The sequence below is a fragment of the Simochromis diagramma genome, unplaced genomic scaffold (assembly GCF_900408965.1).
Source record: "Simochromis diagramma unplaced genomic scaffold, fSimDia1.1 OVJJ01000487.1, whole genome shotgun sequence".
In the NCBI taxonomy this organism is placed as follows: Eukaryota; Metazoa; Chordata; class Actinopteri; order Cichliformes; family Cichlidae; genus Simochromis; species Simochromis diagramma.
The window spans coordinates 2,465,360-2,601,243 of record NW_024387305.1 but is presented as its reverse complement, the minus strand read 5'-3'; the positions used below and the strand labels follow the sequence as shown (position 1 = coordinate 2,601,243).

At 38.1% G+C, this 135,884-nt stretch overlaps 8 protein-coding genes, 1 long non-coding RNA gene and 1 pseudogene across 15 annotated transcripts; all 10 read right to left on the bottom strand.

The window, feature by feature from the left end:
- Positions 1-9,518: 9,518 nt before the first annotated feature.
- Positions 9,519-19,471, bottom strand: LOC120716978 (polymeric immunoglobulin receptor-like). The gene is made up of 7 exons (XM_040004738.1): positions 19,146-19,471; positions 18,429-18,749; positions 18,006-18,302; positions 15,739-15,768; positions 15,293-15,388; positions 15,112-15,188; positions 9,519-10,462 (listed from the first exon to the last, which is right to left on the bottom strand). Exons 1-7 carry the CDS (start codon positions 19,438-19,440, stop codon positions 10,310-10,312), a joined length of 1,269 nt encoding a protein of 422 aa, XP_039860672.1. The 5' UTR covers positions 19,441-19,471; the 3' UTR covers positions 9,519-10,309.
- Positions 19,472-23,550: 4,079 nt separating this feature from the next.
- On the bottom strand, positions 23,551-29,091 carry LOC120716781 (annotated as a pseudogene).
- Positions 29,092-39,257: 10,166 nt separating this feature from the next.
- On the bottom strand, positions 39,258-42,667 carry LOC120716979 (polymeric immunoglobulin receptor-like). The gene is made up of 6 exons (XM_040004740.1): positions 42,305-42,667; positions 41,771-42,097; positions 40,441-40,761; positions 40,020-40,316; positions 39,754-39,785; positions 39,258-39,611 (listed from the first exon to the last, which is right to left on the bottom strand). Exons 1-6 carry the CDS (start codon positions 42,465-42,467, stop codon positions 39,597-39,599), a joined length of 1,155 nt encoding a protein of 384 aa, XP_039860674.1. The 5' UTR covers positions 42,468-42,667; the 3' UTR covers positions 39,258-39,596.
- Positions 42,668-43,898: 1,231 nt separating this feature from the next.
- LOC120716977 (polymeric immunoglobulin receptor-like) lies at positions 43,899-48,258 on the bottom strand. Of its 2 annotated transcripts, XM_040004737.1 has the most exons (8): positions 47,900-48,257; positions 47,369-47,695; positions 46,505-46,825; positions 46,084-46,380; positions 45,218-45,277; positions 44,823-44,912; positions 44,655-44,728; positions 43,904-44,080 (listed from the first exon to the last, which is right to left on the bottom strand). In XM_040004737.1, exons 1-8 carry the CDS (start codon positions 47,934-47,936, stop codon positions 44,048-44,050), a joined length of 1,239 nt encoding a protein of 412 aa, XP_039860671.1. In that variant the 5' UTR covers positions 47,937-48,257; the 3' UTR covers positions 43,904-44,047. The 2 variants fall into 2 exon arrangements, with proteins under 2 accessions (XP_039860670.1, XP_039860671.1); XM_040004736.1 differs by having other exon boundaries at positions 43,899-44,728; positions 47,900-48,258.
- A 1,223-nt stretch (positions 48,259-49,481) lies between these two features.
- On the bottom strand, positions 49,482-84,139 carry LOC120716889 (polymeric immunoglobulin receptor-like). Of its 5 annotated transcripts, XM_040004586.1 has the most exons (12): positions 62,018-62,269; positions 61,491-61,820; positions 60,860-61,180; positions 60,443-60,763; positions 60,208-60,312; positions 60,013-60,114; positions 59,300-59,347; positions 57,494-57,787; positions 54,953-54,988; positions 54,779-54,859; positions 54,610-54,686; positions 49,482-51,964 (listed from the first exon to the last, which is right to left on the bottom strand). In XM_040004586.1, exons 1-12 carry the CDS (start codon positions 62,133-62,135, stop codon positions 51,857-51,859), a joined length of 1,941 nt encoding a protein of 646 aa, XP_039860520.1. In that variant the 5' UTR covers positions 62,136-62,269; the 3' UTR covers positions 49,482-51,856. The 5 variants fall into 5 exon arrangements, with proteins under 5 accessions (XP_039860520.1, XP_039860518.1, XP_039860519.1 ...); XM_040004584.1 differs by lacking the exon at positions 62,018-62,269 and adding an exon at positions 83,937-84,139 and having other exon boundaries at positions 60,013-60,312; XM_040004585.1 differs by lacking the exon at positions 62,018-62,269 and adding an exon at positions 71,514-74,870 and having other exon boundaries at positions 60,013-60,312.
- On the bottom strand, positions 65,741-67,509 carry LOC120716897. Its single transcript, XR_005692052.1, has 3 exons — positions 67,359-67,509; positions 67,191-67,264; positions 65,741-66,616 (listed from the first exon to the last, which is right to left on the bottom strand). It is a non-coding gene; the product is annotated as an uncharacterized LOC120716897 (long non-coding RNA).
- A 12,913-nt stretch (positions 84,140-97,052) lies between the features above and the next one.
- Positions 97,053-106,816, bottom strand: LOC120716891 (polymeric immunoglobulin receptor-like). The gene is made up of 11 exons (XM_040004587.1): positions 106,748-106,816; positions 106,465-106,557; positions 102,834-102,884; positions 102,288-102,614; positions 101,560-101,880; positions 101,154-101,474; positions 100,732-101,031; positions 100,179-100,331; positions 99,820-99,921; positions 99,651-99,727; positions 97,053-98,275 (listed from the first exon to the last, which is right to left on the bottom strand). The coding sequence occupies exons 1-11, from the start codon at positions 106,782-106,784 to the stop codon at positions 98,114-98,116; spliced, it is 1,944 nt and encodes a 647-aa protein (XP_039860521.1). The 5' UTR covers positions 106,785-106,816; the 3' UTR covers positions 97,053-98,113.
- Positions 106,817-111,308: 4,492 nt separating this feature from the next.
- LOC120716894 (polymeric immunoglobulin receptor-like) lies at positions 111,309-119,100 on the bottom strand. Its single transcript, XM_040004592.1, has 7 exons — positions 117,200-119,100; positions 116,738-117,064; positions 115,255-115,575; positions 114,837-115,133; positions 112,338-112,433; positions 112,176-112,243; positions 111,309-111,656 (listed from the first exon to the last, which is right to left on the bottom strand). Exons 1-7 carry the CDS (start codon positions 117,234-117,236, stop codon positions 111,504-111,506), a joined length of 1,299 nt encoding a protein of 432 aa, XP_039860526.1. The 5' UTR covers positions 117,237-119,100; the 3' UTR covers positions 111,309-111,503.
- A 122-nt stretch (positions 119,101-119,222) lies between these two features.
- On the bottom strand, positions 119,223-125,543 carry LOC120716892 (polymeric immunoglobulin receptor-like). Of its 2 annotated transcripts, XM_040004588.1 has the most exons (8): positions 125,036-125,541; positions 124,523-124,849; positions 123,040-123,360; positions 122,635-122,934; positions 121,869-121,967; positions 121,441-121,542; positions 121,288-121,364; positions 119,223-119,757 (listed from the first exon to the last, which is right to left on the bottom strand). In XM_040004588.1, exons 1-8 carry the CDS (start codon positions 125,070-125,072, stop codon positions 119,614-119,616), a joined length of 1,407 nt encoding a protein of 468 aa, XP_039860522.1. In that variant the 5' UTR covers positions 125,073-125,541; the 3' UTR covers positions 119,223-119,613. The 2 variants fall into 2 exon arrangements, with proteins under 2 accessions (XP_039860522.1, XP_039860523.1); XM_040004589.1 differs by lacking the exon at positions 121,869-121,967 and having other exon boundaries at positions 125,036-125,543.
- A 5,563-nt stretch (positions 125,544-131,106) lies between these two features.
- On the bottom strand, positions 131,107-134,465 carry LOC120716780 (complement C3-like; the record flags this gene model as incomplete). The annotated part of the gene is made up of 10 exons (XM_040004390.1): positions 131,107-131,228; positions 132,299-132,401; positions 132,498-132,587; positions 132,679-132,769; positions 132,884-132,932; positions 133,051-133,132; positions 133,256-133,318; positions 133,605-133,760; positions 133,872-133,949; positions 134,370-134,465. Coding segments are annotated over 10 exons (930 nt in total), but the record flags the coding sequence as incomplete, so codon positions are not given.
- Between the last annotated feature and the right edge of the window lie 1,419 nt (positions 134,466-135,884).

The window sequence follows — 135,884 nt, the reverse complement described above, 5'->3', positions numbered from 1 at the left end:
GCTTTCCTATATGTATATAACTATGTGACAAGGTGATACTACTATTACTAAGGGATGAAAGGCTGACACTTAGCCTTGTACGCTCTAACTGGAAACTCAAAAACCAGCTTTATGTTTAGAATCTATCATTCTCGTGGCTTTTACTTAAATGTTCTATCTGAATAGTTATTTTTTTATCTGATTTTGTGTGGACGTCAAGTAAATGCATCACTTTGTAAAACTCTGGATACTGTGGCTCCTCTACACATCTTCAAAGCTTCAAAACAGAAGACTCTCTGGTGTTTAATGCCTAAAATGTTAGCAAAAAGTTTAGCACTATGGCTAGTGTGAAATATCTGCTACGTAATTTTTTATATTTTACAGTTACATGCTGTGACATGCTTTCTGCTACAGTCATTTCACAATTTCACAGAAAGATTCTAAATCATCTTTTGTCCAATTGAAAAATTTAATTTTCTTTCTTTTCTTTTTTCCCCCCGCCTGTCCCGTTTGGAGCTCCTCTCTGCCTATGCTCCAGGAAAAACCACGAGGTCTAGCTCAAAACTAATGCTGTCCATCCCACGGACTAATCTCAAATCCCGTGGTGATAGATCCTTCTCTGTGGCAGGTCCCAGACTTTGGAATAGTCTGGGATCTGCACAAACACTTGAGCAATTTAAATCATTACTAAAGACACATTTCTATGCCCTGGCTTTTAACACACTATGACCCAAGCATTTTGGTCTTATTTGAATTAGTTTAGTTATTGTTTTAATTATTTTATTGTCCTATTATTGTTTTTTATTGTTATTATTGTATTACATTGTTGCTTTTTAATGGCATTTTTATATTGTTAAGCACTTTGTGCAGCATCGGCTGTTTGAAAAGTGCTATATAAATAAATTTGACCTTGACCTTGGATCTTTTGCCATCAGAATTATTGTCTAAAGGCCAAGAAAGATGCCCAAAGGATTCACTTTACCAAGTGGACCATCCCGGCCTTGCTATATTGGCCCATTTGATTGACCTTTGTTTTTATTGTTTATTTTATTTTATTTTCAGTTGTTACATAGGGCAGAGGTCCCCAACCTTTTTTGCGCCACGGACCGGTTTATGCTCGACAATATTTTCACGGACCGGCCTTTAAGGTGTCGTGGATAAATACAACAAAATAAAACTAGTACCGGTACCGAAAAAAAGAAGATTTATTCATAACACACGTGAAAAGACCCAGGAAAACCGAGTTAACGATAAAAACGATAACAAAATAACCCTGAAAACCGATAAAAACCCTCAAAACCATACACACCTGAGCCTCAACTCTCGCGGTCCGGTACCAAACGACTCACGGACCGGTACCAGTCCGAGGCCCAGGGGTTGGGGACCGCTGACATAGGGGACAGACATGGGGGAAAGGGAAGGGAGAAAGAAAGAGAGGGAGGGAAAGAAAAACAGCGGGGAAGAGGAACGGTGATAAAGAGCACAAAACAAAAAAGAGGTGGGGGGACAAAAAATATGTGTGTGTATATATATATATATATATATATATATATATATATATATATATATATATATATATATATATATATATATATATATATATCAATCACCTGCTGAGAGAGAAAAAAAAGAAGAGAAAACAAGCAAAAAAGAGAGCAATTTAATAAACAACATCATCATGACAATCTATTTGAATATAACAGTAAATACTTAATATTGAATATTATTGTGCAGCCTGTAAGATCGACAGCGCACAGTGTGCTTTGAGGTAGGAGCCAAAAAGGGTGTAATTTGTATCTGCGAGCACCCGTGTGTACACCTGTGAGCATGAGTGCGCTTGTATTCAAAAGGTTCCTTCATGTAACGATCCGCTAGAGGGTGTGGGGAGCCATAGCCCCGTCCTCCAGAGCATGAAGCAGGTATGGAGGAGATCCAGACATCCAGAGACCCTCAGAGCACAAGAGACCAAGAAAGACCAATGGAGGGGCAACCGTGCTACTCTCCCGGAAAGAGCTGAGGAGAGCCCCAGATGAGGGGTCACCCAGCAGCCGTGGAGCAGAAGCCAGAGGGGGTTGCAGTGTCGTGCACATGAGCTCCAATGGCAGCCTGGTGTGCCAGAGTGGACCGAGCCCCAGGCCCAGAGGCCAAGGGCACCCCACCACCCGAAGGGGCCTGACCGAGCCACAGGCGCCAGGCCCTGACAAGCAGCCACCGGGAGTGAACCAGTGCATACCTGAGCACGCAGCCCCGGATACCAGGAACCACTAATGCACCGATGTCTGAGGGCGTCAGCCACTGGCAGGGGGAGTGGTCAAGGGAAATAGGCCTCCATACCATGGAGGGCCTGAGATGTCCCTAGAGAGGTGGTGTCTAATACCCAACCTGACATATTGACACAGACAAACGGGCACACACAGATACAAACATCCATCTGCCCCGCCATGCAACATATGCAAGTACTCAGCACTCACCCAACGTGGAGACAGACATAAGTAGACACTGTACACACAATCACCCTCCCCAAACGTACTCTATATCCCCGGTCTAGGTACCCTTGCCCCTAGAGGAGGAAACTGCACCCAGACCCAGGAGGTGTCACCCTTTTCCCTGGGGTGGAGACAAGCAGACCGCTCCCGACTCCGCAGCAGCAGGGAGGCCCCACATTTCAGATCCCAATCGGACGTCCAACTCCGATATCTGAGACCATAAGTTTTGGTCTAAGTTGATAAATCCGCTTCCCATTTTGCAATAGGAAGTGATATTGATTCATCTGTTTTAGAAAGCATTCTGTATATTTTGGAAAATAATACAATAAATAATTAAATTTTCTTTCTAAACAACAAATTATGTGGTATATTCGCTCCCTAATACATCTGTAACTTTGGTATACGCCGACCTGTATTTCGTGTTGCACTAACTCACCAGCAGGGGGCTCACTGTGACACTTAAAGTGTGACCTTGAAGGAAGTTGATTATTTTGGCTCTTCTGAAGAAGATTAAAGAATATTAAAGCTCATGATATTGGTCTGCTAACAAACAAACAAACAAACAGAGAAACAAACAAAGAAACAAACAAACAAAGAAACGAACAAAGACTGTTTGACTGTTAAACTAATCATTATTTGCCCACATATCTTGCTTAATTTTGCTTTGCTTATTTATACACTTTATATAATTTATACACTTTACACTCACTCACTTACACTGTTGATAATTTGCATTTATGATTTTCCTGAATTTTATCATAGCAGAGTAGATTTTGAAAGCTTGGACCACAGTTGCAAACTCTATTCATCTTCTATTGGTTTCATGTAAATTTTCATCACAGTAGATTTCTTCTGTTGTGGTCATGTCTTCATAGATGTTACAGGAACTTTGTTGTTTGTAGCTCAACACAGTGGTTTGCTTTCCATAGGTCTGAAGAAGAATAAACACAAAAAACAGAACAGTAAAACATATGTGTTGCAGAGAGATGGGTTGTTAAGTTTTTTTAGTTGCAATATATATATATATATATATATATATATATATATATATATATATATATATATATCACTGATCCACACTACCAGGCTATACAGCAATGACATTGGAATGTCGTTTGGACTGGAGAAGTGTAGTCGGATGGTAACAAAGAGAGGGAAGGTAGTCAGAACTGAGGGGATTGAACTACCAGAAGGCAACATTGCAGACATAGAGGACAGTTACAAGTACCTGGGGATCCCGCAGGCAAATGGGAACCATGAAGAGGCCGCTAGAAAGGCTGCAACCACCAAGTACCTGCAGAGGGTCAGGCAAGTCCTGAGGAGTCAGCTGAATGGTAAGAACAGATCCGGGCCATCAACACGTACGCCCTGCCCGTGATCAGGTACCCTGCTGGGGTAATAGGCTGGCCAAAGGAGGAGATAGAAGCCACTGACATAAAGACAAGAAAGCTCCTTACCATGCATGGAGGGTTTCACCCCAAGTCCAGCACCCTGAGGCTGTACGCTAAGCGGAAGGAAGGGGGCCGGGGACTGGTGAGTGTCAGCACCACAGTCCAGGATGAGACAACGAACATCCAAGAATACATTGGGAAGATGGCCCCAACTGACCGAGTGCTCAGTGAATACCTCAGGCAGCAGAAACCCAAGAAAGAGGAGGGAGACGAGGAACCATCATGGAAGGACAGGCCCCTGCACGGTATGTACCACCGGCAGATAGAGGAGGTGGCTGATATCCAGAAATCCTACCAGTGGCTGGACAAAGCTGGACTGAAAGACAGCACAGAGGCACTAATCATGGCAGCACAAGAACAAGCTCTGAGTACAAGATCCATAGAGGCTGGGGTCTATCACACCAGGCAAGACCCCAGGTGCAGGCTGTGTAAAGATGCCCCAGAGACAATCCAGCACATAACAGCAGGGTGCAAGATGCTAGCAGGCAAGGCATACATGGAACGCCATAACCAAGTGGCCGGCATAGTGTACAGGAACATCTGTGCCGAGTATAACCTGGAAGTCCCGAGGTCAAAATGGGAGATGCCCCCAAGGGTGGTGGAGAATGACCGAGCTAAGATCCTGTGGGACTTCCAGATACAGACGGACAAAATGGTGGTGGCTAACCAACCGGACATAGTGGTGGTAGACAAACAGAAGAAGACGGCCGTAGTGATCGATGTAGCGGTTCCGAATGACAGCAATATCAGGAAGAAGGAACACGAGAAGCTGGAGAAATACCAAGGGCTCAGAGAAGAGCTCGAGAGGATGTGGAGGGTGAAGGTAACGGTGGTCCCCGTGGTAATCGGAGCACTAGGTGCGGTGACTCCCAAGCTAGGCGAGTGGCTCCAGCAGATCCCGGGAATAACATCGGAGATCTCTGTCCAGAAGAGCGCAGTCCTGGGAACAGCTAAGATACTGCGCAGGACCCTCAAGCTCCCAGGCCTCTGGTAGAGGACCCGAGCTTGAAGGATACACCGCCCGCAGGGGCGTGCTGGGTGTTTTTTTCTGTCCAGAATTATTGAACAATAATAATTCATAACAGTGTCATGAAAACTTTTACTGATTAACCTCACAATTAAGGGTAATAAATAGAACAGTACATAAATTCTTTATTCAAGGTTTTTCTAAATACACCCTGTGGGACAATTTCCACAATGAAAGAATACACTATGATACACTGATTCTTCAACACGTCCACTTTGATAGAGAAGTGAAAACAGGCCAAGCGAGCACTTCTCTTTTCACTCTTCTGCTCCAAGTCATCAGATCACACATTTCAAGCTATTTATATCACTAAGTGTTTGATGTGTGAAACATCTGCATAGTTCTCAATCATTTGCATAATAAGCACCCAATACTTTGACAACTCTTCAGACCAACAGTTTCCTCTGTTGTTGATTTGTTTTCTGTTACAAATATGATTTAACCGGTGCCGTAATTAGTGTATAAATTCTTGAATGTAACTATCTATCTATCTTGTCTATCTATCTACATGGTAGTTTGTGTTATAGACACGTCACTCTGTTAAGACGTTGCACTCTCCGCAGCACCCATCACATCATCTGAGCTCCTTGCATTGGATGTAATTCTACTCATGGTGGCATCAGTTTCTGAAAACACACAGCGTTAGATGTGTTTATGCTGTTTTTGTTTTCACATTTGAGCGTAAGGGTTTGTGTCTGTATTTGACTGTAAAAGATACCTTCAACCCTGCAACATCTGTACTTATAAACAATAACTAGGACACATGTCAGTAGCAGCACAGGGAGTAGCATGTAGACAACATAGAGTGCTGCATCTGAAAAACAGAAACCACAACATAACACAGTAAAAGCAAACACTTTCCCAAAAAAAAAACCTGCCCTGGACTTATCATAACTGAACTATGGGCTAACATGAAAGTGTTATTACTTCTTATGTGTACCTTAACTTAATCACTGGAAACAACATACTGGCTAGACGTACATTCATTTACTGCAACCGTGAAGCCATTACCAGAATCACAGCCAAAACCAAGTGTACAGCATGAAAACACCATAACTTATAGTATGGAAATGTACTTGTCACAACACTCAGAAAAAGTTAACACTATCAGACACTTATATATACATACATATATATGTATATAATAACTTTGACAGGGATGCAAAGAACTCTTGGTGCTCTGAGCAACTTTATTTTATGACATTATTTTTTACAAATTTGCAGGTGCCCATCATCTATAGCTTGTTAGTTCAAAAAGTTGAAAAACTATCATTTTTTAAACTGTTTTTGTTTTCCCTTTTTTCCCCTAAAGGTGAACACTTACAACACAGTTTAACCTGAAGTGTGAGGCAACAAGGTTTTGGTGATGAAGTATGAACAGTGTGAACACTGTGCTGATAGTTTGGTTATTATTTGTTCACACAACGGAGCTTGAACAAGCACACCGCATCACACAAATCTACTCTTTGTATTATCATATTGTATACAAAAGTGTTCAGCATACCTGACTGCTCAATCTTGATGTAATTTCCAACTCTCCACAGTGAGTCTGACCCACACCAGTATATCCCAGTATCAGCTGCTTTCAGCTCTGTGATCCTCACCTAGAAAGAGTTGATGGGAGCATCATCTTGCAATGTGAGCGCTTCACCGAAGCACTTCAACCTTACGGTACCATCTAAATGCAAAACTTGCTGCAGCGAGCACAGAAACTGTGGGAGCTGTTAGTGCTAGCAGTTTGAGTACCAACAAATGTGTCAGCAGCCCAAACTTGATAAAATGACTGGCTTCAGGACCAAAATGGATTGCTCTGGACCAGTGGTAGACGATAGCGCGTTAGAAAATGGGCTACAGTTAGCGTCAGATGATTCAACTTTCCAACTGCTATGCTGAAAGCTTATTTCAAGTAAAATTCATTTTCAATTTATGAAACCGAAAAGCAAGCAAAATTAGATGCATTACAGCCCTGCTAATATGGAGGCGCTACACCAGGAGCAAACAAGACTGGGGCAACAGAAAGAGCCACTCATACAGAATGTTTCCATACAGTGGAATTCAACACTGGATATGGTTTCTCATCTACTAATGAATCAAGAGGCTGTTTTTGCTCCTTTAGACAAATAAAATTCACCTAGCAAGCTAGCCCTTTTAACTCCATCAGAGCTGGTAAAACTCCAACAGCTGGCGATTGTCCTTGATCCATGCAGGTAAATAAAACTATTTTTTAACTTATTGCTACTGTTTCTTCAAAAAGCTCTATAGTTGACAGTTATTGTTTAGATTAATAATTACTTTCTTGAACTGCTTCAGACCATGGAGGTCCATGATGACTCAAATTACATGGTGAAGTTTAAGACTGCCTTCACAAAGGACCTACGTGTAGCTACACTCAACCATCAGTGGCTCCAGATAACTACTGTGCTTGACCCACGCTTTAAGGATTTAAAGTGTCTTGCAAGTGGAGAGCAAGAAGAGGTTTGGACCAGCCTTGAGGCCCTGCTGCAGGAACAGTGTAAAGATGCCACCACAAAGGAGCCAGCAAAGACAAAGAGCCTCATTCTCTTCATTGTCTTCAGACTCTGATTCAGATGAGGAAGTCCTGTGTAACAGGGCCCTGAGTTTGTACAGAGCAGAATCCACCATCAGCGAGACAGACTGCCCGCTGCAGTGGTGGTCCAGTCGAACAGGGATCCACCATCAGCTGTCTGTCCTGGCCTGCAAGTATTTGATTCGTCCTTCCACTTCTGTCCCATGTGAGAGACTGTTCTCACTTGCACGTCACATAGTAACAAAAAAGAGAGCTGCCTTGAGCTCTGAAAATGTGAACATGCTAGTTTGCCTAAGTAACTGAGTAGCTGAAAGAGACAGACAGTAAAAAAGCATGGAGGTATTGTCACTCCAATGGGGTTTTTACATTTTGCACTAAAATCTTCGATGTACTGTACAAAATAATTTTGACTAAGGTTACTCACAGTTTAAAGGTGAAGCTGGCCAAATAATCTTTTCTGTTTCTGCCTTATTTTTTTAAGAAGAAAAACTGCAATTTACGTTGAAAGTTTTATTATTATTATTTAAAGATAATACCATTTTGAAAATGTACTTAAACTACTTAAGATAACACTTTATTTTTAAGTCTGCCCAATTTTGGCCAGGGATATTATTTTTCTTCTTCTCTGTTTTGCATTGAAATGCAGTTTAAATCCTTTTCCCCCATAAACTGGAAGTGCTTGAGTTTACAATATTCATGTCCATTATTTGATTCTGTCACCCACTAAAACCCTTTTAAATAAAAAAAAGACATTTGTGCTTTGGGGCAAATTTTCTTGTGCGATTGAATGACTGCAATTAATCAAGATGAATTACTTACAAAGCCTCATTAATTTCTTTAATTGAGTCCCATCCCTAATATATCCGTTCGTTAAGTCTGACGTCACTAGCCGAGTCTGGGCCTAAACTCCACTGCAGGTCCATATATCAAACGATCACTATGGCATTACTGAGAGTTGAAAAACTGTCTAAGGTCTTTCATCTTTAATAAAATGATCAGCGTTCTGCTCTACCAGGTGTAACAATTGAGTTTAACATCCAGGCATCCATGAAAACAGAATTTATGACATTTAACGGAGTTAGAAGTTAGCAGGAAGTTAGCTCGCTAGCTTCTATCTAAATACAATATAGCATGTCCTGACTGCGGGGTTTTGGAAACAAATTAAAACGTACACCTCTGTTATCACCTCCAACATAAATGAAGACAGAAAACTAAACAGCAGTGACGTTTGTAGGGTTACTGAAGTTTGGCTAGCTGGTATATAATGATGTGCTACGTGACCGCTAGCGACACAGCTATGTTAGCATAATGTAAACAAGCTAACTTTTTTTCCACTGGATAAAAGTTAACGTGAGTGTTCTCGGTGGTCAGGAACAAATGTAATCGCATGGCAGGATGCTGTAAAAGGACCAAACTTCAGCCAGGAGAACACCTGAGATAATCCATCCACGATACGAGGTTAGTCATTTATATACTGCTGCATGGGCTGGGCTGTAGTTACATCCTAAGGTTTTAAAAACTGAGCTTAAATAAATGATTAGCGGTAATAAAAGCCAAGGGAGGTCAACAGGGATCACTGACTGTTTTAGGAGCTTTTTGAGATCAAATAGAAGAAAATACAAAACATTAAACATGTTAACAACACAAAAGCCATATTAAACGCAGACTACTTTAGGCCCGGAAGTAGGATTCGTCATGTCATCACTTAACGACCGGATTGGGAGCCGTGTTTTTTTTTTTTTTTCTTTCTCTCACCCTCTCTCTCGCACTTTTTTCCGCTACACTCGAGCCTTGTGCTTTGCGCTCGAGTGCATTCATACAAGCACTTTTTTCTATGTTTGTTTTTTAGGTAAGTGCACCAGAGAGCAACTTAGGGTTAATATCTTGCCTAAGAATATTTGGCATGCAGACTAGGGCAACCAGGGATTGAGGCACACCAAACATTCGATTACTAGATGACCTGATCTACTTTCTGAGCTACAGACTACACAGTATTTTATTTTAAAATGAATTTTCTTTTAAATAAAATAAGTCAATCTGATGAATTTTCAAAGCATTCCTTTAATTTTTAAACATCCCAAAACTTGTTCACAGTTTTGTTCATTTAATAAGAGAAACAAAGGTACTAAGTGTGGACAGTGACTGTTTTTTCTTTTGTTAACAACCGGTGACAGGTCGTTAAGAAAATAAGCATACATCTGGAAAGTCAAAAATGGTTATCCTGGAAAATACAAACTTTAAACAATTTATGTTGTACATGTTCTTATTAAAATATTTATAACTTATTTGACACACTCCATCCTCTGTTATATTATAGGTATACAAAACAGTCACAGTATAAACAACAGTCTAAAACAGTAAATTAAAAAGCAGGTTTTGCAATTAACATACATGAAGTCCATTTCAGTCCATTTCAAATTAATAATGAGTGATACAATCTGAAGTCTTGTCCAATATATTTATGCACCATAACTACTGTATTCACAGTTACACTAACACATCACAGCATCACTGATGAAAAACACATCTGATCAGTTGCTTTGTAAAAGTACATTTTTGAACTCTTAAGTAAACAACATTACCATACGTATACTCCAGTCAGTAAAAAGCACTGATTTTGGGAAAAAAACAAACCAACCAACCAACCAACCAACCAAAAACTGACATATTGTGACCATAATTTTTTTTAGCGCTTTACACTCATGTTGATCTTTTACATTTAGGGGTTTCCACAGTTTATATAAAAAGAGCAAATGTTTTTATGAACACTTTAAGCAACTAATGAAAGGAAAGATATGGATCACAGATACAAACTCTTTTATCTTCTGTTGGCTTTTTGAAAATTTTCATTACAGTAGATGTCTTCTGTTGCATTTGCGGTCATGATTTCATAGACGCCTTCCTCTCCACCTCCATCTTTGCAGACTTTTTGCTGTACGTATGTCATCACAACTTCTTGATTTTTATAAATCTAAAGATGAATCAACACACAATAAACAGAACAATTAATGATACATGTTGCAGAAATCTGGGTTGCTATGGAAACATTTTTGAAAAAAATGTTGTCTACACTGGCTCTGTAGCCAAAATAGCCTCATGCTTCCACCGGTGAAACAAGCTGCAGTGTACATATGTGCCTGTCCAGACTCATAACACACTATGAAACTTTAAGAAAATACAACTACATGGGATAAATGCAATTTGTTTAGAAGACTGGGAGAACAAAACAACAATATTAAAAATAGAGTTGTTGCAAAGAAACAGATTCTAAAACATGAATACTTACATTATCAGCACCACATGAATTCTATATCTTTGGTTGTTTAAGTCCAGCCAATAGATGAATTTAGTCACCCCACAAGCTGCACAGATCTGGGTTATGATGGACATATGTTGGAAAAGTGTTTTTTCTACGCTAACACTATAGGCCAGGGGTGTCAAACTCAAATACACAGTGGGCCAAAATTCAAAACTGGAACAAAGTCGCGGGCTAACATTAATGTTATTGAAAAAAAAAAATCTTCCTCTAGATATAGAATGAATCTTTTATTATGGACTCAAACAAGTTTTGCTGAAAAACTGAATATGGAACAAGCAAAGCTTAATACTAAACAATATATATATATTAGCTGTATAATACCAGTAGGCCAGCTCTAATAGTAATTTGGTATGGCTTCGCGGGCCATACCAAATTAAGGATAATGAATGTAATGGCACATAATATAGTACGTTTTTTAAGAGCCACTCTGAAGTGCCCCAGTGTAATACACTTATTTATCACCAGTCAAAGCCACATTAAAAACAGGCCAAGGAAGCACTTCTCTTTTGTTGTGTGAATTAGCTGCATATTTCTCAGTTACTTGGTTAATTAGCACCCAGCCATGAAAGCTTGGAGAAATGTTGATTTATACAATCACCTAAGCTGTGACAAATTGCAACAGTTTGTTCTGCTGCGGAGTTACAGGATATAACATATTTTTTTCTGCTAGTCATTTGTGTTAGATGGTGGCATAAGTGGAGATATCAACTGAATTTCAGGAGCGGGACCACACCTCATTCACGCCCTTTCTGACCTCGGGCTATATATGCCCCCTTTCACCAATACCTGCTGTTCTCATTTTCATGCGAGTACCCCACATCGTCAGAGAACATCATGAACATTCTAAGAGCTTGAATCCTATAAACCCATTTTGCTGGTCATCATGGATTTCCTGTTGCTCAGCCTGTCAGACCAAGACCTCAGTCCTTGTCCATCTGATATTCCCCAGGCAGCCCGGGAATTGCAATCTAAACATCCTAGTGGAGCTACCACAGAGAGCTTAATTACCAGCCATCAGATCCGCCATATCCATTCCTCAGAACTCCACTCGATTCCACAATACAGCAGCTCTGGTCACTCTCCATCTCCACAAAACTAGGACCTCCAAACCACTACTAGAGGAAGATCTATCTCCAGCAAAAGTTCACGGTGTTGCTCCACTCCAGATCGTTCTGAGATGCGTCTCCATCTGCCGCATCTCGCCACCACTTCGCACGCTCCCTCCTCAGCTGCTCCTCCTACTCAGCATGGCACTCAGCTTGGGTTGCCAGTTCTGTGGTCTCCGATCCCTCCTTCGCAACTCGCCTCAGCAAACCCTCTTGTGAACCCTCTTGGCACTGGGTTGCCAGGTTCTCAGCCACTCATACCTCGTTTGCTAAACTCTGCAGCAAACCTCGGCACCAGGTTGCCAGGTTTTCAGCCACCCATCCCTCTTCTGCTAAACTCCGCAGCAAACCTCGGCACCGGGTTGCCAGGTTCTCTCACCTCAGCTCCTTTATACAACACTTCAGCTAACATTCTTACAACCAGGCATCCAACCATACATCCCTCTAACCCAGCAGTTTTTCCTACTTCCGTCAGTGAAGCTTCAAGCAGCCCATGGCCAAACCTTTTAGCCCCTTTTCTTCAAACTAACACTGGTCAGTTTTCGCTGGTCTCAGCAATTCCTCCTCCCAAGCCGACATCACAAGTGCCTTTAAGGTCCTGCCAATTCACCCTGATTTCTGGTGCTTGTTCGGAGTCAAGTGGAGGGATGCTTGCTTTCTCACTGTCAGGCTATTCTTTGGTTGCAAAAGCAGCCCTCAACTCACTCTCCAAAGCTCTATGTTGGATCTTCTCCAACAATCATAAACTGCCACTTTTGGTCCATCTTCTTGATGATTTCCTAGTCATTCCCCCTCCCATGTCACCGCCAACTCGGGGGTTATCCACTCTGTGATCAGTCTTCTCTGTACTCGATGTTCCACTGTCGGAAGAGCAAACAGAGGGACTTTCAACATCCCTGGGGTTCCTCAGTATTACCCTCGACACCAAGCATTTCCAGGCCTCCCTGCCTATCGAAAAACTCATTTGCTTCACTCTTCTCCTCCAAAATTTTCTCCTCATTTCCACATTCCACACGACAACTACACTCTCTTTTGGAACACTTCTTTATCTCTCACTTGCTTTCACTTGCAGTATCTAAACCATCACTCCTTGTTTCCATCATGCTGGATAGCTCTTCCAAAGCCAAACTGCGACTCTGGCAACTTCTGCTTGCTAACTGGAACGACATTACTTTCTTTTACGATGATCAGCTGTCCCACCCTGACAACATTCAGCTCTACATAGATGCCGCCCTTTCTGCCGGTTTTGGGGGTTATTGCGGCGTAAGGTGGTTCCCTTCAGCTTGGCCTCTTGAGTTTCGCCAATATATCCAGGAGCGGTTCCTGCCTTCGTCAGCCATTTTCGAAATTTACCCGGTGGTCATTGCCGCCATACTGTGGGACCACGAGTTGTCAATAAGATCAATCCCCATTCACTCAGACAACCTTGCCATAGTTGACATAATCAACAAAGGCCAAAGCAATTCCCCTTCCATCATGCACTTCATTCGGCTCACGTGGCTATCAGTCACCGACCAGTTCGTAATTAGAGCATAAAACATCCCAGGGCATTTCAATTTCATTGCTGAGTCCCTGTCTTGTCTCTCCCTCCAGACATTCAGAGCCTTGGCCCCTCATGCAGAGTCAGCTTTGACACCAGTTCCTCCATTTTCAGCTACGACATTCGAAATCTAAACCGTAGCATCTAAGAACTCACCAGCCTTTTCTAAGAAGCGATAATAAACAGTGTTGCAGCAAGCACTTTGTCCACCTATTAGACTGCTTGGAACATGTTCCGTTCATTCCACAGTCACTTCAATCTTCCCGTCTTGTCATTTGTCACTATGTCCGGCTTCATATCTTATGCTTTCCGATTTCCGAGCATCAAAATTCCCACAATGAAGATGTATCTCGGCGGCATAAATTTCTTCGCCAAAATGCTCACAGTTTCCCCATGCTCAACCATTACGTCATCCCAGATACCATTACACATAAAAGGTCTCCGACGTCATACTCATTCTGCAACCCCACACCCCTAACTTCAGATCTTCTATATCGCTGCATCTCTACGCTCTGGCTGAAGTACGGTGGCTACTTCCTGGCACGCACACTCAAAGCCACTTTCCTGCTTGCCTTCTTCGGCTTCTTGCCCTTTTCCAAATTTACCTGCTCATCGTCGAAATTTCAACCAGATCTTCACTCGTATTTAAGCAACTTCCACCCAGTTTCTGAAGACTGTCTCATCTTCTTCCTCGAACGAAGCAAAACCACCCATCGGGCAGCCCCATTCCAATAGACTACTTCAAAATAAACTCACCTTTAAGCCCCTTTGAATCGCTAACCCAGTACCTCTACCTCAGCAAATCTCAGCACGCCTTACCTTCAGATCCACTGTTCATCACTGAATCCGGCCACATCCAAACAAGATCATGGTTTCTTTCACACTTTCGCCAAGTTCTCTTGTCATCTGGGATTCCTCTCAGTCTCTTCTCTGGGCATTACTTTTGCTTCGGCGCTGCAATTTCTGCTTCCTGCAAGGGAATTCCTGACTACTTAATCCTCCTCCTGGGCCGATGGTCGTCACAAGCCTACCAGTTATGAATTTCAGGAGCGGGACCACACCTCATTCATGCCCCTTCTGGCCTCAAGCTATATATGCCCCCTTCACCAATACCTGCTTTTGTCATTTTCATGCCCCCCCCCCTTTCCTTCTCTTCTTCTTTTCCTTCTTTCACGTCTCGTTAGTACATGGGGATCTTCCTGGCCCGGGAGCCGCTGCCACTCCCCTTCGAGCCCTTCCCCAAACCGCAGCACCAGTTCATAGTCCCTCATCCTTCATCGCTCATCATTACTGACGATGTGGTCTTAGCTAGTGAATATGCATTTAAAGAGGTAATGCAATTAAAAAAGGTTGCATTCACAATTTTTAAAAAAGAAACTCCATTCAAAGAAATGATTCAATTTCCAATTGCATTCTTAGTCATCTCACTGCCCTTGAGTTATTCCACCATTGTAGCCACACTACAGCCTGTGTGAGGCTGTTCATAGCTGTAGCAGGACCTTTATCTGCATTCCGATGTCAAATTGCTATCATTGTCTCAGCATCAAAAATAAAAATGTACACATAATTACAAATTCCAATTGTGCCAAATTCTTTTATATTTTTATATTTTATGCATACAACTCTGTTAATGCTTTACACTTTAGTTTTCTTACTCCACTTTCTGCAGCCCCCATCACTTCCTCTATGTTTTTTTCCTTGGGTGTATTTCTGCTCATGGTGTCATCGGCTTCTGAAAATACATAGTATACATAGTGGTTGTACTTCATTTGCATCTATATTTGCATCTATATTTGAGTGCAAGCATGTCCATGTGTACATGACTGTAAAAGATACCATTAACTCTTGAGCATCTGTTCTTATAAACCGTAACTAGGAGACACATCAGTAGCAGGACAGGAGGTACAGTGTAAACCACATAGAGTGCTGCATCTGAAAAACAGAAACCAAAAGAGAAGACAATAAAAGTAAACACTTTCCAAAACACTTTTATTTTCATGCACATAAGTGGAGAAATGTGGCCTTCCAAGATGTTTTCATGTTCACTTTTCTTTTCGTTAATAGTTATGTTTATTTTAACTTAACACAAACTCACAGATGTTTTAAGATTTCAGTGTGACATAGACTTACTTCATGTGCTGTAACCATGAAACCATAACCATAAACAAAACCAATTGTTAACCTTAAATGTGAAAAGGTACCTTGTTCTCACAACAGTTCTCAGCTGGTGTGCACACTAACAGAAACACATATGCAGTTTATATTTTCTATAATTGCTTTACCTGGGATTTTTCTGGTGTGCTGCAAAAAGACTGTAAGAGAAGAAGATTCTTAGTGTTGTTACCACATTCATTTCAAGTCAGACTTTGTTTTTTCTATTTTTTTTTTTACACAATGTCTAGTAAAAGAAAACATTTCATCAGATATGACTTACTGATTAAAAAGTGAAAATATGGAACTCAACCCTTAAGTTTTTAACTTTTCTTTTGCTTCCAAAACTTTCACTTTAAATTAGTAAAAAAAAAAATGTTTTAAAAAAGAATGTATTACATTTGTTTTGTTTAAATTATTTTCTGTCTTTAATATGTTGTTAGTTAAAACAAGGCATAGCATTGTCTGTCCACACCATCACATGCCTCAAACAAAACCTGTTACCCTAAGGGTGCAGGAATTACTGTAACGTTCTCTATATCTTCTCCATAACTTAATCCTATGATCCGACTCCCGAAATCAGAATCCGCAGTCATTGCTGAACATAGTGTTCCTCCACATGTTCAAGAATGAGTGCACATTTTGCTGCCATCAGTGCAAACAGCACTATGAGACGAGAGAGTGGCTGTGTGCAGCCTGTTCCATATTGTCTGGGTAAGGAGGTGTCGGCCATATTGCCCTGCAAACGTTGAATGCAAATCAGTAAAAGACTGCCTACAGTTTCTAAATGTTGACAACATGAGGTAGTATGCTCTTTTTGGGATCTCTCTGACATAATATGAAACTTGGTCTTCAATTTTGAGATGGTCCTAGGGCTTACTCCAGATAATGCTGCAACTTGGTAAATAGAGTGATTCTTCTATAGCCCTTTTCTAAACACATATTCACACTCCAGTACATGCATCGGCGAGCAATTTGGGGTTCAGTATCTTGCCCAAGGATATTTGGCATGCAGCCATAGATCAGCCAAAGATCGAACCTGAGCTACAGCCAGGAGGTAGAGCAGGTTGGTTTTGCAGAACACCAGCTTGAAGTTGCCCTGTGGCACAGGCCCTATCCAGATCAGACAAACATGGTACTAATGACTGCTGTTGCAGGGTCTATGCTCACAGGTGCTGCCAATCAGGCAAGAAGTAATCAGTGACGTGGTTATCAGCACTTGGGGTAACAGACAAGAGTCAAAACAAAACGTGAGTCAGTAGCAGAATAAGCTGATTGGTATTGGCAGAGAAGATTTGGCAATTTTTCCATTGACACAAACCACATACTCAAGCCTGCTGCTCAACTCACATTTGCATTTTTCTTACAAATGTGGCCCAATATGGGAAATAAACAGGCTTTCCTACAGTATAAGATTTATTGCCAAGAAACATTGTTAAAACAAAGAGATAATTGACCAAACACAAATGTTCTTACTGTTTGTGTTTAGATTTCATGTTTAAAATGTCCTTTTAAGAAGTTATTTTCCTGATATTGTAGCAGAGACTAGTGTTGATGCCAAGATTACATGTCATCATGCAGTGATGTCTACACAATGATATTACCCTTAAAAGTTTACCCAAAATGGACTTTTTTTTTCTCAGAAGTTTTCTTTATTTAATGTTTTACCTGAAGCAGGTAAAACACTCAAGGTACAAATACTTGACATATACTTTGTATGACATAGACATTAAATTGGTAGAATTTTATTATTGATATTTTCTTATATTGAAATTATGTATATTGATATATATTCCATATTCCCGTGATATTAATGCTCAGGTCGTCATTAAAAAGCATGTTCTAAAAATAAATTCTGGCTTGAGTTTGTGGCACAGAGAGTTTAAAAAAATCAATTTCTACTCAAAAAATATTAATTTGGCTGTTATGAGAGTTTAAAATTGGAAAAAGACAAATTAAAAAGTATGAAAAATGCAACCCTGTTATTTACATCAGCGGCTTTTTAGTCTGAAAACTTTTATAGTATGAAGACAAAATTTTTAAGGACTTAATTAAATATGCAAAGTGCTCAGATTTCAACAAAATCTTAATGGGATAAGCCATATATGGGTTTGTTATGACTAAGTTTTATTACAAATGCAAATATTGACTGTACAGTGTACGTTAGAATATGACTGCCAGAGAGACAAAAATGTATTGTGGTCTCAGACCACCTGTGGTAAGTGAGGCTCTCGGTAGTTCTATTTCTTGTGCCGCTATTTTTTGTGCTGAGTGTGAACATCATATTGAGAGTTTTAGTTTTACTTATTCACTCTTCAGACAACTGAACCAACATAAAACGAACACATGGCTTAAAAGCTGTACATTGTATTATCTTACACAAAAGTGTCCAGCATACCTGACAGCTCAATCTTGGTGTAGTTTCCAACTCTCCACTGTGAGTCTGACCCACACCAGTATGTCCCAGCATCAGCTGCTTCCAGTTCTGTGATCCTCACTGTGAAAGAGCTGGAAGCAGCATCATCTTGCAGTGTGAACCTGCTTCGACTCGTCACCATGTCTGTGCATTTGTTGCGGTGGTCTCCCTTACATAGGAACTTCCTGTTATCCCAGTGTTGTGGAGGATAAGGACACTGCAGAGTTAGTGGATATCCTGCAGTACCATTCATTTTAGTTGAGTTGACACAGCACCACTCTGTCAGATTGAAAGAGAAACATTATTTTCGAATAATCAAATATTTAAGTTTCTTAGAGACTATTTGACAGCAAATAATGTCTTCTTGGTGCTGGTGTAAAGAGCTATTACTGTGATTTTTTTTACCTTCAACTTCCAGCTCAACAGCAGAGAAAACATCCAGCTCAGAGTTTCTTTGAACACCACAGAGGTATGACCCTGAATCATTATGAGTCAAACTGTTAATGGTCACTGTGAATGTTCCTAACATTTTGTCATCATCAAGTCTGAATCGCCCATTTTGTTTGGTGTCAGAGGTGATCAGTGCCTGCTGCAGACATGTGGAGGGCCGGTTTCCTCTGCAGATGTACTTCAGGCTGTTCTGATACTGAGACTCATACGGACAACTGACAGACTCAGAGTATCCCTCATAACTTTGAACTTTGGTCACAGTGTCACAGCATCTGTCTGTCAAGAAGGTAAACAATAAACAACACCAGAAGATATGTTACAGCCACAAAACTATTACATATAAGACTTAAGTGTTTTTTCCAAGTTAAAGTGCAGTTTTACAGAAGGTCAATTTTGCAGCAAAAAATACAGATAGCCCTGCACTCACATACCACTGTTTAAAGAATAAATTTATTGTCACACATAATGTAGACAGTTACGACATGTAGTGAAATGCCGGACCATTAAAGTACACTACACTGTTGTGTCTGTATATCCGTATATTTAAAGAAATGCAAACTTCTATTAACCTGAAACTGAAGTCCTTACCTTTAACTTTATTTGTTATGGTATCTTCTCACTATCAATCTATAATTGACTTTTGCAAAGCCACTTTTTTTTTTTTTTTTTTACCTTGTACTAATTTCAGCTTGACTTCAGTGTAGATGTCTTTTCCAGTTATCGTCACCCCACACCAGTATTTTCCAGCATCCGTAGATTGAAGATCAAAGATAGTTGTTGTGAAGATTCGTGCACTGTTGTCATCATAAATTGAGTATTTGGTTTTTCTTGCTTGTGATGTTGTAATGAGAACATCACTGCTGCCACAGTCGTCCTTACATAGGTACTTCTCATGAGATACATAACTCTGATCATAGGAGCAAGAGACATTAACCTCTCTCCCCACATATCCAGTCACATGGATCATCCCCACTGCACTGGTCACACATCTCAGAGAAACTAAGAAGACAAAATATAATGTGAAAAGATCATGTTTTACTTTGTCAGGTCAGCTTTCTTACTAGCAAATTTAGTGCTGTATAAAGAAATTATAAGACGAATGCAGGACGTTACTTACTGTTGCTTAATACTAAAACATACATTTATTTGTTAGTATACAGCTGACTTTAATCTTTATCTGTTTACTTATTCAAATTACTTACTGCAGAAGATGAACAGCAGATTTTGAATGCTCCACATCTTTGCTCATCGAAATAGAAACGTAACAGGAAATATTGTCAGTACTGAAAAGCTTGTGCAGACACTAGGGTCATTTCATGTCATAGCAATATGAGGGGAGGGGTGGAGCTAGACTATCAGGACATCAACATTCTTAGATGGAAGTTCATATAACGGTATTTTAATAGTTTGTAAAATAGCTGACATGTGACATCTAGTGGTGAAAGAAGTGTTATGCGGTGTATAAATGAAAAGCCTTGAATCAAAAGAGTTAAATAATAGTATTTAACTATATTTAGTAGGGGTGGGGGAAAATTTTATACAGTATAATATTGTGATATTTTCTGTGGTGATATTATATTGATACAGGGACACCAAATACCGATATATATATATATATATATATATATATATATATATATATATATATATATATATATATATTTTTTTTTTTTTTTTAATTAAAAATTCTCTTGGAATAATGAAAACAAGAGGGCTTATCTCATGCACCTCCTGAAATAATGTTTGGCGAGCAAACAGATTATGTCAGCTCAACCAAAAAGGCATCCAACACACTTGTATTTCCAAACTTACCTCCTAATTCAAAGCAGGCTATTGCTCTGTCACACTAAAATAAAACTAGGCCCTGGATCTCCTTTCATCTGAACGACAAAAAAACTAAAACAAAAACATGTCTGCCTTGTGATTGTACTATTTTTTTTTCCTATTTTGTAATCAATTTCAAGTTGTGGTGGCGAAATAGTTGCCCAGAGTTTGAGAGTGTTGCACACTCAGTGTCCACTTTTTAATACAAGGTGATTGGACAGATCTTCTGACAGAGGCACACAACTAACTTGGACTCATTGCATTGACTTTTAGAGAGATTTTCATTCTAAAAAAAATGAAACAAATACTATAAATCCAGGCATATTGCCAATGTGTTTCCAGCAGATAAAAATTTGTCTTTGTCAGTGTGCACAATTTGAGAAGACTTGACTAACTTGGCTTCCAGCTGGTTGTATTCTGGTCATATTCCCATAGCATAGGGAGGCTTCTCAGGATATCACAAAATGTTAAAAATTAGAATAATATATCATGAGTGAAGTATTGTGATAATATCATTTCGTGGGGTGACACACTTTTTCACTCCTTAATCCACCAGGAGAGTTTTGCATAACTCTTACAAAGAAGCATCAGCTCTCATGGGATCAGGAGGAGACACTGATGAGGGCAGCAATTTGGAACACTCATTAAACTCCATCAGCGGGGATTCTAATCTCCCTTCAGTTCACCTGGAAAATGCCTGATCTCTTGTCAGTAAGAGGGATGAACTGCTGTGCTTCAACAGAATAAACAGGATTTTTTCCAGATCTGCAACCCTGTGTTTCACCTGGCTGGGTGAACACGTCCTTGGTTCATAAATGCTCGACTACTGTGAGCAGGCTGCAATTTGGAGGTTTCAGAAAAAGTGAGGGGAGGTGGAATCTGCTTGTGTCTTCAAGGTTGGCTACAGCACAGTGTTAAAAAAGTTCATGCAATCTTTACTTAGAGAGAATTTTTATTAATTGCAAATCTTTTTATTCACAATGGGAGTTTCCTTCATTTATTGTACTTGGTGTTTAAATTCCATCTGAGGCCTGTGCTAGTGAGGTGTTGCAAAACCTTGTTGAACCCATAACTAAAATGGGGCACAAATGCACACTCTAACTTGAGCTACAGCCCCCCCCCCCCAAATAAATAAATACTTAAAATAAGATAAATCAATCAGACGTGTTCCTTTGATTTTTTTGAGCATTCCTTTAATTATTTTGTTGAAAAGAGAAACAAAGGCACTAAGTGTGGACAGCAACCGTTTTTTTGTTAACATCATGTGACAGGTCTTTAATAAAGTAAGCATACATCTGGAAAGTCAAAAATGGTTATCCTGAAAAATAGAAACTTTAAACAATTTGCTTTCTAAACAACAATTTATGTTGTACATGTTCTTATTAATATATTTATAACTTCTCTGCCACACTCCATCCTCTGTCATATCATAGGTATACAAAACATTGACATTATGAAAAACAGTATAAAATAGTAAATTAAAAAGCAAGTTTTGCAATTAACATACACGAAGACCAGTCCATTTCAAATTAATGAGTGATACAATCTGATGTCTTGTCCAATATATCTATGCACCATAATTACTGTATTCAGAGTTACACTAACACATCACCTGCAGGGGTCAGTGCCACACTCTAAGAACTGACACTGACAGTATAACTTTTGAAGGGGGACAAAAATCTGGTCTCCTCAGAAGAAAATCAAAGCTCATGTCATCATGCTTCAATAGAAAAGACTGGGCTGGTTTGAATAACCGACCGAGTCAGCAGTTTTGCGGATATTTCTGTGTATTTTCTTTTGAAATGTTTTATTTTCTTTTCGAATATCTCGAATATATTGCCATGAGTTTGCTGATTACGGTAAAAACGTATGTTCTAATGAAAAACACATCTGATCAGTATGTTTATTTGCACATCTTAAGTAAACAGCATTACCATACAAACAAACAAACCAACCAACCAACCAACCAAAAACTGACATATTGTGACCAGAAATAGATTTTTTTTCACGTTACACTCATGTTGATCATTTACATTTAGGGGTTTCCACAGTTTATATAAAAAGAGCAAATATTTTTATGAACACTTTAATCAATATTAATGAAAGAAAAGATATGGATCACAGATACAAACTCTTTTATCTTCTGTTGGCTTTATGGAAGTTTCCATTACAGTAGATGTCTTCTGTTGCATTTGCGGTCATGATTTCATAGACGCCTTCCTCTCCACCTCCATCTTTGCAGACCTTTTTGCTGTACGTATGTCATCACAACTTCTTGATTTTTATGAATCTAAAGATGAATCAACACACAATAAACAGAACAATTAATGATACATGTTGCAGAAATCTGGGTTGCTATGGAAACATTTTGAAAAAAATGTTGTCTACACTAGCTCTGTAGCCAAAATAACCTCATGCTTTCACCAGTGAGACAAGTTGCAGTGTACATATGTGCCTGTCCAGACTCCAGACATATGAAAACTGAAGAAAATACAACTACAAGTTATAAATGTCATTTGTTTAGAAGACTGAGAGAACAAAACAACAATATTAAAAATAGAGATGTTGCAAAGAAACAGATTCTAAAACATGAATACTTACATTATCAGCACCACATGAATTCTATATCTTTGGTTGTTTAAGTCCAGCCAATACATGAGCTTAGTCACCCCACAAGCTGCACAGATCTGGGTTATGATGGACATATGTTGGAAAAGTGTTTTTTCTACGCTAACACTATAGGCAGAGTAGCTGCTTTCTGTTGTGTATCTCTGACAGTGAGACTCATTGCAGTATGCATTCATGTCCAGATTTATAATAACCATAATATAGAAACCATTCTGAAGGAATTACAATTAAGGATAATGAATGTAACGGCACATAATATAGTACGTTTTTTAAGAGCCACTCTTAAGTGCCCCAGTGTAATACACTTATTTATCACCAGTCAAAGCCACATTAAAAACAGGCCAAGGGAGCACTTCTCTTTTGTTGTGTGAATTAGCTGCATGGTTCTCAATCACTAGGTTAATTAGCACCCAGCCATGAAAGCTCAGAGAAACCTTGATTTATACAATCAACTAAGCTGTGACAAATTGCAACAGTTTGTTCTGCTGCTGAGTTACAGCATATAACATATTTTTTTCTGTTAGTCATTTGTGTTAGATGGTGGCATAATATGCGCATAATATAAAAGACGTAAAGCAAATAAAAAAAATTGAGAAAAAAAAAGAAACTCCATTCAAAGAAATGATTCAATTTCCAATTGCATTCTTAGTCATCTCACTGCCCTTGAGTTATTCCACCATTGTAGCCACACTACAGCCTGTGTGAGGCTGTTCATAGCTGTAGCAGGACCTTTATCTGCGTTCCCACATCAAGTTGCTATCATTGTCTCAGCATCAAAAATAAAAATGTACACATAATTACAAATTCCAATTGTGCCAAATTCTTTTATATTTTTATATTTTATGCATACAACTCTGTTAATGCTTTACACTTTAGTTTTCTTACTCCACTTTCTGCAGCCCCCATCACTTCCTCTATGTTTTTTTCCTTGGGTGTATTTCTGCTCATGGTGTCATCGGCTTCTGAAAATACATAGTATACATAGTGGTTGTACTTCATTTGCATCTATATTTGCATCTATATTTGAGTGCAAGCATGTCCATGTGTACATGACTGTAAAAGATACCATTAACTCTTGAGCATCTGTTCTTATAAATCGTAACTAGGAGACACATCAGTAGCAGGACAGGAGGTACAGTGTAAACCACATAGAGTGCTGCATCTGAAAAACAGAAACCAAAAGAGAAGACAATAAAAAGAAACACTTTCCAAAACACTTACCATATTTTTCAGGCTGTAAGGCGCACTTAAAATCCTTTAATTTTCTCAAAAATCGCTTAATAATCTGGTGCGCTTTATGTATGAATTTTAGTTGTGCTTACTGACCTTGAACCAATTTTACGTGGTACACAGCGCTCAAAAATCTGTCAAAAAATGTTGTAGTACGACTTTCGTAAGCTACGAAGCCGCACCACTTGATGGATTGTCTGAACTTTACGGACACCGTAGTTAGGAGCTTCGCAGAGTAATCCGGGACTAAACTCCACTTCAGGTCCAAAAGTCAAACGAACACTGCGGCATCACTGAGAGTCAAAATCTGTCTAAATTCTTTCTTCTGTAATAAAGAAGAAGTAAAGCAGTGTTGCTGCTTTACCGAGAAAGTACAAAAAATGAGTTGAGCAAAGTTTGACTTATCTGACTGTTATAATCCGGTGCGCCTTATGGTCCGAAAAATACGATAATAACTTAAGAGCAGAAATGTGGCCCTTCACTATGCTTTCATGTTCACTTTTCTTTTCGTTAATAGTTATGTGTATTTTAACATAACACAAACCCACAGATGTTTTAACATATCGGTGTGACATAGACTTACTTCATGTGCTGTAACCATGAAACCATAACCATAAACAAAACCAAATGTTAACCTTAAATGTGAAAAGGTACTTGTTCTCACAACATTTCTCAGCTGGCATGCACACTAACAGAAACACATATGCAGTTTATATTTTCTATAATAGCTTTACCTGGGATTTTTCTGGTGTGCTGCAAAAAGACTGTAAGAGAAGAAGATTCTTAGTGTTGTTACCACATTCATTTCAAGTCAGACTTTGTTTTTTCTATTTTTTTAACAGAATGGCTAGTAAAAGATGACATTTCATCAGATACGACTTACTGATTAAAATAATTTCAACAAAACAAATGTTATATATTCTTTTGTATAAAAAGAATGCTTTACTGTCTTTAATATGTGGCTAGTCAAAACAAGTTATAGCATGTGGATTATATTCTCCTCCAATGATGACAGAAGTCTCCACACACCATCACACTGCCTCCATCAAAACTTTTTACCCTAAGGGTGCAGCAATTACTATAATGTTCTCTATATCTTCTCCATAGCTTAACCATATGATCCGAGTCCTGAAAGCGGAATCCGCACTGATTGATGAAGAAGATGTTCCTCCACATGTTAAGGTTCAAGTGCACATTTTGCTGCCACCAGCGCAAACAACACTATGAGACGAGATACTGGCTGTGTGCAGTCTGTTCCATATTGTCTGGGTAAGGAGGCGTTGGCCTTTTCTACTCACCCATTCACACCAGCACTATTTTCTATGATTAAATGCTTTCTATTTAATACCAGCACACATTCACACTCCAATGCATGCATCGGAGAGCAATTTGGGGTTCAGTATCTTGTCCAAGGATATTTGGCATGCAGCCAAGGATCGAACCTGATTTAAGAGAGATTAGATTGCGTTTCTGTCATGTAGTGATTGTGCTTAACTGTATGAAGCTTATTAGACATTATGAAACTGTCATGGTCCTGGGTCTTTTGAGGCAGCGTTTTGTGTTTCTACTTCTTATTATTATGTATTCTGTTTGAGACTTTCTTTTTTTGGTTTTGGTTTCTGTTCTTCCTTGGTTTAGTGTCCAGTCATCCCTGCTTGTGTGTTCCCTCTGCTCTGTCAGTTTCATGTCTCTGAGTTCTGTCAGTGTATGTTTCCTGTTTTACTTTGAAGGCCCTTATTTGGTGTCAGTGTATTTAGTTTGCGTCCTTCCTGTCTCATCATGTCAATTAGGTTCAGCTGTGTCTCCCTCCTTTGTGCAGTTTCCTTGTTTCCCCACGTGTATTTATAGTGTGTGTCCTCTTGTGCTTGTTTCTGGTCCATCTGTGTTGTTTCCCTGAGTTACTCTGTGTCCCTCCATGCTGTTCTCCCTCCTTGTCGTTCTTCGTGTTACCTCTGCTCTCCATACCCTCGTATTGAGGTTTGTTGTTTAGTTCTTAGCTTTCCCAGTTTAGATTATTTCTTAGTTCTCTTTCTCGCGCCCTTGCTTTTGGTTGTATGTCAGTCTCCTTAAATAAAGCTCACTCACATCTCAGCCAGTGCCTGCACTTTGGGTCCTTCATTCATACCTCAACACAGCTTGCCCCACAAACCGTGACAGAAACAGCAAATTTTGCCAAAGTGCTTAACTTTGAGAAGCTTCCTAACAGTCTGCAGTCTATGAACTAACCTCAGCTAACAATGTTAGCTTGGTGGCGAGTACCCTTCATTAATAGTAATAAAAATCACACAGCATAGCACATCGACGGTACTGAAGTTTTGCCCATCCCATTCTTCTTATGTAGTGGTGTTGGAAATGCATTCCCGCCCATGCACTGCTGGCTCTGGGTCCATTGTGTAACTTACACCACCAACATTAACAGGATGCTTAATTTAGAGCCTCTTATTGGGTATTTTGTTTGGGTTTCCAGCAATCCGAATCAGAGAAACTGTATTAATCCCCAATGGAAATTGAGCTTAAATTTTTAAAAAGAAAAGAGGCGTGGGTCGTACTCAAACCCAGGCCGCCTGTTCTCAGCCATGCAATGTATGACTACATGCTTAGCCAACTGAGTTAAACCTACCCCCGACTGCATTTAGTCACCAAATTTGGAGAAGGCATAGAGAGGGGCTAGCCTAACATATGACACAGGAAATGACTGCCGTGTATTCTATTTATTTCAACAAAGTAACTGTATTCTGATTACCATCAATTTAAATGGTAACTGTAATAGAATACAGTTAGATCGTCTTGATGCATTCTCAATCATCCAGGAAAGTAAATCTCCAAAAGTTGATTCTGTTCATCTGGATGTAGCGTTTTCACTTAAATATGCAAAGTGTTCAGATTTGAACGACATTTACATGAAATAAGCCATTTATGGGGTTGTTACAACTAAGTTTTATTACAAATGCGAGGATTGATTGTATAGTGGAAGTTAGAATATGACTGCTTAGAAGGACAAAAATATTTTTGTAGCCTCAGACCACCTGTGGTAAGTGAGGCTCTCAGTAGTTCTAATTTTTGTGCCGCTATTTTTTGTGGTGAATGTAAACATCATATTGACAGTTTTAGTTTTACTGCACTCTTCAGACAACTGAACTGACCTAAAACATGAACCAACATAAAACGAACACATGGCTTAAAAGCTGTACATTGTATTATCTCATACAAAAGTGTCCAGCATACCTGACAGCTCAATCTTGGTGTAGTTTCCAACTCTCCACTGTGAGTCTGACCCACACCAGTATGTCCCAGCATCAGCTGCTTCCAGTTCTGTGATCCTCACTGTGAAAGAGCTGGAAGCAGCATCATCTTGCAGTGTGAACCTGCTTCGACCCGTCACCATGTCTGTGCATTTGTTGCGGTGGTCTCTCTTACATAGGAACTTCCTGTTATCCCAGTGTTGTGGAGGATAAGGACACTGCAGAGTTAGTGGATTTCCTGCAGTACCATTTATTTTAGTTGATTTGTCACAGCACCACTCTGTCAGATTGAAAGAGAAACATTATTTTCGAATAATCAAATATTTAAATTTCTTAGAGACTATTTGACAGCAAATAATGTCTTCTTGGTGCTGGTGTAAAGAGCTATTACTGTGATTTTTTTTACCTTCAACTTCCAGCTCAACAGCAGAGAAAACATCCAGCTCAGAGTTTCTTTGAACACCACAGAGGTATGACCCTGAATCATTTTGAGTCAAACTGTTAATGGTCACTGTGAATGTTCCTAACATTTTGTCATCATCAAGTCTGAATCGTGCCATTTTGTTTGGTGTCAGAGGTGATCAGTGCCTGCTGCAGACATGTGGAGGGCCGGTTTCCTCTGCAGATGTACTTCAGGCTGTTCTGATACTGAGACTCATACGGACAACTGACAGACTCAGAGTATCCCTCATAACTTTGAACTTTGGTCACAGTGTCACAGCATCTGTCTGTCAAGAAGGTAAACAATAAACAACACCAGAAGATATGTTACAGCCACAAAACTATTACATATAAGACTTTAAGTGTTTTTTCCAAGTTAAAGTGCAGTTTTACAGAAGGTCAATTTTGCAGCAAAAATTCCAGATAGTCCTGCACTCACATACCACTGTTTAAAGAAATTAAAATTTTATTTGTCACACACATAATTGTAGACAGTACGACATGTAGTGAAATGCCGGACCATTAAAGTACACTACACTGTTGTGTCTGTATATCCGTATATTTAAAGAAATACAAACTTTTATTAGCCTGAAACTGAAGTCCTTACCTTTAATTTTATTTGTTATGGTATCTTCTCACTATCAATCTATAATTGACTTTTGCAAAGCCACTTTTTTTTTTTTTTTTACCTTGTACTAATTTCAGCTTGACTTCAGTGTAGATGTCTGTTCCAGTTATCGTCACCCCACACCAGTATTTTCCAGCATCCGTAGATTGAAGATCAAAGATAGTTGTTGTGAAGATTCGTGCACTGTTGTCATCATAAATTGAGTATTTGGTTTTTCTTGCTTGTGATGTTGTAATGAGAACATCACTGCTGCCACAGCCGTCCTTACATAGGTACTTCTCATGAGACACATAACTCTGATCATAGGAGCAAGAGACATTAACCTCTCTCCCCACATATCCAGTCACATGGATCATCCCCACTGCACTGGTCACACATCTCAGAGAAACTAAGAAGACAAAATATAATGTGAAAAGATCATGTTTTACTTTGTCAGGTCAGCTTTCTTACTAACTAATTTAGTGCTGTTTAAAGAAATGAGACCAATACAGAGCTTCACTTACTGTTGCTTAATACTAAAACATACATTTATTTGTTAGTATACAGCTGACTTTAATCTTTATCTGTTTACTTATTCAAATTACTTACTGCAGAAGATGAACAGCAGATTTTGAATGCTCCACATCTTTGCTCATCGAAATAGAAACGTAACAGGAAATATTGTCAGTACTGAAAAGCTTGTGCAGACACTAGGGTCATTTCATGTTATAGCAATATGAGGGGAGGGGTGGAGCTAGACTATCAGGACATCAACATTCTTAGATGGAAGTTCATATAACGGTATTTTAATAATTTGTAAAATAGCTGACATATGACATCTAGTGGTGAAAGAAGTGCTATAAATGAAAAGTCTTGAATCAAAAGAGTTAAATAATAGTATTTAATAGGGGTGCAACGATATTCGTATCGATATTGAACCGTTCGATACAGTGCTTTCGGTTCGGTACGCATATGTATCGAACAATACAACATTTGTAATTTATTTTATCAATTTTCCTTCTGACGATGCTGTCTGTGTTGAGCGCTCAGTGAATCTGTGTTCGACTACTCCGCCTAGGCTGCACTGTCGAGCGCAGATCCACTGAGCGCTCAACACAGACAGCATAGTCAGAAGGAAGAGAGCAGGGCAAGCTAGCGAGACAGAAGTTAAGCTCTCCTTGCAACATGGCAAATTAAACCTCATTCAGATCTGGCGTTTGGAATTATTTTGGTTTTCATGTGACGTATGACCCTGAAGGTAAGCGAGTCATGGACTAAAGTAAAACAGTATGTTGGATGTGCCATGCAATGCTCAATTACATTGGTGTGAACTAGTGTGTTAGCACAGTTAGCTCGTTAACGTGTTTGCCGTCTAGCCCCATGCACGGAGCGATCGGCGGTAGCTCGTTAACGGAGATTTGCCGTGTTGTGGCGTTAAGGTCATTTCAACGAGATTAACAGCAGTGAAAATGAGTCTTTGTCAGTGTGCACAATTTGAGGAGACTTGACTAACTTGCTTGCCAGCTGGGTGTATTCTGGTCATCAGAATACAGGGAGAATACAGAACAGGGAGGCTGCTCAGCATATCAGAAAATGTTAAAAATTGGAATAATATATCATGAGTGGAGTATTGTGATAATATCATATCATAGGATGGCACACTTTTTCACTCTTTCATCCACTGGTGAGACCGCATTTCCTCTCCAGCTTATGAGTTATCTGTTTTAAGGTGCACATTTGAGAGTTATACCAGGGAGTCAAGTACTTCTGATTTGAGGCTCTTTTTCACAGCAACTACAGTATCTAGAGTGAAGAGGTAAAAATCTTCCACACTACTCACCTTGCAGAAGACAAAGGGGAGAACCACTTTTCTGCTCTACATAAGACATTTATCACCTGGTCATCCGTTCTCCCCCTCTCTCCCCCTCTCTTTCTGGGTGTTAGATCTTCTGAGATGACATCTGCCCTCACACCCATCCAACATTCAATTATTGACATTTAATCACCTGATGTCCAGAAATATTGTGCAAAAATATGTATGAAAAAAGTTGAGTGTTTATTGGTATCTACCATCATGCAAAATTTGAATGTGATATGTTAAAAAACAAGACATACGGACAAACAAGCAAACATAAAAACAAAAAAGGATTACATATTCACACCCTTTGGTGAACAAAAAAATAAGAGTCAATTATATTCAAATGTTGCAGCACTGAGGAAAATCTGCAATCTTTTTTGTCACAATTAGATACGTTTTATTGATTGACTTTCTATTAAAGTAACATGCTGACAGTTAAGAATTAGTGTAAACACTGTGCTAGGTAATTTTATATATTTTAGGGTCTATGTTTTCAACTAAAGTCATTTTTCAAATTTAATAGAGATATCTATAATGTTTGTCTATACTTATTTATTAAAAAGGGGAACATCCTTTGTCTTTTATCTACATCTTTTTTTTTGTCATCCGGAAGTCAATAAATGTTCATCCCAGAAAATTACTCTTACTAATATACCTACAATTTCTTTGGTATACTCCATCCTCCGTCATTTACGTCATCATTTCATAAAGTTAGTAAATTTAATAACAAGCTTTATAATTAACATATAAGAAACCAACACAATACCAATTATTGGGTGATGCAATCTGAAGTCTACATTTATTTCAAATATTGCACTATAAACACTGTATTCAGTGTTGCACTAACACCAGCAGGAGGCTCACTGTGACACAATATCCAGTAAAAAGGAAGGAAGTTGTTTTAGAGGAAAGGGCTGGATGGGTTTGAATAACTGCATATAACTGCTCAACAAAGAAAACACAGACCAATGAACAGTACATGCTGCAGGGACCTTGATTACTGATGGACACATTTTTGATTTCCCTCCACTATATATCACTGCAGGCAAAGTAGGGTTATTGACTTACAGTTGCAAACCTCTGCCAGTGAGTCAAGTTGGAGTTTCATTCCTCAGTGTTAAAAAGAAAAATGTGCAGATATTTAATAAAAATAGGAGATATAATGAGCATCCAGCTGTGCCACATGCTGAACAAAATTTGCATATTAAACACAACTAACAGCAAATCAAGTTTTCTTGTATCCCATATATTCATAATTAAATGTTTTGTAGGCCCACTACCCTATTAAGACTTAGGACTTCAGTTTTCTTCCACTTCTTGCTGCACCCATCACCTACTCTGAGGTGTTTGACTTGGGGTTAATTTGCTCACAGTGACCTCAGTTGCAGAAAACATACAAAAATACATGTGGTTATTTTAACTTACACATTGTAGTGTAAAGGTCTGTGAGTATATATGATACCTTTAACCCTGGAACATTATAAGTTGTTTATAGAACTTATAAAGAATAAATAACTAACACTCATCAGTAGCAGCACAGAGGGTATTGTGTAAACCACACACAGTGTTGAATCTGAAAAATAGAAACCAAAACAGAAAAAAGTGGACACTTCCTCAAAAAAATGACCATAACAAACTTTCAAGGACATAACAGCAAAACATGTTTTGACATATTGGCTTAAATTTACTTTTACTTAAAGTAACCATAAAGCCATTACTATAACCAAAGCCAAATATTTATTCTAACTTCTATTTTGGAAATATACTTGTTCTCACAACACTTTTGTTACTTTTTGTTTCTCTTACCAACTTTTTTTTAAAACAAAAATGTTTATAGCAGTGGGTTTTCTCTAATAGAATACTCTGTCTCTTGTTGTGGGCTGTGTGGGCCAGAATTCAGGGGATTTTTGCAGGAAAGTAGGGCCAAGACAGCAGGGTCTTTCTCACAATAACCCAACCAGACTATTTGCAGAAGATGATATTACAGATATTCTTAGTCAACTCTCTGCAGTATTATTGTGAACTGGGCAAGCACAGCACACAGTTCCAGCCTGTTCACATTGCTGTTTTCTTAGAGCAACTAGATCTAGCAGCCAAGATGATCTAAATGTGGAGGACATTTTGTTTTTTGCCATTGCTCTAGTGGAAACGGTAACACCTCATAACACGACCCCTGAATAAGGCTCAAGTACCCTGTACTTACGTGCATTTTGCGGGCAACAAGTCAGGTTTTTGCAGGAAACAGTGAAACATTTATGATGTAAAACCAGCCATTAAGACGCAAGTACCCTATACTTGCATGCAGTTTGCAGACAACAAGATTAAAGACTAAAGTGTATTAGAAAACAAAGGCTAGCATAAATACATCTGACCACCACCATGCCAGAGTATATTTAGATGTTGTTTGTGCAGACCAGAGCGAAGCCCAGCACAGAGATGGGGAATTGAAACAAGGGTGAAGGTTGGTTTGACCACAGATGTGAAGAAGTGAAATCAGGGTGAAGGTTGGATTGAGTGCAGAGATGGGGACACATAAATAGGGTAAAAGTCATTATAAAGAAATAGGAGAGGCAGGTTCCTAATCCAGATGTGACCTCGTCTGACCAGTGGAAAGAGGAGTGAGAAGAGGTTGTGACCAGCCTGTCCACGAACGAGGGAACGCCAAGTCTAAACCAAGGCCTCTCTCCAGCAGTTTTGATGAATTATATTGAAGCACAATTCAATATATAATCCGGTGTAATGATAAATTAGGCTCATTCTCTTTCAGGAAGCTGGGTACAGCTAACTGCTTACAAACTATGTTTTTTTGACTGAGGGAAAACTGCTTGAGGCAAATAAATACTTAAAGATTGAATTAAGGCAACATCCCACTTTTGTCTCAGAAGAAAAGAATCCTCAACAAGAGACCCAAATTGTACTTTAAATAATTTTAAGTATCGTAGCTAAGTAAGTACTGCTTAAGTAATTTTCTGCATAATAGACATTTGACTATTCAACTGACTTTTTATATTACCTATAAAATTAATACAGTGATAATAACTTTTCTCCATTTCTTATTGAAAATTATACAATGATATGTACAATCAAACTTTGGAGAGCATAGGCATCATCTGAGCATATAAAATGGAGACAAGCTGAGTTATTTTCACTAAACTTGAATTAAAAAAGAACATGAAACACTACATTACCATACAAAACAATGCTTACACTCAGAACCACCATAGACTTCAGTTTTTTTTTCTTTTCAATTTGAAAAATGTCTTTTAGTTTGCAAATGTCCAAAAACTTCCTCAGACTGTCAGCGTACATTCGTCGTATTGGTTTATATTAGCTTTTAGCTGAGATTCTGAGGTTTCTGTGAATAACACACATGTCGATATTTGCATAAAAGACTTGATGGAGGGTTAAACTGCAGTTCATTATTGGTAGATTTCATAACGTCTACCAATAACAAAAATTATTTTCAAGCTGATAAAGTTTGTATTGAAAACAAAACAAGTAAATTACTGCTATGCATCATACAATATACAGTGGGGCAAAAAAGTATTTAGTCAGCCACCGATTGTGCAAGTTCCCCCACCTAAAATGATGACAGAGGTCAGTAATTTGCACCAGAGGTACACTTCAACTGTGAGAGACAGAATGTGAAAAAAAAATCCATGAATCCACATGGTAGGATTTGTAAAGAATTTATTCGTAAATCAAGGTGGAAAATAAGTATTTGGTCAATAACAAAAATACAACTCAATACTTTGTAACATAACCTTTGTTGGCAATAACAGAGGTCAAACGTTTACTATAGGTCTTTACCAGGTTTGCACACACAGTAGCTGGTATTTTGGCCCATTCCTCCATGCAGATCTTCTCGAGAGCAGTGATGTTTTGGGGCTGTCGCCGAGCAACACGGACTTTCAACTCCCGCCACAGATTTTCTATGGGGTTGAGGTCTGGAGACTGGCTAGGCCACTCCAGGACTTTCAAATGCTTCTTACGGAGCCACTCCTTTGTTGCCCGGGCGGTGTGTTTTGGATCATTGTCATGTTGGAAGACCCAGCCTTGTTTCATCTTCAAAGTTCTCACTGATGGAAGGAGGTTTTGGCTCAAAATCTCACGATACATGGCCCCATTCATTCTGTCCTTAACACGGATCAGTCGTCCTGTCCCCTTGGCAGAAAAACAGCCCCATAGCATGATGTTTCCACCCCCATGCTTCACAGTAGGTATGGTGTTCTTGGGATGCAACTCAGTATTCTTCTTCCTCCAAACACGACGAGTTGAGTTTATACCAAAAAGTTCTACTTTGGTTTCATCTGACCACATGACATTCTCCCAATCCTCTGCTGTATCATCCATGTGCTCTCTGGCAAACTTCAGACGGGCCTGGACATGCACTGGCTTCAGCAGCGGAACACGTCTGGCACTGCGGGATTTGATTCCCTGCCGTTGTAGTGTGTTACTGATGGTGACCTTTGTTACTTTGGTCCCAGCTCTCTGCAGGTCATTCACCAGGTCCCCCCGTGTGGTTCTGGGATCTTTGCTCACCGTTCTCATGATCATTTTGACCCCACGGGATGAGATCTTGCGTGGAGCCCCAGATCGAGGGAGATTATCAGTGGTCTTGTATGTCTTCCATTTTCTGATGATTGCTCCCACAGTTGATTTTTTCACACCAAGCTGCTTGCCTATTGTAGATTCACTCTTCCCAGTCTGGTGCAGGTCTACAATACTTTTCCTGGTGTCCTTCGAAAGCTCTTTGGTCTTGGCCATGGCGGAGTTTGGAGTCTGACTGTTTGAGGCTGTGGACAGGTGTCTTTTATACAGATGATGAGTTCAAACAGGTGCCATTCATACAGGTAACGAGTGGGGGACAGACTAGCTTCTTACAGAAGACGTTACAGGTCTGTGAGAGCCAGAGATTTTCCTTGTTTGAGGTGACCAAATACTTATTTTCCACCCTAATTTACGAATAAATTCTTTACAAATCCTACCATGTGGATTCATGGATTTTTTTTTCACATTCTGTCTCTCACAGTTGAAGTGTACCTCTGGTGCAAATTACTGACCCCTGTCATCATTTTAAGTGGGGGAACTTGCATAATCGGTGGCTGACTAAATACTTTTTTGCCCCACTGTATATATATATATATATATATAAAGGTTGTCACATATACACACGTAAAAATAAACACATAACATTTATTTAAATAAAGTAAGCAATATGCTTACAATATATTTTACGACGTTCAGCTGTTACTTGTGATACTAAATGTTTAGAATTCTGCTTCACGGTGCTGAATGCCCAGAAGACAGTGGAGATTATTGTGGACTTCAGGAAGCACACAGCCCCACTCCCCCCCATCATCCTGACTGACACCCCCATCACCTCTGTGGACTCATTCCGCTTCCTGGGTACCACCATCACCCAGGACCTGAAGTGGGAGCCCACCATCACCTCCGTCATCAAGAAAGCCCAGCAGAGAATGTACTTCCTGAGGCAGCTGAAGAAATTCAACCTGCCAACACGGACGATGATGCAATTCTACACTGCAATCATCGAGTCCATCCTCACCTCCTCCATCACTGTGTGGTACGCTGGAGCCACTATCAGGGACAAACAGAGACTGCAGCGTGTTGTGCGCTCTGCTGAGAAGGTGATTGGCTGCAGACTCCCATCTCTGCAGGACCTGTACACCTCCAGGACACTGCGGCGTGCAGCTCGGATCTCAGCTGACCCTTCTCACCCTGGACACAGTCTGTTTGACCTGCTCCCCTCAGGCAGGAGGCTCCGGTCCATTCGCACCAGAACCTCTCGCCATAAGAACAGTTTCTTCCCCTCTGCTGTTGGACACATGAACAATAACCACATGACTGTCCCCGCCACTAACACATGACCCTACGCTGTGTCACTGCATCATTTCATGTTTGGCACCGATCACCACCTGCACTCATGTATATATCTTTCTACGTAGCACTCATAAGTCTTATTCTCATGTATATATCTCATGTATATCTCATGCACATATCTTTCTTTCTACATAGCACTTTTAATTCTTATTGTTTGCACTGAAGCACTGCAGCAATTTCCTAATGTTGTAAACCTCAACATCTGGCAATAAACCCCATTCTGATTCTGATTCTGATTCTGATTACTTAAGGTAAAACAACATAAATGTGTTGAGAAAGGTGTTGTTTTAATAACATTTTCTTATAAATACAAAATCTGTTAACACATGTAATGTTGATTTTTGTATTAGGTATAATGTATTCAGGTGACTATAGAAAGACTAATAAAACAATTATAATTGCTGCACACATTTCCCAGGGTGTTTTCAGATTTTCAATAAAAACACTTAATGTTTGGTAGCTCCAGTTTCCACATCCTTTATCCAATATATCCACCATCCCTCTTCTGCATTTCTGCACCTTTTCTGCTCTTCTGTTCAAGCAATGTCAGCCTTGCCTGTCTACCTCTATCCATTAGACTCCTCAGCCTGAATTGTCCCTTTGACCTACTCATTTCCAATCCTTTCTATTGTGCTCGCTTTATCTTTTTGTCAGTGCCACGTCTCCAAGTCTTACATCACAGCATGCCTCACTGTGTTGTGAACCTTAATATTCATTATAGCTGCTGTTCTTCTGTCACAAATCACACTTGACACATGTGTGCAGCCACTCCATCCTGCCTATACTGTAACTTCACCTCTCTTTTGGACTTTCTTGCTTTGTATGGTTCACTCCATGTTCTTAAACTGATCTACTATCACTACCCCTACACTTTGCATCTTTACTGTCATATATATCTCCAGCTCCTTCATGCACATGTATTTTTCTCCTCAGAGTATACCTACACCTCTCTAGGCTTTCTTCCATCCACCTGGCCCCTACTCTCACTACAGATCACAATGTCCAGCCATAGCTGTCTTTTTAGCCACTGCCTACATTGCATGCCTAACTCCAATGCAGGCAATTGTCGACAGTATTGGCTGAATTTGGATGCAGGCAATCCTTTCTTAATGTCCTTTGCTATAAAATACCTGGATTTTAGGCAAGGCTAAATCACTCCAGAATATGGACTGTTACATCTGTACCAGAATTTTGAATGTCTGACTTTTAAAGCCCTAACTAATAAATTATTCAAACACAATAATGGTACCGCTAGGCCTGTTAGATGGTTTGACTTTGAGGCATTTAATCAGTGGACTGAAATAATAACCAAATGTACCTGATACCTGATTTTAACACCTGAGAATTGCATGAGAATATTGATTTTAGAGACATAAGTGTTACTAATCCAGAACTGGCACTGGGCAGAGTAAGAGATTTCTTAGCCAATGTAATAGACAGGGCTGTGTCTGGGTCTCAACCGGGCAGTGTTTTGAACGTCGTTTTGAGAAGCCCATCCCTGGCTTCTGATGTACAGGCTGTTTTAAATGCTGAAGATGAGTACAATACAGATCTGTTTCTTGATGAAATAGCTCAAATGATGCAGAATGATGAATCTATCAGTGATGATGAATTAGAGTTTATTGTCAGTCACGTAGAACAGTAGCGGCTGTGCTCGTTTAAGACTGGCCCACATACCATATGATGAGATACTGTTAAAGAAAGGTAAACATTTGTATACAACAAACAATACCCACAACAAGTTTGAATGTGGTCGTGATAGGGCACTGAAACTCTATAACACCCATCTCATATGGCTCATTCAAAACAATAGGTTTTGCTAGCTTTGTTCTAAAATTAGATATCTTGTTGCCTGGATAAACATGTCCCAAAGCATTCAAGAAGAGGGTCACATAAAAGCCGGCGATGTTGTTCTTTTTATTCACCCTTTCTTCCTCTGTCTCTGCCCAGCGGGGAATGAAAGTATGCAGAGACGGGTCATCTGGGCTAATCACACACCGATGATGTCTTTTTATGGAATCCACGAATTGAAGCAGGGGGGCCATCCTAACCATTTCACTAGCACCAGCTTTTTCTGCCCCACTTTTTTTTCACACTCTGTTTTTATCAATAATCACACATTGTAGCTCAGGCTCATAAAATGTTCCTTTCAATACCTCTCCTGCAAGGTCCGCTAGTCTGTACACTGGTGGCTGTCTCCCTATGCGTTCCTTCACGGTAAAGATCTCATCGGTGTAGGTCTGCTCATACCCTTTTCGAAACACGACTCTCAGTTTTGATATTCGTACAGTGTCATGAAAATTAAATTTAAAGCATGTTTTCTTCTGAGGCTTCGTCTTGTACAGCGTGTTAAAGACCAATTTCTCATTATTGTTATTCACCTCTGCTGGTGCCATTTGGATAGACCTATAATAAGACTTGTTATATGCTTGTGTGAGATCAAGGATGACATCTACGTATCTCCGGGACTTGGCAGATGTTAAGTACTTCCACATTCTACCCTCGAAGCGTCGGGTAAATCTCTCCATAACGCTAGATTTAACCCTGCTAGCTGTTGAGAAATGCTTGATATTATATTGCTTCATCAGCTGTTTAAAGGTTGTATTATAAAAGCCTTTACCGGTTTGTAATTTCATAGGGATCCTTCCCGCAGTAAGCATATCCTACAGCTGCCCTGTCTTGTTTGTGAGACATCTAACCCATGCATACTTTGAGAATACATCTATACATGTTAGCAGGTATCTCACATTATCATTATCTGCTGAATATTCAGGCATATCAACCAGGTCGGCTTGAAACTGTCTGTCGATCTCATTCACCAATAATCTATTTCTGGGAAAGTGTATCCTCACAGTTTTATGAAGAGTGTAAGTGTCATCTCCTTCTAAATAACGTGTCACCTGCAATAGTGGTGGCGTTACACCTGTTGCCTCTCCCGCTGCTATATGTAGCTTATTTACACCACCCAGCCCTGCAGAATGGGCTGGATCATGATATATTTTATTCAAGGTGTTTTTCATGATCTGTTTGAGGCACAAATGACTAAGATGTTGATGTTAAGACATCTTTTTATTTAATTCACATTCACAATGAATACTGAACAGCATACATTAAATCTTACGCTTCCCTATGAGTAATTCATGATCATGCGGACCAGTCTCAGTTTAACAGTATCATCATAATCCAGTATGTGGTCGAGCACATCGTCGATGGCTAGTTCTATGTTTAATGATGGTTTAAGGTCATGAAGAACAGACATCACAATGCATGTGGGATCATTCTTAGCCTTCCAGATGTTGTGTGACCAGAGGAAGAGTCGGATGGCAGGGATGAGCCGTGGCGTTCATAGTCTCTTCATTATCTTGTCATAGTGGTCTGCGTAGAAAAACTCAACTGTGTGTCCTCTGTAAAAAATGAAAACCACAAGGTCTTAATTAACACACACGCACACACACACACACATGCTAACCTACCATTTATTTATTTAGTGGTCAGACGGTCTTATGATTTTAGGTCTGAAAAAAGTGCATATATGTTACTACTCACCCCTATATCACAGGTCACACATCTCACAGTAACTATAAAGACAATGTGAAAATATTATGTTTTATTTGAAGCAATGTTAGAGCTGTAAAAAGAAATTAGATGACTGGTACAGTCTGTGCTTAGTGTAAAATATGGTATTGCTAATTTTTTTTTTCTGATCTCACTGCACACAACTAAACAACAAGCCACAGCCTTTGTTTCTACAGTGGGGACCAAAAGAAGGAACTCAATTAATTTCATTTGCATCAAAAAAATGTTCATCTTACCCACTGACAGCTCAATCTTGGTGTAATTTCCAACTCTCCACTGTGGGTCTGACCCACACCAGTATGTCCCAGCATCATGTACATCTAAGTATGTGATCCTCACTGTGAAGGAGCTGGAGGCAGCATCATCTTGCAGTTTGACCCTTTGATCCATCGAGATGTCTGTGCATTTGTTGCGTTGGTCTCCCTTACAGAGGAACTTCCTGTTATTTCGGTGTTGTGGAGGATAAGGACACTGCAACAATAGTAGATTTCCTGCAATACCATTTATGTGTTTTGCTTTGACACAGCACCACTCTGTTAGATCAAAAAAGAAATGGTATTATTTAATCATGAAGTATTCAAATTTCACAAAAACTATTTGACAGCAAACAATGTCTTCTTGGCACTGGTGTAAAGAGCTATTACTATGAACTCTCACCTTCAACTTCCAGCTCAACAGCAGAGAAAACATCCACGTCAGAGTTTCTTTGGACACCACAGAGGTACGATCCTGAATCATTTTGAGTCAAACTGCTAATGGTCACTGTGAATGTTCCTAACATTTTGTCATCATCAAGTCTGAATCGTCCATTTTGTTTGGTGTCAGAGGTGATCAGTGCCTGCTGCAGACATGTGGAGGGCCGGTTTCCTCTGCAGATGTACTTCAGGCTGTTCTGGTACTGAGACTCATATGGACAACTGACAGACTCAGAGTATCCCTCATAACTTTGAACTTTGGTCACAGTGTCACAGCAGCTGTCTGTCAAGAAGGTAAACAATAAACAACACCAGAAGAAGTGTTACACCCATAAATGGCTATATATAAGGAATAAAATTTTCATATTTCAAATCATTGTTTTAATGTTTTTTGGTTTTGTTGAGGTTTACTTCTTCTTGACCTCATCGATCTGTTTGATATCTCAGCTGGAGAAGAAGGGTCAGATGAGGCTGGAGTATTTTTCATCAAAGCTTTATTAACAATGCACACTGGGAGATCCCCCTACATGCAGCCACAGCAAGCACCAAGTGGATCTGAGGAGCACCCCTCATACACACCGTTATAGAGTAAGTGGAGGGGCTGCCCTGTGCCACCCCTCTTCAGTAGTTTTCCACTAATTCTATTGTTCAGTCAGCTTTTACTCCTCATTTTTGACAGGCAGACCCCCACTGTCAATAAATTCCTTATTCTACACAGTTACACACCAGAACATATAGCTAAACCAACTAGTTGACAACAAAAGTCAACTATAGTCCTCTAAACAGGGGTTGACAAAGTCATCCCAACAAAACACAGTTATGAATCATTTCCCGTTCTTCTAATCTACAGTCACACCGTATTATGTAAGTAAACCTAAGCACATTCTATTCTAATCATTTTTTTATTCTACTCACAAATGCTTCACATAGATTTATAAAGTTGTGACTTTTTTCTATCCTGCAGTGCTTGTATGACGGTTTAAATATATTTACTATTTGCATTTATTATTTTATCTCCACATCAGTTTTTTAAGTGTTGTGTTAAGTGCTAAGTGTTAAGTGCTACTGGTCTGTAGATGTTTATCTATCAGGCTAAATCAGTGGGATGAATGAATGTGATCTTAATTAAAGATTCAACTAAACCCAACCAGTGACTGTTGAGTTAAACTACAGTTAAACAGTATGTTGATGCTACAGAAGAATTAGCTGGTAATGGCAGTACGTTTAACTTTCTTTATATAATTTTTAATCACTTTAAATGTACAATTCATCCTGTCCATGTCTTTATTTACCTGGTACTAATTTCAGCTCGACTTCAGTGTAGATATCTTTTCCATTTCTGGTCACTCCACACCAGTATTTCCCAGCATCCGTGGATTGAAGATCAGCGATGGTCGTTGTGAAGATTCGTGCTGTTTTGTCATCATGGATCCTGTATTTGTTTTTCACGGAGTTTGATGTTGTAATAAGAACATCACTGTCACCACAGTCGTTCTTACACAGGTACTTTTCATAAGATTCATAACCCTCATCATAAGAGCAGGAAACGTTAACCTCTCTCCCCACATATCCAGTCACATGGATCACCCCTGCTTCACAGGTCACACATCTCAGAGTAACTGTAAAGACATTTTGAAAATATTATGTTTTATTTGAAGCAACGTTAGAGCTGTAAAAAAAAATCAGATGACCAGGACAGCCATCTAACTTTTCATAACTGGTCCTGCATACTGCTCCTTAACAGTAAAACAGATAAATATACTGTTTAATCTACATCTGCCTTTGACCTTTATATGTTTATTTATTTATTCTTTTAAAATACTTACTGCAGAGGATGAAAAGCAGGTTTTGGAGGCTCCACATCTTTGCTTTGGCTGATTGAAATTTAAGATTTGAAAATGTTAAGCAGACACTGTGGTCTTTTACAGCAATGAGAAGGGACGTGCAGAGCTGAACTATCAGTACAGAGGGGATGGCGCTTTCTTCCATGGCCCTTCCTCTAAATGTATTTCAGTAATTTATAAAATAGCTGACATAGGCCATCTAGTGGTGAAAGAAGTATTCAGAAGTTAGAAGTGTTAAGAACAGCACTGCCAAAAAAAAAAAAAAGTTATAACATCTAGGAAATTGTACTTACAGATTTGAAAGTCCAAGCTTTCACTGCAGAAAAGTAAACCTCAGAGGTTTTGTCTTTTAACCTGTTGACATTACCCATATGGAAAAGAAATAGTAAAAACATATATGATTTACTCATGAAAGTGGCCACTTTCATGAGTAAATCATATATAAATCATATAAGGATTACATGATTTACTCATGAAAGTGGCCACTTTCTCATTACTTTCATATATTTTTTTTAGTAAGTATACAAAACATACAAGTTTCATTATATAATTTTTCAAGAGATCTTATATCTGTTTTCACTCTTGTATGCTTTTCATACAAGTTTCATACAAGACAGATAAAAACTTTATAAGATTTACATATATCTTTTCCATATGGGTAAGCATGCTTTAATATAAAAGCATCATTAATCTCCTGATTTTGTTTCAGTTCCAAAGCATGAATTCAAAATGGGGAGAATTTATAGAGGCCAATGCCGACATGTAGGGAAAAAAATAATCTGCACCTCGGGACCTGCACAGATTCTTCTATGCATGGATAGGATAGACTGTCTGTGAGATCGAGGAGCTTCTTCCAAATTCTCCTCTCAGACAACTCAACTGGAGTCTAAAGTTCAGTTCACTGACTCCTTTGGCATTGGCTGCCTTCACTCTGCTGCTCTTGCAAACTGCCAACACATAGTGATAGACCTTAACAGATCCCAGTCCTCATAATAATAATAATAATAATAATAATAATAATGGATTGGATTTATATAGCGCTTTTCAAGGCACCCAAAGCGCTTTACAATGCCACTATTCATTCACTCTCACATTCATACACTGGTGGAGGCAAGCTACAGTTGTAGCCACAGCTGCTCTGGGGCAGACTGACAGAAGCAAGGCTGCCATATCGAGCCATCGGCCCCTCTGGTCAACACCAGTAGGCGGTAGGGTAAAGTGTCTTGCCCAAGGACACAACGACCAGGACAGAGAGCCCGGGGATCGAACCGGCAAACTTCTGGTTACAGATACGCTTCCCAACCTATCTATTTAAAAAAGTAAATGAAAGTACAGATGTAATCGGAAAAGCAGTTTCGGTGATTATAGTTTATTTAGTTAAAATAAATGAAGATGAATAGAAATCAATGTACTATTAAATGTATTATTATGTGTCGCCAAACTGTATTTTATTTTACTTTGCTTATTTAGTTAGTTCACACTCATGTTGATAATTTACATTTGGAGAATTCTACATTTTTATTTTAAAAAGAGTAGAAAGTTTTATGAACACTCTAAGGAATACTAATAAAATGAAATATATGGAACCACAGTTGTGAACTCAATTCATGTTTTTCTATTATGGAAACTTTCATTATAGTGGATTTCTTCTGTTGTGGGCATGTTTGCGTAGACCTCTTCATCTCTACCTGGATCTTCATGGTGGCTACAGGCGCGTTGCTTTTTCTAGGTCAAGACGCTTTCTTGATTTTCATAAATCTAAAAAAGAATCAGCACACAGTAAGCAGAACAATGAACGACACACGTTGCAGAGACCTGGGCTGTTAGAAACATTTTGAAAAAAATGTCTATACACTGGCATTTCAGCCAAAGTAGCCTTATGCTTCCTCCAGCAAGTCAGGTTGCAGTATTAATTTATGTCCATAATCAAAATTTAGTAAACATTTTTTTAAGGAATTATAGTTAAGGGTAATAAATGTAACAGCACACAAATTCTATAATCAGTGTTCTGGAAGTGCAGCCTGTTGGTCAATAGCCACTCTTTCATGCCACAATGTAACAATGCACCATGATACACTTCCTAAAAGTGTACAGTTAATGTCACACTATGATATAGAAGTGAAAACAGGTCAAGGGAGCACTTCTCTTTTAACTCTTGTGTTCAAAACAATTAGACTACATCTTCCTATTTAATTAAATTGCCAAATAAATTTTACATATTAAAGGTTGTTTGGACTATGAGTAAAATCAGTCATTTCTTTTACTGTAATTATTTATAGTGGAGTGTGTTATAGACGCACAACTCTATTAAGATTCTTTCTCTAAGACTTACTCTGCTTCCTGTTGCACCCATCACTTCCTTTGAGCTCTTTGTCTTGGGTGTATGTTTGCTCGTGGTGTCACCAGCTTCAGAAAATACACAGCATTAGATGTGGTTATGCTAGTTTTTCATGCACATCTGAGTTTAAGGGTCTCTGTGTGTATATGAATGTAACAATACCTTTGAGACATCTGTACTTATAAACAATTACTAGAACACACATTAGCAGCAGCGCAACGGGTACTGTGTAAACCACATAGAGTGCTGCATCTGAAAAATAGAAACCAAAACAGAACACAGTAAAACTGCAGTTTCAATAACAATCTTTCATGGACCTAACAGCAGACCCGTGGACTTACGTAATGGTTTCATGATCTTTGGTTTATACGTTATGTGTGTAACTTAACTGTGGTTACTGGTGCACACACCCACAGATGTTTTAACATATTGGCTTGACCAAAACCAAATGTTAACCATAATTCATGGTGTAAAATGTATTTCTTGTCACAACACCTATCAGCTGAAGTACACAGTAACAAACACACACGTGTTTCCTGTATCTGTAAAAGTTTTACCTGGGATTCTTGTTCCCACTGTGGTGCCTGGAGTTACAGTGCTGGTGTGCTGCAGAAAGACTGTAGGAGAAAAAAAAAACTCTTAGTGCTCTCAGCAACTATATTTCAGAGACAGATTATAGTCAAAAAAGTCAAAAACACTGGGTCATTTGACCAAATGTTTGTACCAAAACACTTTTTCACGTTTTCTCCATTGAATTACCAGGAAACAGATAAATCAACCAAGAAACCAGTGCTTATTTCTGTTACTGTATTTCATGGAGTTTCATAGACATTAAATTGGTCATGTTTGTCAATCTGTTTTTAAAACCAAAGGTGATTGTGCTTTTGAGGTTGTAGCGCACAAACTGTGAAACAGACGTCCCCAGTTAGTCAGCTTGGCTGACTCAATCTTCAATCCACCCTATCTTCAGCCTGACGAAACATTTTTTAACTCTGTGTTTTTAAAAGTGCTACATAAATGAAGTTATTGTTATATATTCCATGGTATCAGTTTTCACAGTATTAATACTCAGGTGATAGTTACACTTTCAAGGTTTGCTTGATTCCTATTTTATATTTGTAGTTAATACATGCGAGCACATAGCACATAAGCTTGTATAACTTAACAAATTCTTACATACAGCAAAACAAAACAAACCCCAAAACAGATTTCAGATAAATGTTCATCTGATAAGTAACGAGTAGGTGAGGTTGTCAGTAGTTCTATTTCTGTGGTGCTATTTGTTGTGCTCACTGTGAGCTTCATGCAGACAGTTTTCTTTTTTCATTTGTTCACACCTCAGACAGCTGAACTGAGCCCAAACAAGCACACAGCTTACACATCTATTAGTTGCATTATATATACAAAATTGTTCATAGCATACCTGACAGCTCAATCTTGGTGTAGTTTCCAACTCTCCACTGTGAGTCTGTCCCACACCAGTATGTCCCAGCATCATCTGCTTCCAGTGCTGTGATCTTCATCATGAAAGAACTGGAAGTAGCATTATCTTGCAGTGTGAACCTCCTTTGACTCACCGCCATCTTTGTGCAATTGTTGCGGTGTTCTCCCTTACAGAGGAACTGGCTGTTATGCCGATATTGTCGAGGATAAAGACACTGCAAAGTTAGTGGATATCCTGCAGTACCATTTATTGTAGTTGATTTGACACAGCACCACTCTGTCAGATTGAAAGAGAAAAGGTATTTTAGAATCACCAGATATTCAGCTTGTTTGGAGCTTATTGAGGAGAAATCATTGATATATTCAGGCTGCTGTAATTAAGTATAACTATGACCTCTCACCTTTGACTTCCAGCTCAACAGCAGAGAAAACATCCACGTCAGAGTTTCTTTGGACACCACAGAGGTATGACCCTGAATCATTTTGAGTCAAGCTGTTAATGGTCACTGTGAATGTTCCTGACACTTTGTCATCATCAAGTCTGAATCGCCCATTTTGTTTGGTGTCAGAGGTGATCAGTGCCTGCTGCAGACATGTGGAGGGCTGGTTTCCTCTGCAGATGTACTTTAGACTGTTCTGGTACTGAGACTCATACGGACAACTGACAGACTCAGAGTATCCCTCATAACTTTGAACTTTGGTCACAGTGTCACAGCAGCTGTCTGTCAAGAAGGTAAACAACACCAAAGGCGTTACAGCCAAAAAATGGTTATATATAAAGAACAAGAGTTTTATATTCAACTCATTGTTTTAAAGTCTTTCACTTGCTTCACATACATGCTTATATGAGGGTTTAAATATATTTACTGTTTGCATTTATTATTTTATCTCCTCATTAGTCACTGATTTAATGTCTTTTGCTTGTTTCACATACATTTATAAAGTTGTGACTTTTTTCCACCATGCAGTACTTATATGAGCGTTTACTGTTTGCATTTATTATTTTATCTACTCGGGAGTGTTTTATGTCTTTTTGTTACTGGTCTGTACATGTTTATCCATCGGGCTTAAGCACTGAGATGTCAGCATAGGATCTTAAGATTGATTGTACTAAACTGAACCAATGAGTATTGAGTTAAACTACAGTTTAACAGTATGTTGATTTTACAGCAGAATTAGCTGGTAATGGCAGTACGTTTAACTTTCTTTATATAATTTTTAATCACTTTAAATGTACAATTCATCCTGTCCATGTCTTTATTTACCTGGTACTAATTTCAGCTCGACTTCAGTGTAGATATCTTTTCCATTTCTGGTCACTCCACACCAGTATTTCCCAGCATCCACAGAATGAAGATCAGAGATGGTCGTTGTGAAGATTCGTGATGTTTTGTCATCATGGATCCTGTGTTTGTTTTTCGAGGAGTTTGATGTTGTAATAAGAACATCACTGTCACCACAGTCGTTCTTACACAGGTACTTTTCATAAGATTCATAACCCTCATCATAAGAGCAGGAAACGTTAACCTCTCTCCCCACATATCCAGTCACATGGATCACCCCTGCTTCACAGGTCACACATTTCAGAGCAACTGTAAAGATAATGTGAAAATGTGTTTTATTTGAAGCAACGTTAGAGCTGTAAAAAGAAATCAGATGACCAGGACAGCCATCTAAGTTTTCATAACTGGTCCTGCATACTGCTCCTTAATACTAAAAGAGATAAATCTACTGTTTAATCTACATCTGCCTTTGACCTTTATATGTTTAATTATTTATTCTTTTAAAATACTTACTGCAGATGATGAAAAGCAGGTTTTGGAGGCTCCACATCTTTGCTTTGGCTGATTGAAATTTAAGATTTGAAAATGTTAAGCAGACACTGTGGTCTTTTACAGCAATGAGAAGGGACGTGCAGAGCTGAACTATCAGTACAGAGGGGATGGCGCTTTCTTCGATGTCTCTTCCTCTAAGTGTATTTCAGTAATTTGTAAAATAGCTGACATAGGCCATCTAGTGGTGAAAGAAGTATTCAGAAGTTAGAAGTGTTAAGAACAGCACTGCCAATACAAGAGTTAAGAGATTTAGGAAATTTTACTTATAAAGCTTGCATTGTAGAAAACCAACTCGGAGGTTTTGTGTTTCATCCTGTTAACATTAAGCATTCATTAATATAAAAGCATCATTAATCCCCTGATTTTGTTTCAGTCCCAAAGCTTGAACCTAATTCAAAATGGGGAGAATTTATAGTCTTATGATGACAAGTTAAAAAAAATCATCTTCATTTTGGGGCTTGCACAGATACTTCTAATAAAGACTAACGGACCAGTTATTCCATTATTAATTAGCTCAGAATTAGAGTTAAACAGTTACTTGTACCACTGTTTATAGACATGCAAACTGAAGTCCTTGCCTTTAACTATGTAATTAAGGTAATGCAATGTAATTCGGTTTCTGATATTTGTTTGCTTTGCATTGTCTACAGAAAACACACACACAAACACAAACACACACACACACACACACACACACACACACACACACACACACACACACACACACACACACACACACACACGTATGACAACCTAATTCTTGGAGTCTGCCACTCTCATCTGAACATTTATAAGTGTTCTGACCTGACACATTGAAGCGATTGCTGTCAGCTCAGATTTCATGAAACCTTAAAAAACATTTACTTTGTACTACTTTCAGCTCGACTTCAGTTTACATATCATCAAATGTTCTGGTCACTGGACACCAGTATTTCCCAACATCCATAGATTGGAGATCATAGTTAAGGGAGCAGGTCTTTTGAGGGACTGAACGCTGGCATGTTTTTGCTGCCACTGCTCTCTTTCGATACTTATTGCTTAGTAGTTACACAGGTTTGTGTTATTCCCAGAACCTATATTTTCTGCCAGGTAAGTTGTTTCCTCGCCTTACTCGGTTGGGTGCTGTGCTTTTGGCCATATTTACTGTCAGCTGTTAGTTTCAGCTGTCACCTTCACCACACATGCATTCACAGCTCACTAGCTACAAAACCAACAAGGCTCTCTGGCATTAGAGCACACCTTTCAAAATTCAAATTCAAATTCAAATTTTATTTGTCACGTACACAGTCATACACAGTACGATATGTAGTACGATATGTTCCCTGGCCTTAATTGCTGATTAGAGTCAGCTGTACAAAAGGGTGGCAACTAAGGCAGGAAGACAGCAGGACAAACCCACACAAGGTCAGTTTCACAGGATAACCTGCAAAGGCCGTAACAATGATAATTGTCATTAGATATAGGCAAAGGCAGCTCTGGCCCTTTTTAAAAACACCTTCATCGTTATTATCTTGGGTGTCTGTAGTACTCATCCACCTCGAAATCTGTGCCCTTGATGATGACAAGGAAGGAAGCAGGAACCTGCTGCTTTTTTATTTTTATGTTACACATTTCTTTACAGTACGCTAGTTGTTTTTGTACATTTTTAATTAATAACAAACACAGATAATAAATTTTCTCAGACTGTTATCCTGAGAAATCATGAGGCAATTTTATATAATATACTGCAATTTTTATTAAATATATACTAAGCTGCTTGCAAATAAAATGCATTTAGTAGATTTGAAAAATGTGGTATATCAAAAAGTTTTGAAAGAGCCAATTGAGCCAATAAGCTTACACAGAGAAGCTTATTTTACAGAACAACAAAATAAGACAGCCAAAAGCCTGGAGAGCTTTATATTAATTAATAAACAGTTCAGCATCATTGCTCAAACAGAACAGGTGCATTGTGTCATTACCATGATTTTCTTATGTAGGACTGATGTTAACATGAAAAAGACACAGTGGTACAAATTAGTAAACAGCCCAATAACACGGGTTTTTTGCCATCTTGGTGTTTAGAAAGCAGATAGACAAAGGGACTAGTTATGCAAACAAGCACTCATTTGTTAACAACCTGTGACTGACAGGTCATTAGGATATATGCATATCGTAGGTAATCTATTCCTACTCTAATAATCAGTGTTAAACGAATACATCACCAGCAGGGGGCTCACTGTGATACACTAACCAGTAATATTGCACGTAAAGGAAGACAATTTATACGATATGAAAGTTTTGTCAAATGTTCAAGTTGAAAGTTTTGTGGATGTTTCTGTGTATCATGAACATTTTACTTTTCACTGCTGTATTTTTGACTCCAAATGTCTAAAACTGACATTTTCAGCAAAGTGGGGACTTCTTTAAATAGTTCAAAACAATAAACCAAACAAAAACTAATATATAAAATTGAATAAATGTAATGTTTTATTACTGTATGTAAACAAATTTGATTGTGTTGCACTTTTGTATTTGTTCACTTAAAAATCATGTGAAATTTTACATTATTGGGTTTTCACATTAAAAAAACAGCAGATATTTTTATGAACACTAAGCAATTAAAAGCAAAGCTAGTAACTACAGATGCAAGTGCTACTTCCAGTTAGGTCCATTTATAATTGTTCTTATACCTCTTTGCCAGAACATATTCTAATTATAGTTATACAGTGGACATGGACATAATGTGTAGACTCTCAGCTTTCATTTGAGGGTATCCACAGTCAAATTGAATAAAGAGTTTTGGAGTTTCAGCTTCTTAACATGTGCCAACCGCTTTATAAAGGGACCAGAAGTAACTGGACAACTCAAAGGCCGTTTCATGGGCACGTGTGGGCACTTCCTGTATTATGTCATTATTAATTAAGCAGATAAAGGGCCTGGAGTTGATTTGATGTGTCATGCTTGCATTTGGAATATTTTGCTGTGAACAGACAACATGCATCCAAAGGAGTTCTCCATGCAGGTGAAAAAAGCCATCCTTAAGCTGAGAAAACAGAAAAACCCATCTGAGAAATTGCTTCAATGTTTGAAATGATAATATCTACAGTTTGGTACATCCTGAGAAAGAAAGAAAGAAAGAAAGAAAGCACTGGTAAACTCAGCAACGCAAGAAGACTTGGATGTTCATGGAAGACAACTTTGGTAGATGATCGCAGAATCATTTCATGGTGAAGAGAAACCCCTTCAAAACAGCCAACCAAGTGACAGCACTCTTCAGGACGTAGGTGTATCGATATCCAAGTCTACGCTGGCGTGGAATGGCTTATGATTCAAAGCATTCCACATCTTCTGTAAAACACGGCAGAGGCAGTGTGCTTGGGCGTGCATGACTGCCAGTGTCACTGGGACACTAGTGTTTATTAATGATGTGACACAGGACAGAAGCAGCCAATGGAATTCTGAGGTGTTCAGACATACTGTCTGCTCAAATCAGGCCAAATGCAGTCAAATTGATTGGGCAGATGGACTTGTACAGATGGACAATGACCCAAAACATACAGACAAAGCAACCCAGGAGTTTATTAAACCAAAGATGTGGAATATTTTTGAATGGCCGAGTGGGTGACCTGATCTTAACCCAAGTGGGCGTGCATTTCATTTGTTGAAGATTTAAAAGAAGGAAACATAGTAACCGGTGATGTCCATGAGTTCAAGACTTGGGGCTGTAATTGCCAGCAAAGGGTTTCAATCATGTATTAGAAATTAACATTTTATTTTCACCTATTTAATTTGTCCAATTACTTTTGAGTCTCTTCAGCTGCATCTGAGTTGTTTCATTTGAAGGACCAAAATGAGAAAATAGTTGTCTCTGTCCAAATATTTATGGACTGAACTGTATCTTCTGTTGGGTTTATGGAAATTTTCATTGCAGTAGATTTATTCACTTGCGGTCAAGTTTTCGTAGTGTACTTCTACATCTACTTCTTCATAGACGTTACTGGTGCTTTGGTCATTGGAGGTCACCACACCTTGATTTTTATAAATCTAAAAAAGAATCAAGACACATTAAACAGAACAAATGAATGACACGTGTTGCAGAGAAATGAGTTGTGGACACATTTAGAAATGTTCTACAATTACACTAAAGCCAGTAGAAGTATTTCCTTATGGTTGTACACCTTAACAGTGAGTCAAGTTGTAGTGTACACGTAGGGGTGGGTTTTGATTATAATTTTTCCGATTAAAATCGATTCTAGCTTGAATAACGCGATATTGATTCATTAAAATCCTGAGTGTTTTTTAACAATTTTTAAGTATAAATTTATTTTGCCCTGAACACCAGAATCTCAGGTTAAACAGCAGGTAAACCGATTCTGCACAAAGACACAAGGACCCGCCGATGCATCAGAGTCAGTGAGATGTCGGCTTTCTCACCTGACGGCATGTACACGTACACGCTGAAAGCTGACATCTCACTGTTTCCGATGCGTTGGGTCCGCGCTTTATTTTTTTTTTGTGCTACATTCAGAAGCTGCAGGTTTTTGTCTCTCTCCAACCAAAATTGAGTGAACCAGCAGCAAAAGAAGATGCAAACTAGGCTTCACATTTTGCTTCACATAAACATCGTCATGAATTCCCTCTTACTTTGTCTCCACCACGATAAAATCACACTTCATGCACAGCTCTCTCTCTCTCTCTCTCTCTCTCTCTCTCTCTCAGTGTACTTCAAGAAAAGTTTCCCATCTCAAATCTTTTTTTTTTTTGCATTATTTGCTTGCTTATTACCCACCAGTCTACCGTAATGTGCTCTCGGCCACTGTTTTTTAAATTAATTAATTTATTTTTAACTTAAATGACTTCTGACAAAAAAACCTTATTTCTGGTGTTCAATACTGAAGACATGTAAAAATGTCAGAATTTTAAAAATTCTGCAAAATTAAAAAATGCTTGGCTCTAATAAAGCCTCTATAACTTTGCTCTGCTCCACTTTAGCAGCATCAGATAATATTCATATGTTGATTCATGTTTTTGTTCGTTTTTTTTCTACTGCTAATTATTTTTAAGGTTATCTGCTATAAAAAGCCAGGCCAGGAAAATCTCCTTCATGTTTTTTTGTGCTTTATCCTCAGTTACTTTGACACAAAGGCATCTGCTGTTATGCTTACACCTTTGATAAAGTCTCACAAGTCAACTTTCTTTTTATAAATATAAAAATATGCATACACTGCACTGCCATCAAAATACTGATTCTAGATATGGATTCTAACACATGAAAAAAGGAATTTTTAACACAGCTTTTCCAAACGGCCTAGTTTTAATTTGGATGCTTAATTTATTTACTTTGCACACAGATTTAAAATTATTTCACAAAAACCAAAAACTATAAGCATCAAAAACGATTAGCCTTCTTGATTTAGGTCCATTGTGTATCCTTTTTGCTAGACAACAGACTGCAGTCATTTTTTTATAGTTTTCAACAAATCCCACACATATCTCCTGGGCAATCCTGGCCCATTCGTCTTTGTTGCATCTTTTAAGTTCCTCCAGGTTTGATGGTCTTCTGGCATGGACCTTGGTCTTCAGTTCACCCCACACACTTGAAATAGGATTAAAGTCAGGGCTTTCAGCAAGTCAGTCAGAGATGTTCACTTTGGTCTTCTGGAGGTCATTCTTCACCAAGAGTGAGGTATCTTTTGAGTCACTGTAGTGACACAGACCTAGATGTGCTACTAACTGCTTGAGGTTGTCTTTCATAATATTCACATATCTTTATATCTTTACGATTCCTTCCACTTTCACAAGTTTCCCAGTTCCAGATGCACTGGAGCATCCCTACAGCATAATCACAAAGTTTTCTTTCCAGAGTCTTTGAGATCGTTTCTTTCCTACCTCTCCCAGGCTTGTTCCAAAACGTGTCACTTTCATTGAATTTACTGATTTCACTCCAGTTCTTGACATTTTGAAATCCTGTAATAACTTTCTACATCTAAAAGTCTTTTTCTCAAGTCTAAACAGATTTGCTGAAGTTTTTGAACTGTTTGTAAACTGGAACATAACCCAGACTTTTAACCACATCCTTGCATAGCAGCAGTTCTATGGCTGAATGAAAAAAGGTCAGTTTTTAATAGGGCTTATTATACTGACTATGATAGTCACAATTGTTGTCTTGTGTGGAAAAATACACCACCCAGTGGACACTAGAGGGACAGAAAATAATAAACAGAGAAGCAATTCAATGGTCACATGTATCTGTGGGCTGAAGTCAGGAAAGTTTCTGTTAGGCTGCCACTATAGTTGTCTTATAAACACCAGAAACACTGCATTGATTCTGGTATTATTTCCCCCAAATGTTTCTGTGAAAGTGTGCAAATTAGTTTGTTTAGAAATGCTGTGTTAAATTCACTTGTTCTGTTAAAAAAACAAACAAACAAACAAAAAAAAAACAGCCCCACCCTATGGGTTTCACAGGGTGGGGCTAATAATTGTGTCCTCATCTGTAAATGAATGTAGACATAACAAATCCAAATGGGAGATCCAATTAAATTCCAGTTGTCCCACATTCCAAACTAATCTTGCATATTAAACCCAACAAACAGTAAAAAGTCAGTTTTTTTTAATCCTAAATATTCATAATTGAGTGTGGGACAAACATACTTCTCTATTAAGACTTTACACTTTAGTTTTCTTACTTCACTTTGTGCTGCACCAATCACCTTCTTTGAACTCTTTTTCCTAGATGCATTTCTCCGCAGGGAGAGAACAGCTTCTGAAAACACACAGCATTAAATATGGTTATGCTGTATTTGCATGCACATTTGAGTGTAAGGGTCTCTCTGTGCATATGAATGTAAAAGATACCTTCAATCCTGGAATGTCTGTACTTATAAACAAGAACTAGGATACATATCAAAAGCAGTACAGGGGGTATCACATAGAGTGCTGAAAAACAAACAAACAAAAAACTATTGTTCTCATAACACAGAAGTACACATTGACAGTCATACATATATAATATATCTTTAATTTATTTACCTGGGTTCTTTTTTCCCAGAGTGCTCTGTGGAAAGACTGCAAGTGAAAATAACTATAAGTGCTCTTAGCAACGTTATATTAACACAGACTGTAATACAATGACAGGAGATGATAAACTAAAAATTTATCGCATGCCGCTCACTCTTTCCTTCCTGTCTCATTATGTAGAAAGAAGTTCATTATTATCTTTAGTATGTAGCAGGTCAAATCTACTTGTAACATATGAAATATACATTGTAAAAAAAAATTGTAATATAAAAGTATTTTACTGTGTATTTTACAGTTTTGTACTGTTTTTCTAGAATATGATTAAATTTACATAAATAGACTGTGATTTTACATTTCAAATGTAAATTAACGTAAAATCACTGTAAATGTAATAAAACATCATTTTCTTGTTTTTTAAATGTATTTGTCTGTACATATGCATATTTAGATTGTTAAAATACATTCACAAATGTATCATAATTTCACAAATATTTGTCCTTTATTTGAAAGATTGAACTGTTTAATTCAAATGTAATGCTATGGAAAAATATATAAAATGATTCTTATAAACTTTTTTTTACATCAAATGATTATTATTATCATTGTTATTTAGGGCGATCGTGGCTCAAGAGTTGGCAGTTTGCCTTGTAATCAGAAGGTTGCCGGTTCAACAGTCTCGCTCGTTTCATCCTTGGGCAAGACACTTCACCTACTGGTGATGGCCAGAGGGGCTGATGGCGCGATATGGCAGCCTCGCCTCTGTCAGTCTGTCCCAGGGCAGCTGTGGCTACAACTGTAGCTTGCCTCCACCAGTGTGTGAATGTGAGAGTGAATGAATAGTGGAATTGTAAAGCGCTTTGAGGGTCTCGAAAAGCACTATATAACTGCAATCCATTATTATTTAAACCAACTGTTAACTGTATATTTCTGTACATTTAAGTATTATTATTCATATTGCCACATTCATTGATCTTGTTTATAGGTAATTTCATTGTTTAATCACATTAAAATGTTCCTAATTTAATGTTTAAAAGCACTTGATAAAGGCAAAATCCCATGTAAAATTAGGGCAACAAACTATATTGTCATTGCTGAGAGTTATTTTCTGTTATTTTCTGGTATTATTTTGGCGCCCCAGCTGCTGGAATATTACTGTTTATTTTAGGATTTTTTTTTTTTTACAGTGTAGAGTGGGGAAAATAATTATTTGATCCCCTGAAACATCCAAATGAACAGAATCAACCTTTTGGGATCTGGATACAATTGTGTCATATTCTGAGGTAGGCTTAGGTAGCCTGGGGACCCTTATTGATACATGCCCTTGTTGGGATAAAAGCAATGACTGCAAAAGAAGTCTGCAACATTTTTATCTCACATTTAAAACAAAACCCCAAACCTTGCAAATCCTGTTGCTGTAAATACTCTAGTTTTTATTACTTTTGATCCTACCTTTCTTTACTCATCATTAAACAGAAACTATCAATTATTGAGCCAACCAAGCCCATACAATGAAAGCAGTTCGTCAAAGAAACTTATTGTACAGAACAACAAAATAAGACCTCTGCACTAATTAATTGACTAACAGTTCAGCATAACTGCTTAAAAACACAGCTACATACAGGTGAATGGTGTCATCGCCATGATTTTCTTAAAGAGAGTAGTACAAAACTAAGTCCAATCACACAGGGTTTTTTTTTTTTTTTTTTTTTTGCCATGTAGGTGTTTTTAAACCAGATACACAAAGGAACTAATTATGCAAACAAGGACTCTGAGAACTCATTTATTAACAACCTGTGACTGACAGTTTGTTAGGAAATAAACACACTGTGGATAATTCTCTATTCCTACTCTTATAATCAGTGTTACACTAATACATCACCAGCAGGGGGCTCACTGTGTACTAATACTGCGTAGTGTGTAGTGTAGTAATACTGCAGGCAAGGGAAGGAAATTGATTTTCTTGGCTTATCTGAAGGATATCCGCCAAGATATCTGCTGGGCTGTTTTCAAAAGATTTCTGTGTATCATGGACATTTTACTTTTCACTGCTCTATTTTTCAATCCAAATGTCTTAAACTGACACCCTAACAAAGTGGGAAATAATTATTTGTTCCTCTCCAGTTGTTTAATTGTAGATTAATTTTAATGGACAGAGACAGAGTATTAACCAAAAATTCTAAAAAGACTAAGTCAAAGGTTTGGAAATTTAACTAAAGATCTGAATAAACATAATACAAAATCTTAAATTTTATCTATCTGTCTGTCTGTCTATCTATATACATACATACATACATACATACATACATACATGTATATATATATATATAGTTGTGATTTACCAGCAGTACTAAGTAAGGCTCAGTTATTGTTTTGTGTATTTATTTATTTTATTTTTTGGGTGGGGAGCACTGGACTAACAGTTTTTATTTGATCACACCTCGGACAACTGTATGATCACCTACTCTCTGTTTCCATAATGGAGCTCTAACAAACACATATCCTACAAACACATTTATTGTATTATCATAGTGTGTACAAAAGTGTTTAACATACCTGACAACTGAATCTTGGTGTAGTTTCCAACTCTCCACTGTGAGTCTGACCCACACCAGTATGTCCCAGCATCAGCTGTTTCCAGCTTTGAGATTATCACAATGAAAGTGCTGGAAGAAGCATCTTGTAGTGTGAATCTGCTTTGATTCTTTAGCATATCTGTGCAGTTGTTTCGGTGGTCTCCCTTACAGAGGAACTTCCTGTTATCCCGGTATTGTGAAGGATAAGGACACTGCAAAGTTAGTGGATGCCCCACAGTACCATTTATTTTAGCTGATTTCACACAGGAGAACTCTGTATAAATGAAAGAAAAGGGTTATTTCAGAATCATCAAATATTCAACTGATGTAATGAAAACATTCAGATCAGAGTTTCTTTGAACACCACAAAGGTAATACCCTGAATCCTCTTAGCTCAAGCTGGTGATGTTTATGTATGTAATGTTTTTTTTTAACTTTTTATCATCATAAAGTCTGAATCGTCCATTTTTCTTGTTATAAGAGGTGATTAGTGCCTGTTTCCTCTGCAGATGGCTGTTCTGGTACTGAGGCTCATACGGACAACTAATGGATACTGAATATCCCTGATAATTCAGAATTTTAGTCACAGTGTCACAGCAGTGGTCTGTCAACAGGGGTAAAAGCATCAGAAGACATATTACACCCATTAAACAGTTGTATATAAAACTTAAGGATTTCATATTTAACTCATTGAACAACTTCATATTTGTAAACTTGTGACAGTTTTCCATCATTTGATGCTCATATAGTGCTTTAAATTTTACAGCACAGAAACAGATAATCCTGAACAAGCAGAAACTTTCTATAAATTCCCATTAACTGTAACTCAGTGTCAAACTGAATTTTACTAAGTCTTTGTTTACCTTTTACTAATTTCAGCTTGACATCAGTGTAGATATCTTTTGAACAGAGACTTGGAGGAGAGAGACCTAATATTTAATAATCCACATTCCACTGTTTTACTCTTTGGTTCAGATGTGGATACTGTGTTGTTCTTTCTTTGTGATTTTTTACGTTAAGGTTGTTTATTGCTGGTTTTCAGTTTCTTTTTTGTCTGTTTGGGAGCTGACACAGTCTCAATGGAGATGGGTTTTTGGGGGGGGTAGCAGGAGGAGAGACGCTGCAGAGAGGCGTGTAAGACTGCAACTCTGCTTCCTGGTCCCAACTCTGGATAGTCATATTTTGGGGGGTTTAATAAATTTGTCCATATTTCTAGAAATGAGAGCTGCGCCATCTGAAGTGGGATGGATGCCGTCTCTCCTAACAAGACCAGGTTTCCTCCAGAAGGTTTGCCAATTATCTATGAAGCCCACATCGTTTCTTGGACACCACTCAGACAGCCAGCAATTTAAGGAGAACATGCGGCTAAACATGTCACTCCTGGTCTGATTGGGGAGGGGACCAGAGAAAACTACAGAGTCCAACATTGTTTTGGCAAAGTTACACACCGATTCAATATTGACTTTAGTGACCTCCGATTGGCGTAACTGGGTGCCATTACTGCCGACGTAAATTATGATTTTACTGTATTTATGTCTGTGAAGGTTCTCAGTCATCCAGGTCATCGTAGTCAAAGGAGCTTGCAAAGAAAAGCATCTGGACTTCTTTAAGTTACTTGAAGACGTTTCACCTCTCATCCGAGAAGCTTCTTCAGTTCTAAGGTCAAATGGTGGAGAGTCCCAGATATAAACCTAGTGGGAGTAACCCCCCACAGAGGTCAAGTAACTTAAAGAAGTCCAGATGCTTTTCTTTGCAAGCTCCTTTGACTTACTGTATTTATGCTTACCCTTAGCCAGCAGGTTTACATTTCCCTCAATGTTGCCTGCTCTGGCCCCTGGAAAACAATATGAAATATAGAGTGTGGAAAATAATTATTTGATCCTCTGCAATATCCAAATGAACAGAATCAACTTTTTGGGATCTGGATACAATTGTGTGTCATATTCCGAGGTAGGCTTAGGTAGCCTGGGGACCCTTACTAGATACATGCCCTTGTGGGGATAAAAGCAATGTAGAAGTTATAGTTTTTACAAGATTTTCTACTGTAGGAGGTACAGTTTTTCCAGGAGTTGTTATTGTAGAAGGTACTGCAGAAAGACTGTTGGAGAAAAAACCCTCTTAGTTCTCTTAGAAACTTTATTTTAACACAAGAATCATGTTTTAGTAGAATGACTAGTGCAGAGGGTCCTACCCTAAAAATCGTAAACTATTCACACAACTGAAATTAGATTATTAATTAATGACTTAATTAATTAATTTAGTCATTTATGTAGCAAACCACCCAGTAAAGAAGATAAAAAAAAAAACTGGCCTCTAGTTCTGTTTGGCATATATTCTGTGCTTTGTGTGAAACACTATGAGGGCAGAGTTGTCATAATTCTATCACACTACAAACAACTGAATCACCAGCCGCAGTGTATGCTTTAACAGCAGTGTAAAAAAAAGCATGTAACTCATAGCTCTGTCTATTTTTCCTTTATTAAAATGTGTTCATCTCACCGACTGACAGCTGAATCTTGGTGTAGTTTCCAACTCTCCACTGTGAGTCTGACCCACACCAGTATGTCCCAGCATCATCCGCTTGTATCTTTGTGATCGTCACTGAGAAAGAGTTGGAATAAATATCGGCTTGTAGTGCAAATCTGTTTTGACTCGTCACCATGTCTCTGCAACTGTTGCGGTGGTCTCCCTTGCAGAGGAACTTCCTGTTATCCCGATGTTGTTGAGGATAAGGGCACTGCAGAGTTAGTGGCTGTCCCACAGTACCTGTTATTTTAGTTGACCTGACACAGCACCACTCTGTCAGATGGAAAGAGAAAAACTATTTACGATTCAAAAATATTAAACTTTCAGAAAGACTTTTTTTTTTTTTTTCGAAGAAGCTGTTTTCTTTTGGTTGGTATAATGAGATATTACTATGACCTCTCACCTTTGACTCGTAGCTCAACAGCAGAGAAAACATCATGGTCAGAGTTTGTTTGAACACCACAAAGGTAATGCCCTGAATCACTTTGGGTCAAGTTGCTAATTGTCACTGTGAATATTCTTGACATTTTTACATCATTAAGTCTGAAGCGACCATTTTCTCTGTTGTTAGAGGTGATTAGTGCATCCTGCAGACATGTGGAGGGCTGGTTTCCTCTGCAGATGTACTTCAGGTTGTTCTGGTACTGATTCTCATAAAGACAATTGATGGACTCAGAGTATCCCTCATAACTTTCAATATTGGTCACAGTATCACAGCAGTGGTCTGTCAAAAAAGACAAATGTATTAATTTTACAGAGTTTGTAAAATGTATTAGTTTTCTGTCAGCTGATATAATGAGATGTTACTATGAATGCTCACCTTTAACTTTCAGCTCAAAAGCACAGAAAAGATGCAGGTCAGAGTTTCTTTGGATGCCACAGAGGTAACGCCCTGAATCACTTTGGGTCAAACTGCTAATCTTTGTTGTGAATTTTGTTGACATATTTTCATCATTAAGTCTGAATCGTCCATTTTCTTTGTTGTAAGAGGTGATTAGTGCCTGTTGCAGACACGTGGAGGGCCGTGTTCCTCTGCAGATGTACTTCAGGTTGTTCTGGTACCTTGACTCATACGGACAACTGAAGGACACTGAATATCCTGCATAACTTTCAATTTTTGTCACACTGTTACAGCAGCTGTCTGTCAAAAAGATAAATAGCATCACAAGACACGCTGCAACCATAGAATAGAGATATGATGTTTTATTTATTTAGCTTGCTGCAACAAAATTGTATGTAATGGATCTTAAAAAAACCTGAACTAAACTGAAACATTTATAATGGCTAAAACTGAGGTGCAGGTCATATTTATAGCAGTTAATGCAAGTAATGTTCTATCAGTTATATTTTTGTCTGTCGTTACATTGGAACCTATACAATAACAACGGGTTTGTACATATGATTTTACCACAATTCAACATAAAATTCGATTTTGGGAAAGGTTTATTTACCTTGGACTAATTTCAGCTTGACTTCGGTGTAGATATCTATTCCAGTTCTAGTCACCCCACACCAGTATTTCCCAGCATCCACAGAACGAAGGTCAGAGATGCTCGTTGTGAAGATTCGTGCTGTTTTGTCATCATGGATCCTGTATTTGCTTGTCACTGGATTTGATGTTGTAATAAGAACATCATCATTGCTGCCGCAGTCATTCTTACACAAGTACTTCTCATAAGACTCGTAACCCTGATCATAGGAGCAGGAAACTTTAACCGCACTCCCCACATATCCAGTTACATGGATCACCCCTACTGCACTGGTCACACACCTCAGAGCAACTGTAAAAAGAATGTAAAAGTCAACATGGTAGGTTTCATACTAACAATGTTAGTGCTGTATAACGAAATTACCAAGACTGAAAAAGTGTTTGGCCTACTGCTCCTAAATTACTAGAAGAGATATGTGTACTACTTAGTCTACATCAGCCTTTATATGGTCTTCATATTTTAGTTATTTACCAGTTTAAACAACTTACTGCAAAAGGTGAACAGCAGGTTTTGATGTCTCCTCATCTTTGCTTTAGTTTGTCCATATAGAGCCTTGACAGGAAATTCTCTCAGGTTTAAAAAAATCATGCAAACAATAGGTGTCATTTAACGCCATAGTAATGTGAAGGGAGGGGTAGAGCTGGACCATCAACACAGATGAGGTGGAGCATTCTTAGTTGGGCTTACACATTCCATCTAGTGGTTAAAGAAGATTTCACAAGCTTTCCATAATAGCATAGGATTGAATAGAATAGCCCTTTATTGTCATTGTACACACTGTTCCAAAAAATAGTAATGTCAAATTATTTTACTGTGTATTTTACAGTTGTGTACTGTTTTTCTAGAATATCATTACATTTACATAAGTAGACTGTGATCTGACACGTCAGATGTAAAATAACATAACATCACTGTAAATGTAATAAAACACAATTTACTTGTTTGTTAAATATATTTTGTTGTACATATGCATATTTAGATTGTAAAAATACATCCAGAAATGTCTCCCATCATGCCTTGGGGCATGTGCTGCTGTTTAGATGTTCTTGTTTTATTGTTTATGGTTACGTTACTTTTAACTGTTATCTTGAATGTTGTGTTTACGTCGTGGTGCAGCGTCACTTACAGTTGTTGTTTGGTAGAGAGAGTGCTGTACCATGAGTGACTTCTGTTGTGCTGTTGTTGAACCTTGAGGCACATTGTAGCACCAGCAAGTGTTTTAATAAAGAGCTCCCCCTACCAGCTTGGGGTTAAATAACAAGCTCAATCTCTTTCTGTGAGCTTCTTTGTTAAGATTTCTTTGCATGCCACAATGTAAAGCATTGCATGGACACGCTATGCTAATGATATATTTTGAAAAAGAAATGTAGAGGTAGGAATTGTAATTTATATAAATAACATGACGCTAAGCATCGGTCAATGAATGTGAACTAACAACAACAAGGCTGCGGGTATGGCTGCGACCGTAGGAAAAAACCCTAATATGAAGGTATTTTACTGTGCATTTTAGAGTAATCTTCTGTTCTTCTAGAATATCATTAAAGTTACGTAAATAGACTTTGACTTCACATTTTGAATGTCAAATCCCATGTCAAATTAGCGCAACAAACTCTATTTTCATTACTGTAAATAACTGTATTTTTATGGGACAGTTATTTTCTGTTATTTTACGGTCGTATTTTGGCGCCCCAGCTGCCGGAATATTACCGTTTTTTTAAGATGTTTTTTTTCCCCTATTTATAGATGATTTCATTGTTTAATCACATTAACATGTTCCTGATTTAATGTTTAGCGGCACTTGAAAAAGGCGAGATCCCATGTCAAATAGCGCAACTAATTGTATTTTCATTACTGGAAATAACCGTATTTTTATGGGGAGTTATTTTCTGTTATTTCACGGTCGTATTTTGGCGCCCCAGCTGCCGGAATATTACCGTTGTTTCAGGATGTTTTTTTTTAACAGTGCATGTACAATGAAATTGTAAAATTGTGTGTGTGCCACACCAACCGTGCCGGCATAAAATATAAATAGTAGACAGCAGGAATCCCTTTTTAAAGATAGAGCTATTAAAACAAACTACCATTTTACTGCTAAGTAAAAGACACACAGAAAAAATTAATAAAAGTTAAAGTATGAAATTGGTCAAAGTCCGAAGTGCTCCCTCTGACTGCCTACTGCTCCCAAATCCTGTTCCAGCCAGATGATTTCAGCTGACCTCAGACCGGTATTAAATACTTGGGCATTACATTCCCCCCTTTGATATCTAACATGTTTCAGGCTAATTTTGAACCTCTATTGGACAAGTTCAGAACCAACATAATTAGATGGTCCCCTTTGTTTCTCACTCTTTTGGGCAAAGTTAACATCATTAAAATGAACTGTGCCCAAAAGGGTGAGAATGTAATTACTTACTACAAACACTACAAACACTCCTGCTAAAAATCCCATCAAAATATTTTCATCAATTTGACAAGTAATGTCCTAGTATAAAGCTTAAAAGGCTACATCAACCAGTCAAGTCGGGTGGCCTGGGGGTCCCATATTTACTGTTTCACCATTATGCTTTCATTCTGAGACACATGGTTCACTGGGCTCTCCCTCTAGAACAAGCCCCCCCCCCATGGTTTAGTCTTGAGAGTACTTTGTGCTCACCACTCCCTCCGATGCACATTTAACCACCAAGCTCTCTCCAGATATACAAACCCCTATTCTTTGTTTTTGCAGACTGTCTGGAAGAAGGTGGCCTTGCTACTAAATTTTAACTCCAGAGAGGGATACTTGTTCTTGGAGACCTGTATCAGGGGAGACCTCTGAAGTCCTTTAATTACCTTAAAGCACAGTTTCAGTTGCCTCCTTTCACACCACCTCCAACTATTGACTATCTTAGCTAAAGCAAGAAAGTCTTCGGGGGAGGTCATGAGGTCTCTAGACATAACTCAATGCTTGTTAACGGCACGAGTAAAGGGCTACCCGTCCTCAGATTAGCTTGGGAAGCTGACCTTGGTGTGGTTTTTACAGATCAGGAATAGACTACAATTTTGCAAAATAGTAAAAAGATGTCCAGGGAACTTAGAACAAGACTAATCCAATTCCAATTACTACACCAAATTTACTGGTCACCACACAGACTGTACAGGGTGAACCTCATACAGTCCCCCAAGTGCCGGAGATGGGGTGGGCACATTAACCCATATGATTTGGAGCTGTCCTAAAAACCAAACCTTTAAGACTGAGATACGTGAATTTATCCATTCAACTATACAATGGGATATTCCTTTAACAGGCACATATACTGTATCTTTAATAGCTTTACCTGGATTATTTGTTTCCAAAGTTCCCAGAGTGTGCTGCAGAAAAACTGTAGGAGAAAGCAATTTTATTTCAACAATGACAACAATGGCAACTCACACATCTGTGGGATTTCTCTGTTCTATGTTTCAGCCTATGATGTTGATGTCAACATGGCACGACTGAAGGGATATTTTGAATCCAACAAGATTCCCAAACTGTTGTTTCAGCCAACTGAATCTAACTAAAAATTAAAATATAGGAAGAAGGCACAACCACTGTCCAGATCAGCACTACTATTGCAACACAACCAGCAATACCATCTTTGGTTCCTTGCTATACTTCTAGATGCTGAGAGCAAAGGTTTTGTTCTAGATTTCATGGCGTTAGAAAGTATTTTATGGTTGTCATTTGTACTTAGAAACATACAATCAATAATGCTTAGAGATATATAATCGTTTGGATATTGATAGAATGTCTGATCCTTAGTAGTCTGCAAAGACTGTGTGTGTTCCAGAGTGCTCTGGCATACACACACATCCTTAGGTCATTAGAGAGGTTGTACCTTCTCTTTCAGATGTAAACTGTACATGTTCATGGCATAATTACCATGTTTTTCTTACACAGAAAACAACCAGTGATTTACACGTCATGAGAAAATAAACATATTGTAGTGAATCTTCTATTGTTACTCTAATAATGGTCATCCATCCATTGTGTTCCGCTTATCCTCGTCAGGGTTTGCCTGCTGGAGCCTAATAGGGCTCGAGGCAGGGTAGACCCTGGACAGGTCACCAGTCTATCGTAGGGCTAACACAGAGAGACAGACAACCATTGTCTCCATCCCCAGAATCATCAGTTAACCTAACACCCATAACTGCATGTCTTTGGACTGTGATAGGAAGCTGGAGTACCTGGAGAGAACCTGCAAACATGGGGAGAACATGCAAACGCCACACAGAAAGGCCCTGGTCAGCTGAGTCAAACCCAGGACCTTCTTGCTGTGAGGCAATAGTGCTAACCACCACGCCACCGTGTTACCATATGGCCATAATTTACAAAAGAACTTCATGTTTTCTTTAGTAGATCTTGGCAAATTCAGCGTTCTATTATTTTCATGACCAAGACAAGAAAGTATTTGTTCTTGGAGAACCTTCTGATGATTTTTCCTTTAAGTAACATATGGACTCACAAGGCGTAGTGTGAAACTGTGTTGCGTGTTTTTCTATATTTTACACTTTGCACCTCTGTGATATACTTTCCATTACAGTCCAGTGAATATATATGTTATATCCAGACACTGAAAGGGAAGGAAAGAAGTTGATTGTCCTGCTCTTCTGAAGTATGTCTGTCTTTTTGGGGGGGTACAAAACTCTGTTAACTGGAAAAGCAGTTGTGGTAATAAAAGTTTAATTAGGTAAAATAAATGAAGATGAATATAAATCAGTGTACTATTAAATGTATTATTATGTTTCGCCAGACTGTACTTTATTTTACTTTGCTTATTTAGTTAGTTCACACTCATGTTGATAATTTACATTTGGAGAATTCTACATTTTTATTTTAAAAAGAGTAGAAAGTTTTATGAACACTCTAAGGAATACTAATGAAATGAAATATATGGAACCACAGTTGTGAACTCAATTCATGTTTTTCTATTATGGAAACTTTCATTACAGTGGATTTCTTCTGTTGTGTGCATGTTTGCGTAGACCTCTTCATCTCTACCTGGATCTTCATGGTGGCTACAGGCGTGTTGCTTTTTGTAGGTCAAGACACTTTCTTGATTTTCATAAATCTAAAAAAGAATCAGCACACAGTAAGCAGAACAATGAACGACACACGTTGCAGAGACCTGGGCTGTTAGAAACATTTTGAAAAAAATGTCTATACACTGGCATTTCAGCCAAAGTAGCCTTATGCTTCCTCCAGCAAGTCAAGTTGCAGTATTAATTTATGTCCATAATCAAAATTTAGTAAACATTTTTTTAAGGAATTATAGTTAAGGGTAATAAATGTAACAGCACACAAATTCTATAATCAGTGTTCTGGAAGTGCAGCCTGTTGGTCAATAGCCACTCTTTCATGCCACAATGTAACAATGCACCATGATACACTTCCTAAAAGTGTACAGTTAATGTCACACTATGATATAGAAGTGAAAACAGGTCAAGGGAGCACTTCTCTTTTAACTCTTGTGTTCAAAACAATTAGACTACATCTTCCTATTTAATTAAATCGCCAAATAAATTTTACATATTAAAGGTTGTTTGGACTATGAGTAAAATCAGTCATTTCTTTTATTGTAATTATTTATAGTGGAGTGTGTTATAGACGCACAACTCTATTAATACTCTTTCTCTAAGACTTACTCTGCTTCCTGTTGCACCCATCACTTCCTTTGAGCTCTTTGCCTTTGGTGTATGTTTGCTCGTGGTGTCCCCAGCTTCAGAAAATACACAGCATTAGATGTGGTTATGCTAGTTTTTCATGCACATCTGAGTTTAAGGGTCTCTGTGTGTATATGAATGTAACAATACCTCTGAGACATCTGTACTTATAAACAATTACTAGAACACACATTAGCAGCAGCGCAACGGGTACTGTGTAAACCAGCGGTCTCCAACCTTTTTTGCGCCATGGACCGGTTTATGCTTGACAATATTTTCACAGACCGGCCTTTAAGGTGTCGCGGATAAATACAACAAAATAAAACTAGTACCGGTACCGAAAAAAAGAAGATTTATTCATAACACACGTGAAAAGACCCAGGAAAACCGATTTAACGATAAAAACGATAACAAAATAACGCTGAAAACCGATAAAATCCCTCAAAACCATACATTTCACACCTGAGCCTCAACTCTCGCGGCCCGGTACCAAACGACTCACGGACCGGTACCGGTCCGAGGCCCGTGGGTTGGGGACCGCTGGTGTAAACCACATAGAGTGCTGCATCTGAAAAATAGAAACCAAAACAGAACACAGTAAAATTGCACACTTTCAATAACAATCTTTCATGCACCTAACAGCAGACCCCTGGACTTGCGTAATGGTTTCATAATTTTCGGTTTATAAGTTACGTTTATAACTTAACTGTGGTTACTGGTGCACACACCCACAGATGTTTTAACATATTGGCTTGACTTACATTTACTTCATGTAACCATGAAGCCATAACCAAAACCAAATGTTAACCATAATTCATGGTATGAAATTTATTTATTTATTTATGGAAATGACTGAAAGATTAATTGGCTCTGTTTTGAGTTTTGTTCAAAAAAGAATGACTTCATATAGGGAAAAATATATATCACATATGCAGGACACCTTAAACTAGTTTTTTAATTAAGCAGCAAGGCAGAACAAAATCAAGGCTGTATCAAGACACGAGGACTAAACCCCAATTCAACCAGACCCAGATTGTCAGGGTCCTGGGTCTCCTGACCCAGCGTGTTTAGTTCTTTGTGATTTTTGTGTGAGTTATTCTATGGTTTCTAGTTTTGATCCCTTGCCCTTCATGTTTCTGTGTCTCCTCGGTTCTGTGTAAGTCTGTGTCATACTTCCTGTTTTACTTTGAAGGTCCGTGTCTTATGTGAATGTGTCCTGCTTTGCTTCCTTGTCTCGTCAGTCCTGATTTCTCCCAGCTGTGCCCTCCTTCTGTGTCTCATTCCCCTCATTACTTCCCAGTGTATTTAAACCCTGTGTTTCTCTGAGTCAGTGCCGTCCCTCAAGCTGTGTGTTTCCTCGTGTGCCTCTCTGCAAAGTGTGAGTTTATATTTTCCCAGTTTAGTTTAGTATGCTTTTCCCCTGTCAGCAAATAAAGCTGAGTTTTTTGAGTTCATCCCTCGAGTCTGAGTGCCTGCATCTTGGGTCCAACTCATGCCTGCCACACAGCGATTCATGACACAGATCTGATCCGGAATTAAAACAGGACTACAACAGTTCAAAATCAGGACTACTTAGGATTTAACCAAGCCAGAACCAGAATCAGAACTAGATGATAGCAGCACTAAAAATCATCATAGACCTGCACTACTCCACTATTTAGATTGAGAAAGGTTTATACAATTATTTAGCCTTGTTGTGCAAACAAGCCTGCATAACTTAATAAATATGAATTTGAAAAATAACAAACCTAAAAAGAAACACTAGGTACGAGATACATGAGTACCTGTGATACTTTTGGTAAACAACCATTTGACTAACATGTGTGTCTCACCTGCTCTTGTTCCATCTCTGTTCTGTCCTCATTCTCCTCTCCACCTCCCTCTCTGTTCCTCTCTCTCCCTCTTGGTGCTGACAATCAAGCCAAACACCAACATCATCAAATATACAGTTGAAACCAGATATTTATATACTCTTCAGATAAAAACACAAACACTTTTTTAATTGTAACATCAAATCAGACTAAATTTTTTAGGTTGATAAATATAAAAAACATTCGTTAACTTTAAGAGTAAAGAGAGAAACTATCTGTATTTCTTAATTGTAAATGGCACCAAATTGTATTCAAAATTGCGCCACACTTATGGAGCTCCACAATTCTGTTCCTGGTGTTTTGGTTGACAATTCTTGATTTTCCCATTTCAAAGAAACAGGCTCTGTGTTTTGCCTTATATGCATCCACAGCTGTGCCACCAATTTACTCACATGGACTCTACTAACCTATCAGAAGCTTCTTCAGCTCAGAATGGAATCGTCTGGAGTTTCTTATTAATTAACAATAAACTTAGTGTACATGTACTCCTAAATTTGATGAAAGTGATAAAAAATAGACCGCTCTGTCTCTCTTTATTCTGACATTTAACTAATTCAAAAGATATTTCAATATTTATTTATCCAAGACAGAACAAGTTTCCTCTAAATTGATGTTGTACAGTAAAAAAATTTTTTTTATAGTGTTTTACATAAAGTGTGTGTAAATATCTGGTTTAAACTGTGAATATACTGCTGTGTATTGAAGTTCCTCTTGTTTTGCATAGAAATATACTGAACAACATACAAAGCATAATATATAAAATAACATCTACCAGAGTTTTTTCTTTGAAAGAAGCCCCTTATGTCCATTCTTGTATATCAATACATTACTGAAACCGATTTATTTAGCCGTGGAGGGTAACAACTGAAAATATGAAATAAACATACATATAAGCTAAGACTCCAAAAAAACAGCATTGTTGTTGTTCGGCTTTTCATTTCGCCATTTGTTGATTCACTTGAAGAACAACTAATGTAATATGGGTCAAGTGATCAGTTTGATATCAATCTTTCGTGATACACCGTCATATTTACATTATTTTTACAGTACGAATGATTTGCTTTGGTACCTGGTCAAACTTCAGTTCTCCTCTGTCTGCCTCACTGCGCTTCTCCAACAGCGCACTCGCAGGTAGCAGCTCCCCCTGCCCCCTCGCTCAGTCGCTTAGTGCCTGAGCTCGGATCATACCAATATTAGGGGGGATTTACGCACAGTCGTAAATTCGTCCATTTTGTTTGGTGTCAGAGGTGATCAGTGCCTGCTGCAGACATGTGGAGGGCCGGTTTCCTCTGCAGATGTACTTTAGACTGTTCTGGTACTGAGACTCATACGGACAACTGACAGACTCAGAGTATCCCTCATAACTTTGAACTTTGGTCACAGTGTCACAGCAGCTGTCTGTCAAGAAGGTAAACAACACCAGAAGCGTTACAGCCAAAAAATGGTTATATATAAAGAACAAGAGTTTTATATTCAACTCATTGTTTTAAGGTCTTTCACTTGCTTCACATACATGCTTATATGAGGGTTTAAATATATTTACTTTTTGCATTTATTATTTTATCTCCTCATTAGTCACTGATTTAATGTCTTTTGCATCATGCAGTACTTATATGAGCGTTTACTGTTTGCATTTATTATTTTATCTACTCGGGAGTGTTTTATGTCTTATTGTTACTGGTCTGTACATGTTTATCCATCGGGCTTAAGCACTGAGATGTCAGCATAGGATCTTAAGATTGATTGTACTAAACTGAACCAATGAGTATTGAGTTAAACTACAGTTAAACAGTATGTTGATGCTACAGCAGAAAAAGCTGGTAATGGCAGTACGTTTAACTTTCTTTATATAATTTTTAATCACTTTAAATGGACAACTCAACTTGTCCATGTCTTTATTTATCTGGTACTAATTTCAGCTCGATTTCAGTGTAGATATCTATTCCAAATATGGTCACTCCACACCAGTATTTCCCAACATCCACAGAATGAAGATCAGAGATGGTCGTTGTGAAGATTCGTGCTGTTTTGTCATCATGGATCCTGTATTTATTTTTCGAGGAGTTTGATGTTGTGATAAGAACATCGCCACTACCACAGTCATTCTTACACAGGTACTTTTCATAAGATTCATAACCCTCATCATAAGAGCAGGAAACGTTAACCTCTCTCCCCACATATCCAGTCACATGGATCACCCCTACTGCGCTGGTCACACATTTCAGAGCAACTGTAAAGATAATGTGAAAATGTGTTTTATTTGAAGCAACGTTAGAGCTGTAAAAAGAAATCAGATGACCAGGACAGCCATCTAAGTTTTCATAACTGGTCCTGCATACTGCTCCTTAATACTAAAAGAGATAAATCTACTGTTTAATCTACATCTGCCTTTGACCTTTACATGTTTAATTATTTATTCATTTAAAATACTTACTGCAGATGATGAAAAGCAGGTTTTGGAGGCTCCACATCTTTGCTTTGGCTGATTGAAATTTAAGATTTGAAAATGTTAAGCAGACACTGTGGTCTTTTACAGCAATGAGAAGGGACGTGCAGAGCTGAACTATCAGTACAGAGGGGATGGCGCTTTCTTCGATGTCTCTTCCTCTAAATGTATTTTAGTAATTTGTAAAATAGCTGACATAGGCCATCTAGTGGTGAAAGAAGTATTTAGAAGTTAGAAGTGTTAAGAACAGCACTGCCAATAAAAGAGTTAGGAGATTTAGGAAATTGTACCTATAAAGCTTTCACTGCAGAAAAACAACTCAGAGGTTTTGTGTTTCATCCTGTTGACATTAAGCATGCATTAATATAAAAGCATCATTAATCGTCTGATTTTGTTCTAGTCCCAAAGCTTGAATCTAATGACGACAAGTTAAAAAAAAAATCGTCTTCAACTTGGGGCCTGCACAGATACTTTAATAAAGACTGAACTAAGACGAACCAGTTATCCCATTATTAATTAGCTCAAAATTAGAGTTAAACGGTTATTTGATTCTGCAGCAGAAAAAAAACAGATAATCTTTTACCACTGTTTATAGACATGCAAACTGAAGTCTTTGTCTTTAACTAAATATTTTTTTTAATTTTACTAACTTTCAATATACAATGGAATTTTGCCCAATCTCTCTTTAATGTCCAAAAGGGTAGGGTGTGTATGGGATTTCCCATGCACCCCTGAATGCACCGTAGGTGTGCATGTCCGCAGCTTCAGCTCAGAGATAAACAGCCGCCGAACAACTGACAGTGCGATCATAAGACCGTAAATTTGATGTTGTATTTCACTCAGTTATGTTTGTGTTTAGCCATGAGTGTATTTGATGACTTATCAGCAGTTTTTTCTGCTTCTGTTAAAATGAGGTTATGCATAAATGGCAGTTCGCTAGCAAAAGATTTAATTCCTAACTAGCTTCTAGCAGAGAGGTTTGTTGTTATTGTGTTGTTGTTGTTTCACAGGATAACCTGCAAAGGCCGTAACAATGATAATTCTCATTAGATATAGGCAAAGGCAGCTCTGGCCCTTTTTAAAAACACCTTCATCGTTATTATCTTGGGTGTCTGTAGTACTCAACCACCTCAAAATCTGTTCCCCTGATGATGACAAGGAAGGAAGCAGGAACCTGGTGGTTTTTAATGTTACACAGTTCTTTACAGTAAGCTAGTTGTTTTTGTACATTTTTAATTAATAACAAACACAGATAATACATTTTCTCAGATTGTTATCCTGAGAAATCATGAGGCAATTTTATATAATATACTGCAATTTTTATTAAACATACACTAAGCTGCTTGCAAATAAAATGCATTTAGTAGATTTGAAAAATGTGGTATATCAAAAAGTTTTGAAAGAGCCAATTGAGCCAATAAGCTTACACAGAGAAGCTTATTTTACAGAACAACAAAATAAGACAGCCAAAAGCCTGGAGAGCTTTATATTAATTAATAAACAGTTCAGCATCATTGCTCAAACAGAACAGGTGCATTGTGTCATTACCATGATTTTCTTATGTAGGACTGATGTTAACATGAAAAAGACACAGTGGTACAAATTAGTAAACAGCCCAATAACACGGGGTTTTTGCCATCTTGGTGTTTAGAAAGCAGATAGACAAAGGGACTAGTTATGCAAACAAGCACTCATTTGTTAACAACCTGTGACTGACAGGTCATTAGGATATATGCATATCGTAGGTAATCTTCTATTCCTACTCTATTAATCAGTGTTAAACGAATACATCACCAGCAGGGGGCTCACTGTGAAACACTAACCAGTAATATTGCACTTAAAGGAAGATAATTTATACGATATGAAAGTTTTGTCAAATGTTCAAGTTGAAAGTTTTGTGGATGTTTCTGTGTATCATGAACATTTTACCTTTCACTGCTGTATTTTTGACTCCAAATGTCTAAAACTGACATTTTCAGCAAAGTGGGGACTTCTTTAAATAGTTCAAAACAATAAACAAAACAAAAAACTAATATATAAAATTGAATAAATGTACTGTTTTATAACTGTATGTAAACAAATTTGATTGTGTTGCACTTTTGTATTTGTTCACTTAAAAATCATGTGAAATTTTGCATTATTTGGTTTTCACATTAAAAAAACAGCAGATATTTTTATGAACACTAAGCAATTAAAAGCAAAGCTAGTAACTACAGATGCAAGTGCTACTTCCAGTTAGGTCCATTTATAATTGTTTTTATACCTCTTTGCCAGAACATATTCTAATTATAGTTATACAGTGGACATGGACATAATGTGTAGACTCTCAGCTTTCATTTGAGGGTATCCACAGTCAAATTGAATAAAGAGTTTTGGAGTTTCAGCTTCTTAACATGTGCCAACCGCTTTATAAAGGGACCAGAAGTAACTGGACAACAAAAAGGCTGTTTCATGGGCAGGTGTGGGCACTTCCTGTATTATGTCATTATTAATTAAGCAGATAAAGGGCTTGGAGTTGATTTGATGTGTCATGCTTGCATTTGGAATATTTTGCTGTGAACAAACAACATGCATCCAAAGGAGTTCTCCATGCAGGTGAAAAAAGCCATCCTTAAGCTGAGAAAACAGAAAAACCCATCTGAGAAATTGCTTCAATATTTGGAGTGATAAAATCTAGTTTGGTACATCCTGAGAAAGAAAGAAAGAAAGAAAGCACTGGTAAACTCAGTAATGCAAAAAGACCTGGATGTCCATGGAAGACAACTTTGGTAGATGATCGCAGAATCATTTCATGGTGAAGAGAAACCCGTTTACAACAGCCAACCAAGTGACAGCACTCTTCAGTTACGTAGGTGTATCGATATCCAAGTCTACGCTGGCGTGGAGTGGCTTATGATCCAAAGCATTCCACATCTTCTGTAAAACACGGCAGAGGCAGTGTGCTTGGGCGTGCATGACTGCCAGTGGCACTGGGACACTAGTGTTTATTAATGATGTGACACAGGACAGAAGCAGCCAATGGAATTCTGAGGTGTTCAGACATACTGTCTGCTCAAATCAGGCCAAATGCAGTCAAATTGATTGGGCAGATGGACTTGTACAGATGGACAATGACCTAAAACATACAGACAAAGCAACCCAGGAGTTTATTAAACCAAAGATGTGGAATATTTTTGAATGGCCGAGTGGGTGACCTGATGTTAACCCAAGTGGGCGTGCATTTTATTTGTTAAAGACTAAAAGAAGGAAACCCAGCACCTGGTGATGTCCATGAGTTCAAGACTTGGGGCTGTAATTGCCAGCAAAGGGCAATTACAGCCATCATGTATTAGAAATTAACATTTTATTTTCACCTATTTAATTTGTCCAATTACTTTTGAGTCTCTTCAGCTGCATCTGAGTTGTTTCATTTGAAGGACCAAAATGAGAAAATAGTTGTCTCTGTCCAAATATTTATGGACTGAACTGTATCTTCTGTTGGGTTTATGGAAATTTTCATTGCAGTAGATTTATTCACTTGCGGTCAAGTTTTCGTAGTGTACTTCTACATCTACTTCTTCATAGACGTTACTGGTGCTTTGGTCATTGGAGGTCACCACACCTTGATTTTTATAAATCTAAAAAAGAATCAAGACACATTAAACAGAACAAATGAATGACACGTGTTGCAGAGAATTGAGTTGTGGACACATTTAGAAATGTTCTACAATTACACTAAAGCCAGTAGAAGTATTTCCTTATGGTTGTACACCTTAACAGTGAGTCAAGTTGTAGTGTAGACGTAGGGGTGGGTTTTGATTATAATTTTTTCCAATTAAAGTCGATTCTAGCTTGAATAACGCGATATTGATTCATTAAAATCCTGAATCGATTTTTAAGTATAAATTTATTTTGCCCGAAACGCCAGAATCTCAGGTTGAACCTCAGAAAAATTTCGACAACCACCAAACAGCTAAAACAGTAAATGAGAGCAGGTACACAGATTCTGCACAAAGACGTTAAGGACCCGCCGATGCATCAGAATCAGTGAGATGTCGGCTTCCTCACCCGATGGCACGTACATGCTGCATAAAGCCGACAGCTCACTGATTCCGATGCGTCGGGTCTGCGCTTTGTGTTTATGTCTTTTTTTGTGCTACATTCTGAAACTGCAGGTTTTTGTCTCTCTCCAACCAAAATTGACGGAACCAGGAGCAAAACAAGATGCAAACTGGCTTCAGATTTTCGCTTCACATGAACGTCATGAATTCCCTCTTACTTTGTCTCCACCACGATAAAATCACACTTCAAGCACAGCTCTCTCTCTCTCTCTCAGTATATTTCAAGAACAGTTTCCCATCTCAAATATCTGCTTTTTGCATTATTTGCTTGCTTATTACCCACCGTTGTGTACAGTGCTGTCGGCTGCTGTTTTTTTTATTTATTTTTCTAACTTAAATTACTTCTGACAAAAAAAGCCTCACTTCTGGTGGTCAATACTGAAGAAATGTAAACTTTTTCAAATTATGCAAAATTGAAAAACACTTAGCTGTGTCTCTAATAGAGCCTCTGTAACTTTGCTCTGCTTCACTTCAGCAGCATCAGGTAATGTTCATATGTTGAGTCATGGTTTTCTTCAGTTTTTGTTCTACTGCAGAATATTTTTAAGGTTATCTGCTATAAAAAGCCAGGCCAGGAAAATCTCCTTCAAGGTTTTCTGTGTTTTATCCTCAGTTACTTTGAGACAAAGGCATCTGCTGTGATGCTTACACCTTTGATAAAGTTTCACAAGTGTCAATTTTATTTTTATAGATATAAAAATATGGATATGTACTGATAAGTGATCAGAATTATAATATTTCTGACTGAGGCAAAATTTCCCATCGAATTGAATCGTGGATCAAATCGAATCGTGGATCAAATCGAATCGTGGATCAAATCAAATAAGGACCTTATGAATTGGAATCGAATCGATTCTAGAAATCAGTGACGATACCCAGCCCTATGTACACGTCTGTCCTTGAGATTGTTTCTTTCCTACCTCTCCCAGGCTTGTTCCATAATGTGTCACTTTCATTGAATTTACTGATCTCACTCCAGTTCTTGACATTTTGAAATCCTGTAATAACTTTCTACATCTAAAAGTATTTTTCTCAAGTCTAAACAGATTTGCTGAAGTTTTTGAACTGTTTGTAAACTGGAACATAACCCAGAGTTTTAACCACATCCTTGCATAGCAGCAGTTCTATGGCTGAATGAAAAAGGTCAGTTTTTAATAGGGCTTATTATACTGACTATGATAGTCACAATTGTTGTCTTGTGTGGAAAAATATGCCACCCAGTGGACACTACAATTCAATGGTCACATGAAGACTTTACACTTTAGTTTTCTTACTTCACTTTGTGCTGCACCAATCACCTTCTTTGAACTCTTTTTCCTAGATGCATTTCTCCGCAGGGAGAGAACAGCTTCTGAAAACACACAGCATTAAATATGGTTATGCTGTATTTGCATGCACATTTGAGTGTAAGGGTCTCTCTGTGCATATGAATGTAAAAGATACCTTCAATCCTGGAATGTCTGTACTTATAAACAAGAACGAGGATACATATCAAAAGCAGTACAAGGGGTATCACATAGAGTGCTGAAAAACAAACAAACAAAAACTATTGTTCTCATAACACAGAAGTATACGTTAACAGTCATACATATATAATATATCTTTAAGTTATTTACCTGTGCTTGTTTTCCCCAGAGTGCTCTGTGGAAAGACTGCAAGAGAAAATAACTATAAGTGCTCTTAGCAACGTTATATTAACACAGACTTTAATACAATGGTTTTAGAGTACCTCCGAGGAGGACTAAAAGACTCCAGGTCTCTTTTATCCCTACTGCGTCTTGTCTCCTTAATGGCAAATAATTGTCCTTGAACTTTCTATCATTATTATTGTTATTATTATTTTATAGTATTGTTCTGTTTATTTTTATCCTCCTGCTGCTAAACTAATTTCCCCTTGTGGGACAATAAAGAAATTGAATTGAATTGAATTGAATTGAATGGCAGGAGATGATAAACTAAAAATGTATCACGTGCCGCTCACTCTTTCCTTCCTGTCTCATTATGTAGAAAGAATTTCATTATTATCTTTAGTATGTAGCAGGTCAAATCTACTTATAACATATGAAATATAGACTGGGGAAAATAATTATTTGATCCTCTGCAATATCCAAATGAACAGAATCCACTTTTTGGGATATGGATTCAATTGTTTCGTATTCCGAGGTAAGCTGAGGTAGCATGTGGGGATCTAGCCTGGGGGACCCTTACTAGATACATGCCCTTGTGAGGATAAAAGCAATGACTGCAAAAGAAGTCTGCAACATTTTTCGCTCACAGTTTAAAGTAAATAAATAAATAACCCAAAACCTTGCAAATCCTGTTGGTGTAAATACTCTATTTTTCATTACTTTTGATGCTACCTTTCTTTACTCATCATTAAACAGAAACTATCAATTATTGAGCCAACCAAGCCCATACAATGAAAGCAGTTTGTCAAAGAAACTTATTGTACCGAACAACCTCTGCACTAATTAGTTGATTAACAGTTCAGCATAACTGCTTAAAAACACAGCTACATACAGGTGAATGGTGTCATTACCATGATTTTTTTTAACGAGAGTAGTACAAAACTATAAAAAGTCCAATCACACAGGGTTTTTTGCCATGTAGGTGTTTTTAAACCAGATACACAAAGGAACTACTTATGCAAACAAGGACTCTGAGCACTCATTTATTAACAACCTGTGACTGACAGTTTGTTAGGAAATAAACACAATGTGGATAACCTTCTAGTCCTACTCTTATAATCAATGTTACACTAATACATCACCAGCAGGGGGCTCACTGTGACAGACTATCCAGCAATACGGCAGGTAAGGGAAGGAAATTGATTTTCTTGGCTTCTCTGAAGGATATCCGTCAAAGGCGAGTGCTGGGCTGTTTACACATTACACATTTCTGTGTATTATGGCCCTTTTACTTTTCACTGCTCTATTTTTCAATCCAAATGTCCTAAACTGACACCCTAACAAAGTAGGAAACAATTATTTGTTCCCCTGCTAAATTTGCTCACTTATAAAGAAATGAACAGTCTCCAATTGTTTAATAGTTCCATTTTAATTAACCAAAAATGCTAAAAAGACTAAGTCTGAGGTTAGGAAATTTAACTAAAAATCTAAATAAACATAATACAAAATCTTAAATTTTATCTATCTATCTATCTATCTATCTATCTATCTATCTATCTATCTATCTATCTATCTATCTATCTATCTATCTGTCTGTATATATATATATATATGTATATGTATGTATATATGTATATGTATATATATAAACACCAAGCACGCCCCTGCGGGCGGTTTATCCTTCAAGCTCGGGTCCTCTACCAGAGGCCTGGGAGCTTGAGGGTCCTGCGCAGTATCTTAGCTGTTCCCAGGACTGCGCTCTTCTGGACAGAGATCTCCGATGTTGTTCCCGGGATCTGCTGGAGCCACTCGCCTAGTTTGGGAGTCACCGCACCTAGTGCTCCGATTACCACGGGGACCACTGTTACCTTCACCCTCCACATCCTCTCGAGCTCTTCTCTGAGCCCTTGGTATTTCTCCAGCTTCTCGTGTTCCTTCTTCCTGATATTGCTGTCATTCGGAACTGCTACATCGATCACTACGGCTGTCTTCTTCTGTTTGTCTACCACCACTATGTCCAGTTGGTTAGCCACCACCATTTTGTCCGTCTGTATCTGGAAGTCCCACAGGATCTTAGCTCGGTCATTCTCCACCACCCTTGGGGGCATCTCCCATTTTGACCTTGGGACTTCCAGGTTATACTCGGCACAGATGTTCCTGTACACTATGCCGGCCACTTGGTTATGGCGTTCCATGTATGCCTTGCCTGCTAGCATCTTGCACCCTGCTGTTATGTGCTGGATTGTCTCTGGGGCATCTTTACACAGCCTGCACCTGGGGTCTTGCCTGGTGTGATGGACCCCAGCCTCTATGGATCTTGTACTCAGAGCTTGTTCTTGTGCTGCCATGATTAGTGCCTCTGTGCTGTCTTTCAGTCCAGCTTTGTCCAGCCACTGGTAGGATTTCTGGATATCAGCCACCTCCTCTATCTGCCAGTGGTACATACCGTGCAGGGCCCTGTCCTTCCATGATGGTTCCTCGTCTCCCTCCTCTTTCTTGGGTTTCTGCTGCCTGAGGTATTCACTGAGCACTCGGTCAGTTGGGGCCATCTTCCCAATGTATTCTTGGATGTTTGTTGTCTCATCCTGGACTGTGGTGCTGACACTCACCAGTCCCCGGCCCCCTTCCTTCCACTTAGCGTACAGCTTCAGGGTGCAGGACTTGGGGTGAAACCCTCCATGCATGGTAAGGAGCTTTCTTGTCTTTATGTCAGTGGCTTCTATCTCCTCCTTTGGCCAGCCTATTACCCCAGCAGGGTACCTGATCACAGGGCAGGGTGTAGGTGTTGATGGCCCGGATCTTGTTCTTACCATTCAGCTGACTCCTCAGGACTTGCCTGACCCTCTGCAGGTACTTGGTGGTTGCAGCCTTTCTAGCGGCCTCTTCATGGTTCCCATTTGCCTGCGGGATCCCCAGGTACTTGTAATTGTCCTCTATGTCTGCAATGTTGCCTTCTGGTAGTTCAATCCCCTCAGTTCTGACTACCTTCCCTCTCTTTGTTACCATCCGACTACACTTCTCCAGTCCGAATGACATTCCAATGTCATTGCTGTATAGCCTGGTAGTGTTGATCAGTGAATCAATGTCTCGTTCACTCTTGGCATACAGCTTGATGTCATCATGTACAGGAGGTGGCTGACAACTGCTCTAATTCCGTAGTCGGTATCCGTAGCCAGTCTTGTTAATGATCTCACTGAGGGGGTTCAGGCCTATGCAGAACAGCAGTGGGGACAGAGCATCTCCTTGGTAGATCCCGCACTTGATGGTGACTTGTGCTATGGGCTTGGAGTTGGCCTCTAGTGTTGTACGCCACATCCCCATTGAGTTCCTGATGAAGGCTCTTAGGGTCCTGTTGATCTTGTACAATTCTAAGCATTCCAGTATCCAGCTGTGGGGCATTGAGTCATAGGCCTTCTTGTAATCAATCCAGGCAGTGCACAGGTTGGTCAGTCTGGTCTTGCAGTCTCGGCTGACTGTTCTGTCTACCAGTAGCTGGTGTTTTGCGCCTCTGGTATTCTTGCCAATCCCTTTCTGTGCCCCACTCATGTATTGACCCATGTGCCTGTTCATCTTAGCCGATATGATGCCTGACAGGAGCTTCCATGTGGTACTGAGGCAGGTTATTGGTCGGTAGTTGGATGGGACCGGTCCCTTCTTGGGGTCCTTGGGGATCAGGACCGTTCGACCTTCGGTTAGCCATTCCGGGTGTCTCTCGTTAACTAGCAGCTGGTTCATTTGTGCTGCCAGACGCTCGTGGAGTGCAGTCAGCTTCTTCAGCCAGTAGGCGTGAACCATGTCGGGCCCTGGTGCTGTCCAACTCTTCATACTGGAGACCCTTTCTTGGATATCTGCCACTGTGATGGTTACTGGACCCTGTTCAGGGAGGTCGCTATGGTCTGCCCTCAGATCCACTAGCCACTGAGCATTGCCGTTATGGGTTGCGTCCTTCTCCCATATGCTCTTCCAGTATTGCTCCGTCTCCAGCCTTGGTGGTGCTGTTCTCTTATTATTATTGTTCCCTTGCCACTGAGAGTACACCTTTGCTGGTTCTGTGGAGAACAGCTGGTTTATTCTCCTGCCTTCTATCTCTCTGGTGTACCTCCTCAAGCGGCTGGCCAAGGCTGTGAGTCTTTTCTTGGCAGTTTCCAAGGCCTCAGGTATGGACAGTTTGCTGTATTTCTTATGCACCTTCTTTGCCGCACCTTTCTGCAACTCCGTTAGTTGGCTAACCTCCCTCCGTGCTACTTTGATCTTGCCCTCTAGCCTCCTTCTCCATGGAGGGTACTGCCCCTTGTGGCTGTTCAACTTGTAGCCAAGCATCTCACTGATCACTGCTGCCGTATTGTAGATCAGCTTGTTAGTGTCGGTAATCGTGGTTGTAGGTATCATCCGTAGTGCTGCATTAACATCATCTAGCAGACCTTCTGAAGGTACTTCACGTAATCTTGGTAACCAGCTACGGGGGATCCAGGTTTCAAGCTTGGCCATGATCCTATTTTTCAGGTCAGTTGCTCGCGCACTCAACGATCCTTCTCCTATCGCACTTGGGGCTATGTACCCAATCTCGGGTAGGGGTGATGATATCTCCCCCCTGACCTGGCGTCCTGACTCCTCCTTGCCGTAGCATTTATGTTGTACCTCGTCAATCTCTAGCTGTGATAGCAGTCCCTTCTTTCGAATGTTGGAACACTGAGCTACTAGTTGTTTCACCATCATTGTGGATGTTGGGTATCGAAGAATCCATAGGTCCCTCATCCTATTCGTGTAGCCCCTTCCGCCAGGGTTACTTGCGTAGTAGCATTCCAACAACGCCCTGTTTTCGTCTCTTGCCCACCGATGCCTTCTTGTTCCAGTAGCCCACTTCTTTGGAGACCAGAATATGTATGTATATGTATGTATATATATATATATATATATGTTGAGTAAGAGGCAGCAAAAAGTTTTGGTAGTGATTTACCAGCAGTAGTAAGTAAGGCTCAGTTGTTGTTGTTGTTTTTTTTTTTTGTTTATTTATTTATTTTATTTTTTGGGTGGGGAGCACTGGACTAACCATTTTTATTAGATCAAACCTCAGACAAATGAATGATCACCTACTCTCTGTTTCCATAATGGAGCACAAACAAACACATATCCTACAAACACATTTACTGTATTATCATAGCGTGTACAAAAGTGTATAACATACCTGACAACTGAATCTTGGTGTAGTTTCCAACTCTCCACTGTGAGTCTGACCCACACCAGTATGTCCCAGCATCAGCTGCTTCCACCTTTGAGATTATCACCAAGAAAGAGCTGGAAGAAACATCTTGTAGTGTGAATCTGCTTTGATTCTTTAGCATATCTGTGCAGCTGTTGTGCTGGTCTCCTTTACAGAGGAACTTCCTGTTATCCCGGTGTTGTGAAGGATAAATGCACTGCAAAGTTAGTGGATGCCCCACAGTACCATTTATTTTAGTTGATTTGACACAGCAGAACTCTGTATGAATGAAAGAAAAAGGTTATTTCAGAATTATCAGATATTCAACTGATGTAATTAAATACACAGTAGCTTTGACTGCTCACCCTCAACTTCCAACAGAACTGCAGAGAAAACATCATGGTCAAAGTTTCTTTGGACACCACAAAGGTAATACCCTGAATCCTCTTGGCTCAAACTGGTGATGTTCACTGTAAATTTTTTTAACATTTTATCATCATCAAGTCTGAATCGTCCATTTTCCTTGTTGTCAGAGGTGATTAGTGCCTGCTGAAGACATGTGGAGGGCCGGTTTCCTCTGCAGATGTACTTCAGGCTGTTGTGGTACTGACGCTCATACGGACAATTAATGGATACTGAATATCCCTGATAATTCAGAATTTTGGTCACAGTATCACAGCAGTGGTCTGTCAACAGGGGTAAAAGCATCAGAAGACATGTTACACAAACAGCTGTATATAAAAGTTAAGGATTTCATATTCAACTCAAGTTTACATTTCTAAACTTGTGACTATTTTCCATCATTTGATGCTCATATAGTGGTTTAAATTTTACAGCAGAGAAACAGATAATGCTGAACAAACAGAAACTATCTATGAATTCCTTATCTTTAACTGTAACTCACTTTCAGTGTGCAAAAGAAGTCTTTGTTTACCTTTTACTAATTTCAGCTCGACTTCAGTGTAAATATCTTTTCCAGTTCTAGTCACCCCACACCAGTATTTTCCAGCATCCGCAGAATGAAGATCAGAGATGGTTGTTGTGAAGATTCGTGCTATTTTGTCATCATGGATCCTGTATTTATTTTTCCTTGATTCCGATGTTGTAACAAGAACATCACTGTCACCACAGTCATTCTTACACAGGTACTTCTCATAAGACTCGTAACCCTCATCATAGGAACAGGAAACGTTAACCGCACTCCCCACATTTCCAGTTACATGGATCACCTCTTCTGCACTGGTCACACACCTCAGAGCAACTGGAAAAAGAATGTGAAACGTTTTTTTGTGTGTATTTTCTTTGTGGTCATCATGCGAGATTTCATACTAACAATGTTAATGCTGTATAACGAAATTACCAAGACTGAAAAAGCGTTTGGCCTACTGTTCTTCTAAATTACTAGAAGAGATAGATGTACTACTTGGTCTACATCAGCCTTTGATCTTTATATTTTAGTTATTTACCAGTTTAAACAACTTACTGCAAAAGGTGAACAGCAGGTTTTGAAGTCTCCTCATCTTTGCTTTAGTTTGTCCAAATAGAGTCTTGACAGGAAATTTTCTCAGGTTTAAAAAAAATGATGGGAACAATAGGCGTTATTTAATGCCATAGTAATGTGAAGGGAGGGGTAGGGCTGGACCATCAACACAGATGGAGCATTCTTAGTTGGGTTTCTGAAATAGCTGACATATGCCATCTAGTGGTTAAAGAAGTTTTCACAAGCTTTCCATAATAGCATAGAATAGAATAGAATAGTAGTGGCTGTGTGACCAAGCCCTGTATTGTCATTGTACATGTACAATGAAATTGTGTGTGTGTTCCACACCTGCCGGAATAAAAAATAAATAGTAGACAGCAGGAATCCCTTTTTAAAGAGAAAGCTATTAAAACAAACTACCACTCTATTGCTAAGTAAAAGACAGAGACAAAAAATTAATAAAAGTTAAAATATGAAGAAAAAAGCAGGAGCAACTGAAACAGGCTGCATGCTGGTTGACATATGCGTGCTGCACAAAGAAGCTGGAGGTGTAGGACCCGATTTACCTGAAGCTCCAACCAGAGGGCAGGGGGTCAAACAGGTGGTATGCAGGTTGCAAGGGGTCACCTGTGATGGTCCTGGTTTTCCTGAGACAGGAGGAGTTGGTGATGGCCTCCAGGGGTGGCAGAGGGCAGCCACCCCTGGTGCCTTCCTGTTCTCAGTTGTGGCCCCTGCGTGCCAAACACACAGGGAGTAGGAGAGCACACTGAATCGGACTGATTGATGCCAGTTGGTGAGCAAGTCTTTGATCCAGGAGAATTTCACAGGGAGAATCTGAGGGTGGTCCAGTTTGGCATTATGGCATAGGTGTCAAACTCTGGCCCGTGGGCCAAATTTGGCCCGCAGCCTAATTACATTTGGCCCGCGAAGCCATACCAAATTACTATTAGAGCTGGCCTACTGGTATTATACAGCTAATATATATATTGTTTAGTATTAAGCTTTGCTTGTTCCATATTCAGTTTTTCAGCAAAACGTGTTTGAGTTCATAAGAAAAGATTCATTCTTATATCTGGAGGAATAAATATATTTCAATAAATATTAATGTTAGCCCGCGACTTTGTTCCAGTTTTGAATTTTGGCCCACTGTGTATTTGAGTTTGACACCCCTGCATTATGGTGTTGAATGTCAAGCTGTAGTCCAGGAAGAGCAGACAGACTGAGACTATGAGTAAGCACTTGCAGATAGTAGGAAGGAAAACCTTCCTTTTAACAGGAAGAAACCTTCTGTAGAACCAGATTCAGGCAGCCACCTACTGCGACTGGTTGGGGTGAGAGGAGGAAGACAGGACAAATGCACAAGACACACAATAAATGGCACTGTTAATAGCACTGGCACTGTTATAAATTATGTCTCAAAAGAGCCATAATTTATAATAATAAAATTGACACCACAAAATGTTCAAAGTTGTAAAAATGCCTAACTAGTTAGATTTATGGTTTATTTTGGCGTTGTAAGCCATTTTTAATAAAAACTTGTCAAGTAGAATTAATTACATCCTACACACGTATGTAAGGCTGGCATAACCTTGGTCATAAACCTGTCAAAGATGACTGTAACTAAGGTGGATGATAAGGTCTGTGTAGAATGCCCAGAAAGTTATGTGATTCATGGGTTGTACTTCATGGAGGAGGAAAGGTACAAGGATCCTCAGTCAACATAAGTGAGGGTTCAGGAGGGCTCTCGCTCTTACTCTGTCAATCTTTTTTCAGCTTTTTTTCTTTTCCTCTGTTTTCTTTTTGTCTTCTTTTCTCTTTTTTCCTCTTTTTTCTCTCTCTGGCACTTTGTCTTCCACATATACATATGCGTAAGGCTCTACACCCCAGGGTCCCTTTGCTTTGTATTGATTTGCTGTTCTGTTTGTTGAGATGTTATGTTGTTTATATGACAAACCCCGTTATTTTTCAGAGGATGTTTTTGAGTGATTTGTCATTTTGCCTATATCATTTTTCTCATAACAGTTGTCCTTTTTTGTAATTCATCCCACATTTCTTCTATTTGGATACCATTATGGTTTAGAGTTAAAGGCTGTGGAAAATTGCCTCTTGCCTATGTGACTAAATCTATGGAATACTTAAACACCTTCAGCCTGAGGCAGTTTGTGACAAACCAACAGCTATCACATGCTAAACCCACTGCTACTCTTTAAATGGTCAAACTCATATGTCTCTGGAATCAGTCAGTTCTGTTTCTACAGTGATATTGATCCAGCAGGTAAAGATTGAAGAAATGTTTCATATCCAACAAGACAGCTTCTCCTTATAGTGAAGCCTTGCAGGGCCATTAGACAGGAATCAGTGTCTAGGTTACATAAAATGCTAATGTACACTGCAGAGTTTAGAACCCAAATACAGACACATGGAAATCTAATGCAAACGAGCCTTCATTTTGGGTGGTAAAAAATCCATAAACAGAAGAGTAAACAGGATCTAAAACTGGCTGGAAACACAGAGAGGGCATTAATAACACTGGGAAAACAAAGACAAAGGACAAGCAGGTCAAGGTCACTAGGGAAAGTGGACACAAGAAGATAACAGTAATTTTAGACGGTGAATCAGGAGGGGAAGTAAACTAAACACTGAGGCATTACAAATAAGAAACTATCAAATTATACACTATTTAACAATAACCATAACTAAATAGGGAAATATAAGCACATACAAGATACAGCCTTACATAGAAATTTAGGTTCACACTTCTCGAAACTGAGGGTCTCCATCTGTCTAACATGTGTGTTGTTTGAAGTTAGGGCTGCCATCACACCCAGAGTCAGAGATTCACACACCTCTCACTCTGTCTCACACATCGGTTTTCTTGCGAAACTGAAAAATAATTTCACAGTTTTAATGAAGTTATTAACTTTACTGTATAAACATGAAATCTTGCATTCTGTTCAGAGTAATGTCACAGGTCAACAGCAGCATGGTCGCTCTCCTATTCAGTTAGTAAACATGTTTACAGAGAGACATTATTTGTCGTGATGCAACTCTAATGATTCCCATTAATAATCCCAATGATCTTTGCACATTACCCAAATGTGCAAAGAATTTCCCCCATTTACAAGCTGTTTTGTTATTCAAAGATATGCGTATCTGTGTATTCAAAGAATAACATGAATATTATGATAATTGTAGTTTAATGCATCAAGTTCTGTTTCTTCCTAATTCATAAACATAGTGGACATTTGAAGATATCACATAGAACAGTGTGTGTAACATAAGCAACAACACAAATAACCTTATGAAAGAAGGTCAACAGAGACCAACAACTCATTTCGCTGCTCTAGTACATTTTAGCTCCTATTCTGTTCTTAGTGTTAAACAATGAATGTCATTTTCTTCTGATCACACTCCAGCCAACTGAACCAACATATCTATTTTCTCATTTTACTCACTTTCAATGTACAATTGAATTTTAGTTTGCTTTTATTTACCTGGTAACAATTTCAGCTTTATTTCAGTGTAGATAGTTTTCAAAGCTCTGGTCACCCCACACCAGTATTTCTAAGCATCGGTAGAATGAAGATCAGGGGTGGGAGTTTTGAAGACACTGTTACGTTATGATGAATTGCATATTTGTTTTTCACTAGATTTGCTGTCATAATAAGATCACAATCACTGCCACAGTGATTCTTACACAGGTACTTCTCTCAAGGTGCTTCTCATAATCCTTATCAAATGTATTGTAAAACTATTGAATTCACACACTTAAGAAGCAGAGTAAATCAAATATTTGATTAGAACTTTTTTTAATCCAAAAGGAAATTGGTGTGCCTTTTATATAGTCAGTGCAATTAAAAATAAAGTCACAGGATTCACTTTACACCAACTAAGCTATCACAGTGCAAATAGGCAGAAAGTGACACAGTGAATAAAATGAATGCATGAGGTGAGACGGTGAGATGGACTGTCCCCGAAGCTGAGGAGTTTTTTTTCCAGCATCCTCCTCTCTGACACACTACCTCAGCTACCTTTACCCCGCTTCTCCAGGAGACTGCACACACACACACACACGCACGCACACACACACGCACACACACACACACACACACACACACACACACACACACATATTTCTGTCATCTGGAAAGTCCATGATAGTTAGTCAGGAAAATCAAACCTACTATTTTAAACAACTTACTCTCTAAATAGCAATTTATGTTCTATCTCTAAAATGGGAGTTATTATTATTAATTTTATAAAGTTAGCTTTTAAAATTAACACACATGAAGAGAATCTGATAACAGTTCATGAGTAACAGGATTCTTTTCCAATACACTTATTTACAGTTTTTTCTGAATGCTTAAACCCTAACTGTGATTCCTGTAGCACAATCTCTAAAACTATTCAGACTTATAGCAAAACCACTCACTGAGTTTGCAAAACTAAAAGCACAAAAACTGCTTTGCACTCAGTTTGCAATTTTGTAACACACACTTTGCAAAACTGTAGGCACAATTCACTGCACAACACTCAATTACCAAATTTCCAACACACTCCTAGCAAAAGTATACACATGTATGGCTATCATTAACACTAATTTGCCAACTGTCTGGCACACTTTCACATGTGAAAACTTTTTTAGATAATTAGTTCACTTTGCAATCAGCCTAAGCACTATAATACAGGTAAGCTGTGTGTGCGGAGTACAATGGAGGGAGCAGAAAGAGTGAGAAGTAGAGGAGGCCGAGGAAGAGGACGTGGAGGTGAAGAAGTAGGATGAAGAGGACGACAAGGACAAGGAGGAAGACGAGGAGGGGGGAGAGGAAGATGAGGAGGGGGGAGAGGAAGGGTAGGAAGAGTAAGAAATAGAATTGCTGATGACATCAGAGCTACAATAGTGGACCATGCAATCAACCGTGGAATGACCCTGAGGGTAGCTGGCCAACGGGTCCAGCCTAACTCGAGCCGCTACACTGTAGCAAGTACCATAAGGACATCTTGAAATGAGAATCGGTTAGTACAGTCACTTCGCACAAAGATTTGTAGCACTGCCATATGCCAATGAGAAACACACCAATACCATTGATGTAAAAATACTGAAATTGTTACTTTACAGAATTGCTAGATGACCAGATGCTGGGGGCAGAGGAAGCATGTTCACTGCAGACCAAGTAAACCCATATAGTCATTATGGCGATTGCAAATAATCCTATACTTGGAAATAAACACTTGTGTTTGTTTTGATGTGTTTGAATAAACACCAGTACTTGAAGTTTGGATCCCTCTATGCTTATGGATCTATGACAGAAGTATGAGCTCAAACTGACATAGCCTACCTTGTGCACAGAGAAAGCAAAAGCCAGATGTGTTTTGTATTCATACCATCAGTGTGCAGTTGGCGCATTGTGTGCTTAGTAGATGATGGCTTGTGTGTACTGTTTGATACGGAAACACCATTTTTACGAAGGTGTGAAGAGTTAATCTAGCTGTGTTTGCTTTTGCAAGAGAACTACAATGTTTTGATTATTGGGTGACAGGTTTTCTTATTTGTGTGAAGAGTTTTGCAAAATTAGCCAATAGTTACAATAAATGTGCTTAAGCAATCAGAAAAAACTGTAAATACTCCACCACAATAACTGTATTCACTGCTACACAATCGCAGTGACATTGAAAGCTAAGGAAGGAAGTTTAATTTCCTGGCTCCTCTGAAGGATGTCCGTCTGCAACGGGCTGGAGGTGCTTTGAAAAACTGACCAGTTAAACAGTTTTGTGGACATGTGTTTTATTTTCTTTCTTTTTTCTTTGAATGCATCAGTAAAATATAATACTAAGCTAAACAAAAAATAATTCTACTGTTAAACTTAAAATTAATTCCATGCACTTTTTTTTTTGCTTTGCTTATTAATTCTCTTTACACTCATGTTGATAATTTATATTCTGGTTTTTCTACAATTTTATAAAAACAGCAGATTTTGTTATGAAAATCAAGCAAAAAACAAAACAGTCTTCTGCTGAAATTTTGTATCACGGTAGATTTTTTTTTTTTTTTCTGGTAAAGTTTTGATAGATACTTCATCTCCACCGATATCCTCATAGTGGCTACCAGTCATCTCAGCTTCTTGAGTTCCATTAAAAAAAAAAAAACAACACAATAAACAGAACTATGAGTGACATGTATTACAGACACTTGGGATTTCATGGAAACATTTTTGAATGTTCTATTGTAGCACTACAGCCAGTGTAGAATGTTTGTCATTGTATGTCATTGCATACAAGTGTATACCTCCACTACTGAGGGAAGATACACGTATGTCTCTCCAGACTTGTAATATATTTAAAGAAAACTGAAGAAAGTACAAACAGTTGATACTTCTTTAAATACAGAATCTAAAACACAAAGACTGAAATTATCAAAACAACAGCACATAAATTATGTATCCATGGTTCTCTAGTGTAAGTGCAGGCTGCTGGCCGATAGCCTCCCCTATGTGTCACAATAAAAGACTGCACTATGATATACTCATTCATCAACAATTAATGTCAGAAACCCACATAGAACTTAAACAAGGCCAGGGGAACACTTCTCTTGTACATAAGTTATTTTCTTGAATACATAATTCAAGTTTCCAATTGCAATTATATTGACCTTTGTGACTTTCAGCTGTTTGCCCACTGTCACAGAACGAGACTGAACCCATGCTATAGTGTGGACTTCATCAACATTCATACATCACTTTGCTATTTTCTCAGCATCAAAAATAAAAATGTATGGGCAATGACTCCAAATGGGAGACTTCATGAAATTCCAGTTGTGCTACATCACAAATAAATTTTACATATTAAATGCAACTAAAAATAAAAATCAGTCATTTATTTTATGCCCTATATTTATAATTAAGTGTATTAAAGAAACAAAACTCTATTAAGGCTTTAAACTTCTCTTACTCCACTTTCTGCTGCCCCCATCGCTTCCTCTGAGCTCTATAGCTTATTTTGGGTATTTCTGCTTGTGGCTTCATCACCTAAAAACAGAGCATTAGATTTGGTTACACTTTTTTGCATGCTTTTCCATATTTGAATGTAAGGATCTCTCTGTGTATATGAATGTAAATGATACCTTTAACTGTGGAACATCTGTACTTATAAAGAATAAACAGGACACACATCAGCAGGAGCACAGGGGTTACAACGTAAACCACATAGAGTGCTGGAGAAAAAAAACAGAACACTGTAAAAACATTTTTAAAGCAAGCATTTTCCAAAGCATTCAATTTTCACAGGCATAACAGCAGAACTGTGGGCTTAGTTTACATAATGGTTTCATTATCTTTTTATTAAAAGTTATGTGTATTTTAACTTAACTGTTGCATTGATGCACACATCCATACCTATTTGATTTTTAATTTGAATTAGATTTTTTTTTTTACATTAGCTTGAATTAAAGGCCCAGCATGCACTCAAAACCACATGTTAACCCTAATTATATTGTGGAAATGTACTTATTTTGCTATTACTGTTGTCATAGCATTTAGCAGCTAACTAACAGACACATATACTGTATCTTTAGCTTTACCTGGGTTATTTGTTTCCAGAGTTCCCAGAGTGTGCTGCAGAAAAACTGTAGGAGAAAGCAACTTTATTTCAACAATGACATTAAAAAAATGACCACGGCAACTCACACATCTGTGGGATTGCTCTGTTCTATGTTTCAGCCTATGATGTTGATGCCAACATGGCACGACTGAAGGGATATTTTGAATCCTACAAGAATCCCAAACTGTTGTTCCAGTCAACTGAATCAAACTAAAAATTAAAATATAGGAAAAAGGCACAACCACTGTCTAGATCAGCACTACTGTTGCAACGCAACCAGAAATACCGTCTTTGGTTCCTTGCTATACTTCTAGATGCTGAGAGCAAAGGTTTTGTTCTAGATTTCATGGTGCCAAAAAGTCCTTCACAATTGTTTTCCTGATACTGTAGCAAAGAGAAGTGTACAGGAAGTGTACAGTACACAGTGATATGACCCTCAAAGTTGACACAGTTTTCAACACAACTTATTCATATTCAATAAACCTGTGCATATTGTGTTGATAAAACATGACTGACACATGTTTAGATGAAGTAAGTTGAGCTCTTGGAATTTTTTGATCCTTCACAATTTTGTCACTTTATTCCAACCTTATTCAATAACTTTTACCCCATTCATTAATTTTCACTTGGTCACTTAAATACTACATGTTGTCTTCATATTACATAATGTTCAACAAAGTCTAGAGTCTGGTTAACATAAAAATTTAATGGGTTTACAACAACTTCTATCTTCCTTTATCTGGATTGCAGGGGGGCTGGGCCATAACCTGGAAGTGATAGGGTAAGAGGCAGGGTACACTCTGGAGAGCTTGCTAGTCTATCACATGGAGACAAACAATCATTTGCACTCACATTCACGCTTATGGATTATTTAGAATCACCAATTAATCTATCTCTAATAACTGCATGACTTTTAACTGTGGGAGGAAACCAGAATACCCAGAGGGAACAAACTGCACACTAGCAAGATTGTGGATTTGAACCCAGAACCTTCTTGTTTGAGGCAACAGCACTAACCATCATGCCACAAGCTGTCAATTGAGGCTTAACAAAAGTAGGAAAGCTATGAATTACAAGGCTTGATGCAGAATTTTCTGTACACTATTGTCCTTGACAGGTTAAACCATAATAAATAGCGATAGCATACACGTGGTGTGTGTGTAGTTTTCTGTCTTTCATAACTCCAGTGATTTTCCTGCAGTTTGAAATCTTGTGTGATCTTGTGAATTTCGTGAGTCCGGGCAACTAACCACTCTTACTAGATCCTATCATGTCATCTCAACAAGAACAAATTAAGTTGTTGAATTTCAAACAGATCCTACATGATTTAATTACGTTCACCATAGAAACATGAAATTATTACAAGGTAGACTTTTGTAAATGTGACAACCACCCAATTTTATGTTTTTCAATGTATATATATATATATATATTTAAAATTCCACAGTTTTACTCCTCATTACATCAATCGTCAGATATTGAAACAAAAAATTGTTCAAAAATAAATTCTACGCCGAGTGTGACATTCAGAGTGTTTATGGAGTTTAAAGATGCTTTTCTGCCCAAAAAATGTAATGTAGCTGTCGCTTGTACTCAAGATGTTATGAGAGTTTATAAATGACGAAGAAATAAGGCTATTAAAAGGCAAAAAAAGTGCAATGATAGCCTTTTCATTGTATAAAGACATGAACGACTAGCAAAAATGACTTACAATTTTGAACATATGGAATAGGAATTGACTGCTAAAGAGCAAACAATATGAATGTTAATAGTTAATTCAGCAAAACTAATTTTCTGTAATTGTAAACAAATATGGTTTAAAACAGCGCTTATGTTGCTGCCATAGTGTAACTAGGGTTTAGAACAGTAACCTTAATCAGTACATCACAGAGTCTGTGGCATCACTACTTTGAAAGTGACCATTCACACTAGGATCCCTCATACTTTGGCCTCCACTCTTCAAACTATATAAAGCTAGCTGATTGGAGAAGCCAGGATTCAGCTTCAAAAGCAGAGTTACCTGCAACTGTGTGAATCTGCAAACAGATGACTTCTTGCATACGTGGTTGCTGAGTTCTTAGCACTGATTTTGAATTTACATGCAAAGAATTTAATTCACAAGTGGCAGTGAATACCTGTTCCAACAATTATTATTTCAGAGTGATTTACCAGCAGCGGTAAGTTTGTGGTTCGACAACTGAACTGATCTCAAGTAAGAACATAGCATACAAATCTATTCATTACATTATCCCGTATAAAAGTGTCCAACTCACCCGACAGCTCCATCTTGGTGTAGTTTCCAATTTTCCACTGTGAATCTGACCCACACCAGTATGTCCCAGCATCAGCTGCTTCCAGCTCTGCAATCATCACCAAGAAAGAGCTGGAAGAAACATTATCATGGACAGTGAACCTGCTTTGATTGGTCATGTCCATGCAGCTGTTGTGCTGGTCTCCCTTACAGAGGAACTTCCTGTTATCCCGGTGTTGTGGAGAATAAGGACACTGCAAAGTTAGTGGCTGCCCCACAGTACCATTTATTTTAGTTGATTTGACACAGCAGAACTCTGTATAAATGAAAGAAAAAGATTATTTCAGAATTATCAAATATTCAACTGATGTAATTAAATACACTGTAGCTTTGACTGCTCACCTTCAACTTCCAACAGAACTGCAGAGAAAACATCCAAGTCAGAGTTTCTTTGGACACCACAAAGGTAATACCCTGAATCCTCTTGGCTCAAACTGGTGATGTTCACTGTAAATTTTTTTAACATTTTATCATCATCAAGTATGAATCGTCCATTTTCCTTGTTGTCAGAGGTGATTAGTGCCTGCTGAAGACATGTGGAGGGCCGGTTTCCTCTGCAGATGTACTTCAGGCTGTTGTGGTACTGACGCTCATACGGACAACTAATGGATACTGAATATCCCTGATAATTCAGAATTTTGGTCACAGTATCACAGCAGCGGTCTGTCAACAGGGGTAAAAGCATCAGAAGACATGTTACACAAACAGCTGTATATAAAACTTAAGGATTTTATATTCAACTCAATGAGGAAGTTTACATTTCTAAACTTGTGACAGTTTTCCATCATTTGATGCTCATATAGTGGTTTAAATTTTACAGCAGAGAAACAGATAATGCTGAACAAACAGATACTATCTATGAATTCCTTATCTTTAACTGTAACTCCTGAATCCCTGTAACTCGCCGTAACTCGCTTTCAGTGTGCAACAGAATTTGACCAAGTTTTTGTTTACCTTTTACTAGTTTCAGCTCGACTTCAGTGTAGACATCTTTCAAAAATTTTTTTCACTCCACACCAGTATTTCCCGGCATCCATGGAACGAAGATCAGAGATGGTCGTTGTGAAGATTCGTGCTATTTTGTCATCATGGATCATGTATTTATATTTCACTGGGTTTGTTGTTGTAATAAGAACATCACCCCTGCCACAACTGTTCTTACAGAGGTACTTCTCATATGATTCATAACCCAGATCATAAGAGCAGGAAATTTTAACCTCTCTTCTCAGATATCCAGTGACATTGAGCACCCCTACTGCACTGGTCGCACATCTCAGAGAAACTAGAAAGATAATGTGAAAACAACAAAATAATTTAAATTTTGTCATGTCAGCTGTCGTGATAGCAATGCTATTGTTGTATAAAGACATTACCAAGAACAATACCAGGGTGTGTCATACAGCTCCTCAGTACTAAAAAAGTAAAACGTACCATTCAAACTACATCTGTTGTTAATCTTTATATATTTACTCATTTAAAGGACTTACTGCAGAGGATGAAAAGCAGGTTTTGAAGGCTCCACATCTTTGCGTTGCACACAATATTATGCACACAATAGGAGTCCCTTCTTGCCACAGGAGTTTGAAAGGAGGGGTGGAATTCGACCTTTAACACAGAGGAGGTAGAGCATTCTTACTTGGGCTTTCCCTAAAAGTAATTAGCAGTCATTTTTGAAACAGCTGACACATATCCTCTTATGGTAGAGGAAGTATTCAAACGTTTTACATAAACATCACTGTTAAAAAAAGTGAAACAGCTACATTGCATGAAATTAATTTTGTATATCTGAGAAACATTTGTGTTTGAAGATTATTGTGCTGTGTTCTCAGTTCATTAATTTCCTGGTTTGTTAATATTCAGAAAACAATCTTAAAAGTGACCATTACACCTGTCTCATTGTCATTCACGCGTTCTCTCTTGCCTCTACTCACTTCCATTTGTCTCCTTTTCAGTGCATTTATTTTTTAAGGCAAGCTTCTTATCTGTAAAACTCTCTGTGAAAAAACAAAAAACATACCTTGTATTCCAAAGTTTTGTAAATTCAGGTCGACTTGCAGACTAGGTTTTACTCGTTCCACATGCACTTGTGGACACTCTTATGTTTGAGCATGAAATTAGTTATAGGAAAAATGTGGTTTCAGCTAACTTTTATTTATTGCACAGAAGTCCAATAACAGCACACTGCTCAGGTTTAGATCAGGGAGTCTTTCTCTTTCATGCCCCTCCAGGTTTTCTTAATTGTTCATGTGAGAGTTAAAGTCTCCTTGTAAGATGACAGAGTCCCCACACGAAGTAAATTCAAGAGGTCTGGGTATTCTGAACTGTCAGCTGTTGCCTGCCGCCTCTCACAAAGGGCAACTCCAGATTTGAACAGAATCCAGGCCCTCTCCTAGAGACTGGTTCAAGAGCTCAAGCTGTGTGTTGAAGTGAGCTGAACTATATCTAGCCAGGATCAGGTTCATTATTGTTATTGTTTATTTATTTTTCATAAAAAATTCCAATAGTGTTATCAGAGTTTGCCAGTTTACATAGTTTAAAGCTCATTAGCTCCTCACCATGTAGTGCCATAGTCTTTAAATAACTAGGGGGAAAAAATCCATCCATCCATTTTCTTATCCAGTTCAGGGTCTGGAATGTATCCTAGATGTCATAGGCCAAAAGGCAGGGTAAACCGTAGCGTGTCTTTGAAGTATGGGAAGAATCCAGAGAGAACCCATACAAGGTTGGAAACAGCATTCAAACTCCACACAGAAAGTAACTTTTGGTAACTTTTCTACATATTTTTTCTGACTTTTTTTTGACAATTCATCAGCTGTTTCTTTCAAAACAGACCTCTTCAGCACATTTTGCTATGTAGCACAACTAGTACAAGACGTCTGTACTCAAGGTCTGGTGAGTAAAATTAAACATTATTTACTCTGTGATTAGCAGGTAGGTGTGACTGTGAGCTGCAACCTTGCAGTTTTGGGATGTAGTATGCTGAGCAAACTCGTTAATGTTGGCTGATAACTTGTCAGAGTGAAGGACTGAATGCTACAACAACTTGCGTCAACATTTCCACAAATTCAGAGATTACTTCTTCACTCACAAATAGATTTAAGCAGTCTCACCAGTGATATATGCTAATATCCAAGAGAAGAGGGTATTTGAAGTGATAAAACAGCACCAGCAGAGTGCTCACAGTGACACATTAACAAGTGACACTGAAAGTGTAACTTTTGAAAAAAAATATTTAATTTTCTTCAGAGGAGGTGGAAAAAAAATAAAGTTCATGATGTTAGTCAAGCAGCAACAAATTCTCTACAAATCTGAAAAGGTTGGATTAGTTTGAGTAACTGATCAGGTCAAGAGTTTTGTGGATTTTTCTGTTCCTTTTCTTTCGGTGTATTTTTTTTTTACTTTACATATCTCGGGAATATAGTGCTATGCTCTTGTTTACTAAGGCAAAAGGCTAATTTATGTCAACTAATAATATGAAGTAATAATAAATGTACAATAATAATAAAAATATAATAATGTTATTATAAATTTAAGCTAAATACAGCATTACCATGTTAATAAAATAAAAGCACTGCACCTGGTAATTTTCAGTTGCAACAAACAGAAAAAAAAATTACGTGAAAATTGCAATTAGTAAACATAACTTTTTAACATTTCACTGCTCGATTTCTGCCCAAATATCTGGAACTGAAGGACTCTGACAATGTGGCAATTTACATTAAAATAGGGCAAAAATAAACAAAAGATTTAAAAATGACTGTTCTATAAAACTTATTACTAAATGGTCCAACACTGGAATTCATTTTGCTTTGCTTATTTATTTACTTTGCACTTGTGTTAGTTGTTTGCATTTGAATTCAATTTCATGAAAAGACTGCAGATTGCTGTTAACACTAAGCAATAAAAGTTAAAGCTAATAGCAAAAGAGTAAGAAGTGATGATAAAACAGAAAACACAACAAAGTTTCACTGAGAAAATAAGACGGCTGGATCACTGTATGTTAAGATGTGTTGTGTAACTGTTAATGATCAATCAAGTAGATTAATCTCTATACAGGTAAGACCAACGGTTTGACCTCATATTAACACTCTGTTTATTTTATGTCTGTGAAGGTTCATCCATGTCATTGCAGTCTAAGGAGCTGGAAAGAAAAGCATCTGGAAGTTTGTTGAACATGTTTTATCTCTCATCAGAGAAGCATCTTCAGTTCTAAGAGCAATTGGTGGAATTCTCTAAAGTCCAGACATGTTTCTTTCCAAACTCCTTAGACTGTTTATTTTCTATTGGCTTTGTGGAAATTTTCATTACAGTAGATGTCTTCAAATATTGTGAAGTTTTCATAGTCTTGTTCTTCATCTTCATATTGGGCACAGGCACTCTGTTGTTTGGAGGTCTGCTTCTTCGAGTACATCACAACTTCTTGGTTTCCATAAATCTATTCAGACACCAGTTAACACACACAATGTTAGTTATGTATTTTGGAATCTATTATGAACCAAAGATTTTAAAAAGTATTTTCCTGCATTCAAACTAAAGTTGCCTTTTTAATGCAAGTTTCCACCAATGAGTATAACAATGACGATACGCTCATGATTACACACACACAGGCAAGCTTATATATCTCAACTTACATTTACTCAAGTGCCTTGAGGTGTGACTACTTTTGTGATTTTGTTTTATAATAAACTCAATTGAAATTAGTGCAAATAAGTTGCATGGTGCCAGACATTTTTCATTGTTGAGGTGTAGCAGGATTGCTCCGAGCCCAACTTGAATTACTGAACTCCGCACATACCTCTAAAGGAGAAGGCAGCAAGACTTCATTTTCCACCACATTTACTTGTCATCTCATTCTTTCAGTCACTACCCAGTGTTGCAGTCACTGATGTAAATCGGTTTAAATGACTGACTAAAAGTGGTTTCACTTGTTCTTGATTTACGGTATTGAGAAATGGTTAGAAAAGTTTTATGGCATATGATATGTCAGTGCTCACTGATTTTAATTTGTCTTTAACTTTAAAGGTTTTTCCATTATATTGGTTGACTATTCACATAATTAGAGTTTTTTTTATTCTTGAGTTAGTCTGTTAAGCCCCAGGGATGTTTCTGAGGTTCCTGTTTAAAAATCACATTCCAATGGTGAATTGACCATTTCTCTGCAAATACAAACTCTGTAAACAATCTTGGTATCAAAAGAAAGCTAAAAAATTATACAGAAGTTTTTCCAGGCCTGGTCTTTTATAGCATATAACTCCCTAAAAATATGCTGCAGTAGATTAAAAACTGAAGGAACCCACGAATCAATATATGGACATTACCTGGGCAAAGATTGCTCTGATATTGCTTCACCTCAGCAATATCAGAGTTACAGAGGTTTTATGAGGGACATAGCTGAAGGTTTTGTAGTTTGGCAGAATTTTGCCTAATCTGTGAAATTTTAAATTTCTTCAGCATTGAATAGCAGAAATAAGGCTTTGTCAGAGGTCATTTTTGGAGAAAAATAATTAAATAATTAAAAATGGTGTGTAATAAGCAAGCAAAAAGGCAGAAAATAGAGACTTTTGATGGGAAACTGTTCTCAAAGTACACAGAGAGCTCTGCAGCAAGTGTGATTCTATCGTGGTTGAAGCAACATACCAATTTAGAAAAATTACAAGTCTGGGCCTTTTTAAACAAAACATAAATTATAAATGACTCAAGACTTTTGCACTGTATTGTATTAAACACAAGAATTGTTTTTTGCATAATCCAATATGTTTATGGTGAGACATGTTATAGATATAACACACTTTGTACTTTAGTTTTCTTACATTACTTTCCATTGCACCCATCACTTCCTCTAAACCTTCTGCCTTGGGTGCATTTCTGTCCACTGTGGTTTCATCTTCTGAAAACACACAGCAGAAAACATGGTTATGCTCTTTTTGCATGCACTTTTGAGTGGATGACTTTGTGCATGTGTATGAATGTAAAATATACCTTTTACTTTGTGATGTTTCCACTTGTAAACTACAACCACAAGGATGCCTATCAATGACAGCAGAACAGGGGGAACGGCAAAAAGAACATAAAGTGTTGAATCTGAAAAAGAGAAACCAAAACAGAATGCACTAAAAATAAAAACTTCCTTTTTATGCATCTAAGGACACATAGCAGAACTGTGGGTTTCGATTACATTTGTATTAATAGTTACAGCTGTTGACTACTGGTGCACACACCCATAGCTGTTTTTGCACGTAGCCATGAAAAAGTAAAGGTAACCATAGCTTACGGAGTGACAACATCTCAAAACATTAAATACCAGGGGTACTGAAAAACCAGTATTGTATATACTGTACCTTTAATAGGTTGACTAGGTGTTTGTTTTTGAGTTTTTCCAAGAGCTTTCATTGTTGAAGTTATAGATTTAACAAGATTTTCCACTGTTGGAGGTACAGTTTTTCCAGGAGGTTTTACTGTAGAAGGTACAGTGCTGGTATGCTGCAGAAAGACTGTTGGAGAAAAAAACCCTCTTAGTTCTCTTAGAAACTTTATTTTAACACAAGAATCACGTTTTAGTAGAATGACTAGTGCAGAGGGTCCTACCCTAAAAATCTTAAACTATTCACACAACTGAAATTAGATTATTAATTAATGACTTAATTAATTAATTTAGTCATTTATGTAGCAAACCATCCAGTAAAGAAGATTAAAAAAAAACTGGCCTCTAGTTCTGTTTGGCATATATTCTGTGCTTTGTGTGAAACACTATGAGGGCAGAGTTGTCATAATTCTATCACACTACAAACAACTGAATCACCAGCCGCAGTGTATGCTTTAACAGTGGTGTAAAAAAAGCATGTAACTCATAGCTCTGTCTATTTTTCCTTTATTAAAATGTGTTCATCTCACCGACTGACAGCTGAATCTTGGTGTAGTTTCCAACTCTCCACTGTGAGTCTGACCCACACCAGTATGTCCCAGCATCTGCTTCTTCTAGCTTTGTGATCGTCACTGAGAAAGAGTTGGAATAAATACCGCCTTGTAGTGCGAATCTGCTTTTACTCATCACCATGTCTCTGCAACTGTTGCGGTGGTCTCCCTTGCAGAGGAACTTCCTGTTATCCCGATGTTGTGAAGGATAAGGGCACTGCAGAGTTAGTGGCTGTCCCACAGTACCTGTTATTTCAGTTGATGTGACACAGCACCACTCTGTCAGATGGAAAGAGAAAAACTATTAAAGACTCATAAAATATTCAACCTTTTTAAAGAGTCTTTTCGAAGAAAGTGTTTTGTTCTGGTTGGTATAATGAGATATTACTATGACCTCTCACCTTTGACTTGTAGCTCAACAGCAGAGAAAACATCATGGTCAGAGTTTGTTTGAACACCACAAAGGTAATGCCCTGAATCACTTTGGGTCAAGCTGCTAATTGTCACTGTGAATATTCTTGACATTTTTACATCATTAAGTCTGAAGCGACCATTTTCTCTGTTGTTAGAGGTGATTAGTGCATCCTGCAGACATGTGGAGGGCTGGTTTCCTCTGCAGATGTACTTCAGGCTGTTCTGGTACTGATTCTCATAAGGACAATTGATGGACTCAGAGTATCCCTCATAACTTTCAATATTGGTCACAGTATCACAGCAGTGGTCTGTCAAAAAGATAATTTTATTAATTTTACAGAAAGCAGTGTTTTCTGTCAGTTGATATAATGAGATGTTACTATGAATGCTCACCTTTAACTTTCAGCTCAAAAGCACAGAAAAGATGCAGGTCAGAGTTTCTTTGGATGCCACAGAGGTAACGCCCTGAATCACTTTGGGTCAAACTGCTAATCTTTGTTGTGAATTTTGTTGACATATTTTCATCATTAAGTCTGAATCGTCCATTTTCTTTGTTGTAAGAGGTGATTAGTGCCTGTTGCAGACACATGGAGGGCCGTGTTCCTCTGCAGATGTACTTCAGGTTGTTCTGGTACCTTGACTCATACGGACAACTGAAGGACACTGAATATCCTGCATAACTTTCAATTTTTGTCACACTGTTACAGCAGCTGTCTGTCAAAAAGATAAATAGCATCACAAGACACGCTACAACCATAGAATAGAGATATGATGTTTTATTTATTTAGCTTGCTGCAACAAAATTGTAATGATCTTAAGAAAATCTTAACCAACTGAAACATTTATAATGACTAAAACTGAGGTGCATCAGTAGGTGATATTTTTAGCAGTAAACGCAAGTAATGTTTTATCAGTCATGTTTTTATGTGTTGTTACCTTGTAACCTTTACAGTAACACATGGTTTATATACACAAATTTCACTTGAATTCAACAAATAATTACTTTTTGGTAAGTCTTCATTTTCCTTTAATAGTATGTTGATTCTATAGCAGAAATAGCAGGTAAAAGCAGTAGATTTAACTTTCTTTTTTAAATTCAGTTTGTCCATGTGTTTATTTACCTGGTACCAATTCCAGCTTAACTTCAGTGTAGATATCTTTCCAATTTCTGGTCACTCCACACCAGTATTTCCCAGCATCCGTGGAATGAAGATCAGAGATGGTCGTTGTGAAGATTCGTGCCGTTTTGTCATCATGGATCCTGTGTTTGTTTTTCACTGGGTTTGATGTTGTAATAAGAACATCGCCACTACCACAGTCATTCCTACACAGATACTTTTGATAAGATTGATAACCCGGACCGTAAGAGCAGGAAATTTTAACCTCACTCCCCAGATATCCAGTCACATGGATCACCCCCACTGCACTGGTCACACATATCAGAGCAACTGTAAAGAAAAGACAGGATAACATATATTTATTTAATTTTATTTTTTTTTTATCATCTCGGCATTCATATTAGCAATGCTATTGCTATATAATTAAAATACCAAAATGAACAGAAGACGTGGCATTCAGCTCTGCACTGCAAAAAATATTTACACATTTAATCTAGATTTACCTTTAATCGCCATCTTTTTACTTATGTACTTATTTAAACAACTTACTGCAGATGGTTAACAGGAAATTCTGAAGGCTCCACATCTTTGCTTGGAAACCTGACAGGAAATAAAGTCAAAATGTGACACCCACAGTTTGAAATATCCACATCTTGGCAATTATTAAGCTTTTTACTTCTGCATTTAGATAAACACACACACACACACACACACACACAAGGCGGCACAAGACACCGGAAACCACAAAGAATAACCAAGCAACAACACAGCAGCAGCGTAGGCCTAACAGCTGCTCCTTATAAGGAACCTCTGATTAGAAAGCTAGGGAAAGGGTGAATAACTAATCAGAGAAAAACATGTTCTTAGAGTGGCTGAATCTGGCCTGTGTACATGTGTGTCTACCAACCAGAATGTGGAAATCAAGGGATGCTACTGATGGGGCATGCCTTGTTCGAGACTGTTTGCCTGGTTCGAAAGTGTTGCTGGAAGCCGTGGAATCAGAGGGCCAGGACCTCTGCTCCGGACTTCCACCCGATCCACACTGCACCGGACCCTAGACCCCTCCTGTGGGCAGAGGGTAAATCCATGGAGCTTTCTTTGGGCTAAGCTTGGCCAGGTTAAATGGGCCATTTTTTATTTTTGTTATAGGGGTTGTCAGTATTTGTCTGACAACCCCTGTGACAACCCCTATGTCTGTTTGCCTTGGGAGGGCCTACCTTGGCCAAATTGCTCCAGACAGCACATCTCTTGTAATAACTAGAAAACACAAATCCCTCTGATGTGATAAGGTGGCGACTCACAGAGATGGCCTGAGGGTTTCATCTATGCTTTGTGTAGATGATGTCGGTCTGTTGGATTCATTAGGTTATGACCTCCTTCTACTGGAGCAGTTAAAGTCTCCTTGTAAGATGACAGAGTCCCCACACAAAGTAAATTCAAGAGGTCTGGGTATTCTGAACTGTCAGCTGTTGCCTGCCGCCTCTCACAAAGGGCAACTCCAGATTTGAACAGAATCCAGGCCCTCTCCTAGAGACTGGTTCAAGAGCTCAAGCTGTGTGTTGAAGTGAGCTGAACTATATCTAGCCCGGATCAGGTTCATTATTGTTATTGTTTATTTATTTTTCATAAAAAATTCCAATAGTGTTATCAGAGTTTGCCAGTTTACATAGTTTAAAGCTCATTAGCTCCTCACCATGTAGTGCCATAGTCTTTAAATAACTAGGGGGAAAAATCCATCCATCCATTTTCTTATCCAGTTCAGGGTCTGGAATGTATCCTAGATGTCATAGGCCAAAGGGCAGGGTAAACCGTAGCGTGTCTTTGAACTGTGGGAAGAATCCAGAGAGAACCCATACAAGGTTGGAAACAGCATTCAAACTCCACACAGAAAGTAACTTTTGGTAACTTTTCTACATATTTTTTCTGACTTTTTTTTGACAATTCATCAGCTGTTTCTTTCAAAACAGACCTCTTCAGCACATTTTGCTATGTAGCACAACTAGTACAAGACGTCTGTACTCAAGGTCTGGTGAGTAAAATTAAACATTATTTACTCTGTGATTAGCAGGTAGGTGTGACTGTGAGCTGCAACCTTGCAGTTTTGGGATGTAGTATGCTGAGCAAACTCGTTAATGTTGGCTGATAACTTGTCAGAGTGAAGGACTGAATGCTACAACAACTTGTGTCAACATTTCCACAAATTCAGAGATTACTTCTTCACTCACAAATAGATTTAAGCAGTCTCACCAGTGATATATGCTAATATCCAAGAGAAGAGGGTATTTGAAGTGATAAAACAGCACCAGCAGAGTGCTCACAGTGACACATTAACAAGTGACACTGAAAGTGTAACTTTTGAAAAAAATGTTTAATTTTCTTCAGAGGAGGTGGAAAAAAATAAAGTTCATGATGTTAGTCAAGCAGCAACAAATTCTCTACAAATTCGAAAAGGTTGGATTAGTTTGAGTAACTGATCAGGTCAAGAGTTTTGTGGATTTTTCTGTTCCTTTTCTTTCGGTGTATTTTATTTTTACTTTACATATCTCGGGAATATAGTGCTATGCTCTTGTTTACTAAGGCAAAAGGCTAATTTATGTCAACTAATGATATGAAGTAATAATAAATGTACAATAATAATAAAATATAATAATGTTATTATAAGTTTAAGCTAAATACAGCATTACCATGTTAATAAAATAAAAGCACTGCACCTGGTAATTTTCAGTTGCAACAAACAGAAAGAAAAATTACATGAAAATTGCAATTAGTAAACATAACTTTTTAACATTTCACTGCTCGATTTCTGCCCAAATATCTGGAACTGAAGGACTCTGACAATGTGGCAATTTACATTAAAATAGGGCAAAAATAAACAAAAGATTTAAAAATGACTGTTCTATAAAACTTATTACTAAATGGTCCAACACTGGAATTCATTTTGCTTTGCTTATTTATTTACTTTGCACTTGTGTTAGTTGTTTGCATTTGAGTTCAATTTCATGAAAAGACTGCAGATTGCTGTTAACACTAAGCAATAAAAGTTAAAGCTAATAGCAAAAGAGTAAGAAGTGATGATAAAACAGAAAACACAAAGTTTCACTGAGAAAATAAGACGGCTGGATCACTGTATGTTAAGATTTGTTGTGTAACTTAATTTTACAGAAAGCAGTGTTTTCTGTCAGCTGATAAAATGAGACGTTACTATGAATGCTCACCTTTAACTTTCAGCTCAAAAGCATAGAAACGATGCAGGTCAGAGTTTCTTTGGATGCCACAGAGGTAACGCCCTGAATCACTTTGGGTCAAACTGCTAATCTTTGTTGTGAATTGTGTTAACATATTGTCATCATCAAGTCTGAATCGTCCATTTTCTTTGTTGTAAGAGGTGATTAGTGCCTGTTGCAGACACATGGAGGGCCATGTTCTTCTGCAGATGTACTTCAGGTTGTTCTGGTACCTTGACTCATATGGACAACTGAAGGACACTGAATATCCTGCATAACTTTCAATTTTTGTCACACTGTTACAGCAGCTGTCTGTCAAAAAGATAAATAGCATCACAAGACACGCTACAACCATAGAATAGAGATATGATGTTTTATTTATTTAGCTTGCTGCAACAAAATTGTAATGATCTTAAGAAAATCTTAACCAACTGAAACATTTATAATGACTAAAACTGAGGTGCATCAGTAGGTGATATTTTTAGCAGTAAACGCAAGTAATGTTTTATCAGTCATGTTTTTATGTGTTGTTACCTTGTAACCTTTACAGTAACACATGGTTTATATACACAAATTTCACTTGAATTCAACAAATAATTACTTTTTGGTAAGTCTTCATTTTCCTTTAATAGTATGCTGATTCTATAGCAGAAATAGCAGGTAAAAGCAGTAGATTTAACTTTCTTTTTTAAATTCAGTTTGTCCATGTGTTTATTTACCTGGTACCAATTCCAGCTCAACTTCAGTGTAGATATCTTTCCAATTTCTGCTCACTCCACACCAGTATTTCCCAGCATCCGTGGAATGAAGATCAGAGATGGTCGTTTTGAAGATTCATGCTGTTTTGTCATCATTGATCCTGTATTTGTTTTTCCGTGATTCAGATGTTTTAATAAGAACATCATCATCGCTGCCACAATCGTTCTTACACAGATACTTCTCATAAGACTCGTAACCTTTATCATAGGAGCAGGAAATTTCAACCTTACTCCCCATATACCCAGTCACATGGATCACCCCTACTGCACTGGACACACATATCAGAGCAACTGTAAAGAAAAGACAGTATAAAAAATATTTCATTTATTTTGTCATTTCAGCACTCATACTAGCATTGCTACTAATGAAAATACCAAAATCAACAAAAGGTGTGGCACTGCAAATAAATATTTATACGTTTGATCTAGATTTACCTTTAATCTTCATCTATTTACTTATTTAGTCATTTAAACAACTTACTACAAATGGTAAACAGCAGGTTTTGAAGGCTCCACATCTTTGCTTTGCTTCGTAGAAATAGAAATTTGACAGGAAATAAACTGAAAATGTGACGCCCACAATTTGTATATTCACATCTAGGTAATGTTTAAAGGGTTTTACCTTGAAGATTTTTTTATGATGGTGTGTGTTTCAATACTAAACACAAATGAAAAAAATAAATAAGAAAATAACAAAAAAAAAACCTCGTAATTCTATTTTTTAATCAATAAATATGCACAGAGTATTTTTTGTGTAAACAATAATAAAGAAGTCTGGATCACAAGACAGTGAAAATGTTGAGCAACAGCGGTACATTGCTGTGAATCTCGTATAGTGGTAAATGTGTTGTTGCTTTAATGATATTGTAATGCTGTGAAAAGTGAGAAACTGCACTGGCATTTACATGTTGTCTATAGTTGTTTACATGTATCATATCACTAACATTCATGTCCCCCAACTCGACCCTGTCTGAACTCTCCCCGTCACCTCTCCTGTGGACTGTCCTTTGCTTTAGATGGTTGATTGCAGGTATTTAAATTCATCTACCCACACTACCTCTGGTCCTTGCAGCTTCACTGTTACAACTCTCTCACTCTTGTTTTCACACACATCCTGTTTTGCTTCGACTGTCTTTCATTTGTCTTTTTTTGGGAGCCTGCCTTGACTTTTGCAGACTGTCTTCCGTTGGCTCCCTTCTTTCATTACAGATGACTCACAAAGTCATCTGCAAACATCTTAGTCCACAGATATTCCTGCCTGACCTCATCTGTCATCCTGTTCATCACCATTGCAAACAAGACGGGGCTCAGAGCCAACCACTAATGTGATCCCACTCCCAATGTCACTGCTACTGCAAACCCCACCACTGTTTCACTGTCCTCACACATGTCTTCAACCATGTGCACATACGTCTCTGCCACTCCTGATTTCCTCATGCAGTACCACAGTTTCTCTGTTAGCACCCTATTATAGCCTATACCCCCTAATGAATACAGATGCAGTGGTCGGGAATCGAACCGACCTGAAAGCGTGTAGTGTCACCACTATGCTATCCAGCTGATTTCACACCTGCGGGCAGTCTATCCTTTAAGCTCGGGTCCTCTACCAGAGGCCTGGGAGCTGGAGGGTCCTGCGCAGTATCTTAGCTGTTCCAAGGACTGTGGTCTTGTGGACAGAGATCTCGGATGTTGTTCCTGGGATCTGCTGGAGCCACTTGCCTAGCTTGGGAGTCACTGCACCTAGTGCTCCGATTACAACTGGGACCACCGTTACCTTCACCCTCCACATCATTTCCAGCTCTTCTCTGAGCCCTTGGTACTTCTCAAGTACTTCTTTTCGTGTTCCTTCTACCTGATGTTGCTATCATTCAGTATCTCTACATCTATCACTACGGACGTCTTCTTCTGCTTGTCTACCCCCACTATATTCGGTTGGTTAGCCGCCACCATATTGTCCAGCTGTATCTGGGAGTCCCACAGGATCTTAGCTCGGACACCACCTAGGGTGGTGGAGAATGGCCAAGCTAAGATCCTGTGCTCGAGAACATGTGGTGGGTGAAGTTAACAGTGTTCACAGTGGTAATTAAAGCACTCGGTGCAGTTACCCCCAAGCGAGGTGAGCGGCTCCAGCAGATCCCAGGAACAACATAAGAGATCTTTGTCCAGAAGAGTGCAGTTCCAGGACAAAGACATTGTGCAGGACACTCAAGCTCCCAGGCCTTAGTAGAGGATTCAAGTTTGAAGGATAGACCATCTGCAGAGGCAACACAGCAAAATCTCCAGTGTTAAATTAACACTAGAGAGTGTCTATATGGGTCCACACCTCTGAGTGTTAAATACAACACTGTTGAGTGTTAAATTAACACTTTTGACAGTGTTATATGTTTAAAAGTAACCTAGTCAGTTTTGAAGACTAACAATGGCTAACACTGAGCAGTGCTGGTTTTCTAACACTGGAAAATAACTCAAAATGTTATAAATATTCCAGTGTTAGAAAACCAGCACTGCTCAGTGTTAGCCATTGTTAGTCTTCAAAACTGACTACTTTTAAACATATAACACTGTCAAAAGTGTTAATTTAACACCCAACAGTGTTGTATTTAACACTCAGAGGTGTGGACCCATATAGACACTCTCTAGTGTTAATTTAACACTGGAGATTCTGCTGTGAAGAGGGGAATTTATATACATTTTTAGTGAAAGTGAATTTTTTAATTTCAACTTTAGTCTTCATGAATTGCTCACTTTCTATGTAAAATTGAATTTTGCCGATTTATTTAAACTGAATAAAGAAAAAACTAATTTCCAGCATCCATAGAATGAAGATATGGAGATCAGAGGGAAAAATATTTTCAGTACTGAAAAAAATTATGCAAGAATTACGGGCTATTTCATGTCATAGCAATGTGAAACCCAAGTCATAGCTTAACTATAACCACAGAGGGGATGGCCCATTCTTAGATGGCCCTTCCAATAAAAACATTGTCTTTTTTATATTTATAAAGTAGGTGAGACATGCCATCTAGTGGTGAAAGACGTTTTTAGAAGCTTTGCATAAACAGCACAGCATATAATTAAAAGTTTTGCAGTAAAAGGGTGAGTAAAAGTATTTAAGTATATTTAGGAAACTGTACTTAAAGAATTGTAAGTTCAATCTGTCAGAACAGAAACATGACCCATGGGAGTTTTATATGTTATTATTATTATTACTCATTCATTAATATAAAAGTAAATATAAAAAATAAAATCAGCTGCTACATTTTTGTGCAATATTTAAAAATATAATTTAGTTTTTTCACAATGTTTTAAAAGCAGAGCAGATATTTTTATGAACAGTAAGTAATAAAAATGAGAGTAAATGTATAGATCACCGCAGATGTGAAGTCTGCTGACTGTGAAGTAATTCTGTTGACTTTATTGGAATTTTAATTTTCATTCTAATGAAACCGTTAGAAACACAGTAACTGACATCCATAAGTCTGGAAAGGATTAGAAAGAAATTTCTAAGGTTTTAGAAAACCATGGTGAGAGCCATGACAGAGAGAATTTATATCTGCAGACTTTTTATGTGCTTTAGCGTTTAGTTGAGATGAAATTATCATAGTGGATTATTTGAACATTGATGTAGATGCTGAAAAAAACAGACTCAAAATTGCTTTTAATTTATTACTATCACTGTTACAACACACCCACCACTTTAATCCTTTAATGACACTTTGGATTTTGTTCTGACATGTAGTACAGAAACCTGAGATCCCTTTTTGTTTGATAATTTCTTAATTACATTTAAATTTTCAATAAATACTGTAATAAAGAGAAAACTCCAACAATCAGATGACCTTATCCTGAAGACACTCCCTACAGAATCATAAGAATGCATTTTTTAAATCATTGTTCTCTCTGTGCAGATCAAGAAAATGTTCAATTAAAGTGCAAGAAAAACAAAAATCTGGAATGAGCAGAACAGAAGGGAAAAACAAATATGCAAAAAAAATGCTGGACAAATAAGAATGATGACACGCAGACAAACTAACCAAGACCAAGGGGAAAACACACACACACACACACACACACACACACACACACACACACACACACACACACACACACACACACACACACACACACACAATCCTGTCAGATCATTAGTTATTATGAAAAGCTTGTTAAAGTCAAATATTTGATGACACAAAAATAAAAAATCAAGTAACATATGAACTAAAGATTTACAACCCTGCATTTATAAATGTATTAATACCCATTAGTAGTGGATGCATTCTCATCGTTTGTCCAACATATTTATTTGAAAAACTCCAGCAGAATTCAGTGTTACACTGAAACATCTCCAGCAGAGGGCTCAGTGTGAGATAATGAGTGACACTGAAAGGAGTGTTTTCCTTTTTTCAACTCTTAGTTTCAGTAAACGAACTTTCAGTTTACTGGAAATTAGAAACAGGTAGTCTGGTTTGAATCGCTGACCAGAAAGCTGTTTTAGAAAGACAATGTAGTGCAAATTCTGAGTTTGTTAACCCAGAGATGAGGGTTTTCAATTACAGAAAGAATCTGTTATTTCAATAACTCTGATTCAGTTATTGGGGTAACAGACTATTGACTCTCTATGACTCCTGCCCTCCTGCTTCACCTGAAGCAGCTGTCTGTATTTCCTCATTCATGCAGTCACATAGTAGAGCGCGATCACCTTAACGTGACAGATTTATTACGTATTAGCTTATCAGCCTGGCACATAATCCAACACAAAAAGGGGACTAACTAAAAGCACACCTGAAAGTCTATAACTGACCCAAATCACTAAATATACATGTCACATTACACATGTCATGTTGAAATATGTTCACAGTCTGTATTTTATTGTTTCATAAGGCAAAGGAGTTTGTGTGTGTGCGTGTGTGTGTGTGTGTGTGGGGGGGAGACAAAAACAACGACACTATTGCTTATTTAAATCAATCTTTTATATATATATATATATATATATATATATATATATATATATATATATGAAAAAAATATATAAGAAACAAACATGTAATTCTATTTTTTAATCAATAAATATGCACAGAGTATTTTTTGTGTAAACAATAATAAAGAAGTCTGGATCACAAGACAGTGAAAATGTTGAGCAACAGCGGTACATTGCTGTGAATCTCGTGTTAAGGATGAATCAAACAGGATAATCTGTATTCACTTGAGACCCACAGTTTATGCACATATGTGCATATTTATCTTCTGTGAGCTTTATGGTAATTTTCATTGCAGTATAGTTCTTCAGTTGTAACGTTTTCGTAATCTGGTTCATCTCCGCCTGGATCATCAAAGTGGTTCAAGGCGCTTTGCTGTTTGAAGGTCACCACAAATTCTTGATTTCCATAAATCTAAAGAATCAACGAAAATAATCAGAGGCTAAGGAACCACACAAGCTGCAGAGAATCTGGTTGCTGTATATGGTTATACACAGGCTCGTATAATAATGTCTACTTTTATTACAACAAATATAATAAAAATGTTTTAAATGCAGACGTTTTACAGATGACAAATATTGACTGAACCATTTATTATGATCACTAAGTCATTTTTAGTTTAAAAGACTCCTTCTGTGCAAGCTCTCCTCAGGCGTCCCTGAGATAACAAGTTTATTAGTCCAAACCAAAGCAGACTGATAACCAGTTAGCTGGTCAATGTCTCAGTTTAATACCAATAATCTTGTTCTAAAGTTCAGACTGCTTAAAGATTTCAGACATATTTCCAAAGAAATGAACACAATTTCATCAGCTTGCTACTGTGTTCACTGTGACAAGAATATAAAATATAACATTCAAAAAAATTTAAGTTGTGCCACTCTATAAAACACGTGTGTGTGTGTATATATATATATATTCGTGCTTTGGACTTACTTCGCTTTCTTCTGCATCTATCACATCTTCTGCTTTCGGTGTATTTCTGTTCATGACAGCTTCAGTTTCTGAAAACTCAGTGTAAGAATTTTTTAAGCTCTTTTTGCATGCACATTTGAGTATTTTGTCTGAATATGTGTGTAAATATAAACTATAGCATACCTCTCACGTTGTAACATTTGTACTTATAAATAATAACTAGGACACATATTAGTAAAACCACAGGGACAACAGCGTAAACTGCGTAGTGCACCGCTTCTGAAAAACAGAAACAGCAGAACAGAATAGAAAGTTCCTTTTTTAAATTAAAGTAATATGTATTTTAACATAACTGTTGATCACAGGTGCACACTTCCACAGCTGTTTTGACACTTAAGAGCATATCCGGTCTTTAAGTCTGATTCTATTAGTGGTTTCCGGGTCCAAACTCTGCTTCAGGTCACAAGGTTTAAGGAACGCTGGGACATCACTGAGAGTTAATAACTGTCTAAATTCTTCAATCTTTAATAAAATGATCAGTGAGGCTGCTCTACCAGGTGTAACAATTCAGTTTAACGTCCAGGCATTCATAAAAACACAATTTATGAAGTTATATGGAGTTTGAAGTTAGCAGGGATTTAACTCGCTAGTTTCCACCCAAGCATAATATATAATGCTCTGACCGAGGGATTTAAAACGTACAGCTCTGCTATCACTTCCATTATAAATGAAGACAAAAAATTAAACCGTAGTGACGTTTGTAGGGTTACTGAAGTTAGGTTACCTGGTATATAATGATGTGCTACGTGGTGGCTAGCTACGCAGCTATGGTTAGCATAATATAAACACAGTAGCACAGTGAAGCTGGAGGATTAACGCTAACTTTTTTCCATTCGGTAACCGTTAGCATGAGGGTTCCCGATGGTTAGGGACAAATGCAATCACATGGCAGGATGCTGTAAACGGACCAAACTTCAGTCAGGAGAACAACTGAGATAATCGATCCACAATATGAGGTTAGTCATTAATATACTGCTGCATGGGCTGGGCTGTAGTTACGTAAGGTAAGGTATAAGAGCTTAATTCAATTCAATTTTATTTATATAGCGCCAAATCACAACCACAGTTGCCTCAAGGCGCTTTATATTGTAAGTTAGACCCTACAATAATAGATACAAAGAAAAAAAACCAACAATCATATGACCCCCTATGAGCACTTTGGCGACAGTGGGAAGGAAAAACTCCCTTTTAACAGGAAGAAACCTCCAGCAGAACCAGGCTGGGGGGGGGGGGGGGGACGGACGGACATCTGCTGCCACCGGTTGGGGTGAGAGGAGGAAGACAAGATAAAGACATGCTGTGGAAGAGAGACAGAGATTAATAACAAGTGTGAATCAGCAGAGAGGTCTATTAACACATGTTGAGTGAGAAAGGTGACTGAAAAGGAAACGCTTAATGTATCATGGAAATCCCCCAGCAGCCTACGTCTATTGTAGCATAATTAAAGGAGGATTCAGGGTCACCTGATCAAGCCCTAACTATATGCTTTAGCAAAAAAGAAAAGTTTTAAGCCTAATCTTAGAAGTAGAAATAGTGTCTGTCTCCCAAATCCAAACTGGAAGCTGGTTCCACAGAAGAGGGGCCTGAAAACTGAAGGGTCTCCCTCCCATTCTACTTTTAAATACTCTAGGAACAACAAGTAAGCCTGCAGTGCGAGAGCGAAGTGCTCTAATAGGGTGATATGGTACTATAAGGTCATTACGATAAGATGGGGCCTGATTATTTAAAACCTTGTATTACAGGGGCAGGATTTTGAATTCAGTTCTGGATTTAACAGGGAGACAATGAAGGGAAGCCTATATAGGAGAAATATGCTCTCTCTTTCTAGTCCCTGTCAATACTCTTGCTGCAGCATTTTGGATTAACTAAAGGCTTTTCAGAGAGAGCTTTAGAGCTTTTAAAGCTAAAAGCTCTAAAATGAATAGTAGTAATAAAAAATGAGAGAGGCCGACAGTGATCACTACCTTTTTTTAGGGGCTTGTTCAGATTAACTATAACAAGATATAAAGCATTAAAACATGTTTAAAAAAAAAAGCCTTAATAAATGCAGAGTAGTTTGGTCCTGGAAGCAGGGTTCATTATGTCATCACTTAAAGACCGGATTGACTTGGTTTAATCCCAGGGGGAATTATCTACATTGTAAACATGAAACTACACACATCCCCTAAAAATAACTAAATTTTTGTTGTAGTCACATAACAGCAACTCAGTGCTTTTAGATACGTGAGTATAGGTAAGACAACCAGCTGAAGTGCAAAGGTGTGATTTAAGTGACCAATGTCATGGTTTTTGGAGAGGCATAACCATTTTTAGGGGAAATAGAGAATCGTCTGAAAAAAGAGAAAATTTAACACATGCACACACACACACACACACACTGAAGCCAGCAAAAGATTTGGGAAGTGATATGTCTAAGTATAAGTAAGTGGTGTTCTCAGTAGTCCTAATTTTGGCAGATTGCTTGCAAATTGTGTGACGCACGGTGCTGCTGGTTTTGCAATTATTTGATCATGTCAGATAACTAAACCATAAACCACAGTCCCATGTTTAGTGGGGTCCAAACAAAGATGGAACTTTCAGCTATATTAATTTTGCTGTCATGTAAATGGTTGTTCACCTTACCCACTGACAGCTCAACCTTAGTGTAGTTTTCAACTCTCCACTGTGAGTCTGATCCACACCAGTATGTCCCAGCATCAGCTGTTTCCAGCTCTGCGATCATCACCAAGAAAAAGTGGGAAAAACCATCATCTTGCACTGTGAACCTGCTTTGACTCGTCACATTTGTACAATTGTTACGGTGGTCTCCTTTGCAGAGAAACTTGCTATTATCATGATGTTGTGAAGGATAAGGGCACTGAAATGTTAGTGGATATCCTGCAGTCCCACTTGCTGTTTTTGACATGACACAGCACCACTCTGTCAGATTGGAAAACAAAAAAATATTAAAGGATGATCAAATATCAAACCATATAAAAGAGTCCTTTAAAAAAAACAAAAACAAAACAATGACATATGAGATATAACTATGACCTCTCACCTTTGACGTTCAGTTCAACAGCAGAAAAAACATCCAGGACAGAGTTTTTTTGGACACCACAGAGGTATGTTCCTGAATCACTTTGGGCCAAACTGGTGATGGTCATTGTGAATTTTCCTGACCTCTTATCATCATTAAATTTGATTCTACCATTTTGTTTGTTGTCAGAGGTGATTAGTGCCTGTTGCAGACACGTGGAGGACCGCTTTCCTCTGCAGATGTACTTGAGGTAGTTCTGGTACCGAGGCTCATACGAACAAATGATGTCCCCTGAATATCCCTCATAACTTTGGATTTTGGTCACAGTGTTACAGCAGCTGTCTGTCAAAAACATAAATTGCAGTAGAAAATGTGTTATAACCACAGAGGAGAGGTATAATATTTCATATTGAGCCTATTGTTTATTGTATGTTTATTGTAATAACTTTCCTTCACAGACATTTGTGCACTCAGCCATCGCCCTATCCATTTGTTTTATGTGTGGTTATTACTGTTTCCTATTTATATGTGCAGTTCATTCCCTTTATGGGATCTTAATAAAGATCGATCCAGGCTGTCATATGTCATGTGCAGCCATGTTATAAAAGCAAGTCCAGTGGTCCCTCGTTTATCACGGGAGTTGCGTTCTAAAAATAACCCGCAATAGGTTAAATCCGCAAAGTAGCCAGCTTTATTTTTTACAATTATTATAGATGTTTTAAGGCTGTAAAAGTTTTCTAAGACAGGCATGAACATTTTCACACTTTTCTCTCTTGTTTAAACACTCTCAAAATTCAAATTTTCATAGAAAAATAAGTCCAGTATTATAGAATGAAACCAAAGATCAAACCCTGTGTTCAGGTCCAGACCATGAGAATAGAGCAGCTGCCAGAGAATGCAACATTAATGAATCAATGGTACGGAAGTAAAGGAAGCAAGAAGAGTGAGTTGAGTAAAGTTTGACTTATCTGACTGTTTTGTTTCACTTAATGCACCTTCTGGTCCGAAAAATACGGTAACTTCTAACTTCTTTAGCATGTCCAGAAGTCCAACTTTTTGTGCAATGGTTAGCATCTTCCTCTGCCTTTTAGGTGCTACCGTAGGTGCCTTTGACTGTGCAAAACGTTTCACCGACATTATTGTGTTTGTGGGGGAGAAAACTTACAAATATACAGTACAGCACTTCAGAGTCACACTGCTAGGGATCGAAGATTTATGTAAATTTGACAAGCTGGACACATTCTGCACTGTGCAGAAGACACGGCGTGGAGGAGGCTGATTGACAATGGTCTACAGCCGATCCCCCCAAAAAACAAGCATGCAAAATTGCACAAAATAAAATCAGTGAAACAGCGAGGCCGTGAAAGGTGAACCGCGTTATAGCGAGAGACCACTGTAATCCTTTACCAGTTATGTTTTGATTTACTGTACATTTATATGTATTTATATATGTCTTTTATATGTGATTTTTTTCTTGACTACAAATTTGGAATGCTTTATTTACCTGGTGCTAATTTCAGCTTCACTTCAGTGTAGATATCTTGTCCCGTTCTGGTCACTCCACACCAGTATTTCCCAGCGTCCTCAGATGTAAGATCAGAGACGGTCACTGTGAAGGTTCGTGCCTTTTTGTCATCACAGGCTGAGTATTTGGGGGTTTTTTGTTGTGATGTTGTAATAAGAACATCATTGTCACCACAGACATCCTTACACAGGTACTTCTCATAAGACTCATAACCGTGACCATAAGTGCAGGAAACATTTACCTTCCCCCCCACATATCCAGTCACAAGTATCACCCCTCCTGCACTGGTCACACATCCCAGAGCAACTGTAAAGTAAAGAAATTATAAAAAAATTATATAATTGTTTATTTTTTCATGTCAACATTCATGAATAATAATACAATTCCTAAGTCCAATAAAGGGTGTGTGTGGTTTTTTTTTTAGCTCTTTAAACAACTTACTGCAGAGGGCGAAGTGCAGGTTTCGAAGTCTCCACATCTTCGCTTTGGCTCATCAAAACAGAAACTTGTCAGGAAGTACTCTTAATACTAAGAAATATTTTGCCTGCAGTGGGGAAGCCTATCAGCACAGAGGGGACTACACATTATTAGGTGGCTGCGTATTTTAAAACGTGTAAAATGGCTGACATGTGCCACCTTATGGTGAACACGTCTCATAAACAGCACTGTTCAGTTTAAAGTCTTGTGCTAAATAAAAAATATTTAAATGTATTTATAAAACTTTGCTTATATAATCAAAACTAACATCACTGACTAAAAGCTCTGAGTGTTATATCGTATTATTATAACTTATTCATTAATATAAAACCAGCAATTTTCTTTTGTAATTAAAAACTTATCTGCTGATTTTTGTTCTCTTTTAATTAATTTCTTAGTTACTGTTTGGTCAATAAGCCAGGAATTTGTACAAATACAACTGTCCCTGTATTTGGTAAAGCAGCTAACTAGTCCTATCAGATGATACTAATGTAGTAAAATTGATCAGTTTTAAGTTTAAAGTTATGAAAATACGAAAATAAATGCTGCAACTATGAACTTCGCTGCAGCACTTTACAACGCACCAATGTCGCAAACTTTCTTAACATACCCGTAAACACAAACTGTCAATTACTGAGTCAAGCAAACCCATACAATGAAGCCACTTAAGCCATTTTGTCGCAATAGCTTGGAAGGAAAAAATAAAACTGGCTTTTAACAGTTTTCATATGTTTTCATATGTTTCAAAATTACTATTTTTCTATTATTGATAAAGTAACTTCTTAAGTATAAGTAGTTGAAAAATACATCAATCCATTTTCTCTCTCTCTCCCTCTCACGCACACACAAACACACACTGAATACCAGTTAGAGTTGATGGGTGTGACAGGTGTGGTGACACCAAAACAGATGTCTTGACTGTGTTTTTGGTGTTGGAGCACAGTTGCTCAGGAAGTCTGTGTTTAAGTTTTGGTGAGTAAAAGGCTACTATTTTATTCGTCTGTTGTGTAGCAACAGGTGTGAGTTTGATCTGCATGGGTGATAGCATTGGCTGATAGCTTAAGTCAGTGTGTATGACTGAATATTACACATGTGATCAACATTTTCATGAATACAGAGATTATTCAGTCCCTCTCAGATAGATTATTATCAGTGTCTGCCTGTCATACTGCATCCATTTGGAATTATATTTAGCTTTCTGTTTTTATGCAGTGAGCACAAACCACAACAGATTTGTTCATTGATAAATTTTAGGTGACTTTCCCCTTTAGCAACTTGACACATCTGAATGTAGCGTGAAAACTGTGCTTTTATTTTTACATTTTAAAGTCTTCAGTCTCCCTTGTGATGTGCTTACCACGACTGCCATTTCCGAATTTCATGGAAAGATTTATCGAAAAAGAGGAACATGTTTATTTTTGTCATGTTTGTTTCTGTCTGGAAAGTCCAAAATGTTCACGCAAGAATATAGAATAAAGTTATTTTTGCTCTTACTAAAAGGTCCATCACCTATTATTTGATGTGATCCATCAAATCCTATGTTTAGTGTGTTTAACTGTAATTAGTGATTAAAAAAGGTTATAACATTAAGTATGGCATTTCTAAGAATATCAAAACATAAAAATTAAAGTTTTTCAATAAATATGCACGAATCTTAATACCTGTTAACAAGTTATGCAATCTGAAATCTTGTCTCAATTTCTGCAACACAATTACTGTATTTGGTGTTAAGCTAAAACAGCACCAGCAGAGGGCTCAGTGTGACACACTAAGCAGTGACACTAAAACTGTTTTTTGAAGTGGTTTCTGGCTCGTCTGAAGGAAAAAAAACCTACTACTCTTTTGCCCTCATTGGACAGTTATATGACATCTTATGAGGAATTGCACCCTGATTGTTTGCTTTTTTTTTTCTGTAAAATCGTATCCATTATCCAGCTCCATTTGCAACAAACAGAAAAAAGCATCATAAAATGAAAAATGCAAACTGTAACCTTTTACGTTTTACTGCTCTATTTAAATCCAAATAGTTTGAATGACCAGAATGTAACAATGTTGCAGCTCAAATAAGGCAGAAACAGTTAAACATATCGTTGAACTTATTACTATATGAAACAACATTAGATTTCATTTTGCTTGCTATTTATTTACTTTGCTCTCATGTTAGTAATTTAGTTTGAGTTTTTCCACAACGTCAGAAAAAACACTAAACAATAAAAATTAAGCTATAAAAACAAGTCAAGCTACACACGCATAGCTTTTCAGTGTGACAAAGAGAAGGCTGTACATTAAAATTTGTTGTTCAACAGTTAAAGAGAAATCAAACAAGTTAAAATCTATATAGGTGAAACCCACATTTTGACATGAAATGCATACTCTGTTTATCTTCTGTGGAAATTTTCATTACAGTAAACTTCTTCAGATGTTGTGAAGTTTTCATAGTCTGGTTCATCTTCACCTGCATCGTCATAGTTGTTACAGGCACTCTGTTGTTTGTACCTCACAACTTCTTCATTTCCGTAGATCTATTCAGAGACCAATGAACAACACATGATGTTATGTCATTTTTTAAAGCAAACATTTTTTAACAATTTGAATTCTGATAGAAAAATTACAAAAACAGATGACGCTTCAAATATTGCTGCAAATAAATTACATAGTTTAGTTTTAAGGTCAAAAGAATTTTAAAAATCTCAGATTAGATGCTTTTCACACATTGTAAACTAAACCACACAGAAAGTGTAAAGTGTGGCTCTCTAAGTGTAGCCTGTGGGCCAGTGGCTGTCCTCAATAACATTTCATGCTACCCCCAAATACCTCAATGAGCGAATGCGCTAACATAAATTTCTTTAGTCAACGGTTAATTTCACACTACAGAAGTGCAAAACCAACCAAGGGAGAACTTCTCTTTTTTTCCCTCTTCTGTTTTAACATCTTAGCTAATTATATCTCCCTAAAACTGTTAAGTATTGCTGATCACTGGTTGTTCGCTTACTCACTCACTAAGTTTGTCCAATCTGTCTATGTGGGTTAATTGGCACTCAGCCATCGTACATTTTGAGAATTCCTGCCACAATTTCAAGATGAGCATCAAAGTTTTGTGTCATCTAATCACTATCATGCAGTTTCTTTATGGTAATGAAGAACAGATCGAAAAGCGTTTAAGTGATGATGGTGATTTTGAATGTGATAACTTCCCATTTTATCATATATTAGTACTGAATAGTAACATTGTGGATGAATCTGAATGAAAGATTCAAACATCAGTTTGCTATCAGTAAAATAACAAAAACCATGAATAATAAAAGCTGATTTGGTATATCGTGAAACTCTACCTGATCATTGTTGGGATTGGGATCATTATCATGCTGACAAATGACCTTTTGTTAGAATTATTTCCAGATGGTATTGAACGATAGATCAAAATCTGATGGTGATTTTCTGTGTTCATAATTCCATCAATGTTAATAAGATCCCAAAGACCACTTGTTTGAATTCAGCCCCAAACAACGACAGAGAGTACTGTTGTACTGTTCTCTCCGTACCTCCCCCGCACCTACTGATGACAGTTTGAAACACATTCATAATTTTCTTATAAAATTTATCATCCCATAAGACTTATAGTCACTAATTGTCAGTCCAGTTCTTGGATAATTTGGCATACCTCTGCCTTTTCTGTTTCCTTCGATTAAGAATGACTTCTTGACAGGCTCACCCCATGAGTTTGATGCATTTTTTATGCTTCTGTGATTCACGGGTCAATGTTAGGTGGCTTAACGATAATATTAAAAACATTTACTGTGAAAATGGTCAGATAAAAGGATTGGACTGAGAAGGAGGGAAAAAGCAGCCAGTGTCTGAGGAAGATTTTTTAAAGACTTTTAAGATTCAGAAAGCCCGAAGAACTTTCAAAAATTACAAGAAATGAGGGATAGCTCAAGACGTTTGCACAGTACTGTACTGAACTCATTTAAGAAAAATAAAACATTGCTTGTTTGTACATAGTGAGACTTGTCATAGATAGAGCACACTGTTAAGGACTTTAGTTTCCTTACGTTATTTTCTGCACCAGCCGTCACTTCCTCTAAACCTTCTTCGTTCTCTGCATTTCTGTTCATGGCAGCTTTACCGTCTGAAAACACACAGCATAAAACATGGTTGTGTTCTTTTTGCATGCACATTTGAGTACATTTGCCCATAAAATATACCTTTTACTTTCTGATGTTTGCATTGATAAACTGTAACCACGAGGGCACATATCAGTAGCAGCAGCACAGCGGGCACAGCATAAACCACATACTGTCCTGCATCTGAAAAGCAGAAACCAAAATAGAACCCAGTAAAAGTACAGACTTCCTTTTTACACTAAGACAAGTTGAACTGTGGGCTCAGATGGTAGTTTTCTTTTTATATCTATTTTTTTTTTTATCTATTAATAAAACATAGACCCTCTGCTGTTTTGACACTCATTTTACCATGGTCTACATTCACTCCCAGGGGACTTGCTGAAACTGTACTCAAAAAACTATAACTATTTCCAGTTGTAACCATAAAGTACGTTATCTCTCCATAAGCTATCTCACATAACTGATCAACAGTACAGCACACACTAAAAGACACATTGTATACACTGTACCTTTATTAGGTCTATTTTGAGTTGTAGTTTTATTGTGTGTTGTAGTTTTTCCTGGAATTTCCATTGTGGAAGGTACAGTGCTGGTGTGCTGTGGAGACACTGTTGAAGAAAAAGACTTTCAATGTTCTTAGAAACTTCATCATAATACAATAATCTATTTTAAATTGAGTGAACAGTTTCAGAGAGATCCAGATTGGCTTTCACTCTTAAACTATTCACTTACCTGAAATCAGATTCTTTGTTTGTCAATTTATACATTAAAATAGTCAGTAGACCACTTAACATCTATGGTTTTATATTTAGATATAGTTTGGTGGAACACTGATTAAAATGATTTAAATACAGAATATAAATATTTGGTTTTCCTGTTTTTTTCCCTCTCTGCTCTATGAACTTTAATAATTACCTTTAACATCCAGCATTCACTTTTAGCTCATATAACTAAGTACAGAATCAGAAATGGCATTGGAGTGTTTGTAAACTTTTATTAACCAGATAATCTTAGAAAATTTTTAACAAATAAGCTACATAAAGATTAAAAACTTCAAATGATAGTTTGGTGTTAGGGTAAAAATATGACTTCTAAAAAGTAGCTCACTCTGGTTGTGGTAAGTTGCTGGACTGCACCAACCTCTTGTTCTATGTTTGGCACTACAAAAAAACTGAACCACCATGCACAGTCTATATTTACACACTGGGCTGCAAAAAAGGATGTTACTTACAGCTCTGGCCATTTTATTTTTGTGTACACAAGTATTCATCTCACCAACTGACAGCTGAATCTTAACATGGTTTCCAACTCTCCACTGTGAGTCTGACCCACACCAGTATGTCCCAGCATCATCCGCTTGTATCTTTGTGAACGTCACTGAGAAAGAGTTGGAATAAATATCATCTCGTAGTGTGAGTCTGCTTTCAATCATCGCCATGTCTCTGCAGCTGTTGCGGTGGTCTCCTTTACAGAGGAACTTCCTGTTATTTTGATTTTGTGAAGGATAAGGGCACTGCAGAGTTAATGGATGCCCTGCAGTACCTGTTACTTTAGTTGACTTGACGCAGCACCACTCTACCAGATTGAAAGAGACAAATAATTTAAAGAGTTTCTTAAAGAGCCTTTTAGAAGAAATTGTTTCCTTTTTGTTAGTGTAATTATGTAATTATAACCTCACACCTTTGACTTCCAGCTCAACAGCAGAGAAAACATCATGGTCAGAGTTTCTTTGGACACCACAGAGGTATGACCCTGAATCACTTTGAGTCAAATTGCTAATGGCCACTGTAAACTTTCTTAACATTTTTTCATCATCAAGTCTGAATCGTCGATTTTCTCTGTTGTTAGAGGTGATCAGTGCCTGCTGCAGACATGTGGAGGGCCGGTTTCCTCTGCAGATGTACTTGAAGTTGTTCTGATACTGAGAGTCATATGGACAACTGATGGACTCAGAGTATCCCTCATAACTTTGGACTGTGGTCACAGTGTCACAGCATCTGTCTGTCAAGAAGGTAAAGAGCATCAGAAAAGAAAAGAATAGAGAATAGAGATATTATATTTTATATTCAACATGCTGCAACAAGTACATTTTAAACAAACCAAACATAATTGCTACATCTGATACCCAGCTCTATCAATGATAGATCTTAATAATTAGTTAAACTGTAGGAATGTCATAAAGACATAATGTCTTTACTAGGGATGGGTATTGATAAGATTTTCACGATTCCGATTCCATTTTCGATTCTGTTTAACGATTCGATTCTTTATCGATTCTCTTATCGATTATTTTTAAAAAAGGAGAACACTAAGGTCGATTAGCTTAGAACTTTGTTTTATATCTTCTCTTTGAACAAGATAGAAATTTAGCAGTAACATGGCCTTACAAACCCGACAGTGAGATCTTAAGAGATCCACAGCCTACGGCTCTTCAATGGGGTGTCACAGGGTCCCCAGGAAAAAAAAAATTTAAATGTAAAATAATAAAATAAATATTCTTCTGTAGCAATAACAAAGTATAACATAAATTATTCAGTAGCAATTACACAAGAATATCCAGTAATGTCCCTGCCTACAATTAAACACATTCACTTACCGAAAATCGGGGGCATCTGCTGTGGCAAATGGGTTCAAGCCTTTTACCACAAACTTAGTCACTGCTCGGTGACATTCGTCTATCCTGGCCTGAAAGGAGACGCTACCAGTAGACTGCAGCGACAACTGCCAGCATCTGAGCCAGCCAGACCATCCGTTCTCATAAAATATAACCAAACTTTTGAGCGTTTGAGCCGTTTAGGCGCCGTGTTTCCTGCCAGGTAAATGACGTTCCGCAACGTGGTGACGTCATTCGGGGCGACTGGAATCAATAAGGGAATCGTTTGCAAAAATGGCAAACAATTCCAAGGAATTGAAACAGTGGGAACCGGTTCTCAACAAGAACCGGGTTTCGATACCCATCCCTAGTCTTTACTATACAATGTAAAGTACCTTGAGGAGACTGGTTTTTGTGACCTAGCACTATATAAATAAAATTAAGTAAAGTCAAGTAATTGTTTACCAGTTACATTTTATCTGTTCTCACCTTTAAGCTCTACAATCATGAACATCTTCTATATATGAATTTTACTCAACTATAATTCATTTTTTGGAAGTCCCTGTTTACCTGGCACTAATTTCAGCTTGACTTCAGTGTAGATATCTTTTCCATTTCTGGTCACCCCACACCAGTATTTCCCAGCATCCGTGGAATGAAGATCAGAGATGGTTGTTGTGAAGATTCGTGCTGTTTTGTCATCATGGATCCTGTATTTATTTTTCCTTGATTCCGATGTTGTAATAAGAACATCACTGTCACCACAGTTGTTCTTACACAAGTACTTCTCATAAGACTCATAACCCTCATCATAGGAGCAGGAAACGTTAACCTCTCTCCCCACATATCCAGTCACATGGATCACCCCTACTGCACTGGTCACACATCTCAGAGCGACTGTAAAGAAAAGACAGTATAAAGATCATTGTTTTTGTTTTTGTTTTCCATTTAGGCATTCAAGCTAGCATTGTTACTGCTCTGTAAAGAAAAGAAAAAATCAGGAGTAGTATTTAAGTACACAATTAGTCTAGATTTATCTTTAGTCTTCATCTTTTTACTAATGTACTCATTAAAATAACTCACTGCAGATGGTCAACAGCAGCTTTTGAAAGCTCCACATCTTTGCTTTGCTTCATAGAAATAAAAACTTAAGAGGAAATCCTGTGAATAAATGACGCCCATAGAAGTTATAGATGCAGAAGACTTTCACTTCTGCATTTTGAGCAATTTTTTTAGTCCTTGCACAATTGCATTTTTAATGTGGAAACTCTTGTCATTTAGACTAATTAGACTGGTAGTAAATAAACTGACTTTTTTCTGGTGAATTATTTGTGTGAGTATTATTCTGAGGTTTACACTAAAAACAGTTCCTATGAAGTTGGTAAATGTAACATAGCATTTTATTTTCCTTCGACTGAGGGGCACTACAGCCTAATATCATAAAACAGGACAATAACTGAACAAATATTCCCTAATGTTAGATTGTGTTAAAATCATTTTGGATTTATGTGCAAGATTCACTTTCAAGGTTAAGAGAACAAGTTACCATGATGCAGTGGCAGGACTGAAGGAAAAGCCAGAGTCCAGAAACAAAACAAAACAAAAATTGTCCTGGAGCTCTCCTTGGCCATAAAACAAGACACAGGTTTGAAACACAATAAAACAGCAAGAAATACTCAGTCCTTCAATACAAAATGTTCAGGCGGCCAGCGCGGCAACTAGAAGAGGCTGCCCAGGCTGCAGTGCAAAACTCAGGGGTGAGACCAGTAGCTGCAGACAAAGGAAGTCTGGAGGCCAGCCACGAGGCCAGTGGGAGAGACAAAGTAGATCTGGAGGCCAGTGACAGAGATGGCTGGCAAAAGAGAAAGCCTTCAAAGCCTGCCATCAAAGAGACTTGGCCTCCTACAACATGGAAGCCTTGAGTGCTGGTTCTAGGTGCCTAGGAAAACCAGGTGCTGGCTCCTCTGGGTCCAACACATCCTGGTGGAACCGGACCCACTGGCTCAAGCTCAGACTGCTAAGGTGCTGGTTGCTGTGTTGACATGATGGACTGAGTGGATGTTTTAGTGGTGGATAAGCTAGCTGGCACAGGGACTGAATATCCCAGAAACTTAAAAAATTACTACATAGGAGTGAGGTCGCAGTGTTTAGAGTCACAATTATTCTTCTCTTTGTCAAACAGGTGTGCTCAGAATTTGGTTTTGCTACTTTGCTCACTTTATACTTATGTTGCTACTTTAATTTAATTTAATTTGTGGTTTTGCACAATTTCAGTGCAGATAATTAATTCTAAGCAATAAAAAATACTGTGAAGGCTTGTGTCCATCCCCTTGATTACGATACTGCATTACAAGCATACTTGTCATCACAATCATTTGCATAGATACTTCTCTATGCAAGACTCATAACCGTGATCCTAGGCGAAGGAGCTTTTTTCTACTCTTTTCTTCTAAAACACATAGATTTATGTACGTAATCTATATTTATTTTTCATTTTCATCTCTCTTCTTCTCTACTTCTTAAGCCATTTAAACAACTTCTTGCAGAGTGTGATCAGCAGGAAGTCTCCACATCTTGGTTTCTGTTCATCAAAACAGAAACTTAAAATGAACTATTGTTAGAATATTACACACACAGTAGGAAAGCCTAGACTATCATCACAGAGGGCAGTGGACATTATTAGTTGGTCTTCCAATGAAAGTGGTTTAAAAAATTTAAAATGGATGACTTGTGCCACTTAGTGGTGAAAGAAGTACTCACACACTTCACATAATCAGTACTTTTAAAGTGGTGATATCTTGTGATACTTTATTCATCCCACAAGGAAATAAAACATTTTTGTGATACAGCACCAAAATAAAGAAAAAAAAGTTCATGTACTACAGGCACATATTGGGGATATTATCGTGAGAAAGTGGAAAAAGTTACATTATCCAAATGTCAAGGGACCAAGGTGCAAGCAGGATTCAAACACAGGACTCCAAGTCGAAGGCAATGCATCTATTTACAGAGAAATAGACAGAACTCCAAAAGGGTCAAAACAGTAGCAAGAGCACAATCTCATCAAAGGCTTTCCACACACTCCAAAAAATTTCCAATCCTCTGGCTCATTCCGCACAAGGCCAGCTCACCATTCTGTGTGAGGGAATTTTCCAGCCAAAATCTGAGCATAAGGAAGAGGCAGGTCAGGGCCTCTTATACATGTAATAAAAGGTCAGGAGCCAACGGAGTGGTCAGGACAGGTTTTATCTGGGAGACATGGAAAACATTCACAGTGTCTTCCAGCATGTTCATGTTCTAGGGTAACTTTTACTGGGCAGAGACAAGTTTAATCAAAGATGGACAAAGATGATTTCAGCAGCAAGGGAATCACTAATGTACTTTTCCATTACTTCTCTTTCAGGTCTTGACAACCTGTACAGTCGGCTAGTGAGCACAGTTGCCCCGGGTAATAGGTTGATAATATAACTGTAAGACGGAGAAGTAGAGTTTCATTAGAAAGCAGAGTTGGGCTTATCCCCTTGTTTTACACAGTATTACTGTTCAGGTAACCGTGCAAGTACCTGTGGTGGCTTTAGTCGCTGTTTTTTTCCATCCTGAAGTCAACAACCATCTCTTTTGTTTGTTTTGACAGTCACAAGGAAGTAATTTTTACTTGCTCTGTTTCAAGTCAATTACCTGGAAATCACAGACTCCGAAAATGTGGCAGTTTATGGTAAAATAGGGCAAAACAACCAAGTTTCATTTTTCTTTGCTGATTTATTCACTTGACACTCATGTTTACATTTGACATTTGAGGCTTTTCACAGAATGAGAAAATCAGTGCAGATTATGTTGTTAACACTAAGCAATAAACATGAGAATAGAGACAACAGCAAAGGAGTAAGAAGTGAAGCTATATATGCATAAAAAGCAGTTATTTCACATGGTAACACAGAGTCTGTGAGAAAGCTGATTATTCTAAGATTTCTTGGCATTAAAGAAAAATTCAACAGGATAATCTCTATACAGGTGAGATCCACTGTTTGACCCCAAATGCATGTTCTGTTTATCTGTTATTGGCTTCATGGACATTTTTATTCAGGTAGATTTCTTCTGTTTTCATAGTTTGGTTCATCTCTGTTGTCTGGACGTCTCCTCCTTTCACATCACAACTTCTTGATTTCCATGAATCTATTCAGAGACCAATGAACAACACATCATCATGTGTTGTTTATATCTTTCCTACGTTAGCACCACTGTCAAATTAAGATTACTGTCTTGTCATCTACAGCAGTGAATACAACAGTAAAACCACATCTATGCACACTCAATATGAAGACTTCAGCGGAATTATAATAAAAGTCTGTGTGGTGTATCTGTGTGTGCATTAACTGACACACAATAATCCAACATTTTGAACACCTCTGGCTCATACAGTTCCTCCAATTTCAAGGTGAGCACCAAAGTTTATTATAATCCAATCACTATCCGTGATAAATGTTAACAGTTATTGCCTGCTTCTGATTCATTGTATTCAATAATGGTTACAAATACATTACATAATACTATGATGTGATAGTAATGATGACGATTTGAAATTTTATTACTTAATCATTTTATACTACGTTTGTGTTGAACATTGAAATTCATTGTGAGTTCTTGGCTTAAACATAAAAAAATGTTTTGTGAGGCCTTTTAAGCAGCAAATGGGCCAAGGGGGCTCAACAAACAGATTCTTCTTCTTGAAATACTCAGGCACAAAAACCAGACTGAAAAGAAGTAAGCAGCCAGTGTTCAAAAAAAATTCTGGAGAACTTTAAAAAATGACAAAAGTCTGGATACTTGGGAACAGAGATGGGCAGTAACGCGTTACTGTAATCCATTTACTTTTTTCAAGTAACGAGTACAGTAAGGGATTACTATTGCAAAAATGGTAATTAGATTACCGTTACTTTCCCGGAAGCACGCTGCGTTACTGCGTTACTAAAACCGTGATTTTTTTGCGAGAATGTCTCATGACAGTGACGTAAGCGAGTGCGACGTTCGTGACAACAGCTGTGTGCAGATCAACAATGGATAATATAACGAGTGCGGGAGAGAGTATGAGCGTGCAGCGTTTAAAGCGTGGAAGTACTGACCTTACTTTGAGTTTGATTCCATAAAAAGTGACAAAAACATTAGTGTCCTTGTGAGTGGGAAGAAAACTTCTTTTAACAGCGAAAAAAAAAAACCCCTAAACTTCAAAGCAACCACCGAGTGCGCTACCACGTAATGTGAAATTCACAGAGAAACTCGCGGATTCTTCCACTGACCGCTGCGGTACACCTAAAACATTAGCAGTTTGACTCATAATGCCTCTGTCAGTGCGCCCCAGGGCAGCTGTGGCTACAACGTAGCTTGCCATCGCCAGTGTGTGAATGTGTGTGTGAATGGGTGAATGACTGAATGTAGTGTGAAGCGCTTTGGGGTCCTTAGGGACTAGAAAAGCGCTATACAAATGCAGGCCATTTACCATTTTACCTACACCCGGGCAAAACTTCGCCTGCCCTACTCCTGCTTTACAGGTGAAAATAGAGCAACAGGACCGCTAGTCTTTGACTTTATTTATTTTATTTATTTTCTGCTGTGTTTTACTTGCATCTATTTGAAAGACTGAGTGTAAACACAAAAAAATATTTTATTTTATGTGCTGGAATGTGCAGAAAATAGGTTTAAATGTTAAACTAATTTCTTCCAGTCAGAGAATGTTGCATATAATTAAATTTTTTGCTTGATGCATAAAGTTAAAAGATTAAAACTAATAAAACAAGTTTTAAAAAGAGACTTTTCCATTTGATTACATTTTGTATGATGGATTATGCAGAAAAAGTAGAATTGGGCTGAAAGATCTATTGCTTTATCACCTATTCAGGTTGTAAATCGTGTTTTTAAAAAGTAACTAAGTAATTAATTAATTAATTACTTTTGAAAATAAGTAATCAGTAAAGTAACGGGATTACGTTTTTGGGGAAGTAACCAGTAATTAGTTACTGATTACTTTTTTCAAGTAACTTGACCAACACTGGTTGGGAAGCAAAATACACAGAAGTTGCGGGGTGGCTCAAGACTTTTGCACAGTACTGCACTGATCGCAGCTAACAATAAAATAAATTTGTTGCATTATTCCATTTGTTTATAATAAGGCTTGTTATATATAGAGGACACTCTTAAGGTTTTGGACTTTAGTTTTCTTACGTTATTTTTTGCTGCATCTGTCACTTCCTCTAAAGCGTCTTCATTTTGTGCATTTTTGTTCATGACAACTTCATCTTCTGAAAACACAAAGCATAAAACATGGTTATCCTCTTTTTCCATGGACATTTAAGTACATTTTTGCATGCATGTGAATGCAAAATATACCTTTTACTTTCTGATGTTTGCACTTATGAACTATAACCGCAAAAACACACATCAGTAGCAGCAGGGGAGGAACAGTGTAAACCACATAGTGTCTTGCATCTGCAAAGCAGAAAGAAAAAACAGAACGGAGTAAAAATATAAACATCCTGAAACATTCACACTTTCAGGGACACACAACAGAACTGTGAGCTTAGGGGATACCTTTTGGGGTTTACTAGTGCGCACACCCACAGCAGTTGTGACACTCGGGATCATTTTGGTATGACTTACATTCACTACTTTCCAAAAAATAACCATAACTCACAACACTGATCGTCAGAAGTACACACTGAAAGATACTTATTGTATATACTGTACTTTTAATAGGATTACTGGGAATTTGTGTTGACATTTTTCCAAGCGTTTCCACTGCAGAAGGTAGAGTGCTGGTGTGCTGGAGAAAGACTGTTGGAGAAAAATACTCTTAGCAACTTTATTTTAATACATCAATCTTATTTCAGTTGTGTGAATAGTTTCAGTGTCCTGACAGCCATCCCCATCAGAACCGTAGAGCTGCAGTTATTTTGGGTCACTCTGACACTTTTCACAAATCACCCCCGTGTTTCATAATGTATACATATAAAAGTGATCCTGTTTTTATTTTTAATCATTTTTACATAATGTTTATTTTTTTTTATCTACAGTAGACCGGGGTTGGTTGTCACATTGCTTGTTACTGTCACATTAGGCATTGGTATTTTAATAATATGGCTAAATAGGACTTCTGGGAGGCTTTATATATGATTATATATATAATTGTGTTTACCTTCAGCACATGTGCATATGTTATCTCTACAGAGCTGCAGTAGTTTTCCAGCTTCCCTCTCTGGATGGTAGAATTTCACGCAGCGTGTTTCTGCATTGAGGGAAAAAAACAAGTATTTGACTGTTATTTTGTGACAGTTATGGTAGATATAACAATGTATATGAAAATGATCGAATAAAATGGCATAGTGTGCCTATTTACATTACACTGCCAAAAGTATTTTGCTCTTCTCCCTTCACACAGAAATTAACTTGACTGACATCCCATTCTTAATCCATAGGGTTTAATATGATGTCAGCACAACCTTTGCAGCAATAACAGCTTCAACTCTTCTGGGATGCTTTCCACAAGGTTCAGGAGTGTGTTTATAGGATTTTTTGATCATTCTTCCCAAAGTGTATTTGTGAGGTCAGACACCAATATTAAGCAAAAAGGCCTAGTTTACACTCTCCAATTTTAATTCATCCCAAACCTGTTCTATTGGGGTGAAGACTGTTGCAGGATAGTAAAGTTCTTCCTAACCAAATTTGCTCATCTATGTCTTTATGGACCATACTTTGTGCATTGGTGCACAATCATGTTGGAACAGGAAGAGACCATCCCCAAACTGTTTCCACGAAGTTGGGATGGTGAAATTGTCCAAATATCTTGGTATGCTGAAGCATTAAGATTTTCTTTAACTGGAAATAAGGGGCCAAGCCGAGCTCCTGACATCCCATGAAACTCTCTATGCTCTGTGCTTGCTAATCTGAGGGCCACATGAAGTTAGGAGATCTGTAGCTATTGATTCTGCAGAAAGTTAGCAACCTCTGTGTGCTTCAGCATCTGCTGACCACACTCTGTGATTTTATATGACCTACCACTTAATGGCTGAGTTACAGTTGTTCCTCATCACTGTCACTTTGTTATAATAGCATTAACAGTGGATTGTGGAATATTTAGTAATATTTGAGGAAATCTCATGACTGGACTTGTTGCACGGGTGTCATCCGATCACAGTAAGAGGCTGGAAATCACTGAGCTTCTGAGAGCGACCCATTCTTTCACAAATCTTTGCAGAAGCAGTTTGCATGTCTAGGCGCTTTTTTTATACACCTGTAGCCATGGAAGTGATTGGAACACCTGAAGACTAACAAAGGTAACATGTTTATGAGACTCACGTTCATAGTATTCATAGACAGATACAGATGCGGGTTGTAAGACGCCCACTGGCATTTCCTGTTTGATTCTAAAAGCAATTTCCTCTGGTCGTGTGTGAGAAACCTGGGAATTGAAATATAGACAGGGAAAAACATAAATAAAAACCCAGGCAAAGTGGAAAAAAGGGGGATAAGAAGAACGATTGGAGTGATTTCCAACCTTGTCCAAGTAAATGATGAGTGAGCCTCTTTCTGACAGGGCTTTGTTCATCTCATATTTTGATATGGTGCGGCCACGTCCTCTAGACAACTAGAGACACACAAAAAGACAAATTTTAAACATTAAGAGGTCTTATTATTTTGGTTAACTGTAACCACATAACATTACCATAACTTCTTACCAAATCCAGGTCTTTTGTTTCAACAGCAAAACCAGTTAGTAAGCCAATATCCAAGATTGACATGCCTGCATCACGATCCCTGTTGTTATACCTGTAGAGAGAATGATAAGAATGATTCAAATGACAGCAGAGTTAAATGGACGGGAACAAAAAAAATCCTATTAAGCCAAAACTATTTCTAAAGTGTAGTTTATATTGTACTTACATGACCTCTATCCTAAGTTTGTATATCTTTTCATCTGCATTTGATTTTTCTGAAAGAATAAGGAAAAAGAAAAAATGAGCACAAACAAATAAAATGCCATAAACTGAAGCAAACAGATTTAATGAGATAAGTAAAATAAAAAGAGGAGATAGAGGACATCAAAGTACCTTCTACGAGATCCACTTTGAGGGTAAAATTCTGGCAGTCACTCTCCCGTTCTTTGGGCTTAGCGTAATACAGTGATACCAACTGTTGCATCAGAAAAAGTGTGTTTGTATATTGTGTGATAAATAAGTCTTTGTTATACTGTTCTTTTAAGGTTTAAAAAGACTTGTCTAGGATTCTGAAATGATCAACTAACAGATAACTTACTGTCACTGTTGCTTCTCCTGTTCCCCTAGCAGTCACTGTGATGTCCTGGTTTATATCGTTAATCTGTTGGGATTAATATGTACAAACACACAAAGATGTGTTTGTACATATTATGAGAAAAAAAACAGAGATAAGCTCACTTTGCTCCCACCGACTGAATTTAAATTGCATTGAATGTCTGTTAGACAGGAAAAAAGGAAATAGACCAAAAAGCTTGCAGAGTGGTGAGATGGATTGCCAAAAAGACAGAAACACTAGCAGTACTGAGATTTATTTACTGCTAGAGGACATGTTTTCAGACTGACAAATTGTGCTACATGGTGACTGTGTTTGTGTTGCTTCTTCTCACCTTAGACGTTCTTGTGGCATAGTGGTTGTTCTGATTGAAATTGTACTTTTCAGGTGCCGACCTTCCTGGCAACTTGATGTCCACATTCAGATCATACTGTGGTTCGTTAGTGTTGATCCAGTACTCTGCTACAGCTTGATAGACCATTATAGTAGCCTGGAGAGAAGAAAAGTGGGGGAGATAAAGAAAGGCAAAGGTTATAAGGTGGGATAATATGTATAAAATATCTGCCTATGATATCTTGATTGACAGGAAGTTTTGTGTTACCTGAGTTGATCCATAGCCTCCGCCCAGCTTCTGTTGTGTGTTGAACCATCTCACAACAGGTCTGGCATCTTCAAAGTTCTTTATTAAATCAGCACAAGACAAGAGTAGAGTTTTAAAATAAATTATGGAAAAACAATTTTTCAAAGGTACTTTTTAGGCTTTCTAATCTGCTTTTTATTTGGGTATAATTCAAATCCAGTCCAGAAACTTGCCTAATGAAAGAAAATGCAATGTTTTTCATAGTTCATAACACTACAAAGCAATGTCTTATTTGTTTTAATTTGTATTTGCACACAATAATAACACAACATAAAAATAAATGTAGAAATTATCTTCATTGAGTTGGAATTTCACAGTTAAATAAATGGTAACTCTGGAATGGTCAGAAATGGTATTTAAATACTGTAAAGTAAATTTTCAATGATTTTGTGTCCAAAACCTATAATATTTTAGAGACACATGAATGACAGATGGATGATATAATTTGGACATGCTCACCTGAGACTTGACAAGAGCAAGAAGAGCATAAGCTGTGGCTTCCAAAGTGTAAATACGGCCTCTAGGTACAGGCCAGTGAGATAGCTCTGACAGACACAGTCACACAAGTACATTTTTATTACTATAATATAAAACAGAAATATTTTAGAAAAAAATGTAAAAACTTTTTTCAAGTTAAAAAAAATATTGGTATTCATTAGATAAAAGTAAATTGATAAATATATACCCAAATTCGAGTAGGCACACTGGATTTTACTGAGAAGTCAGAAATGAATCAAGTATAATATTCAATACCGGTAAGTAAATTTTTCAGGAACACAAGAAAATTGATGAGATTTTTTCAGATATTTTATAAAAAAGTAAATTTTAAAATTCATGAATAACAAAAGTCATGGTCTTCCAGTCTTCAGTGCTTTTCACCCACTTCTGTCTGTCTCTCCTCAACTCTCTCTCGCTCATCTCCCTCTGTCAGTGTGTGTGTGTGTTCGCTGTGTGTCCCTCTAACCACGCCTTCTGTTCCAAGGGAAAGTCCTTCCTCCATTTCCCGCATCTCATGTCCGAACACCAAGAGTTAAAACAATCACCTCGTGGTAGTCTTCAGATGATCGGCTTTCTATTCAAGCTAGAGGAATTCCCTCATTTGTGGCAGAACAATGGCTATCAGCTCTGTCTAAAATCAGCCACATCTCCCAGAAAACCAGTTAACATCTCTGTATCCTCCGAACCACTTGAATTATCCTCTATTCTGCAGGTTTATCACAAAATTTCAGAAATTTTCCATAAAGATATACTTTTACTTTCACCACATTGACCATTGAACATTAACTTTTCTCCAGTGTTTCTTTTGGTGGCCAAGTCTGAATAAGGGTTTTGGAGCATGTGTCTGCCCTCTCCACTTGTGCTCAAAGGAAAACCTCTCACACCCCTCAAGTTAGTCTGCTGCATTCACTAACAATACCAGGATGCCCTTGGTCCCACATTGCATTTGACTTTGCATTGGACTCTCTTCAACTGCAGGTAACACTGTCATTCTCACCATCCTTGACCGTTTTTCAAGGTCTGTACATTTTGCTGCTCTCTCAAAATTGCCCTTTTAGTTAGAGACATCACAGATTTGGTGAATCATGCGTTTCGTCTGCATGGGATCTCTCAAGACATAATAAGGGGCCCAATTAAATATCCTATGCCTGGAGAGAGTTTTGTGCCTGGGTTAGTCTTCCCTCTGACTTCCTTCTTTCTGCAGACTAGTGTGCTGACCAAATAAGGCAACCAGGATTTGGAAGCGGCTCTCCACTACACAAATTAGTCCAGGTGGAGCACGCAGCTAACCTGAATCAAGTAAGCCCACAACACTATGACGTCATTGGCTACTAGGCTCCCACTTGGCTGACATTTGAGGCGTTGCTGGGCTAACAACCTCCCCTGTTTCTGGCAACTAAAGGTAAGTGTTCTGTCCACGTGCAGCATCATCTGCACCACCTTTAGTAGGCATCAGGGGGGAGAGGGAGGAAAGGG

What these genes read in the sequence shown, in the direction of transcription:
- LOC120716978 (XM_040004738.1), bottom strand. Translation starts at nt 19,440, where the DNA reads ATGATCCATGTGACTGGATATGTGGGGAGAGAGGTTAATGTCTCTTGC. An exon ending in CAAGCTGAAATTAGTACAAG is followed by an intron (nt 18,750 to 19,145) that starts GTAAAAAAAAAA and finishes CCTTCTTGACAG; the next exon opens with ACAGATGCTGTGACACTGTG. An exon ending in GCACACCAGAAAAATCCCAG is followed by an intron (nt 15,389 to 15,738) that starts GTAAAGCAATTA and finishes TCTGTTTTTCAG; the next exon opens with ATGCAGCACTCTATGTGGTT.
- LOC120716979 (XM_040004740.1), bottom strand. Translation starts at nt 42,467, where the DNA reads ATGGAAGAAAGCGCCATCCCCTCTGTACTGATAGTTCAGCTCTGCACG. An exon ending in CGAGCTGAAATTAGTACCAG is followed by an intron (nt 40,762 to 41,770) that starts GTAAATAAAGAC and finishes CCTTCTTGACAG; the next exon opens with ACAGCTGCTGTGACACTGTG. An exon ending in CAAGATTGAGCTGTCAGTGG is followed by an intron (nt 39,786 to 40,019) that starts GTAAGATGAACA and finishes TTGTCTTTATAG; the next exon opens with TTACTGTGAGATGTGTGACC.
- LOC120716977 (XM_040004736.1), bottom strand. Translation starts at nt 47,936, where the DNA reads ATGTGGAGCCTCCAAAACCTGCTTTTCATCATCTGCA. An exon ending in CGAGCTGAAATTAGTACCAG is followed by an intron (nt 46,826 to 47,368) that starts GTAAATAAAGAC and finishes CCTTCTTGACAG; the next exon opens with ACAGCTGCTGTGACACTGTG. An exon ending in TAAGTACAGATGTCTCAAAG is followed by an intron (nt 44,729 to 44,822) that starts GTATTGTTACAT and finishes TATTTTCTGAAG; the next exon opens with CTGGTGACACCACGAGCAAA.
- LOC120716889 (XM_040004582.1), bottom strand. Translation starts at nt 62,135, where the DNA reads ATGACACCTATTGTTTGCATGATTTTTTTAAACCTGAGAGAATTTCCT. An exon ending in TGTTGAGCTACGAGTCAAAG is followed by an intron (nt 60,313 to 60,442) that starts GTGAGAGGTCAT and finishes TCCATCTGACAG; the next exon opens with AGTGGTGCTGTGTCAGGTCA. An exon ending in TGTAAACCTGCTGGCTAAGG is followed by an intron (nt 57,788 to 59,299) that starts GTAAGCATAAAT and finishes TCATTTATACAG; the next exon opens with AGTTCTCCTGTGTGAAATCA.
- LOC120716891 (XM_040004587.1), bottom strand. Translation starts at nt 106,784, where the DNA reads ATGTGGAGCCTTCAAAACCTGCTGTTTACCATTTGTA. An exon ending in TTCCTGCTCCTATGATAAAG is followed by an intron (nt 102,885 to 106,464) that starts GTTACGAGTCTT and finishes ATTTCCTGTCAG; the next exon opens with GTTTCCAAGCAAAGATGTGG. An exon ending in TTTCCTGTTAACCATCTGCA is followed by an intron (nt 102,615 to 102,833) that starts GTAAGTTGTTTA and finishes TTTTCTTTACAG; the next exon opens with TTGCTCTGATATGTGTGACC.
- LOC120716894 (XM_040004592.1), bottom strand. Translation starts at nt 117,236, where the DNA reads ATGTGGAGACTTCGAAACCTGCACTTCGCCCTCTGCA. An exon ending in TGTTGAACTGAACGTCAAAG is followed by an intron (nt 115,134 to 115,254) that starts GTGAGAGGTCAT and finishes CCAATCTGACAG; the next exon opens with AGTGGTGCTGTGTCATGTCA. An exon ending in CAAATGTTACAACGTGAGAG is followed by an intron (nt 112,244 to 112,337) that starts GTATGCTATAGT and finishes CTGAGTTTTCAG; the next exon opens with AAACTGAAGCTGTCATGAAC.
- LOC120716892 (XM_040004588.1), bottom strand. Translation starts at nt 125,072, where the DNA reads ATGTGGAGCTTTCAAAAGCTGCTGTTGACCATCTGCA. An exon ending in CAAGCTGAAATTAGTGCCAG is followed by an intron (nt 123,361 to 124,522) that starts GTAAACAGGGAC and finishes CCTTCTTGACAG; the next exon opens with ACAGATGCTGTGACACTGTG. An exon ending in CAAACATCAGAAAGTAAAAG is followed by an intron (nt 121,365 to 121,440) that starts GTATATTTTATG and finishes GTGTGTTTTCAG; the next exon opens with ACGGTAAAGCTGCCATGAAC.